The sequence below is a fragment of the Hippoglossus stenolepis genome, chromosome 13, assembly GCF_022539355.2.
Source record: "Hippoglossus stenolepis isolate QCI-W04-F060 chromosome 13, HSTE1.2, whole genome shotgun sequence".
Classification (NCBI taxonomy): Eukaryota; Metazoa; Chordata; class Actinopteri; order Pleuronectiformes; family Pleuronectidae; genus Hippoglossus; species Hippoglossus stenolepis.
The window spans coordinates 12,061,400-12,184,311 of record NC_061495.1 but is presented as its reverse complement, the minus strand read 5'-3'; the positions used below and the strand labels follow the sequence as shown (position 1 = coordinate 12,184,311).

Here is a 122,912-nt window from a genome sequence, read left to right as displayed (position 1 = left end):
CCATCTAAAATTCTAAATCTCATAGATTAAATTTGGAGAAACGTGTTTTCACACCCACTTTTTTCTCCCTACACGTGATAGGTTTATTTCTAATCGAGACTAAGGGGCAAAGAACTGACCTCTGGCAGATTAAATTATTTTGTGAAGTCTCATATTAAGCCAAAAGTGCAGGGTGGCTTTTTTTTTTTTGCTCACTGAGGGCAGATGGTGGAGGGTGTGTGCAGTGGCATATGGGGCAAGGCAAAGCGGCAGCAGCAGCAATAGAACTAGTGTTTTGCACTAGTGGATTACTCTAAGGGACGGGGTGGTAATGGTTTATATGGACAATGAGTAAGCCCCCGCGATTGTACTCTGTGCGCATATGTGTATGTGCCACAGTAGCAGGGACAGTAGAAGGGGTGAGAGAGAGAGAGGGAGACAAAGAGGGCTGTACTGCCGTGAGACCTGGATTAGGCTCTGGACGGTGAATGCTGCTGCGGCTGCCACTGTTTTTCAAATTGCTCTGAATTCAAAGAGATTAAGTGGAATGAATGACTGGCTGACTGATTGACTGACAGACTTAATGAATGATTTACCGACCAACTCGATGAATGAATGCATGAATGAATGCATGGATGGATGCATGAATGAATGCATGAATGAATGATTGAATGAATGATTGAATGAGCACACCTCTGCCAAGGCCCAACAGTCCCTTTGTGAAACCACATTTAAATTAATTAGATTCAGATCTTTATTTGAATCTCCACCAAACTGCACACAAATATCATTCCTGTATACACACCTGGACCTTTTACATTAAGATGCATGTATTATTCTTTGAGAAATCAAGAAAAATGTTGAAAAACTAATTGATAAATAAATTCACTGATCCACATCTTGATCCAGATCTGCACCGGAATTCGACAGGTTCTTCTTTGGGTCACCCAAATGGTATGCAGAGCAACCACCCAGTATCAAGAAAGTGTCAATAAGCTGTCTTCCTGTACTGTAAATAAACAGATGCCCCATGATTTATTGAAGAATTGCATTTACTTTAATGTGACATGACTGCAACAGCCCCTTTGCAAAAGTCTGCTTTTTACTTTCCCCCTCCACTAAGCTGATCTCAGCAGTGAAACAGTAGAACAGGGCAGGTAGGGATTCACCTTTGTTGCTCAGAAGATGGATGTGTGCTGGCACAGAGCTCTGAATCTGGGTGTTCCTCCGTCACCAAAGCACTGTCCTCCCGTGTGAAATCACTCAAAGCTGTAACTATTGTAACCCGACAGGCCAATTACTAGTCCTGCGGCCGCTGAGTGATGAATGCCGTCCGCTCATTCACTCGCGGGCACATAAACCTGTCTTTGGTGAGAGATTGAATGCGCCTTTACATCTTGTTTGAGTCGCGTCATTTGAAGATAAAAGATCAGGTACCATGTCATCAGAGTAAATGCTCTCTTGACAACAGCATAATAGGATGTCCGCCGCGCTGCAGGTTTGAGGTTTCACCTATTTGATTTCATTCCACATTGCTAAGTGAAGTGCAGGGCCCTCATCGGATGTCTGACCTCGACTTATGTCCTCTTTACTTTAAATTGAACAACAGTCATATCAGATATGAACACTGCATCATGCATGACCCTTCTCACATTCACAAATACAATTATTGACTAAAGCAATAATTAATGAAGGATTAAAGCTCACACCGCTGCTCTTTTGTCTCCGCTACATGAGATGGTGGATACAATTGTGGTTGTACCTTTAAGTCTGTTTTCCCCAAGGGCACACAGCTCTCTGTGGGATACAGTTCTTGTGCGCAGCTCTCAGTAAGTGTGACCCCTCACCCACCCTTTGCTTTTACCAGTCAGCATATATGCCAGTATTAATCAAGTATGTTTCCAGAAGTAAGATGCACAAAAGAACTATATTTCTCCCATTAGACACAACACTGTTATTGTTATAGTAATAGTATTGTTAATAGTGGTTTTTTTATTTCTCCACCTGGAAGCTGGCGACTAGTTTATCCTTCATGTGAATGTGAAAAAACCTCTTTTGGGCCACGCATGACCTGATGTTGTCTGGAATGTATTTTTTCAGAAACTAGAGGATTTTACTTTTCATATTTTACCTCATACATGCCCTACAGTTATTCAATTACAAAAACACAAAGAGTTTGAGGGAAAAAACCATTGTCTTCTAACTTAATTATTAGTGAGTAATGGCTCTCCTCTGAAAGGTCCAACTGTAGCTGTGTTGTGAGTAATGGACACAAGCTTCAGATTGGCCTAATGCAACCGTGATTTAATAGTAAAGCTGACAAAGCACTGTGGCCTCGGGAGGTCTGCCTCAATTGGTACATGAGGAAAAACAAAAGATCATCTAGCATGTTACTTACAAAGTCCCCAAAAATTTGCAATCCAAGCTTTTTTTTTAAAAGTCTTATGTTTTTAAAGAGCAGTACGAAACAAGAGAATATATACTGCCACATGTTTATGCCCCAATGATCTCAATGTAGGCCAATAAAACCGAAGAAAACAAATCAAATCACCCTGAAGGGCAGAGCTGCAGCTCCACACAGGCTCCCAGGAAGTACAGTTCAGTGTCAGATAACAATGATGCCTTTTATCCCAGCATATAATGATGCACCCTGCCAGTTACAATAACACCAAAATGCATCACATATTTGGTGGTAATTGGTTAAAAGCAAGTACAAATGAATACACAAGACTTTTGATAGTTAGGAAATGTGTATGATCTTTGCTTGACATGATCATGTTTGTATATGTGCATCCATTCAGGGGTCAGATGCGTATGCTCCCACTGTGGTTTTGCATTGTGCATACGTTTGAATGTTTTTCCCCACCAGCATTCACAGATCAGCTCAGTTTTTGTTCTGCTTCTCGTGCATCCATTCATGATAATCCCCATGAGGAAAATGTGTTTGTGTGAGTGTGTGTGTGTCTGTGAGAAAGAGAGAGCGAGAGAGAGAGGGAGGAAAAAGAAAGTAGGTACTACACATCAGGAAACAAAAACAACTTTTCCCCAAGCGCCTGGAGTTTACAGAACATGTGACTGAAGCTGCAGGACCATGGACAGCGCCGCAGTAAAAACTCACCCCATTTTACTGTGAGTTTGATTCTGAAACATTTTGAGGATCCCCAATAAAAAATATCCATCCATCCATCTATCCATCCATCCATTCATCCGTTTTTTGCTGATAATTAAGTGCCGGGTCGCAGTAGCAGCAGGCCAAGCAAGGTAGTCCAGGTGTCCTTCTCCCTATCAACAGTTGTCAGCTCCTCCTGGGGTATCCAGAGGTGTTTCCAGACCAGTTGAGACATATGTGATCTCTCCAGTGTGCTACTGGTCTATCCTGGGGCTTTCTGCCAGTGGGTCACTCACTCATCCCTACAAGTGTCTGGTAAATCACTTGCTTTTCTAGTGATGCCATGAACAAGACTCCGAGATACTTAAACTCCTTCACCTAGGACAGAATCCTGGAGGAAACAATGGGGTCAGACTTTGAGGTGCTGACCCTCATCCCAGCCCCTTCAAACTGAGCTCCAAACTGCCCCTGTGCATATTGAACGTCATGGTCTGATAAAGCCAACAGAACCACATTATCCGCTAATAGCAGAGAATACTACCTTCGGAGCCCCACAAAAGGCCTGAGACCTTTGTTAAAAAGGGATTCATCATTCTGCCACTCCACTTGCACTGTCATCAACCTTGACGTAGCATCAAGGGGTGTCAGCCAAAGCAGCCCAACCCTGTCCATCTCAGGTCGAATCTCTGTGACTCCTGGCACCGACTTACCACTGAGGAGCGTTTGACCTCCCTCAGTGACCTCTGCCATGGATATGGGTGAAGCTTCCCCTGATTCTTCTGACTCTGCCTCCGCCTTATAGGTCATGAGCTCATGCCCATTTGTTGCTCCAGGAAAAGTCTGAGCCAACCAGGCCTGAAAGTTTTCCTTCTTCAGCTTGATTGCTTCCTTCACCACTGTTGACCACCAGCAGGATCTCAAGTTACCACAATGACCGGTACCAACCACATTCACAATGGTGCACATGGCCCACTCTGATTGCACATCCCTACCTCCCCCAGTGCAAAGTCCTTCTGGGGGTGGGGTTTAAAGACCTCATGAAAGGGCCTGACAACAACTAGATGAAAAGCGATGTTTAAAACTACATCACCTTGCCCGGATTAGGGAAACTGGGGCACCCTGCTGGAGCCAGAGCTTGGGAAAAGCATCTATTGAGTGAGTGGATAGCAACACAAGTAATCAACGTATTTTCTCTTTATCTTATATGAAACAATGTACCAAGATCTCCAATTTGGCAATTTATAAATATATTTATAACACTGAATCATATGAATACCTGTACTTTTAAAGTGCTGCTCCATTAGCACTTATATCCCTGAGAATCAACAGTCCAACAGTGTTAACCCCTGGGCAGCTTTCAGCTGATTGATTTGGATCACTAAACCTGAGGGTTGAGTCCCTGCAACTCTAATTGAGCCCTGATATAAATCTGTTAGTTCCAGCACACACGCTCAGAAAGCTGAATGGGTGCTCCTGTCACGATGGACCAAAAACAAGCCAGTCAATGCTATTTTCTCCAGAGTTAGTGAACAAATCCAGTACAAACCCGTGAATAAGACCAAACCAGAGCTCAAACACTAGGTAGTCAATTTCATATGTATGTAATTCACAAGGGTTGGTGCAGCAGAAGGGCAACAGTGACAATAAGCCTACACTGAGCAATAGTGTTTATGTCCAAGGCCCTCTGCTCCCAGCTGCTACACATTGCAGAACAGATGCATAATGAACTGAACAATCGGTGCCACTATTTAATTCTCTACACAGTTTTAGAAAAAGGTGACTGGTGCTGAACGATGTTTGCCTACGAAATATCCATAAACACATTTCATATATCTAATCTGGATTTCCTTCATCACCTGAAGTCCTTGTGACAATCCTCTTTAGCACCATAGACAGTAACTTTGAAAAGCTCCGAGCAGTTATATGCCTGAACCGACATTTCAATCATCCTGTCTCTTCCAATAATAGGTCATCAAGGGCTATTGTGTAGTAAATAATAGCGTGTGATTTTGTAATGTCCGTGCACCAAAACTAAAACCATTACGTACAGTCGGTATACACGCACCTAGTCCTGGGATAAGGTTGTTTCAGGTAAAATGTGTGTGTGTGTGTGTGTGTGTGTGTGTGTGTGTGTGTGTGTGTGTGTGTGTGTGTGTGTGTGTGTGTGTGTGTGTGTGTGTGTGTGTGTGTGTGTGTGTGTGTGCTATTTGACAACACGCTTATCTCACTAGATCAGATAGAAGTGTTGAATTTTGTTTCATACAACTTAGATCAGTAGCTGAAAAACATCGAAAAGGCTTTATCTATTTTTAATATCTACACGAGCAGATGATGTAGAATGCATTCGTTAAAACTCGAGGAATGCCTTGCTAAACACAGATGACTCATTCATAATTTGCACAGATGACGTTTCATCATCTGAGCTGACCCAAGCTTGCCTTCAAGATAAAATACAATATTGCCTAAATGTATTATGCCTATCTATCATTGAGTAGATCTTTAATTAAAATAAAACAGAAATATTGATTCCACCTGAGTTCAAGATCAAAAATTATCTTTTTTGCTATCTAAAAGTACGAAGCCTGGAAATGGGGAAAAATAACGATGTCTGGCTTTCTCCTAAGGTCACAAAATCCACCCACCACATCAAACTCAGATTCAGTGACCAAGCTTAGAGCCAAAATACTGTAAAACCCCCTCAACCATAAAGAGAGTTTTAAACCTGATTTCTTTCCGGTGCACACACAGATCGTACAGCTCGAGGACCTTGAGGAGATATTAAATTTGACAAAAAAAGTGTATCGGATTAAAATCCCTTACCCTTCCCTTAACAGCTATGATTGTTGATAAGATATGTTGATTAATAGGCTATTCATTGTTTAAGATGATTTTAACAGTCAACTTATACATCCTCAAAGCAGTGACTCAATAGAGCTTTAATACAAGTTACAGTCAAGTAATTTGTTAATAATTTAGTTTAGTGCCATGTAAGGTTTAAAAAGTGTTTATTCTTTGCTTGAAACATGTATTTGCTTTATTACACCCAAGTATTTTACCACATTAAAATGCATATATGTCAACTTTCTGTTAATTATACCAAACACTCTTTTTCACGAATGCACTGATGGATAACAAAACTGGAGCAATGCTTTCATTTTATGATACTAATGTATAGGCTATATGTCATTTCACTCCGAACTGAAAGAGCTCTCTCAGTGTGGTGGAAAAACACATAGGCTGTGTTTTGTTCTCAGCTTGTTTATGAAATATAAAATTCCAGATGAGCGGATATTCCGACAACAGCGTCGGCGCATACAAAGGCTGCATGGGACTTATCTTTGTACCCGGGGTGGAGGGAACTAAGCCCCTTGGGAGCGACGTCCCTCCCCTTGGCATTTCACCCACTGTCCGCTGTGCGCGCCCGGCACAGCAGCACCACAGCAGAGGACGTCAGGATCGCATCCATCTACAACTCCACGGAACGCGCAATGCTCTGCGAGCTGAACGTGAGCCGAGCGGTCCTCTCCGATTCCGTGCGTCTCGGCGAGGAGGTATCCACACGCTCAGGCACACGGGCGGGCTAACGGAACTCCTCGGTGAAGTAAGAAGGTCATTTAAAGTGGAGAGACGGGCGCTCGCGTCGAGCTCAAGCATGGTCCGCGGCGAAGGAAGCATCACCCAGAGCCCGCTGTATCTGTAACTTGGGGGTTTTACTCGTAAAGGCGCTTTCAGTTGGAGATCGCGGGATTTTCTCTGCGTAAACATGCCTGTGCGAAGAGGTCACGTTGCGCCACAAAACACATTCCTTGGATTAATTATTCGGAAATTCGAGGGTCAGAGTAAGTATGTTGTTTGTGTACAATTTCTGTTGCCAGATAAGAGAATACTACAAAGTAAATGTTTTATCACTGAGCCAAAAAATTGTGAATTAATTCAAGAACATGCTGAAATGAAATAGTTCCTTTCATAAGAATTCAAACAAAAGACAAGCTCAGTTGTTGAGGTTTTAATATGAAGTTTGGTGAATAGGCTGATTATTTTAGAGGTGACAATGAACTCATTCATCTTCTTGAACTGATTTGATTTATTCATTGGCTAACCCTAACCCTAGGGTCAGATAGGTCAGATGGCTGTACACACACACTGCATATACTGTCTTCCTTTACTTGCAGATCGGAAATTTCTGATAGCCAATGCCAGGGTGGAGAACTGTGCAATCATATACTGCAACGATGGCTTCTGCGAGATGACGGGCTTCTCCAGATCGGACATCATGCAGAAGCCGTGCACCTGTGACTTCCTGCACGGTGACCTGACCGAAAAAGAGGCCATCAGCCTGGTGTCCCAGGCTGTGCTGGGGTCCGAGGAGCGCAAGGTGGAGATCACCTACTACCGCAAGGATGGTAAGTCAGCCAACCTGGCTCAGCAGTGTGGCTGTCACAGCGTGCACCATGAGCCAAGAGGGGTCTTTTGTTACATGTTGTGTCCGAAGGGAGCGCACACTGCTCTCCTCGCTGTGTCCAGCTCACAATGTGGCCTGTCAGTCTGATACTAACCAGCCAGAGTCAATTACTGTATAAGATGCACAGCACACAGTACTCCTAGAGAAATCCAGTCAGGGCAGCCAGCTCTAAAATAGGTTATTTTCTGTGCGTATATAGCAGATCTCCACATTCAAACAATAATACATTACAAACTGTGGACGATCTACGATTTTCTAAATCCGGGGCCATAAAGGGGGCCACAGTTTACACAGAGGCCAATTAAATGTCTATATAGCTCAATAGTATTACATCATTGAATATATTGTGTACGTTAAAAAAGTGTCATATTCATAGTTAGTATTGTTAGCAAGTGACTACTGACAGAACAGGTGCCAATCAAATTTCAGCTGGGGCCAGTGCCCCCCCTAGCCCCGCCTCTGGATCCGCCTCTGCTTAAAAACATTTTTCTGGATCTGTTTCTTATTCCTGCTTCATATTCAGTGATAGGAAACTTTGGGGAAATGCTAATGTGTGCAGTACAGATGAGATCTCAGTGTGTGTCAAATACAAGAATAAATTGCTCCGTATGAGAACACTGTGAGTCACTGAGGTAGACGTGAAGGACACATCTTTCTGGTGCCTGCCTTGAGCAGCATCATGTGCCTGGATGACAATAGGAAGGGAAAAAATTGGGCTGCCAAATATGATGGTGTGCAATTCTTCATAGTTTTGGATTCAACAGAGAGCTGGAAACAGAAATAGGATGAGGCAGAAGTCGCTGGGTCAGGCGATAACAGGATGATGGACAGTGTGAGAGACAGTGGAGCTCACCTGCTGCCTTTGTAAAGTTAATGCTTCCTGACTTTACTGTCAATACAACTGCGTCACATCTTTCAGAGAAAACGGTGTATTTGAAGATCCATGGTGCATTTAGCCATGTGGCATAGGTGTCCAGTAGTTTTAGATTAGGCAGTGGATCAATGCACTAATCTGTAAAATTGCGGTTCATGTGATAGGGTCCGGCTTTGCCAGCTTTGCATAAAAAAACGCTCTTCCTTTTAATGCTGGACTGGTGTTTGTGATGCATCTTTTTTGGCCAATCCTCGTCCTGGTATGAATGGTGTTCTGCACAGGCAGCAATCCTGAGTCAGAGAGAATTAATACGATGTTACCGCTCAGTGGTTTAAATCCCTGGATTTGACCACCTCCTGCCATGCTCTCACATGAGCTTTTATGGTCAGCATGACACAGCTGTACAGGGTCAATCCGAAGGCGCTCTTCCTGTAGAGCAGGACATCAAGTACAGGCTTTCCCCCTTTTAGTTTGTACCAGTTTTGCACCAAGTGAAGCCAACATATATTTCTTGTGTGAATTGTTGCTTTGCACTCATATTCTGATGACTGCTGAGGCTTGTGCAAACAGCAGTACTGTATGTAAAGAGTCTAAGCCTGTAAAAAAAAGAGGCATAATATTTTATTTAATCATAAGGAGCCAGGGTTTTAATTTTTAATTGTGAGTTTGATTAGTTTCTAGGCCATGGATACATGTTTAATCTACTATCAGCAGCCATCAGCTTAGCCTTTTTTTTTCTTTTTTTCTTTTTTGCTAGTCATGAAGAAACCAAGAGCCAGCTGCTACACTGCTAAAATAGATTTTGTCAGAAACTTGCAAGACAATTACACAAAACACTCTAGGGTCTGTTTGCGAGAGCACGAATAGCTTAGTTTTTTTAAAAGCAACTTAATTTATTTCCCCATCCTCCTCCCTTCTTGCACACATCTGCCGCGCTCCCTCTAAACGTCATGTGCCTGTAATGTTCAAAAGCGCGTCGGATGAAAAGTACAGAAACCTTCCAACATAATCTTTGCTCCTTGTCTGTTTCACAATCCTTCCCGGTCTGCATCATGGCTTCAAGACGCAACTCTTAATACTCCTCACAGGAATTTATAGTGAGCGCGTGTGCTCATGAATAAAGATGTCAGCGTTGACAGTGCAGTGACTGGGAATGAGCGGCTTACAGGGTAAATGCATTAAACTGGGAGGCAGCACACAATCCACATGCTCCCACTGCTATGGAGGAATGAAAGATTCATGGCATCCTTGAGAGCGATGGCCCTATCGATTCAAGTCACTTGACAAATTGAAGCTGATGGGCGGAAAGTGGATGTATTCCATGCCCTCCTCTCCTAACTGTATTTCAAGTTATCCGTCCTCCATTTAACATGGACCTACTGTATGTCAGAAACCACACAAGCATGTTGGAAAAGAAAACAAAGTAAACCAGCCGCAGCTTCTCTGTTGGTCACGCACGAGATGCAGCCGCTCTATATGTTTGTCGAATTATGTGTACATTGTGTGAAGGAATGACATTGTGTCACTTTTGTTTATCTCGTCCCCTTAATAACAACAGTGGGAAATCCTCAAAAGTAAGGTTAGGGTTTGAGGAGGCTGGGTGACATCAGGAGAAACAAAGCTTTTACTCTTTTCACTGAAAAGGCTAAAAGTTAAGCTGCTTATGCGTATGCTTGGATATTAAAAGGAGTGGAACAATGGGGACTGCGAGAGCGCTGCAGCGGCTCAAGGGCATGTTCTTTTAATTTCTGTGCTTCCCTCGTATGTGATCGACGGGGATGGGTTTTCACGTGCGCATTCTCCGACGATGATACATAATAATGAGATAAATGCTTTCCCTTGATGGCTTTGTAAAGCTATCCTATTCCACGGGGTGTAATAACACTTTGTACCTGAATGAGTCTTAACAATAGGAAGCTGACACCGTGCAGCGAGGAGAAGTTAAATGGATAATGGCTGCATAACAGCGGCAGCTTAGCTAACCGAACGGAATGATCTGGGCCATGTGGTATGCGGGGGTGCAGGGTTTCATAGGTGACTCCCCACCGAGGGGACTGAAGGGGCGAGTACCCCTGCTGAGGCTTTGGTGGCGGGGGGAGCGAGGGAGCAGGGGACACAGAGTACCTTAAGTGCACAGGTGCTGCAGGACGTTTGGATGACTTGCATCCATGAGCACATCCATTTTTCATCACCGTCAGCCCCCTTCGGTGTCTCGTTGTATGAAGTGAAGCACATTGAGAGCTTTGCTGATCAGGTTTCATGGAAAGCAAGGTTAACATACTATACCTTGAGCTCATTCCAAGGAGAATAAATTAATATTTTACTCTTCATTATTGCAATATTTCCATATGTATTTATATATATGGGTAATTTTTGACCATAGCTGCCAATAAAAAGAATATGGAACTGTTTTACTGATACTGTTGAGGAGCAGATGGAGCTTCAAACACAGGAAACAATACAGGTCTCACTTTGCATTGGATAGTAATGTTTATCCATGGGCTATTTTCATCTGATGGGATGCGTTTACGCTAGGTGTTAATCTTATATTCCTCCCCATACCATCCGTGTTTTTCTCCCGTAATTTATAACTCTATGCAATCTTAAACTTTTATCAACCATTGGATCACATTGCCAACAATTCTGCCTAATTAAGTGGAATAAAAGACCACGCAGCAAAATATGATGAACATTATTAATTGATAAACGTAAACACAAATGAAATGGAGTTTGAGCCAGAGCTGCTAGCGATCCCTGATGGCTCCGGAGACATTGATTGAAGATGAAATTAGGCCAGGCTGCGTAGCTCAGAGCCGTCTTTACTGAGGCGAGATACCGCCACAAGGCCCAAGGACTCTAAACAAAGGGCTAGCTTGCATGGCCTCTCCCTACATGCCCCGGTCCTGATTGGCTATGCCCCAGTTACGTTGTGTATTGGCTTAAGCAGAATAGCCTTAAAAGAGAAACATGTCAGATTACATTATACAAGACCTACTACCAGGCAGTGGTCTGCGGCTGTGCTGTTTAAAAGCTGCGGTTGTGGATAGTACATTTGTTGGAAAATAAAAAAACAAAAATCAGCGCTTAAAAAATAATTCTCATGTTTCCCCCTGAGGCAGCTTATGCAGATTAATAAGAAGCCTCAATACATCCAAATCAAAAAGTGAGGTTCAAGTAAGAAAAGGCTTCTGTCTTTGAAATGAGATTAAAAGATGTATGGTGGTATCAAAAATATATATAAACACAACTATGTATCTATGTATCGTTAAGAAGTCTCACGTTTCACCACAACTCTGTCCGGCTCACCGGCCGCCATTGTAATAGCGTCCAAAGGGTCGCTTGATTAAGTACAAATGTTTCAATAATTGATGAACGAAATGGAATCTACAGTAATGAAATTTCCAACATGAAAAGGGAGCTAGTCTTAATACAGCGTCCATTCATTCAAGCAGGTGTAAATAACATTTCTTGGCTCACAGGGAAACACTCTGCGTAAAGGTCAGGGAGGGAATGAACAGCCGCTCTTTCAACAAACCACTTTACTGTCAACGATGTTAACCGTGTCCGGCAGCTACGGACGCTGTGTTATGATGTTGTGCAGAGTTGAGTGTCGGAGGAGAATGGGAAGGCTGGGAGCTTGTTACGTGCTTCAGCGGTGAAGAGAGAGTTAAAAGACCTGCGGATAGAAGATAATGAAGCAAACTGTCTCGCTATTTTGACAATACACGTGTTACTTTGAAGACAAAGAGACACATTCACCTATTTGAAAATACATAATGCTACATAAACAAAGCACGCCTGGACGTATCATTAGTTGGTATAGTTAGCTGATGGTGTTATATACAATATCTTTTTGTGCAAAAGCTCAATGAGGCCTGTCATGGTAACTATTTTTGACGATATTTTTTCCCCCCCGAAAATAATGGTGATAAATGATAATATTGTCATTTTAAGACCTTTTTGTGCCCCACAGTCTCAGCATCCAGAGTTCAATCCGTGTAGGTAGAAAGTCTGTTTCAGTCTTCCACACAAGCAAAACACAATTCAGTTCAATCCAGTTAAATCAAGGCTAAAACAAACCAAACAAAAGTAGTCCGCTCCGGGTTTAACTGCGGATCCGTTCAAACCAACAACTCAGGAACATAAAGAGAAAGAGGAGCTCTGACTCTCCTCTCCGACCGCTTCTCAGTAGCAGTACTGTAGTAGTAGTAGTAATAGTACTGCTGCCTACTAGTCACTTCCGTATAGTGGTTCAGAATACGTGGGACTGTGGTCGGGGGTTGTGATTAGATTATTGACTGATTGTGGGTGTGGCTGTGGAAATTATGAACGAATTAACTCTCTGATAGGTGATGTGATCCAACACTGGTCACTACAGTGAACAAACGAGCAATATCGAGGTCACCAAAAAATGTTTATGTTTTACCTGCAAGACTCAATGAATCATACATATAAGGATAATAACACACTCTTGGACAGTCTCTACCCAAAGATAATGAATAATGGGCTTTTGGTGATTTTTCTGTGAAATAACAAACACATTGAAGTATACTGAAGTCTTTAATTAAGGTGCGGAGCAAATTAACAACAACTACAGAGAGAAAAAACTCAAAAGTCAGTCAGTCTTCAGGACATGAACAGAGTAAGGAAGTGAAGATAGGCAACCAAATGAAAAGAGTAGCAGGAATGCAAACTCTTCCTTTATGACGGAATACCACAAAATAAAAGGAATTAGCTTAAAATACACTGGCAGATAAAACAGAAGACAAATGAAACAGGCAGCGTTGATAAAAGTGTAAGTGTATTCCCTGTTGAGGTTTTAGACTTTTTATACTATTACTGTATAATATAACTATACTGTTTTCATTTAGTATCAAACTTCTACCACTGAAATATCAGAATGTATGTTTTTTCACTTTTCGTATAATATAATATAATATCAAATAATATTTATGTGCACCAAATGTAGTACATAGTATCACAAGTGCTTGTGAATAGATCAAATTCCAAGATTATGCCTCGGTTAAAATGAAACAGACCATAGCTTATTATAAAAGGGTCTGACAATGTTCTTATTGTGACACTTTAGCTGAGAAGTTATCCAAGCGTCACATATTTAGAAATGGGATCTGCCCGTGAATGCAGTTTTTGGTCACAACAGGGTTTGTTTTTCTTTTTGTAGTAGCTATGTTAGGTAATGGTATTTAAGTTCACATAATTTGCCCCACCGAAATGTCGTCAGCAAGCTATTTGGAAAGAAAAGGAGAAGAATAACACAATTGTTCCAAATCAATAGCCAGTTCTTCTCCAGGTCATGAGTAGCTCTGCTGATCCCATGGTTCACTGCCACTGCCTTTAGGTAGAGAACAAAAAAAGCTCTCACTGTTTTATTCATAAAACGTTCCCCTTGTTTAGCAGGGTAAGAGCACTGTGGGCAAGGACGTAAGATTACAAAATCATAACGCGTATCGTGGTTAGAACGGCGTCAAGTTTAGAGCAGAACAGTCTCTGCTGATTTGTAGCATTTTTTTCCAAGAAGCGTTTCTTTCATCCATGTTGGTAGAGGTGACTTTGAGCAGGAGACCAGCTGAGAAGGGACCTCCATGACTTAGCCCTTAAGCATGACCATTGTCTTCCCATCTGGTAAGGTAGCTCCAGCCCAGAAATATTTCTGCTGAATTTACCTTCTTGGCTGCACACAGAGCACGGCTCTGTGCACACGATGTCTGTTGCTATTAACAAATACAATATTCACCATGTCGCTCCTGATTTAGATATTTCAACCTAAGCATTTTGCATTTTCTTTGTAAATTCACATACAGAAGTGTCAGCTGCCAAGTTACATCACATTTGTGTTAGGTGGCTGTAAAACACAGGATGTTGTCTAAAGTATTCTGTAAAGAACAATACAATGTACATGAAAGGCTGCAAACTAAAGTAAGGAGACTATCTTAACAAATTTTAATCATGTGCTCACTGCTGCGTTCAGTCAACTAGAGCAATTAACACCTGACATGGTTGAGCAATGGAGTAAAGAGGACGTCTGCAGCCATTGTGCACATAAGGAAGGAGCATATTTCCACATCAATTACTACATATAATTAACACTACTCTACTTTGCTCCTTGTTAGGGCTAAAGCCACATGATAGGGAAGTGTCATGTTTTGTTGCTTATGGGTTTCCAATACACTCAGGGGACCTGGGGTTATGGATTATACTGACCAAGAATGTTGCAGCTTCAACTTCGACCGGGAATCTCTGTCTCTGCTTTGGTTCTTATCATCCACCATTGTCTGTATTAATAAGTAAATAAGCCACGTTTTTAAATATATTACAAACACTATTTGTCCATGTCGGTCCTGTACACCCAGTTGGATTCCAACAGTTGTTTTACGTTATTTGTGTCTTCTTCCTGTGAGAATATTCCCCATAACCAATAATCATGAATGTTATTTTGGAAGGACTAAGTTTGAGTCTTTATCATTAAGCATTTTAATTCCACAGGATTTATCAGACAACTAAAAGTCGATACTGAACATCCCCCTCACTGAGTTTTCTCTTCACTCTGAAAAATGAGCGCACTGTTAAATAAAACCCATCAAAGTTAAAAACTAAAAGTGTTCCATTTCCTAGAAAGGACGATGTAGATTTAGGTGAAGGATTTCTCGGAAATGCAGGAAAGTGCTTTTTATGAAAAAGGGGATTTTCTGGGCAAGAACTCGCAGTTCCCCTGCTCTCTAAGCACCAATCTCCTGCTTTACAACCTAACATCACCAGGCTCCCATGACACCAGACAAGATGGGTGTGTGGTACTATCATCCACATACAGCATCTAATCACATGATACTGTTAAATTACGGATTTCTTTTCCTATATTCTCAAATAGCGACTTACACTTTTTCCACGTTTTCCATTGTGTTAAAATCACATTCTGATATTGCCGGCGGTGACAACGCGGCACAACTTCTGGTAGATCTGATGCCGAAATCCTTCCAACAGAACTCTGGCATGTTGAGGCAGAGCAAGCTTGTTATATTTAGTCAGACAGCAAGTCTACTGCTAATGAATGCTGCTGGCAGGGTGTCTGTGAGCCCTGAGGAGATTACAGTGAACACTAGTAATATGTGTCCTCTGTGAGTAGGAGCAACACAACAAGCCCGACAGTGAGACGGGCGGACCTACACAGAGTGACAGAGACACCGTTTTAGTGTGAGACACTCCGATTTTAAAGGCCAGCGCCATGTGACAAATACCATCAGCTTTATCATCCTCTCTGGAATCAGTTACACTTTTTAAATACATATAGGGATGTGGTTTTTGGATTATGTGTTGAAAACGGTCAGTCAGCTGTGCAGTATGGAGTCCAGTGAGACAAGATGTTTTTAAATTATTAGCTGTCAGTTTTGCCCACAGGCATCAAGATCTTTTGCTAACACAGCTATTACCAGCGCAGCTAATAAATGGTGCGATCCGGGGCTCGAGAATAAGTTTAGTTTATGTGTTCGTTTCTGCTCCGCTGCCTCACACGCCGATCAGGTGATTATTCCTGTGAGCACATCACAGTCTGCTAAATTGGCAGAATTTTGTCCTGCGCTCTTTGATCTATTCTACTAAACCTCGCCGTCCACACTAGCCACTGTGGCCCTTGCATCCTATTCATCCGACTTGAAGAAGCTTAGTCCTTTTCATGCCACGCACGGCGCATTAAAATACACATAAACATTGCTTGCGTATGCGTATAAATAGGCATGCAACACACACGACCACATAAGCACACACATAAACTTTGTTTAACCCCAGGGCTTACTTATATTATCTCAACTATTTCATTTGTTCTGACACGCAGGCATTGACCTTTAAATCAGATCTCGTCCATTTTCCCCAATGTTCCTGTGAAACCATGAGGTGTCAGACATTTTTAGATCCATTTTAAACAACGATAATTATGATTATGATAATACTTCTTGATACATTTCCACAATGTTTCTTCTATCATTTTATTTTGAAAACAGTTAAGATATCCAGTGGCATGCCAGCCCTTTTAGAGATGCCCAGGAAGGATGCGTGATTCAGCTCTTTGACACTGACACTGTGTTTCTGTTTCAGGTACTGACTTTCAGTGTAACACTCATATAATCCCAGTGAAGAATGAGGAGGGCCTGGTGATGATGTTCATCCTAAACTTTGACTACGTTCTGGACGATGGAAGTGACAGCTCCACGGAGAAGATAAGCCCCGCCTCCCCAACGAAGTCAGACCAAAGTGAGTATTCAATGAACCATTGTCTCTTTACCATAGCAGAATGGAAAAAGCATTGACATGGAGCATAATAACTGGATTTGGTTTTGGCTTTGGGAAAAGCTACTTTTACTCAAAGCAAATTCACAATATTTTACCGTGCCAAATATCACGCCTGACATCCTATCTGTGGTGTCTTTTTCTGGTCTTTTTTTCCAAATTAAATTTGTGCATGCCCTGTGAGATGTCAACACTCCTAAAACAGCTCACTCCGTTAAAGGGCAGTTATGTAAATAAGACTGTAAGTGAGATAATTCATTAAAATAGCCCTCTACATCTGTTAAACACTAATTAAGCAGTAGAGCGTTTGATTCGGTCCCCTGTCATGCTCAGTGAAACTTCCTAACAAGTTGCCCGTTTTCATTATTCTCAAAAGCAGAGCATTATTTTTTCAGCAGTACAATGGAGTTTTACACGTACAGCAGTAAAATAGTTGCGTGCCTGCGGGGAGAACTTACATAACCTTATCTTGCTGAAAATGTAGAACTCCTTATCTCTTTAATGTCTTTTTGTAGAGCAGCATATACTGTGCTCCTCATTTGTATTTGGATGTGTGTCAGGAGGTGTAAATGTCAGCGAGACTTTCCTGCTCCTCCCTGATTGGAGGCACTCAGCATCTCGTCTCTGACTGGAGCTCAGCTATCCACTTCACTCAGCATGAATTCCTCCGAGGCACTGACATTCGGCTTGTGCAGTACTGTGTGTATTTAAGCGCGTGTGTGCATGCATATGCATTGACGTGTGTATGCTTCTATGTGTGTGTGTGTATGTGTGCGTGTATGTGTGTATTCGAGTGCCTGTGTCTGTTGCTAACATTGCTAATCAGAGTTGATTGCTTGTGACCAGGCTTCAGCGAGGGGACATGCGGGTAGATGGGTAGATAAACATATGATGTGACTTCAGATTAGAGAATGTCTTGACTACATGCTCACATCACACTTTAAGCATGACCTTACCGTTGTCTTTGTCTTTGAGCAGCCCGTAGATAACAGCAGGGCAGGAATTTCATGCTGTTCTTGGTTTTACTTGGAATCAGAGACTGATGCTAATAATCTTACATTTAAGCTGCATGCTATCAAAATACAGTATTCATAGATATTGTCTTTTTTATTATTGCCATATATTCACTATATCATCAGATGTGCATGAACAACACATTAACGGCATTTAAACCATAACGAGATTCAAATTTTTGGCACTAGCACCCAATGCAATTAGCACCCAATGCAATTCCTCCCAGGTTATCACGCTGTAAAAAGTAGAATGACAGAACCATACCATTAGCACAGGAACACCTTTGATTCTTAGTATGTCACCTGAAATGATGAGGGAGCATATTTCCACATGGTCTGGTCCCATATTTAACTGTAGCTGTGTCTGAAAAGTGATTTTTGGACATCGGGGGACTAATTATGATCCGGTGTCTACAGCAGGCTGCAAGCCGGAAGACATTAACCAGCACAACACTGAACCGGCTAGAGAGTAATCCCACTTTCCACAAGCTGCCGTTAAGAACAGCACACTCAGCAAATATATTTTTAACAGGCAGTGACAAACCCTTAAAGTGTTAATGGTCCATTCAGCAAGAAAGCTGGATTCCGAAAGAGTATATTTATGCTGGAGAGTAAATTAAGAAATTTGACACTGATCACTGATTTACAACTCGTTCCTCAATATTGAAACTCCTCACCCTTTCCTTATGTTCCTGTTTAATAGACACATCACTCTGTGTTTCACACCCAGCATCCAAACAAAAGTCCATAGACCTAAATACAGGCACAACACTATGCATCCAAGCTAAAAGGCCAAATGTGAGAGAGGTAACTTTAACTGCAGCTTTGTACCAACGGAGTATATAAACAACCATGAGGACAGAAAAGCTAGATCAACAATATGTGGAATTCAAGGTCGGCAACAACACCACATGTCAACAACTCAACCCCAACTCTGACGAACACAGTCGCGACTCTTCCATCCAGCGCCCACATTATTTAAATAGGGATTGCACCTACCTGAGCACCCATAGGCAGGTGTGTTGACACATTCCTATCTTGACACAGTGGAAAAGCGATTGCACATTTGACCAACCAAAAAAAACTGGTTTGACGTCACATGGTGCAGTATTTCACTGGTATTTTATCAAGATAATAATATGTACATACACACTTTAGGCAGAAGGACAGTGTGTGTTCAATCTGCTGATTACACACAGTTTCCAGTTTCCATTTGCAAGGTCACATCACTTTTAACGGTAATGGGAGATGGCACTCTGATTGATTTATCGCATGTTATGCCCAGAATACACCCATCATTTATTAAGAGACTAAGTACAACCCTTCTGCACCATGTGCCTGACGTCTCAACCTTGTCAGTGCCCTTAAACTAGCAAAAATGGATTTGGACATGCTCTAAATGCACTTGAGCTTCAGATGATGTGTGTAGATTGTTAAAACAGAGTTCCAAGATTTACAGGTTCCATCCCTTGATTTGTGGCACATATGTGGCTAAATATAAATGTATCTTATGATTGTCCTTATCGTGATAAACATTAAAAGAATTGTCTTCCATTTAAAAGTAAATTGGCAAATCAAAATGTGGGTAGTGTAAGTTTGTATAGTAAAAAGGAAAATGTTCTGTTATGGTACCATAGTATATGTTGTATATGGACATGCTGTATGCGTTCGGGTAAGGGCTCAGTTATATCTTGTTTTCTTTAAGCTGCTCTAACAACAAAATCCATCTTGTTAATTTGACATGAGCTCGACTTTTTTTTTCTCAAGAGCATTCTCAGTGCAGAAGACATACGGTCTACCTGCAGAGAAGGGACGGGGGGGGGTTGTCCATATCTCCTGCCAGCGCAGGATGTCATTAGGGTTCCTCTCCAGGAAACTCTTTGAGTGTCACAGCTCTATAGTTGTCACATCAGCACATTTGGCCAGCGAATGGAAACAGATGGCTGTGACGTGTCACTCTCTTTCTATTGTTAATGAGCCAAAACTTTCGCTCTGTCCCGAGAGGTCGGTAACATTTGCTGCTGTGTGCATTCTGAAGATGCGGCTGTGCACAAAGAAAGTCCGGGTTTCTGTCTCAAATCAATGAGGCAGAGAAAAGCCAACTGCCCAATTTGCTCCTCCTCAACCTTGGGCACTGAAGGGACATATATGCTTCAATTCGGCCAAAGCAATTGTTTTTCACTTTGTCTGCATTTTAAAGTTTAGTGTAAGATAAAACATTTAGTGAGAGAACACAGTAGATGCTGAAGTCAACTAATATTTTGACGATTCAAATATGTGAAGAGGAAGAAATTCTAGCAGAAATTAAGAAACTTTTACGACAGCGTAGGACCTTTGTGTGTGTTTATCATGTGACTGTTGTTGGTGAGTCAGGTAAAGCAAGAGTTATAAATTGTCAGTCCAATAAGAGATTGTCATTAAGGAATGAGTCAGAATAATCAGCCCTTTTTCATTTGGATGCACTGCCATTATGATCTTTGCTAAATGGGTTTTTATTATATCAGTTCCGACAAATCTCTGATGTAATTTTCCCTTTTCCCCCGTGTGTTTTTAGCTGAAAAATTCCTTCCGTAATTAGATACTTTTTGGATGCATCAATTTTTCAGTGTTGTTCACTCAACAACGCTTCACATAATTTCTTCTCAACTTTTAGGGACGAGCAGATTCTTCCGCTTCCGCCAGGCCGCTTTGAGCCTAATGAACACTAACAAGCAGTCTCTTCCGCAAGAGGACCCAGACGCCGTGTTGGTGGACTCACCCAAAGAGAACGAGGACTCGGTGGCCCTGCAGAACCTCCCCTCACCCACCAAGAGCATTTGCAGTCCCATCGAGGCGAACGACACGCACGCCCTCATAAGCTCGAGCCGCCATTCCTCCCAGGCAAGCGTCGGTCCGGAGCCACTTGACCATTCATCCCCTAAACTCCTCTGGGAGAAGCTGTACCAGATGGAGGCGCACCAGTCCTCCACCTCCCTGTCGAACACCTTCCCCAGAGGCAGCATCAGCAGCATGAGGCGAGCCTCGTCTGTCCATGAAATTGAGGCCTATAGCTCCAATTCCAAAGGCGTTTTCAGGGATCGACATATGAATGAAGGTATTTAAAAAGAAAAAAACAGTTCACAATCTGTGGTTAGTGGAGCAACACATCACCTTATATCCAATTTTCCAGTAGATGGCGGATCATTGCTATCACATGATATGACACTGGGGAGTACAATCCGATTACAGATAACTTTGCTCCTAAGATTTATTTCTCCATGTGTATAAGCTTATTAAAATGTTCATCCTTTACTTTCTCTGTCCTCACAGACACTGTGAGAGGAAACCATGCATTTCCGCCCAAGATTGAATTGCTCTGTGTTGTTTTGGACCATGACATTCAAACAAAAACACAGACAATCAGCACAAATGCTCCTCATAGATTCCACTTTCTGACATCTTTAATGGGCTCAGCGCACTTAACTATGTGAAATGATTGTATACTCAGACCATTGTAGTGGTTTCGTCATCATACAAGGAAGCCTCACATCTGAATAGCATTTAACTTAACCTGCATGAACACATGCCTTTATTATGTGATATCAGAGCTCCCAGCTACACTAGCCATTAAGCATACAGTGTTTGTGGGAAGATACTTCAAGGTTACAGAAAAGGTGTAAAGGCTGCTTTTAGGATAATGTGAAATTGTGAATTTCACTAAACCAGGTTATTTTAAAGATTCAGATTCAGATTCGTCTTTATTTTTCACTTCCATATTACATTTTTCAGCATATATGTGTGTAAATGCCATAGTCCAGGTCAGGGTGCAGGTATATAATATTAAAAATACCATAAAATTAAAGGAGAGCAGACTTGAAACCTACCCAATTTTTAACATGAGCAAGCTCAACTCAATTTCAGAAAAAACTAAACTGAGCATTCTATGTAGTTCCTCCACTATTAAAAAAACATATATACAGTGAAGGTACAGTGGATCTATCTATCTCACTTTTGTCACCTCAATAAAAACATGAAGATAAGGTTTTAAAATCTATTTATTCATTAGTTGTTTACGTTTATAACTGCTAAATGATAACATGTTTTTATATATTGACCTTTTTGTTTTTAGAACCACCATTTTCACAACCTGTGTTTTACTGTATAATTCTACTGTGCATCAATGGATTAGGTTGAGACGTCAATGAGATAAATAGCCAATCTGACAGCATGTAGTTAAACTAACCAAGATATGATCACTTGGGTACTTATGTGACTGCTCTCTGTTGTGAAACCACCAGGCTCTTTTAATCACGTGAAGTCCAGCCGGCTTGGCTCTACTTCTGATTCGAACATCAACAAGTACAGCACCATCCACAAGATCCCCCTGATTGCACTCAACTTCTCTGAGGGGGCCGACAAAAAGACTCACTCTCCGCCAACATCCGAGAAAACCATCATAGCACCAAAGGTCAAAGACAGAACTCACAACGTCACGGAAAAAGTCACACAGGTGAGTGGGGAGGTTTTGCACTTTTTGTCATGTCTTGTGTCCTGTGACATCTGCAGGGGGGCACAGAGGCTAATCAGCTCCCATTAAGACAAACTGGGCTTCATTATCCAGTTGTCCTTGGTTGTGTGTTTTACATAGCACCGTTTGCAGTGTTTGTGGGTAAGCTGGCAAAGGGACAATGTCCTCATGACTGCGCTAATGTCTGCTTATGTTGTCACTGGCTGCAGTGCCTCCAAGGAAGGTTGGGAGATAGCGTGACACTCATTCACAGCACATGTGTGCCAGTGAAATGTCTTGCTGGCTGTCTGCGTCCTGCCCTCATCAGCAGTGGAGCGGTGACATTAAAAACAAGAGGGGAGGGTAATTGCAGATAAAGCTGGGATAATATCGAGAGAGGAAAAAAGGTCAAATTCTCACCCATCAACATCAGATAAGGATTAAAGGAAAGAAAGCTTGATAATGAAAGTGCATGTTCATAACACCTCAGTAGGTAGGACTCAGTTTTCTTGCTCAAGGGCAATCCAGCAGGCCCAACGCCGTATAATATGGCTGAAGGGATATCTTGGAGCAGAATTCCCTGGTTGACTGGAGGAGCAACACAGCTGATGCCAACTTAGCAAGGACAGGAAGGAGTGCAGATACAGAATTCATCACTGTCTCAAATTTAAGCTGCAAAAATACCCACGATTCATCAAGTTAAATGAAGTAGAAAGGGCTTGTGTTCCGTTCTTCATTTTAATTGTTAGGGGAAAAAACTGAATGTGCACAAATATGCCGCGTGTAGGTGACACCGCGACACAACAACAACACTGCTTATGAGCAACAAAGCACAAGAGAGGCCCAGAAACCTTTTATTGAAACTTTCAACACAGCTTTCTCATTCATAAATGAAGACGAACCATCATGGTGATTAAAATACTCTTCTTCCCCGCTGACTTTGGTTTTGGAGTTTGGAGCCACCGCTTAGATGTGAACACTGCATCCACTTCCTGACTGCTAGCATGGGGAAATCTATAATTCATGCGCTGAAGATAGGGGATGTGCAGAATAGAAAGACCCACCACCCTCATCCTCACTCCTGCACTGTTTTCTGCCATAAGAGAGCCTCTCTGCCTTTGTCTGCCGCTGCTTGTTAAGCCCAAATCAGGGGACAGCTCGGCCTCCCCTGGCACACTGAATAATTTACAATTCCAGCCAGGGCTCATGTGGTGAAATTAAAACAAATGTTGGCTCACTAAAATATATGGATGAGATATCAGCGCAAAAATGTACAGCTTTTCTTCACTTCACAAAGTGTTTTTCCAAGAGTGTAACTTTTTAGAAATGTAGAACAAGTCATGATATTCATGGTGACGGGACATATCCGTCATATAACTCGTTAACACCAAAAATAGAAGGTATACGCAGATTTCTTTGACAGTAGAGGAATTTACCTTTCTGGTTTTTGTCCCGGTCACTGAGGTGCTCTCTCGCGTTCACCCAGGTGTCACGTTTCTTTCAGTGCCGATCGGAGACGATTAAAACTTGTGGCTACTGAAAAGTAATTTGACCCGAGAGTGAATGCCGATTAAATCTATTTCCATTGCAGACAAAAGCCAAATGTTAGCGGGTGTTAGTTGTTTTTTTGACCAGAGGAGAAAAAGCTATTGGCTGCTGAAGTGAGGGTGTCCCAATTACTGTCAAATCAGTCCTTGAAGTCTACGAGCTGAGTAAATTACCTGTTGTGCTCAACAAGTAATTCCCATAAAATTCATTCATCACAAACAGGTTTTTTTTATATCATGAAGAAAAAGACAATCAGCATCAATGAAGACACATCAAGGAAAATACAGCTTTTATATTGTCAGTCAAACTGAGTGTTTCCCTCACAGCTCTGACTCTCTCCTGCTACTCCTCCAGGTCCTGTCGCTCGGAGCCGACGTCCTGCCGGAGTACAAACTCCAGACAACCCGCATTGACAAGTTCACCATCCTCCACTACAGCCCCTTCAAAGCCGTGTGGGACTGGCTCATCCTGCTGCTGGTCATTTACACAGCAATCCTCACTCCCTACTCTGCAGCTTTCCTCCTCAACGACCAGGAGGAGCAGAAGAGGCGTCAATGCGGTTACTCCTGCAGCCCCCTCAACGTGGTGGACTTAATGGTGGACATAATGTTCATCATTGACATCCTCATCAACTTCAGGACCACTTACGTAAACGTGAACGAGGAGGTGGTCAGCCATCCAGCTAAGATAGCGATCCATTACTTTAAAGGCTGGTTCCTTATAGACATGGTGGCTGCAATCCCCTTTGACCTTCTTATCTTTGGCTCAGGATCGGATGAGGTATGTTATCTCTAATGCATATATTTTTTTTTTTCTCACAGGGAGATTTAATGCACATCACCCAGCCATGCTTGCACTGTTATCCATTTACTAAGTCGAGACTTGTGCCCCTGGGCCACTACTTACAGCCTGAATCGTCCAGTCTCGGCTCTGAAAGGATTACTTTAAATTGCATGTTGTAGTTTTTTTTCTTGTTTTTTTTCTTGTTGTTGTTTTTCCTTTTTCCTTTTTTTTTTTTTTTTGAATGGCCCTCATTCTAGAATACATTTACACGGATTAATGGCTTACCAAATGACAATCAATGATGCATTTATGTGAGGAGCGGGCCAGCAGGGCTGTGTGCGCAGCTTACATGCAGATGTGAGATGGCCATTGGTAGGCCGGCTGCCAGGCGTCCTGGCTTGTTTGTTGGTAGGATATGTCCCCTCAGGATCTGGACCCACTTCAGTGCTTTATCGTGCTTTGTAGGCACTCCATTACACCAGAAAAGCCCCTGATTATAAACCATAATCATCTTTTCCACCACTACTGCTGCTGCAACTGCTGAGTCAGTTCAGTGAGTGACAGCAAATCAAAAAAGGAATGGACATTTGTTTCTCTCACAGGATGATAAAAAACAACCAAACTGTTCAAATTTGCAAACATTGTTACAAGTAGTTATTTGGCTGTTCGTCACTCTGAACTTTAGTTCCATTTGATAAAGAAACGTACGTTAAAATGCAGTCTGGTCTATAAATAGGCCGTCATATACTGCGATAACGTGGGGATACATCACTTCTATTAATAGCGTTAAAGCGTGTTGTTCATAGTTTTCACAGTGAGCACACAAGGTCCCGCTCGAGTGCAGCCTCATTCAGAAAATAAAAGCAACCGAGACGGCAGCAGATGTTTTTTTCCACGAGGTTAATTTAATTTAGCAGCTTAATAAGGCGGTTTTAACCTACAAGCACTTAGGTATGAACCTTTTCATCGAGAACATAGAGTATATTTGAAATCATTTTCAATCAATGTCTGGCTTCTTTTAAAACAACTTGCACAGAAAATTGAACATCTGTGAGAGGCATTATGTAAAATTGGCACCAAGCAGCGTTTTGTTCATGATAATAATAACAATTATAGATTATATTCCAACAAAAGATGCATTTCAAGCTGTGTCGCTGTGAAAAGGAAGTTAAGTGCTTTGTCCTCACATGAACCCCGAAACGATGTTCCCATTAGAGAGGAAGAGAGACGAGGGCTGCGCAGCCGTATTACGTAATTACTTGGTCATGCAGGTAAACTTAAGACAGAATTTAACTGAGTGTAATGTGCTTGTCGCTTTAACTAATATTCAGAAATATATACAATCAAACAGAATGCAGAAGCTGTCAGATCGATTGTATGCTAGCAGACTTGCAGGGCCTCTGTAGACATTAACTTCCCTTTTAAAGGTCACTCTGTAATTTTCAAGTCGATAAATGACCGGCTGATGGGGACGGTGGTTTGTGTTTCTTGGTGACGCAGAAGAAACAGCACAATCCCAGGGACCCAGTGAACCAGTGTCACTGCATGTTCAGTGAGGATTTACCTGTGGGCTGCTGGTTTCGTCGCTTCTGTGTTAATTTGCCATTAAGCAAAGTACTCTGGGGATAAATTATTTGCCTTTCCCTCAACCGTTAAGAAAAGTAATTACTTGGGTTTGTCTTGATTTTTCACAGCTTTGATTTGCTGTTGACAAAGAGAACATGTCCGAGGCAACAGACAAGCTTGTCAATAATGAGAGTAGGATTGATCTATTGATCCAATCAGAGCGGGCAGGTGACATTAGACCCCGCCTCCTGCAGCAGCTGCACTGACTGGTGAAGAAACACCTGAATTGTATTTATAAGAGGAAGAGACTGAGCCTTTAATTAATATGATCATTTGTTTTCAGTAGCAACATCTGCGGCACTCTTTAATAACATGACAGAGTCTGTATTATTCTTGTAGCAAACAAAATATACAGAAGGTACAGTTAATGATGTAGTTGACCATGGGGTTATTATATATTATATTCAAATGAAAGTACTTACTTTTAATAAAGTGGAGAAGTTAATGTAGTACTTTAGTGTCTATTTATTTGTACTTTTGCTTAAAGCTAGGGTTGGTAATCCTGGATAAGATAGGAAGAGTAGGCTACACGATGAAATAGTGCAACCGATACATCCCAACCCCTCCCAGGCCACTTTTCCGTGACTCGCTTGCTAACTTCTTGCCAATGTCTCCCCGGCTAAAGACTCTGGTCATGTGCAGTAACAGACTGAAATGACTGGTCGTGTTTATTACAGTCCTGTGAGAGCCCCAGACACTGGCTTTTTTTTCTTTTTCAGACAACTTTATTTATTGATGGCTATTTGACTTCAACAAATAAGATAAAAAAGTGTTTCAGGAACAACTTAACAACCCTATCTTTGAGAAATGTTTCAGTAATTCCTCCACCGCTGCCAATAGTGTAATAATTTCAATGTAATATAATACTGTAAATATACTGTTAGTTTGACATAACCTATTAATATGAAACCCACTTGTACTGCTTTTACTAATAAAATTCCCCACTTTACTTTTTATTCAGACCACCACTCTGATTGGCCTGTTGAAGACAGCCAGGCTCCTGCGATTGGTGCGTGTAGCCAGGAAGCTGGACCGCTACTCTGAGTACGGAGCTGCAGTCCTCATGCTGCTCATGTGCATCTTTGCGCTCATCGCCCACTGGCTGGCCTGTATATGGTACGCCATTGGCAACGTGGAGAAGCCCTACTTAGAGCACAAGATTGGCTGGCTGGACAATCTGGGCGTGTCCATAGGAAAGAGATACAACTACAGCGACCCAAGCTCTGGTCCGTCCATCAAGGACAAGTATGTCACAGCACTTTACTTCACCTTTAGCAGTCTGACCAGTGTGGGCTTTGGAAATGTTTCCCCGAACACCAACTCGGAGAAGATATTTTCCATCTGCGTTATGCTGATTGGCTGTGAGTATGTTCTCTGTGCAAAACTTAATTCTGCTTTTATTTGCTGTAGCGCTTGAAATAAATCCTGCACAATAAGATTCAATCAAGTTAACATTGTTTCTCTGTGAGTAGAGGCAGTAAAAATGCAAAGCGGCCCAGTAGATTTGAACTCCCCTCATTTATTGATCCTCGTCTGTGTCTCAGCTCTAATGTACGCCAGCATCTTCGGAAACGTCTCCGCCATCATCCAGAGGCTGTACTCAGGTACGGCTCGTTATCATGCTCAGATGTTGAGGGTCAAGGAGTTCATCCGCTTTCACCAGATTCCCAACCCGCTGAGACAAAGGCTGGAGGAGTACTTCCAACACTCATGGACCTACACCAACGGCATTGATATGAACACGGTAAATACAAATTATCCACACATCTGCAGTATATGCCATTGTGGCTGGGTAGCATATACCACCATGCAGGAATAAACTATAATTTTTTTAATAATTCTTAATGGTCATATGGCAATATTCTAAAAACAATTTTCTTTCCCTTGTCTGCTTTTCATCTGGATTAACTTCTCTTCATTGGTAAGAGCAGGAGGTAACTTTTTTATTTCTTGTCATTTTCATTCATAAATGATTCGCTGTTGCTCAAATCGTAAAGTGTAGTATAGTTTCATCCAATAGCAAAGAAGTCAAAACATGTGCACGATATAAAAATATTATACTTTTGCATTTAGAATTAGTGCTGATATTTGGATACTGACTTCCATCTAAGATTGTACTAAATTGCAGTTGCCATATTAGTAAGTGCACATTTTGATAAAACTCTTTCTCAATCACAAATCAGTTCAAGAAATCACAGGTTTAGGGTTTTCAGAGTAATTCAAATTGAAGTAGTACTTTAATTAATCATTATTTCCCAAGAATTGGCTCTTCTTCAATCATTTTTTTAATGTGAATTATGTGCCGTGCATATTTTTTTCTGTTTTTGAGGCATGCGGAATACTCATAATGCAGATTTTAGCTTAAGGGACAATTTATCTATGGATCTAGCCACTTTTGTAATTTACAAGATAAATTGAATGCATTTATTGAATGTGATTTATGTCAGTTTCTTAACAATAACAACAAATGTAATTGGTTATGGTAATAGTTATACCATATAACCATGTATTACCATAGTATATGATCTATCTTGTGGGATAAAGCATGAAAGTCTTAGCTTGTCAAAAACAGCTTTTCTACATGAGCAGGTTATGTAATAATACTGTCAGTGATATTATTTCCTTTAAGGTGGATGCATACATCAAAAGTCTGGATTTAATCCTTGACTCCTACAAATGAATGGATTCAGGGTATAAGAACGGGGGCTTCGCTGTTGCTTCCATCACACGATACTCTTCCTCACTAATGTGTTGACAGATTTGATGAATAAAGAAACTAAGCCAGAACTGAGCACGCATTTTGCTGTGTGTTTAGCTCAGAGGTGGTTATATAAATCCAAGTGGCAGTTATGTCACATACTAACATTTTATATGAAACCAACATGGTATAAGCAGTTTCTCCATCAACACATTTGCTGCCCACAGTGTCGACTGGGTTGCAAAACGATCTAAATCCATCTCTTTGGGGAAAACAACGTCTTTTGTGCATTTCACTCAGGCATTCTCTCTGCACCACAGGTGTTAAAAGGTTTTCCTGAGTGCCTGCAGGCAGATATCTGCCTTCACCTCAACGACAGTCTTCTTCAGGACTGCAAAGCGTTCGAGGGAGCCACCAAAGGCTGCTTGAGGGCCCTCGCCATGCGCTTCAAAACCACTCACGCCCCTCCTGGAGACACGCTGGTTCACAGTGGCGATGTGCTCACCGCGCTCTACTTCATGTCCCGCGGCTCCATCGAGATCCTGAAAGACGACATCGTGGTTGCCATCCTGGGTAAATACGATCCCTTGTTGGTTAAGTGTAAATGCCATGTTGACACCTCCGGCGTTGATGAGGAGACACTGTGAAATTGTTATATATAGATTTAGCACCACGATAGATTCTTCTTGATTAACCTTTTTTCAGTGTCATCAGTGTCATCAGTATCATGGATGTAGTGGCAGCCTCGCTTGCACTCTAAACCACCACTATCCTTTTAGAGGTGTGAACAACTGTAAATGTCGCTTTAAATGTCGCAGTTCTCGAGGCTGACTGTGCGTTGAATGTCAGCATCAAACCTGTGGAGACAAAGTAAAAACCTGTGTTACACTCTTGTCTGAGGGATATTAAAGTCATATCTCTTTTAGGTTTTAGTTTAGGACGCAGGAAGTAGGGGTGCTGAGGGGGCTTCAGCGCCCCTACTGGTAAGAGGCAGTAACTGCAAGACAAAAAAATGTATCTATTACACTAACATTTTGAGAGTAGCAGTCTTTTAATTGCACTAAAGCCAAGTTTGCTGCCTGTTGCAGAGTAAAATATTGTAAAACTGGTTTAGAAATGAATTTTGCAGCAGCTGTGTATTTAACATGATGTTATTATATAGACATCCTCTCAGCACACCAGACTGATGGATTTCCAGCGTCCCTGCCCTATTGCGAACTCAGGGAACATGGTTTTGGACACATAGAACTTCATCTTCACAATCTCTGTGTGAAATCATGCTTCATATGGTGTCTGAAAATTGTAAGAAAACACTAAATTACACCTTTCATACACATGTGGTATTCCGACATTGATCAGATCACATCACAGAGTGAACTCTTATGTAGTGAGTCCTTTCTTCCAGCAGCTTAGCCGCACCATGTTCACACACTTTGACAAGAATAGCAAGGTGCACCTGCTGTTCCCCCCTCATTTCTGTCCTCTGGCAACGGGGCTGCTCATGTGACAAGTTTGAGACTCTGGCATTTCCATTAAGTGGCTCCGTGAAAGGTTGTTTGGCAATTTCAAAGACCACGGTGAAATAACTGCTGCTTTTTTTGACAGCAAGTGTAAATGAGTTAAAGCTTCAAAAGAGAAATTATTGGAAAAATGGCAGTAAAAGACGAGTAAAACAACTGCCAGCTCTAAATTAATATTTTTTCTTTGTAATATAGTAATAATGAATATTGAAGACTCATTACTCTTATTAGAATAATGAGTATTTATCTTTTTCTTGACGGGTGAACCACAACCAGGTGCTACAGGCCAAACCCGGATTAAACCTGCCATTATTCATGAGATGAATGTTCTCCATAGCTGCACCTGACAGAATGGGGTTTAAGCTTAGCAAAAGCTGCTGAATCACACAAAACCCATTATTAACAAACACACTGGAGAAGTCACCGATCTCATACAGATAAGCCCATTTATACTTGATACTAATATAATGTCCCATCAGCACCATTTGTATGTCAAGACCTGTACGTCGCTAAAGCTGCTTTCAGCCATGCACCGAAGTCTGGATATTCTCCTGGAATTATCCAGAAGGGCGGAATGTGAGAAGGCAAATGTCCGAGTCACTTGCTCTGGATAATCTCCAGAGTATATTTCTGCAAGCCCCTGAGTAAAATGTCGAGGAAAATGTCAGAGTAGGCCAACGTGAGAATACAGCAGGATTATGTCTGCAAAATGCACAGCTTATATGTGACGGACGCAAAACTGATGAAACAAAAAGACAACAAATAACTGAGTCATGCACCTGATGCCGACGAAGATGTCAACTTGGAAAGACATCGAGATTCGAGAGATTTTGGCTACAAGGACTGACGCCGGTGCGGACGTCATCTCCTGCCTCCTGCACGCTCAGGCACCCCCCCTCGCCTGAATGTCCCAGAGGGTTTTCCTGTTGTTAAAGCGTCTGACCCGGAAAAGTCTTTTATCATCTACCAAACATCCCCAGTTTTTAACTTAACACGGTGGTGGTCCCCCGATATCCTCATCCTCCGACGAGGAATTGCTCTATTACACCGACATCCAAGCTAATGACAATCTAAATCCTCGTGGGGAGAGCTGCGTGCGGAAAGAGATACAACACTCTGTGTGAGGTTGTCCTCTGTGGCAGAAAGGTGTCCGGTGCGTGCTGTGAAAGGCACACTGGCCGCCAACATATCATATCTCTTTCACCTGAACCCCCGCTTACAGTGTTGGCATTTCAGTGAACCCAGGGAGCAACAAAGTGATTTTTCACGATGCTTATTAAAGAGGACCTCTGCAAAAAGGACGCTCGTTTCAGCAGAGCAAAATCTTTCCCCCCCCCCCTGTTTATAGTTTGAAAATTAGATTTAATGATTTCAAGGGATATTTCCGGAGTGCTGGCTTCATTATGTGACAGCCATTATTATCAACACGAGTCGCTCCCTTTGAAGTGCACAAGTAAAGTGTGTCAGTCACAATCAAACCCTCCTTTCCCTCCCACATCAAAGTTGTTAGTGGCTATTCCTCGGCATTAATGATGGATCAAAGATGGGCAGACAACTGATGCACGGGGCCTTGGGAGAATATCTACACAGAGGGGAGAGTCTGTTTGATTTTCATTATCCACAAAAACAAACACGTCTGCTGCCCTTTAGTGAGAGCCTGAGGAATTGATGCGTCCCTGTAGAAAACACAACACAGATTCCTCTCTCCGTGATACGCCCGACTTATTGTAAAAGTCATTGCAGGTAAAACTGACGTCTTTCCCAATTCCCAGTGAACCTCTGAGAAGATTTATTATCTCCGTGTGTGTGTGTGTGTGTGTGTGTTTGTCACCTCCAGGGAAAAATGACATCTTTGGAGAAATGATCCATCTGTTGGCCAAACCTGGGAAGTCCAGCGCCGACGTGCGAGCTCTAAGCTACTGTGACCTGAGCACCATTCAGAGAGACGATCTGCTGGAGGTGTTGGACATGTACCCGGAGTTCGCCGACTGCTTCTTCCACAACCTGGAGCTGACCTTTAACCTCAGAGACGAGTCTGTCCAGGTAGATCACGCTACGCTGACGTTATCAAATCATCAAATCCAATTGCATTTGTACCAGTGCAGTGCCATCTCTAAACATTCCCATTTTGTGATGGGCTGTTTGCTCCAGAGCTATTTCAGAAGTTGAAAATAAAAATAAAACAGATTTTACAGTCAATGTTTTGCATAAAATTAAACTGAATTTAGATTTTTTAATCTTGCTTTGTGTGGCTTGTGTGTAAGTTTGAATTATTTATTTAATGCTGTCCATTTTTCATACATTGCATACTGGCTATTTCTATCTGTTAAGCACTGAGGTCTGTTAAGCATCGTCCCAATCTTCAGACCCAAGTTCACAAATTTTCAAAATAAAAGCCCTGTAATTCAGCTCAATACAAAGCATTGCAGCAGCAAAACGAATGTTGTGCTCTTACTTTGAGGAAAAATTGCTGAAGGGGGGATTCTATGAATGTTGTTACTCATAAATGTCCGCGTCAGTCAGATATAGTTAAATAAAAAATAATCAGATTATCAAAATGATCTGGCAGCATTTTGACCCACGGTTTGACCTAGTTGTCAACGGCTGCTGTAGTTTAGCCAACAACGTAGAAGAAGACATGTTCAACTGGGACATGGTCAACTGCCCCTCCCCCTCTGACTGCTACAGAGCGCTGGTCGCTTGTTTATTTACTTTTTTACTAATTTGACACTGCACTTCCCTGGGCCCTTAAAAACGTACATGCCAAATGTGGAGCTTTCAACAGACAGACGGACAAAAAGACGTGTGTGGAATTAGTAGGTAGATCACACACATTCACAATTTGCCTCATAGGGCAATCAAAAATCTGTACAAGGTGTGACATCCTCTCTCCTGAAGGCTCGACTAGAGTGAGGAAAACCTTTTAACAGGCTAAACAAACAAAGAAACATTCGAGAGAGTCTCAAGTGAGGGATCGATCTCCCAGGCTGGACAGAAGTACGATAGATGTGGCGTTTAACCGTGCCCGTCAACAAAATAACAATATTTACAACATTAATGAGAAAAGACAGTGTCCAACATGAATGGAGAGCCTTATCAATGTTTAAAGTATTGAAATGTTAAGAGAACTATGTCTTCAGTTGGTGTTTTGAACATTTTAACATTGACATTGTTAGGACCACGAACATTCATTTTATTACTTCATTCATCCTCTAGCAGTTTGAGATCAACAGCTGTATTAACTAATAGATGCGAACTTCCTCGATTTTTGTAGGCTTCAGGTTCCCAAGACTGTGAGTCAGATGGCGAGGGCACTAAAAGCATTAAGAGAAGAATCTCCTTCACACCAGATCTCTCCACAGGTAAGCAGAAGCTCACCTGCACAGCTCCGGCTCAGCCTTGTTCAGCTTGGTGGTTGTAGATTTGTTCTTTATTATTTTTCACTGACCGCCGCTCGCAGAGAACATCTGCTCTCTGTGGAATAGCGCACAGTGTTATTCCACTAACTCCTGTTAATTGCCATTCTACAGGGGGAAACAAGGAAGTGGTTAAGGACGTGGGAGGAGAGAGGGAGTCGAACTCGTGCCTAAAGAGTTGCTCTGGAGTCCTGGGTCCCTCCTCACCCAATCCCCCAGTCCTGGACACAGAGCTGATTGTCAGAGACAGCCTGGAGAGAAATGCATCCTTTGAAAGTAAAGATCTTCTTTTTACTAATGAGCTATAATTATTTATAGTTAATGAGTGTCGCTACACTTTCCTGTGATGTACATGGTAGAAAAAAATGTAATTCAGGGAAGGGCAGAATGTCTTTATTACTGCAATAAAATCTCTATAAAACAGATTCTGTATATTCACATGCAGAGGTGAGGGCCACGATTTTGTGGTCAGAAGCCCTCTGGTTTTTGTTTCTCGTTTGACCAATCACGTGTGAGCAGGCTTTGGTTGCCCACAGCCATGGTGAGCAGGAGAGGCAGAACAACTTGAACAAAATGCATTGACTATCTGCTTATTAATTTATCTGCACTCAAATGCAGATAGCTTTTCGATGAGATTAGCCGAAATGTCGTTTGGACCTAAAACACTTAAATTGTGTTTAGCTGTTTGAATTTTCTGTGAAGAAGCGTTCAACTTGTGTGGTTAAAGAAACTAGTCGGACTGTGTACAGCGAACAGAAGACAGAGTCCTGGTCCTGGTCCTGGAGTGTCTGCCAAAACACATCACAGTGGTTCATAATAGTACAAGATGTATTTTATACTTCTTCTTAAACCTGCATTACAGAACTTTATTAATTGTACAAACAACAAACTCCAATGACGTTTGTACTCGTCAGCGATAGCTTTCTTTTTGTAGACTGTTTTCCGTCCTGTGGACACAGAGTTTCTGTTTTATCTGGAGCTTCAGAAAATGTTCTTGGACGCTAACTGGGGTTTTCTGCGTTCAACATACACTCATTTCCTGTAGCATAACCCATCAGCATCACATGAGTGGCTCTCCTCTTCAGCTCTGGCCATCCAATCATTGCTGGTGGACATAAAGGGCATTGATACAAGCTTTCAAACTGGTTTACTGTGAAACACACAGAGATTTACTTGGCACTAATACACTTAAATAAGCATTGTGTGAACTCCTTTGGTGACAGACATTTATTTATATATGAAAGTCCTGCACTCCAGCTTTAACAATTGCAAGGTAATAGCAGCGCTATAGCACTCACATTACAATGACAATGGCAATCACATGTTTGCTTGCATATATTTCATCAGTCAAAGTTATAACATTGAAATTATTGAGAAGGCTGCTTTTTCACAAAGTGCTTCTGTTGGTCTGGACACAGAACTTGCAGCAGCTCCAGGCTCCACAGTTCTGAGGCATTAGCCCGTTCCCCAGAGCGGAATCAAAACAATTGCTTGATATAATCATTATCCAATTTTTGTGCAAAGCCAAGAAAAGCTGAACAAAATCAGTTTTTTTTGTTTCATTGCATTGTTATTGCCATGGATAGCTTCTTTTTATTTCTCTGATGTCTTTGTGTCCACACCCATGCAGATCAACAACAGCCAATCCACTGACCTATTTTTCTACAATACAGACATGACTACGACACAGGCAAACATTAACAAGAGAGACGAGTCCACTATGTGTTATTATATCAGTTTCAGATGTGTTGCATTTGTCCCTGTACAAGAGGGCCGAGCTTTAAAGACGTATGATATTGTGCAGTATGCTTCATAGTGATGAGCAGCTTGAGTTTCTTCAGTAAGACAAATGACAGAGAGTGCTCTGCTTTTTTATTCTCCATGGATCTTAAATATACTGTGGCCCTGAAATGCAAATCAAAAAACACAACAAATCACAAAACAGCAAATATGATTCATTAACTTTGAACAGAACAAGAAGGTACTATCAACAACACTCACAAAATAATTATGGCTAAAACGTTGACTTTATGTATTTCAATTACATATTCAATTTCCCATGAAACTTTATGACAGAAGTTCAATGTTGAGGGTCACATTTAATTAAGTGTTTTGGATTTGTTCACATTAGCTCAACGTGATAGAAAACACTTAATTAAATTTGACCTTTTACATTGAACTTATGTAATAAAGTTACATGGAAATTTGATATATAATTGAAATACATAATGTCAACGTTTTAGGCATAATTCTTTTTGAGTGAAGGGTCATCATTGATTGGACAGACACTTTTCATAAGTGCACATCCGATTAGTAAACCACAGGGTTGTTGTAGGGACGTAGCGTTTCCTTTGAATAGACTCAGTAGACAACTAGTATGAAAACAGACAGTTGGGGAAACTGTGAGTGACAGACTGAGGCTGTTGTTCAGTTCTCCGTCTCCATGTGATGGGAAAGGTAAGTGCTAACCACGGTGAAGGCCCAGAGAGCAGCCGACAAGGATGCTCATATCTGTAAGGCTCATCGTGGTCGTACAAACTCTCCGGCACAGACTGCCGCACAAGATAGTGTAATCACAGACCTAACCATCTGTGTGTTTAAAATCACAAAAGAGGCTCAACCCATATCACTGGACAACCAGCTGAATACCACCAGGTGCCCAGCAGAGATAACAACAGGGTTAGTTTGCCACTGGAAAACACTGCATGAACAATTCTCCCCCAGTGCCAGAGCTTGATGAATTACAACAAAGGAGCCACATGCAGCTCTCCTGTATAGATTCATTACATCCTATTCTTGTGTGTGTTTTAGTTTTTTTATTCAATGATGACGTTGTTTCCGACCCACATGTGGGGATCTAAAGCGTATGTGTGTTGGTTTGGCTGTTTCCAGATCTCCGCTGTGATAAATGGGCCTGTAAGAAGCCTGCAGACTACCTGGATGAGTCAGCACAGTTCCAGGACCTGAGAGAGGACGATAATTCTGCCAGCGAAATCACCTACGGAGAGGTGGAACAGCGCTTAGGTCAGCTGCAGGAGCACTTAAACAGGTACCTATTTTTAGAGGCAGTATGCAGATGGTTGATCCTCATTTATTGGTCCTAAACCAAGAATTAATCCAGAATCTGAACTTTAAAGCAGACATATTGTGCTCATATTCAGGCTAATTATTTTGATTTGGGTTATTACTTGAAAAGGTTTGCATGCTTTAACATTCAGAAAACACATTACTCTCCTCGTACTGTCTACTGCTGCAGCTCCTCTTTTTAGCCTCTGTCGGAAACACTTGGTTTTAGCGCATGTCTCTTTAAGGCCTTCCTCCTGATGAAGCCCAGTCTACTCTGATGTGATTGGTCAACCACTTCTAGCCTTTGTAGGAAATGTCGGCCTCTGCTCTTGTTTCACGTGGCTTTGTTAGGGGGACAAATCGCTAGACGTGCATTGTGCAAATGAGCCATTGTATGACATCACCATGAAACAGACTACTGACCACCATTTCAGGGGCTTCAGATTCAGTGTTTTCTGGCAGAGAGAACAACTTTGCATACATAAAAACCTATAACACACTAGAAGAAAGACAAAAAGTGAAAAAACATAATGTCTCCTTTACCCAAACCAGTATATGTAAGTATTTCACCAAACCAGAGGATATTTCTGTTTTATCATTTAAGTCAGACGACCCATGTCACAGTCTGAAACTGCTGATTCTTGGGTTGCGTTCTCTGATGCCCACTCAATACAGTCGCTGTTAGAACCCAGTGGAACGGTTCACCAGACCCACCAGGAGACCTGATCAAATAATGGTAGGCCACTTGTAGGATAAACAGAAGATAACAGAGCAAACTTCTCACACATGAATACATCAGGAATAATGATTGAATAGCACTGTCAAATTACACACAGTTTTTATGCAGATACTTTAACTTTGTACATTTGACATTTATTTTGATGATTAGGAACATAGAAATAATATACTTCTTTCACCACTGTTAGTCTGACATGGTAGCATTTTGTCACATGTAGGAAACTGACAACAGAGTTGATGTCAGTGAGTTAATGAGTTATTCTTCATTCACTGCAGCCTATTCTTCAATTGAATGGCTTTATGTAAGTTGGACGACACGTCTCCACTTTCTTCCACTGTACACAAATTAATGATTGATGCGCGGCCATCTTGCAGTGGTGATGTCACCTAGAGCCGGATTCTGTGTGGTAGTGATCATAGAGTTGTGATCTGTATTTTGGCCTCGTCAATAGTGCAAACAGCTCTATAATTAAATAAAACCAAAATTGAACATACAGCAGCGTAATTAGAACTGCATAAATAACTGAATGACAGAAACTATCTTTTAAAAAAATGTTTGATGTGTACTTTGACTTTTAGTTTGGCCCATGTCCCATCTGCTGACATGGAGACAGCTAGATTTATGACCAATACTGCGCCCAGACACCAGAAGCGATCCATTTTTTTAATTGAACTTAGGGGATCTATCATGATGCCTATCTTTATTTATTATTCTTCAACTGCATAACCTCCATATAGTGAAAGTAGGACACATTACGGCCATGCACACAGAGCATTTTTAAATCAAATAGCTTTGGTCGGACATCGGACATGTGCAGAACTGAAAGACCCGCCTGTGCAGACTTCTGTAAAAGCACCTTTTTAACTGGGAGGACAGAGCATGTTGAAGTAACACAACAACATTTATATGTATTCTTATTAATCATCCTACCAGTTCATTTTCTTTATTTTATTTTTTTTAAGTTGTCACCTCCCACACTGCTAAAAAAAGTAAGTTACATGTCCGCTGCCATCACTGGCAGCGTGTGTAGTTCTATTGCTATAATGTGCATGAGTAGGTGGAGGAGGGAGCTGGCAGGAGCTGTTGTTAGAGGCTGGATCTACTGGAAGCAGGATGTACCAGTGTGAAACCAGAACATATCAAACATGAGACTGTCTATCTATCTATCTATCTATCTATCTATCTATCTATCTATCTATCTATCTATCTATCTATCTATCTATCTATCTGGTTCCAGTGACACACCTGCAGTCAGCATGGAACCTGAAATAGACACACAAATGACCAGCAGGTGGTATTTTTAGCTGGAATTATCACAGACAGAGACAGACAGCATTGCGGTGCCTGAAACACAGGGATGGCTCATTTTTATTTAGCACAAATAAGGCACTTTATCCACTGCACCCTACCTGACCTTGTTTTCTTTTTTTCCTCTAATGCTAGCAGGCTGCAGGATGAGCAACACAACTCTGTCATTTTGTGTTTTTCTGGCTTTGACAAGTCAGAAAGGGAATGACAGGAGAAAAAAATGTTGGTGTAGGAGTTTCCGCAACGAATCCATATAAATAACCAAGAAAACAACAATCTGCCTGTTAGACCTGCGAAGGAATATCTACTTTGTGAATCAGGCATTACCTAGAAAACAGATGCTGCCTCTTTACGTGGGAACTCTGGGAACATAGCCAATTTGACGTTATCCATATATGTTAAAAGGGATGCTGGTTATTAGAAGGTTGTTCAGCACTATCCGGTGTTGCCTCATGTCCTAAATATAGAGCTTGGATGGAACCCAGTCATAATTAGATTTACCAAACGTGTGTGATACAGTCATTTCCACAGTAAATGCTGAATTCACACCTCCCACACAAAGCTCATTATCACTCCTAGCAGGAGCAGTGTCTTTTGTCTACTGCTCTGGCAAAAAGTGTCTCCACGCCTTTAACCCTCTCCTCGTATGTCCACTGGTGAGGAGCAGAAGCGCCATCTAGTGCTCAGCGCAAGTACAGCTGAGCCCTTAAATGAGCAGTCTCGTAAACTCACCTCCTCATCTCCGGGATTAATAGTCTCTCTGTGTCTCACTCTCTTCTTCTTCGAGGCTGGAGTCCCAGCTGATGTCAGACATCCAGACCATCCTGCAGCTGCTGCAGAGACAGCCGACTCTTGGACCTCCAGCCTACAGCACTGTGACAGCCAGCCCAGACTATCACAGACCTGCTGTGAAGGTTCAGCCAGTTGCTCTGCCCGCAAACCATTTCTTCAGCCATACAGCAACTCAAGTAAGGATGTTCTCACTTTATTTATATATATATATTTTTTTTCAGTCAGGTTATTTCTGCACATCACATGAGGCATTGTGGGTTTTTTTCTTCGACACTGACGTCGAGCATCAGCTGGTGTTACAATCATCAATCACATTCGCACCAAGTCATTAGTGAAGTTCAAGGAGAAAATCAGGCGGTCTCTATAACCTTATGAGCTCCTGCTGTTTGGTGAAGCTCTGCCCATACCTACTTTTTACACTGTGACTGATGAGCATCTTGATGGTTTGTCTGGCACAGGTTTTGCAAAAATGTTGTAATAATCACAGGAAAGGATCTGAGCCAGTGTCGCACAAGTTTTATGATTTTTCAACTTATCTGACACCATCTAACATTTCTAAACCAGTAATAGTTCTGTATACATAGTGACTGGAGGCGTTATGTTTTAGGGTCGGTCCCATTCTTGTGAACACAATTTCTCAAGAACACATTGAGCGGGTTTCTTCAAATTTGAGTTAGGAATTAACGGATTAAAATGAGATGGTCTAAGGTCAATGGTCAAAGGTCACTGTGACCGTACAAAGCACCGTTTTTTTGTGAATGTAATATCTCAGGAACACCTCCAGAGAATCCTTTCAAATTAGGTGCAAACATTCACTTCGACTCCTGATAGGAATTTGGATGTGGAAGGTCAAAGGTGAACATTACATGTCAGGAACATCTATAGGGAATTTCATTACATCTGGCACAAATATTCATTAGGATTTAACGATGACCTGATTTGAATTTGGAGGTCAAAGATCGAGGTCACTGTGACAAACCTTTTTTGTCTTCTCGGTGCATTATCTTCAGAACACTTCAAATAAATCCTTTCAAATTTGGCACTATTGTTCACTTGGACTCTCTAATTAACTGATTTGATTTCAGGAGTTAAAGGTCAAAGGTCGCGGTGACCTTATATGAGTCTTGAAAATAATGTATTTAGACTAAAACTGTACTAGTTGGTGGAGGCATACAACTGCAAGACAGAGACATTTTGGCTTAGCTTAATTTGTTTGTACTGTAAAATATAAATTCTTGTAAGCTTAATTTATAATACTATTTGTAGTAGAGATGTTTTTATTACTTTCCATTCAATTATTTTACAAAGAAAGAAAATTTACTAAGCTTCGTGTACTCTGCCACTCTTCTGTTTAGGGCCCCAACCACCAACTGGAAAACGTCATTCAGGAATCCAAAGACTCTCTGTCGAGCTTGGCCAACACGAATGCACCCATGGAGGACAGCCTTACAGCACTGCTTGTACAAACACAGACAGAGCCACTACAACAACAACAACAACAACAACAACAACAACAACAACAACAACAGATCACAGGGCATCAACAGTCCGCACTGATCCTTCTTCAAACCGAAACGTCCTCCTCCTCTTCCTCCCCACCTCTTCCCGACTCCAACCTCAACACGGCTGGACTCCATAGACATGTCTCAGACCAAGAGTTACCAGGACAATGAACCTCTCAGCAGCACAGTGTTCTAATATCTGGGTTGTAATGCTGTAATTACTAAGTAGCATAACTTTTTATCAGCATGCTGGCACTGACATCTGTATTGTTTATTTGCAATGCCTAATAGAAATAAGAAGTTGTTGTTTTTTTCAAGATGCATGTGGTTAAAACACTGTTCTCTGCAGTTAACAGTGTAATAACAAGGTGTTGTCTGCAGTCAGCAGTGTGATGACAATGGTTACATATTGTAAAAGTAGTTATATCCACACAGGAGTCCTTTGATTGAATCTGTAGGTGTCATTACGCACTCATGTTTTCTCACAGAAAATGTAGATGCCCAACCAATCAGGACGGACCTCTTCAACCCAACCCCCATATAAGGATAGAAATTCCTTAGTAAAAAGTTTATGGCTTCTGGATAAAATCTAGAGTGGTGCTGGTTGAAGGGCTCCACCTGGTTGTGATAGAGCGCTACGACACCAAACCAGCTAAACAGTCTTTATACACTAAAGAGCTCTGTTGGGCTTTGAAGTCCTTCCTGTGGCTCTGCTGCAACAAATCCCAGAATCCAACTGGTCACACCCGGACGCAGTAGTAGGGATGTAACAAAGTACATTTAATCAGTTGCTGTACTTGACTACATTGTTCATGTATGTGCACTTTACTTAAGGAGATTTATGTCTGGTACTTTTCACTTTAAATCCACAACACATTTAATACTTCAAGTATATTTAAAACCAAGTACTTTTACTCAAGAACAACTTTTAATGTGGTACTTTTACTTTCACTTGTGTATATCTTGTCTATTTATTTGTACTTTTATTGAGTAAAATGTCTAAGTGCTGCCTCCATCACTGCTGGGGTGTGTGACCAGGATGAAGGTCTTATGACCGGGTCATCACGGAATCTGGTCTTAGGTGCAAGGCACTGTCAGACACAGGCTCCAATGCATAAGTCCATCAATGCCCTTGACCATCACCGAGATGTTTTCCTCACTCCATCTTTTCTTGCTAAGTAAGAGGCACTGACTGACCTACCTCACACTAGGCTGGTCCCACGATCCAGCACACTCCAGGATACAGGCATTAGTCCATCACATAATGTGGATGTCCTCCTGGTGTCAGCTGCAGAGCCAGAAAATGTACCTGTGGGTTCTGGGCATGCTTGACGAGGGTCCAGGAAGAGACCAGAAACGTGGAATTATGGCAAGATCCAGTACTGTCATAGCAGATTCGAGTCCAAAGCCTGTGAGCGACACAGACTCCATCTCTTAGAGGGCCTGAGCTTGCATATTAACATACCATACAAACTACTTTCTGCAGCTATTAGTGTAATACAGCATTATAACAAAGGTGCAAGACCACGTTTTCGTATCCTTAGCTGTAAGCCTGGCTTCTCTGAAGTGTGACTCAGGGGTTATGGTCAATTGCACTGCAATATACAGTTCAGTATCAAGTATACTGTAGTTTTCTTCTTGACAATGTGCATTATTTCTGCGGTCACTGATGTGCACCCACTGTATTACATTAAGCCAACGGAACACACCATACATGCTTGTCCGGGCAGACGTAACAACATGCAGATTTGAGCGTATTTTCTGCTGTTACCCCAGAGCTATAGGCCTCTGACAAACACGTATGATGCAAGCGTTTCTACAAGGCAGCGCATGTGTTTTTTATCTATATATTTACTGTTTTTTGCACTGCTTTTGAGCCCAAAGTAGCACATTAAAATATAAAATGATGTCAGCGCACTCTTTTAGGATGCACTTAGAGGGCGTGTCGGGATGGGAGGGGGGAACACATGGGAAGTTAGTACTTGCGCATAAACAGGCCCCAGAGGCAGGGTTTCGTGCCTATACAATCGATTCAAATGCTAAGTCAGCATTTTCATGTATACAGTAACTAACCATACAACAACAAGTCATATTATTTCCCTTAACTGTTTTTGTTGGCAATGTACATAACAGATAACATGTTGTTAGACAGTCGTAATAATACATCATATTGCCAGATGTAAAAAAATTATGTATTTTTTTTAACTGAGTAAAATATATGAGAAACTCTTTAGCAAAGCAGTTGTACTTATGTTTGTTTTGAAGCTGTGGGAGCAATAAATTAAAACACGCTCACAGTTGTGTCATTGATTTTTTCAGTCCACCTAGAAATACAGTATTTAGTCCACAATACATAAAGTATAAGAGGGACAATATGAATTCACCAGGGATTCATGATTGTGGTTTAAGGAAAGTCCCTCCTTTGTATTCCTAAATTATTAATATGTTAATCTGTAAGCAGCATTGTAATGTTGTATTGGAGCCATGTTTGAGCTTTATATTGCTGAGTGGCCATAGCAATACATGATTTTTCATTACTTTTTAATTTGTCGTATAAATATGTGTTCACCAAAAGTAATAACTACAGCTGTAATTAAATACAGTGAAGTAGGAGGTGTAATATCCCTCTGAGTGTGATATTGTGTGCTGTAAAACTGGTGCCTCAAATTACTCTAATTAGACCTCATCGCAGGTTGAACACAGCTTTACTCTGCATTGCAAGAGGTCGCCTAAATGAATGGATCGGTTAAAACAGGAAAAGTAAAATTTGTCCTTCACAGCTGCAACATGGGAGTAAGAAGAGTGGATTGTGTAAGCCCTTTCAAATTCTTTCTAAAAGAAATAAGAACTGGTACAGAAATGCAATGCACTGTTTAACAGCCGTGTCCTAACAATAGGTCAATAATACAAGTTTCAAGTTTTATTTCCGTCATTTGGAAGTTAAAAGTTCAGTTTGTAGAATATAGTGACATCTAGTGGTGAAGTTGCATGTTCAGGCTGAACACCTCTCACTCATATAATTACAAATTTCTAAATTTATATATGTATGTCCAGAAACGTATCTATAATTATTATATATAGATATATAACAACTGTATATATCATATTTGTACATGCAACTGTATAATAATACATACCTTTATATATTATAGTTATTGCACAATGGAAAACAGTTGTAAATGCTTCATATGATCTCAGTGTGTCTGCAGATGGTACAATATCTCCACCTAGTGGCCACATCAATTTCCGGTCTGTTTTGGAGAAACGAAACTGAAAGAGTTTTTATTTCCGTGGATATCATCAGAAACATTAATGATCCATTGTGATCAGTGGAAATGAGTGCTGCAGGCGCAGAGACCATGGCCTCTCCCGCAGATGAAGCCTGGGAGAGTTTCATTGGAGACATCAGGCCGAGGCTGAAGGAGCTGGTGGTGGTGGAGCCGCTCCTGGATCATGTGCACTTCATCGGCCCAGAGCAGAAGGAGCTCATCCTACAGAGGGCCAGGACAGAGGGGGACCGAGCGGCCGCCGATCTGCTCATCGACGCGGTCATCAGGAGGCCACATCCCGCCGGCTGGTTCCGAGCGTTTGTGGACGCGCTGGTGAAATCAGGCTGCGACTATGCTGCCGACATCATACAGGCCGGACTCCCCGAACCTGAGGTGGAGGCAGAGAATGATGAGTATGTCCGGCTCATCCAAATACTGTCCCCCAGTCTTGTGCAGATGAAGACTGATGAGGTGTGTGTGCACTGTTTGGCTGAAGGCCTGGTCACCGAAGAGGACTCCGAAAAGGTGAGTGGGTGGGATTGACAGGGAAAGTCAGATGTAAAACCACTAATGACTTTATTTTTTGATTTATTCTATTCACCTACTAGTCATTAAATAAGTACTTTTTATTCTATGAGTGCGTCAGTCACAGCAGGCATTTACAATAATTCATAACACTTCAACACATGCAGGACTCCACAATTTACACAACTTCTGTTTCTGCACTTTCTCTGACTCGACTCTGACCACAAGATGGCAGACTAATGCCCTGCTCAGTTTTGCAGGACACCACACTTCCTTGACGATTGGATAACAACCAGTCTAATCCATTTTATTGTGTCCATCATGTTGCAGATTAAAGCTGAAACAACAAGCAGAGGACCCAGGAGCGGAGCCCGTGAACTTCTGAGACGCATCGTGAGAGGTCGACCGGGGTGGTTCTCAAAATTTCTCCACATCTTGCGTGAAACTGAGCATCAGTCCCTGTATGAGCTGACAGGAGGGTCACCTGACTGCGACAAAGAAGGTGGTAAAACCTCAGTGGAGCACACACCCATGTTAAGGAATGCTACTTGAATGCTTGAATGTTAAGGAGTGAGCTGTTAAACAGGTTCTTGATGAGTGCAGCCACCTTTCTTATTCCAACTTTAACTTGAGTTCACGAACTTTAAAGGTTCAGTGTGTAGAATCTAGTGACATCTAGTGGTGAAGTTGCATGTTGCAGCTGAATAACCCCACCTTCCAAACATGAAAGAGAACCTGTGCTATCCTTCACTTGTGATAAAAACTCAAAAGGTTTTTCCAGTTTGGGCTCCTGTAAAAAACATAAAAAAAGGCCCATTCTAGGGTAAAGAAACAACAATTCATACAATTTAGATGAAACACACTAGTGAAAACATCACAAGGATTATTTTATTTTCAATTTCTGCCAAAAGATCCCTTCCAACTAAATCTTACACACTGGACCTTTAAGACGATTAAAGTCATGAGTAATTATTAATAATAATAATACTCTCAAAGCAATTTCTAACTATAATGAAGTTTTGTTTTTTGTATTTATCCTACAGAGTTTATGGACATGACAGTAACCGAGGATCATCAGGATGAAGCCACAGGTCTCACAAAGAACCTTTCCTCAATCATCAATGAAAAAAAAAAAATATGTACCTATAGATGTTATGTCATTTGACAGTGGACATTCAATTACACTGATTAATGTCTTTCCATGTAGAAAGTTTAGATTTTATGTGTAGATACTCTTGTGTGTCATCAGTAGATTTAAAAAAGGAAAAAAGTCTAAAAAAAGTGTCCATAATTGGATATTATCTTAAGGTGGGCAGTGTTTCTAATGGGAAAAAACTGTAAAGGTAATTTAAGGTAAGATAACATAAGATAGAACTTGTCCCAAAGGATAATAACATAGAATAAAACACACAATTGACTTCACAATTTTATTCCCCATATGTATCATTCATATCCTATATATCAACATTTAATAAATTCTTATTAATTCAATATAATGTAGTCGTAAGTAGATCAGTTTCAAAATATAAAGCCATGAACTAAAAACTAGACTAAAATAGGAATAGAGCAGTATTAGAAATTACACATGCGAATTAAGTATCGCACATGAAAATTAAGATAATTTTACATTAATAATACTGCACATAATATTGGAAGTAAGGATAATGCTTTCAGGAAATTCCCTTGTATTGTTCACCTCTCTCGTATTCGAGATGCAACAGAAACCTCAGAGACAGATACTGTTTCTCAAATCCTGAGCAAGTAAATCAGAAAGGCTGATTCAGGGTGAAATCTGCAATGTTTTGGTAATTTGGGTGAACTGACCCTTTAACAGTGCATGGGTTTAAATGTATCTCCTGTCTTTCTCGCCTGTGATTTTTACATTTGGGCTGTTATCTTTCTGTCGGACTTTTTGCAGGAGCGAGCGCTGAATGCGAACAACTGCCAAAAAGCCAGAAGCCTTCACAATCAGGTGATTCAACCTTTCGTTCACCTCAGATTATATTGTATTTGAAGTATGTCAATAACCTGAACAGGTTGCTGTTGTTCTGCCCCCGGTCAATCCCACACAAAAACCAAATACATCTCTAGAATAAATGGATCTATAGTATCATACAGGCTGTGTGTGTAAACGTGGAGCGTTGCCTTCCTGACACCAAAGAATATGTTCCATGTGTGTACCATGATCAACCGCATAGAGGTCAGAGAGGACAGCGCTTCAAATATAAACCACATGCCGACTCCATATTGTGGAAAAACGTAAAGGAAAACATTTTATTCAAGTTGCTGTGAAGTCGGGGGCCCTGCTCTACACCTCCTGAGTTATACTGGGCGAACGTTCTTTGATCATTTCAATAGTCTCTGCATCAGCGTCACCTTTTTTATTGCACGGTTATTATTATGTGGACTAACGAGAGAGTAGCAATGAACAGAAAACGTGTGTGGTTACAGTACAGTTCATCCCATGCCTTTGAGTTGTACCATAAACACCGACTGTTGCCAGCCACTCTAAACAGCACAGATTACATGTGAGATTGCTCCACCCGTCTGTGGGGAGAGCTGCATGGGCAGAATTATTTGTGTGCCCCTCGGAAATGAGTTTCACTGAACCAAATCACATCGTCAAACAGGCCTGTGGCTTTTTCTCTTCTTCCATCAAACACAGCTGATTGTTGACTTCCCTTCTCTAATAAGTGGAGTGTCTGGGAACTGCTGGTAAAAGCCGAGGGGGGGCTACACCGGCCACTGTTTACTTCCTATTGTTGTTAAAGCTCTATCTTTCCGTCGAGCAGACGTCTGTTTACTTTATGTAGTTGCTTATAACAGCAGCTTTAACCTCTGGGAAGGAAAATTAAAAGCTGTCTGAGCTGAGAAAAAAAAAGAAAGTGCTGATGTGGGGGTTTGAACTCATAACGAGGGGCGGAGATGTAGAGAGAGGAGCTGAGGGGAAAGGGTTCCTTAGTCATGTTGTATCCACGGCCTGGACAGCAAGTGAGTCACAGCTCGACAGCGACTGAAAGGCAGACTGAAGTGGAGAAAGTCTGCTGTCAATAAAAACGTTACAGAAAATCACATGATGAAATCATTGACCACCCCCAAATGTGAATGATAGATAAATAATTACAGATGTGAGCTTGTGCAAGGAAATTATTCCCGGCTGTTAGAATATTTTAGAAAAATCCGAAGGCTGCTAAATTGTCTCACATCACAGTAGGTATGTGAATTAGTTTTAGATTTGTAAGGAAACAAGACATATTTGTACATGGACGATAGCATCGTCTAAATCATTTCTAAATCTTAAAAATCTTAAAGTTTGGATTAAAAATGGTCCCTACGGTTCCTCTCGGTGTTCACGTCTTAACTCCATAACACATTGTTTTATAGGTGTGCCACTCAAGTAAATTTAGTCCTTTTAATAGCAGCAGTAAGAAAACATTCCAGTACAAAACCAAAACCACCAACAGTGACAGGCGCAGCATTTTCTGGCTGCCAGTGCCTGTAATTGTGGGTTACTGACACGGACAGAAGTTTTGTCTGGTCTAAACCTCTGCTCTGCTTCACAGATGGGACTGTCCCAGAAGCAGCGGCCAGGGGCCCAGAGAGCACTGATATTCGTCTGCGAGATTATCAGATGGATGTTGCAAGACCTGCCCTGGAGGGGAAAAACATCATTATATGCCTCCCGACAGGAAGCGGTAAAACCCGAGTTGCAGTTTATATTACCAAAGAACATCTGGACGGCAGGAGGGCCGAGGGGCAGTCGGGGAAAGTGGTCGTGCTAGTGAACAAGGTACCGCGGCCTAAGTCTGGTGTTCCTGACTTATTGCTTTGTACTGTTATGGTAGCCTACTTCTGTCCCCTTCACATCCAAAGAAAACATTTTATCTTTCAGTCAGTTTGCACATATGGGTCAGCTCGCCACAAGTTACAACCCACAAGGTTTAGATTTCCCCTCTACTTTGTTACTATTTGGCACATTTGATCTCCTCTGCAGTGGGAAAAGAATCACTTCTCACATTTTTGCCAGAAGAGTTTCTTGCTATGAAACTATTTAGTTGAAAAAATAGCGATGGTATGTGACAGAAACTCACCCTGGTGATTCACGCTTCAGTACAAGAAATACTAGACTAATAACAAGGCTATAGTTGAATCTCCTCCTTGAGAAACAATGAACAATGGAATCATTGCACAATTAAATTGAAACCCAGCCCCTGTCAAAGTAAAAACAAATCCATTAACACTGCAGTTATTGTGGTCAAGAAAAAAGACACTCTCAAAATCATGTGTAGCCATAGAAACATTTTTCACGTTTAGTTAACTGTGTTTCTTCTTTGTCTTTTAATTTAGCAGCACCTTTATTGTGAAAAATGGATTTTCTCTGTTTTCCTGCAGATTCCTCTCGTTGAGCAGCATTATTCCGCAGAGTTCCTGCCTTTTCTGAAGCCCACATATAAAGTGGAGAGAGTCAGCGGAGACTGCCAGCTCAAAATCTCTTTCACAGAGATCCTGAAGAAAAATGACGTCGTCATTTGCACGGCCCAGATCCTGGAAAACCACTTGGAGAGGTCTATCACGGGAGAGGACGAGGGCGTGAAGTTAAGCGGTATGCTCTTTTAAAAGAAAGGAGTTTTCCATCCGCTGTGTTGTTTTCTTTAGATTCAGTCAAATCGATCTCACAAAACACATTAATGCGCAAGGATTCTTAAAACCTTTAGCTAAAGTCTGTCCAGGCTCAAACCACAGACACTGACAGGCTTTGGAGCAAAACACCTCATCTCCGCTGCATCTCCCCTGATGATACCTGACAGCCTCTTGTCAAAGTATTCCAGCTCTGCTCTTCACTCCTGTTGGCACTCTCCACTCCAAGGTGGAATAGCCATCTCAGTGGAACATATGCTGTTTGCTGAAACGCCTGAAAGCGTGTCCTTTTTTTTTTTTTTTCATCCTAGCTCCTGGTTTCCAGGCCACACGTCTGTTCAAGCCATCAGTGTGTGGCTGATCAAATTCACATGAGAGCTTCTATCACCCACAGCACATCAAGCTGCCACTCTCTGTACTCTGTCTCCCGGGGGACAAATTTGTATCACTCTGAGTGAACATGTAAATGTGAATGATTGTGAGTCACGTATACGAGCCGCTGGGCACTTTTTTTGTGAAAGACACAGTAGCTCAAGTTATTTTTGGGAGCAGAGAGTTTTCCAGCAAGTGTTATTTTGTGGCTTGAAGTCCTGCGTCAAAAGTTCCTGGAAAAATCCTGGCTTTTGTGGGAGGATCTTTCTTATAGAGAGATGCTATAATCTGTGAGGGACAATCATCCCTGTTTATTTAAAAAACTTAGACGAATAACAATAAAGTAGGCGTGTTTGGGTGAGAAAATTATTGTTTTTCTAAAGATGTGAGTAATTTTATCTCAGGACATTATTTTTCCTGTGACAAAAACAGAAATGTATAAACTCTTGTTTTAAAAGCAGGCAGTAATCTTACTAAACAAGTCTTTTGTCATGATCCTGCAATAAACTGCGTACTTGTCCCTAACAAGGACGTTATCAAAAAGACTGCATCACATACAATACATTAATTTATCATTTTTGTTTTCCTCTGCTTCTGTAGATCTGACACTGATCATCATAGATGAGTGTCACCACACCCAGAAAGGAGAAGTCTACAACCACATAATGATGCGCTACCTGAAGCAGAAGCACAAGAACGAAAAGATGAAGAAGGAGCAGAGGGAGACCGTGCCCCTTCCTCAGATACTTGGCCTGACTGCTTCACCCGGGGTCGGGGGAGCCAATAATATGAAGAAAGCAGTGGAGCACATTCTGCGAGTAAATGCAATTCTCAGTCCCCTTCTCCAATAGTGTCAGCACATCAGTCTATGCGGACAAAATATTAGCTAATTTCGTCGAATGTGATACAAGGTTTAGCCGCAAAAATCCCTCTGATACAGTCACTACTAAAACTGAATATATTCACATTAAAAATGTAAACATAAATCTGCCCTTAAAACAGATGTGGCAATTTCATAGACTGTATAAAAAGATGGATGACGCGTCTCTACTTTCTACATTTGGAGTCAGAGTCTGCACTGTATCGCAGTCATTTAAACAAAATATTATTTGACGTGTACAAACGTAAAACAGAATTAAGTTTAGTCCTTATATGGACTTATTGTGTTAAACTTATAGTCTGAAGGAGTATTTTTTTCACAGCTTTTGGCAACTACTAGAATATTCATGTGTCACTATCAACAGTACGAGTTTCTTTTTTGTGGTTTCAGTTTTTCAACTAAGCCCTTCCCCACTTTCATCAAGAATTCTGTTTATCCAGTTGAGCTGCTTCCAAAGTTCCACCCTGCTTATGCACACGGGGCAGCCATAAACTTTCCTACTGCCACGATAGGAAGAGAAAATTGAAAACAGCCTTTCGGTTTTTAACTCAGTGTTACACATGCCGACGTTTACTTGAAACAGACATATGTATTTTGTTTCATTCACCACCATAAATCTGTGTTTGTGTCACAGATCTGTGCAAACTTGGACGCTTACAAAATCATGACGAGCAGCCTTGGGGACTGCAAAAAGAATCCCAATAAACAGACTCTAAGTGTTGAAGACAGAATTGAGGTACATTTGTTTAACAGTGGAGTTGCCATTTTACCAAGTTTCTCTGCGAACTGTCAGTACAAGTCTTGTGGTCTTGGATATCTTTTTCAGGATCCCTTCGGTGATGTCATTAAGAAAATCATGAATGCCATTCATACTCATGCAAACCTGAGCACCAACTGTGACCTTGGTTCCCAGCGTTATGAACAATGGGTTGTTACAACGGAGCGAGAAGGTGCGTAGAGCTTATCGCATGAATTAGGATTCTCATCTTCAAATACTAACCCTTGTCGCTGTGAAGTAACATGTTAACATAACACCGGACTTTTAGGAATCTAACACCGGTTTCATTCCTTTTTTTAGCTGCAGCAAAGGAAGATCACAAAGTACGGGTTTGTGCAGAATACCTGCGACAGTACAGCGAGGCCCTGAATCTCAGCAACATCATCCGCATGTGCGACGCCTTCCGTATCCTGAATGAATACTACGAGAAGGAGATACACACAAAAATGAACCCAGATGAGATGCAGATCATACAGATCACAGACACTGAGAGATTCCTCTTCAATTTGTTTAAAGGTACAGTATGGAAACTTCTGCCACACAGACTTGGTGTATTGACAAGAAAACTGAAAAGTAGGAAGGAAGATGCAGCTGAATGTTGAATCAGTGTGGAGAGCACTGACCTCTGTTATAGACTGAGTGTTGTAGTGAGATTTTTGAATTGAAAACCTTATTTTTCACACTTGTAATAACAGTAACAGTCTAAAATACTTTTTAAAGCACAAATCATGAGGCTGGTGAAGATGCACACCTCTAGTAGTCACTCAGTGATAACAAAATTCATCACAGATAGAAATAAAATTCTTTGATTTGATTGATTTTATAGTGAATCGTAGACCTTTGAATCGAAATCGAATTGAATCGTCAATCGTGAGGTGCCGAGAGATGCCCACCCCTACTTGACACCTCTTTCCAATATTTTTTTAAATTTTTTAATAGCAAAGAAAATAAGAATTAGGTGTGACAGGAATTTAAATAATAAAAAACATGCATTTTAATCAAAAAAACGTCTGTCATGACATTAACAACTTGTGTTTCAAAAATTTGGAGTTGTTGTTTCTTCTTGAGACGGTGTTCATGTGAAATGTTATAGTCCGGAACACGTTTTTCTGATCACGAACCAAAGTTAAAACATAAGAAGTTCATTTTAACTGTGAGCAAGTGGATTTAGGCTACTCACCAGTCTTATTGCTAAGCTAAGCTACCCACCTGCTTGCTGTAGCAATAAATTTACCTGACAGGCACGAGAATGCTAGGAATCTTCTTATGTAACTCCCAGACAGAAAGCCAACACATTTCCCAAAAAGTGGAGCTATGCCTTTAACCTCTAAAATGACATGAAGACTGGACTTCTTCTTTAAAATCTGTGTCCTGCAGAGAACAAGGAAGAGCTGCAGACTCTTGCGGGGAATCCACAGTATGAAAATGACAGCCTGTCAAAGCTAAGAGGTAAAATCCTGCATGAGTTCAGCAGCAGGGAAGCGGCCAGGGGGATCATTTTCACCAAAACACGCATCAGTGCCATCGCTCTAAGCCACTGGATTCAGGAAAACCCAAAGTTTGCTGACATAGGAGTGAAAGCCTCGTATGTCATTGGAGGAGGAGACCAGAGTGTTGTCAAACCAATGACCTCTGTGAGTACACACTGCACACACTGTTCTACTCCCAACACCATGTGCACTTCAAATCCAATTTACACTTCCCACCACATTTGTGTCAATCAGGCAGAACAAAGGGACGTGTTGAAAAACTTCCACAATGGAGATGTCAACTTGCTGATTGCCACCACGGTGGCAGAGGAAGGTTTGGACATAGCGGCGTGCAATTTTGTCATCCGATACGGCCTTGTGACCAATGAGATTTCTATGATTCAGGTCAGTGAAGGCAGTAAATGAGTTAGAGCCTGTTGATTATTGCTGTTGAGTAATTGAGGTACTTTCAATGTCGACTGTAATGTCTGTACTGACTCAGTCTTTACCCTCTGCAGGCTGAAGGTAGAGGAAGAGCTGAGGACAGCACTTACACTCTGGTCGATGTCAAGAACTCTGGGGTTGCTGAGAAGGAGTGGGTCAATGAGTACCGCAAGAAGATGATGAACAAAGCCATTGAGAACATCGGATCCTTAAATCAAGCGGACTACAAAAAACAGGTTTGTCGGCAGAGGCGTTATGTTTTGGGGTTGGCAGGTCCGTCCCATTCTTGTGAACACGATATCTACAAAAAAACGTATTGAGAGAATTTTCTTCAAATTTGGTACAAACGTTCGCTTGGACTCAAGGATGAACTGATCAGATTTTGGTGGTTAAGGGTTAAGGTCACTGTGACCTCACAAAATAATCATGACTTTGGTCTTGTGAACGCAACATATCTGAAAGACCTTGAGAGAACTTCTTCAAATCAGGTACAAATGTTCGGTTGAACTCAAAGATGAACTTATTACAATATAGTGGTCACAGGTCAAAGGTCAATGTTGTGGTGACCTCATGTTCTTGTGAATAATGGATACCCATTGGGATTTCATTACATCTGGCATAAACATTCAGTTGGACGAAAGAATTTGGGTGGACAAAGGTCACAGTGGCTTCACAAAAAATGTGTTGGCCTGTCGAACAAAGACAACATGTAAAATCTGCCCTCAAATTTTGACGAGTTGTCACTTTGACTCATAGATTAATTAATTCAATTTCAGTCGTCAAAGGTCAGTGTGACCTCAAATAGGTCTGGAAATAAAGAGTATGTGGACTGAAACACTGGTTGGCGGAAGCAATAAACTGGGGGGGAGACTAGTCTTTGTTTTATGTCTTTGTGGCTGTAAGACTGTTCTCAGTGATTTCCCTTTTTTTCAGATCATAGATTTTCAGTTTCAAGCTATAACCGAGAAGAGGGTGAGATTGGCAAAGAAGAAGCAGAAAAAAATGACGAGTGAGAGTCCATCGGACGTGAAATTTACCTGCCGGGGCTGCAGCAAACATGTCTGCAATGGTGACGACATCCAGGTCATCGAAAGCATGCACAGAGTCAATGTTACTGAACAGTTTAGGTACCATTTACAATTTAAAATGTACATTTACATTATACTGATACTTTAAGTGATTTAAAAAGTCTGGAATAATTAATTATACTAGATTTTTTTTACAGTGAACTTTACATTGAGAGAGAAAACCCCTCTCCCCAAGAGCGACCTCTGGATTTGGAGACCAAAGGCTCCATAGCATGCAAGAAGTGTGGGAGGGTAAATATGTTCCAGGATTTCAGTTGTTGGTATTGTTTCGATATTTAGTTTTTGAAGGAATGATTCAAAATGTTTTGAAATAACCCTTATTTGTGATAGCTAGGTAAACTACTACAGCAGACCAGCGCTCAGTACAGTGGCCCTGAAGTGCAATTCACAACGTTAAACACAACAAATCACAAAATACAACAACAAAACACAACAACAAATTCCAAAATATTTGTAGTCAACATTTCCTTCCTGTTAAAAAGAAAGACAGTGCATCCATCCAGTCAGTGTCAATCTATTGATAGCAGGTACCTTAATTTCCGTAATTTGTCATTGTGTTTTGGAATTTGTTGATGTTTTTTGGTAATTTGCTGTTCTGTTTTGTGATTTGTTTTGGTCTGTTGCACATCAGGACCATTGTACAGAGGAACTAGTTCTATCTGCAATGTTCTACTCCTGACTTTTAAAATGGAATAAGAGAAAAGAAGGACATGATCAGTGGTTTACACTAGAATAAGCTGTTTAAAATGTGAGAGAACACGACTGCCTCATGTAATTATTTCCTAGAGGCCTTTTTTCTCCTGGATTATATTACAGCTGTTGCCACCAAATGGCATAAATATAAGCATTGATTTGTGTTGTCAGTAGATAGACATACATGCATATACTACCACATCATCCCTTTATCATTTGAACCACTGTCCTCCTCTGCAGGGATGGGGTGTGATGATGGTGTACCATGGCATCGAGTGCCCCTGCCTCAACGTGCAGAACTTCGTGGTGACGCTCAACGAAAAGACGATTTCCAACTGCACCAAGTGGAGCAAGCTGGCCGTCAGGTTTTCTGCCTTCGACTACGCTGAACAAGCGAGACAGATGGCCAGCAGCTCTGACGAGATGGACACTACTTGAATTCAAGCAATTTAGAAATGTTGGTATATGAGAAAACTTCTGAATTCTTGTATTTTCAACTGTGCATCACAAAGTCAGACTGTTAAAGAGAGCTACGTCTTCATATGAACTGGAGCTTAACAATTTTAAGATTTTCCTGTGTCTTTCCACAAATCTAATTTGCTTTTGCACGTCAAATGTTGATGTTCTACTAATAGGCTGAATTTAAAGGTGAAATGCTGGTATGATCCTAAATGTGCATCACTGGTAGTAAATGAACTTGGAAAATAAATAAATTTCCTCTCAAAGCCCTGAAGTCTCATGAGATGGGAGCCAATGAAGGCCCTCAGAGCCCACCTGTCATCACACATGCAGACAAACAGATGCTGATGAGTTTCTATGATATCCAACAGTTTGTGAGTCACAACTACTGAGCCGGTCACAGCTATTTATAGAAGTTTTCTTTCCCACTTAGTATAGATTAGTGGTACACATACAAACTCAACTCAGATTTATTTGTGCAGCACCAAATCATAACACACAGTATCCCATGGCACTTTATTTTTGTGAAGCCCTTGTTTAGATAAGTGTTATACAAAGAGAGTTATTATTATTATTATTTACATAGTAAGGTCAGCACCTCACAATATTATAGGGAAACCCGACAGTTCCCACATCGAGCAAACATAGAGCTAGATTTTTTTTTTAAATAAAATTTTTAATGGGAAGAAACCAGCAGAACCAGAGACCAGTAACAGTTGTGTCATATTTAAGATCTGTCAGACTAATTGTTATCAGTGAAATATATAGATATAATGATGTGATAATATAGCAGCACCAGCTAATAATAACAAAGACTGGACCCTCAAGTATAGATGTCTTTTTTTCTATTGCTTTTATTTCATTAACAATTAATCCATAATATAATAAAACCCTTCCCATCTCAATTGGCTCAGAGGGTAAAAAAAACAACATTTTTATTCAACTTAATTGAACAACTGATGTAAAAACGCACGAGTTGGATAGAAGGAGGAAATACCTCCAGCTTGACTGTGGCTGTGCGCGCTCACATCTGTGGAGTGGATGACTTGTTCCAAGAGCCACTTCCCAAGCAGCAGCAAGTTTGTGCGCTCCTGGAAAGTTTGCAGCGCCGCAGACTTCAGGGACTCATCTCTGTCCGCCTGCCTGAGTCGGGCTGCGCTCAGGAATGCAGCGAGGAAGAGGGAGAATAAGGAAGAGGCTCACTTTTCTCATGTGACCACACTTGCTCCAAACTCACTGCTCCGGGCCGTGTTCAGTAAGAGTGTAATGTCTGTAGATGTATTTAGTTTTAAAGTGTCTTTAAACTCAAACGCCAGGACCAGTCTCTGAGGATTACTGAGCAGAGAGAGATCTTCACAGCGACTGCATCTGCACCATGGTCAGTAATCTATTACTCTACTGTGCGCTTCACTGGTGGAAAACCAGTTTGTGAACAACAGACAGTGATAAAAGTCACTTTTTTAAAAGGATGAATGGATTTGCCCTAAAGTCAAACCGTGTGTGGTTTTAGACAGTGATTTTTCAACTTGTGTGTGTGTGTGTGTGTGTGTGTGTGTGTGTGTGTGTGTGTGTGTGTGTGTGTGTGTCCGTGTTTGTGTCTTTGTGTGTGTGTGTGTGTGTCACCTCTCAGGGCTGCAACAAGGTGCTGCTGGCGGTGTTGGGGGCGGCTGTCGTCATCACGTTGATCACAATCCCATCAGTTTATTTCAGCAGTAAGTTAAAGCTCAGGCCTCTCCTTTCTCTTCCATCTGTGTGTGTGTGTGTGTGTGTGTGTCAGTGTGTGCTGCTTGTTAGGTGGGGCTAATAACACACAACTTATATAACGTATAACTTATAAAACTATTTTCACACATGGATAATATTATCATCTATAAAACTTCTACTATTTCTTTGTTGTTGTTTTATTATGTTGCCTATATTTTTAGTTATTTCTTTGGGCTTTCCTCAAGTGACAGACCAGAAAAGCACAATATGCTTTGTGTTTATTATCATTGTCAAATCATGGCTGCCCGGAGTTGCAGTGTAAACAGCGCCACCGTGTGACGGAGTTTTATTTTGTTTCATTCCAGATTTCACTGCAAAACAATGTACCAGTCAAGTCTCTCACATTTCCCTGGTCCTACATCAAATTAATGCAGTTTACCTGTAATTTCAGAGTCCGGTGCCATCAAAAGGCCGTACTCCTTTGAGGATTACTTCAATGACACCATAAGGTGGAGATCCTACGGTTTATATTGGATATCAGGTATCAACGCCGGTCATGTCTCAACATACAAGTAATACACATAATGTGAATCCTCATGTTGTGTAAAAATCTCTCATGTGCGTATTTGTTGTACTTTCTATATGTGCAGATAAAGAATATCTGCATAAAGGGAGCGACGGGAATATCTTTCTCCACAACGCAGAAACAAAGGAGGAGTCAATATATTTGAGCAATTCAACCTTTGTAATAACTTTAATTACTTTCTAAATAATAAACACTGTTTTATCAATGTGGAATTATCGTTTAATACAAATATTTCCACTATCATTTTCACTGTAGGACCAAGTGGATGCCACAAATTACATGCTGTCTGGTGATTATATATACGTCGCTTTTGAAAGCAATTTCACAGAGGTCAGAAACCTCTGGAGAATGTTCTCCAGTTTGTTTTTTACAAAAGTTTAACTATTCTAGTTGTCCACTGTAAATGTCAATTTAATCACAGGAAACTTTATTAAAGTCTGAAAAGATTTGTGTTTAATATCCTACAGAAATGGAGACATTCATTTACGGCCTCATACTCCATCTATGACAGGAAGCATTCGTAAGTAGCCATGTTTTAATGGGACAGTGTCACTCTCAAAAAGCAGGATTCAAGAAACTGTGATTTTATGTTTCTACGGTGATAATGTTTAATTCTTCCCTGACGTTAAATCAACAGACACATCACAATGAAGTGAGTGATCATGACCTGCGATCATTTCCATGTGTCATTGCAGGACATTTGTTACGCCTGCGAATCTTCCCACTGTGGTGCAGTACTTTTCCTGGGCCCCAACAGGAAGCCAATATGTGAGTTAAAATGATCAATTTTGCAGCTACGTCAGTTTTGAAATACACTTTGCCTGTGGGTGAGGCGAAATGGGCTGATTGCGTCAGACAAAATGAATAAAGGATATTTGATGAAGTACATTTATGAATACATTTATACATTTGTGGATTTCTGTCATTTGTTTATTCATTTGATTACGGACAGTGCTCACTAATCAACAGACATTATACTGTAAATTAATTATAAAGCCAGTTTTTACAAGGAAACCTGAAATAGAATAAAACGCTCTATTTCATAAATATATAATTACAAATATCTATGTTTTCTTGTGCATTATACATACCATCCACATTAACTGTATAAGAAACCCATGATTAAAATACCACACTCGATAAGAACGAAAAGAAAATAATCAATGTTTAAAATCCATTATAAGAACCAAACAATACAATACAACGCTCAGATACAATACAAAGCCACAACTATGCATGTAAACTAAAACATGTGAGATAAAGTGGAATAATTACATTTGAGGTTGGGTTTGCTTTAAGCCATGTCTTAAGTTTGTATTTAAAGGTTGGGTCATTGTTGTTTCAATCAGATTTGGAACACATTTGGAGATAAAATCATCAAAAACTGTCAAATTAAAAAATCTAAAATTGTTTTTCGCAGGTTTACGTCTCAGACTTCAACATTTTTTTCAAATCTGGTGTCACTGCTGAAGCCATACAAGTGACTCACAATGGCAAAAAGGATGAGATCCTCAATGGCATCCCTGACTGGGTGTATGAGGGTGAGTGACAGGAACTGTTTCAGAGGTCCCCATGTGGCATGTGTGTGTCAGATGATCATTGAGTGTGTGTTTTGTCCGCAGAGGAAGTGTTTGCATCAAACGGGGCAATATGGTGGTCGTCAACCGGGAAGTTCTTTGCTTATCTGGAGGTAAATGATACAGATGTTCACAAAGTGGAGTTCTCCTGGTATGGATCCGAGCAATATCCTCAAACCGTGGCTGTTCCGTACCCTAAGGTGGGATAACATTCAACATAACAGTTAAAAGATCACTTGTAATGAATTTAAAGCACAAATTCTAGTAACTTCTCTGTTCAATTTGTCCTTATCACAATTCATCTTCCACACAATGTGATTATTCATTACGAATGTGTAATATATTGTATCTTGTGAAGGCTGGATCGAGCCTGACCAAGGTGAAACTGTTTGTGGTTGATACCAGGAATCCGACCCTCCGCACACATGTGCTGGCTCCTGCGTCCGTTTCTTCAGGGTCTGTAGATTCTCCAGTTCGCAGCATGACTTAAATCCCTCCACGTTTTTTCAAAGCATGAGGCAAATACAACATCTTCACGGTCTGCCTTTATGTGAAAGCCCTGTCACTTTCTGTTGCCTTTTACTCAGTGATCACATTTTGTGCTCAGTGACCTGGGTTACAGACGAACGCTTCGCGGTGCAGTGGCTCACGAGGAAGCAGAATTACGTGGTCGTGCAGATCTATGACCTCGTTGGAAGCATCTGGAGAGAAATGCAGGTATCTGTCACTCCTCTGATGATCTCAAGGATTAAATGCTCATGCAAGTAAATGCCCATTAACAGAATATAATGTCTCAACATCTCTGCTCTCTATAGAAATTTGAGCAAACAAGCAAAACAGGCTGGGTCGGCCATGTGAGTTTCCAAAGATTATCACCATTTATTGATCCTCAGCATTTGATTTGTTGGATAACCCTAAAATATTTATTTTTGTTTTTCCAGTATGTGCCTTTCCCTGTTTTCTTTGCTGAGGATAAACTCAGTTTCTACAAAGTGATGAGCGACACTAAGGGCTACAAGCACATTCATTATGTAAAAGATGTAAGTCTGTTCAACTATGCAAAAAGTCACTCGTATTTTGTTGCGAGCGTTACGTTACGTTCACTGTGGGTTTTGTGTCGTTAAGGGCAAAGCGACACCGATCACCTCTGGGAAGTGGGAAGTCATCTACATATCCAAATTAACCAGTGGTGCCATGTGAGTGATGACACCATACATTTCTGAGCAAACTACATAAACCTTAAAGCATATTTGGCAGAAAAATGAATTCAAAGCCTCCTTAAAACTCTTTTCCACAGATATTTTGTGAGCAATGAGTACCAAGGAATAGCCGTAAAGAGACATCTTTACAAGTAAGCAAATCTTTTCATTTGTGTGACTGATCTCGTTTGTTTTATCGCTCCTTCTTTATTGTTGATCGAATTTTCCCTTTGTCCTCATTATTGTAATCATGGCTTCATGGATTCCTGGAAGACAGGGGGCAGATTTGGGATGAATTAACGATAGTAACGATATAATATTACAGCAGTAACAAGAACTGAATGATGTGACCGACATGTGCTGCTGCTTGTTTGTTCTTTAGACTTCTGATTGGAAGCAGCTCCTCTGCCCCTCAGTGCCTCACCTGCGACCTGCACCAGGACAGGTGTCAGTACAACTCGGCTTACTTCAGCCTGGACGCCTCTTTCTACCGAATGGACTGCTACGGTCAGTTACTCCCACCACCTTCTCTTAAGCAATGATTCATCTATGGTTAACATGCAGGAAGTCATCTGTGGTGCGCAGCATCGGTGAACCATAATCTGAGCTAAAATAATCATGTCTGAAGTCACACAAAAGACCTGATGTGTAATCAACTGTTTGTACGTTTTCTATTTTTGTTCATGCCAGGACCTGGATTGCCCCTCTACACACTCATGGACAACAGGGGCCCAGGTGCAGGTATGTAAACATGCAACATTTTCCAAGTTTCATGAACTCACCCCAGGACAGTGGTTGATTTATTTACTAGAATTGCATAATTTGACAGAAATTATAATCTCACTTTGTGTGCCATTCAGATGTGCACCATAACAAATTTATTATTAATATAAGTATATATGTAGTATGTAAAATGTTTCTGTTGTTACACATGATTGATTGTACACTATAGTAAAAAATGATTACACACATGTTCTGTTTCTCATGGCTAAACTATTACCCTCCCCAGGTTTTTAAAATATTTTTATATAAAAATGATAATCTAGTGTAAAAAAATGTTTGAAAATGCACATCTGCACACAATACCATACACGGTATTTGTTGATGTATTTAGATTTCCCATTACAGAATTTGCATGTGGCTTGAGTATGGATCCAGTCTTGGTAACAGTAAAACAAAACAGTAAAAAAATAAAGAATCAAAAGAAATGAAATAAAGAATCAAAAGAAATGAAATAAAGAATCAAAAGTAAGGTCTTGTTGCAGTTAAATAGTTTTTCTGTCTCAAAGGCTGACATCACACGTGATGATTACACATGCACATCTATGATTTCTAATATGATTAGTGGTTATTCTCTTTTTCTTTTTCTTTACAGAGATCTCCACCCTTGAAGACAACAAGGACTTGGGAAATGTTCTTTCTGAATTCCACTTGCCCACGATGCAGTACGGCACACTGAAGGTTGCAGGATTTGGTGAGACAACACAAGCTTGAAGGTTCCCCCAAGAAATGTTTGAAGACATATACATATTTAGCTAAAATGTCTTAAAGGCCTATCTATAGGTACCAATATACAAATATCTTTAATTCAAAACTTAACTGTTGGACACAAGACATTTCCTACTCTACTGAAAAGGCTATTTTCAGCGTATGTGCACAGGAGGCTTCAATTTTCCACATCACACTTGTGAAACACTGTGATAAAAGATTTTAGGATTCAACTCTGCACATTCATCATTCTGCACAGTGATGGTCAAACATCCAAGTAAAGTCAAACATAAGTTTGAGTGTAATAGACATTTAATTTACATGCATTTTATCATATAGAAAGTTCCAAATGAGGTTTTACTTTTTTCTATCTAAATGGTCACATCTTTCTTTTGGAGACTTCAAGCATGTGATGTAATTGGTGGATTAGTGTTGAAGTAAAGACTTCAGGGAACAGAAAAAATTATAATTATTAGAAACTAAATTTTATGGGAAGACGTTATAATGTTATTTAATTACACCTTTGTAGTTTAAACATAAATGTCTCTTTTATTTTTTCCAGATATGTGGTATCAAATGATGTTGCCGCCAAATTTTAAGAAATCGAAGAAATACCCTCTTCTCATTGACGTGTAAGTGAACAACCCCCCTCTGCGCTAATCCTATGAAAAATTCAGCGAACATCTCTTAATGTGCTGTCGCTGTCCCCGTGCAGGTACGGCGGCCCCTGTAGTCAGAGGGTGAACTACCGGTTCAAGCTGAACTGGGGCACGTACCTCTCCAGCTCACACGGGATCATAATCGCCAGCTTCGATGGAAGGGGGAGCGGTTACCAGGGCGACGAAATAATGCACGCGGTCTACAAGCGCCTCGGGACCTTTGAAGTAGAAGATCAGATAACTGCTGTGAGGTAAAAAAAAAAAGACCTTCACATGCACGATTTATACAAAAAACAAATGAAATAAAGGTAAATCCCTGAATAAGTGGACGTCCGAATACGTTTCTATCGCTTTTTAGAATAATTCTTGATTTCTATGTTATAGGAAATTCATTGACATGGGTTTTATCGACAAAGACAGAATAGCCATATGGGGCTGGGTAAGTTCTCTGTATTTCTCATGTGCTTATCTTTGTATTTCATGTTTTCTTTATGCATTCACTGAATATCCTCAATTGTGATCTTCAGTCATACGGTGGTTATGTTACCTCAATGGCCTTGGGAGCTGGAACTGGAGTCTTCAAGTGTGGAATCGCAGTTGCTCCAGTAGCCAAGTGGGATTATTATGGTGAGTTTACATGCTATAGTGGATGGATGGATGGATTCCTTCTTTATTATAATTTAACATTATGTGTGTAAACAGCTCAGTGTGTATACTTATGAAGATCTGGTAGTAGAAATAGAACGTATTAATCCTTATTGTGTTTTCATTTAGATATAATCACCAGAAACAATGAGTCATTTTGTTTTCTCTTCCTCTGCACCACCACATTTCCACAGTAGCCCAGACAGAACAAACTAATCCCCGGCTCAGGACAGGGACCAGCACATTCTTATGTCACCTCTCTTTAGCTTCAGCGAATGACTTTCTCTGCTATGATCACCAATGTTGGAACCTCCTCTAGTCTCACCATGGTTTCTATTGACTTTGTCGGCTGTGGCTCAGGAGGCAGAGAGGATCGTCCACTAACTGGTGGTGAATCGATGCTTGGCTCCTGTAGTCCCCATTCCGAAGTGTCCTAATATTGTCCCGACAGCTGTATGAATGGGTGAAGCGTTTTCAGTGGTTGATAAGACTGGGAAGTCATTACACAAATACAGTTCATACACTATTTACAATTTGTGCAAAGTATGAAGCTCACAATGAAACTTTTTGTTTCCATCCGGGGAGGATTGGGCCCAGCTCACTTCTCCAGATACACACAAAGTTTAAAGCAAGTATATCAGTGACCTTATGACAGGGTCAGAATAATAGAAAACAGTTTGCTAACTACATTACCCTTAAACATCATTGCTTGAGGTTAGAATCCTTAGTCAGTGGAGTTCCTCCTTAAGAATTAAAATCTCTATTCAATTTCTCTGAAAACCTTTTTTTTTTATTTTGAATATATATTTTATTATTTGTATTCATTTAATTTGTGGTATTGGTTTTCTCCTGCAGATGCGGTGTACACTGAACGCTACATGGGCACACCTACAGAGAATGCAGACGCTTACAAAGTAAATATCACACAAGCTCAAGTGCATTCATCTTTTTAAAACTACAGCACATTCCTGACTTGATATGTGTTATTAACTGTAGAAAATGTCTCTTTTAATTGAACAGAACTCCACAGTGACAGCCAGAGCAAAGAACTTCAAAAATGTAAACTATCTGTTGGTTCATGGCACAGCCGATGGTACGTTCAACCATGTCATTCTAATACTCTTTTCCAGCCCTAGTTCTCCTCAGTGTATGTGACGCAGTGGTGCCGTCTTGTTGTTCTGGGTTTGTACCCTCATGGTTGAATGCACTTATTGTAAGTTGCTTTGGATAAAAGCGTCAGCTAAATGAAATGTAATGTAATGTAATGTGAACAAATAGACTGTTTTTGCCTTGATGGAAACTTGAGCTTTGATGTTGGGTCACGTACTGACAGCACTGTCTTTCCTATAGACAACGTCCATTTCCAGCAGGCGGCACAGATTGCCAAAGCTCTGGTGTACGAGCAGGTGGACTTTGAGACGATGGTAAATATTGGCTCGGGGAAGTGGGACTAATATTGACCTTGATGGTGTTTTTTAATGCAGGTTTCAAATGGGGGGAAAAAACATGTATTACGTGTTTTTTCTTGCACGGTCTCAAATATGTAGGCTATGATTTAAATGTGTGTTATTAAAATGGAATAACTAATCTGACTTTGGTGTTAATTTCAGTGGTATACTGACAGGGACCACGCTCTCGGTGGACCGGCCTACCATCACATGTACAACGTCATGAGTCACTTCCTGCAGAAATGTCTCCTCAATCCCAAATAGATGTGAAGAGCGTGAAGGCTTTTAAAATGAAGATTACCACAGTGTCTTTGTTCACTGTTGTGTTGCTGTATCTCACTGATATTCTGAAACGTCAGGTCGAACAATTTGTTATCGCTTTTATGTGCAATTAATATTTACTGCTTGAACAAATGAGAGTTTGTATTTTATGTGGAACTTTTTCAAAATAGGTGTTGTTTAAATTTTAATAAAAACAATTGCATGCATTTATAGTCAAAGACATTTTGTGAATAAGATGGCAAAGTATTTAAATTGCTCTGCCCTGATTTAAATGTTTTGGTAGAGTGGGAACATTTGTCATGTTGTAATGAAGGTCAAATAAACATTGTTTGAAATATACCGGTTTCATTGTTTTTCTCATTAAGTAGAGTTGAGTTTTACTTCAAATAAATTGTCCCAAGCATCTTATTTTAAAAGTGTTTTTTCAAGTTATAATATAGAGTTAGAAAATGTGTATATAGAGTAGAAAAGATGAATTCTTTCTTGGTATAAACAAACTTCAGTGACAGGGAGACAGGTCCACTTCATTATGCAGGGATTTCAGCATTAATAACTGATGTGAGAGATAAGCTTATTTTACAGTCAATAAATTTACAAATAAAATCTTAACAATGTAGGTATCATCTTTACGTCATATGCAGCAGGTCTAATATATAGAGAACAAAATTATAAATCAACTGATATTGGAAATTCCACATTGTCCCTTAATATTTAGATACATGAGCACAAGCAAAATATGAAGGTATTGTCCACTTGCAATTAATTGATATTCAGTAAAGATATACCAATAAAAACTTTAAAATGTGTAATTCATTTCTGTCTTTAGTAGTAATTATTGATACAATTATTTTTGAGTGTAATATTATTTAAAATTTGTTTTTTATGTATATTTCTGGAGGTAAACTTCATTTGCTTTAATAATATGATTTGCCTATAGGAGAAAGCTTTCTGTTTCCCGAGAGGCAACAGTTCAAACACATCTGGGTGCCGCTATTTATTTGTCAGGGCAGAGGTCATGTTTGATTGTGACACCTAAAGTAGCAGCTTTTATCACTCAGACGTTGTTTTTCAAGTCTAACAGATCCAGTGGACTGAGACGGAAGCTGACTAATGGGTTGAGATAAGTGAGGATGTGCTGAGGTCTGTGTGACGAGGGAGTCACCTGAGAGAGAGCTCCTCAGCTCGACTATATAAGATCCAGCAGATCAAGAGGGGACCATGAAACAGCTGCAGAAGCCAAGAGAGAAGACGGACAGCAGTCAACGCACTTTTCAATTCCCTCTGTCAGACGCTCAACATAAAGGAGCACAGGTGAGACATGCACCGTATCTTGTCACGAAAAACTTTTACTCCGACGTGGTGAAGTGAAATAATCTCAACATGTTTTTTTTCTCTCCGTCTGTGTTCACGTTTCAGAAACTCAAACGATGACAAGCGTCCACACTTTGTCCGGACTCCTGCTTCTCATCATCATCCAAAGCAGCTGGCAGGTGCCTGACCAGGACACAGATCGTAACTCCATGTAAGATCAACTCTGCTTTCCTTCTTTCTCACTGGCTCAACAGGGGACTCCACAGGTTTTATCGAAGGTTTAGATTTTTCGCAGCAAGTAACCAGAGTTGAACATAATTTGTAGAAACTCTCATCAAAACTATTTATCTATTTATTTTTATGGGTTTCCCTCAGTCAAAAAAGAAATTACATGCAGTGAGCAGTCTGTATTGCCACTGACTGTTCCACATTTTGCAAACAGATGAAAAGTAATGTCTTGTAATTTCAGCTGGAATTTGTAATAGAAATGAGAAAACCTGCAGCAAAAGTTCATTTTAATTTACAGATTAGTAAAATTATGTAAGATTACACTTATTCATGTTTCTAACAAAAATGTTTTAAAAAAATATTCTAATGCCTTAGTTTATGTTCATGAATTGTGACTTTAATGTTTTAATGTTATGTTATCAATTAAGTTAACTAAATGTTAACTTAATTGATGCATGACAAAAATTGCCTAAGTTTTGCTTGTGCTCATTAAATCTTTTAAAATCTAATTTTAAGAATCTAGGACCACAGCATCAATGAGATCCACATTTACGGTTATGATCACTGATGATGAAATGTGAGCATAGTGATTAGTGGATGAGGATGGTGAAGCTGCTGGAAGAACAGCTGTGGCGTGGGGGAGATTTTGGCAAATCAAAACTCCCCCAGGAGACCCTGCAAGAGAGAGGAAGAACAGAGGAGAGGGGGCAGGGAGGGTAGGGTATGAAAAATGAGAACAAATAGGTTTGCATGCAGCGCAGGTAGAACCACATGACAGGAAGAGGAGGGTTGGAAGTGAGAGTGCGTCCTGCTCGGCTCGGCTGTATCAATGTCTCTTTCTTGCAGGTTATTGCCCGAAAACTCCATGATGACGGAACCAATTGAGCTCCCAAAGAGACATTCAGAGGGAACATTTTCAAACGACTACAGTAAATACTTGGAGACAAGACGAGCACAAGACTTTGTCCAGTGGCTAAAGAACTCAAAAAGGAATGGGTGAGTGTGTCCTGTCCGGCTCCTGCACAGATCCCAGCTTGTGCTCGGGCACCTATCGTTTTGGCCTCTAAATAATTAGGAGCCCTTTTTGCGAGACATTTCTCAAAATGTTTTTTTTTTATTTGTATGTTTTTTTTAATATTACCCATGATGGCATCAGTTCTCAATTTAAAACATTTAAGATCTAATTCTGCGAGTCCTTTCCCTTACGGCACAGTCTCGCATGCGTGAATGTGCGAGCAAGGAGGCAAAGAATCTGTTTCATTGTGGTGCAGCAGATCCACAGTGCAGGGGCTTTGACCAACATTATTTGCATTGCCTTCGCGTATGTGTGACCGTGACCTCATCCTTAGTCACGACGATTTACGCACCTGAATTGGCATCAAGTTTACGTTTGCCTGACGTTAATCAGGTAACGATGGGATTTGAAAGCCTCGATATTGTTTGTCACTGTTGTGAAATTGAACATCAGAGACATGTATTACCATAATTCGTTATTATCAAACATCCTTAAAATAAATAAACATGTGGCTAACAGATGCACTTCTGTTTGTAACTTTATTTTAATAATTAATTAATTTAATAATACCTTTTTAATAATTATGAGAGGGGTGCCCTTATTTTCACTTAAGCACCTGCCCCCCAAAATATGCAAGCACGGCCCTGTGACCTCTTATTACTGAATCACTTCATCTTGGGGCATAACTTGAATTATTATGAATGTTGTAATATATTGAGGAATTGACTATAATTGTGTTGTCTCTGGATCTGATTTGATTTCAAGTCTAATCAAGCTTATTCAAAAATGATTTTGTCGTTTGTACGGCAGTTGAAATGAATGTATGTGTTTCTGCAGGAGTCTATTTAGACGCCATGCGGACGGCACCTACACCAGCGACGTGAGCTCCTACCTGCAGGACCAGGCAGCCAAGGAGTTTGTGTCCTGGCTGAAGACCGGCCGGGGCAGGAGAGAGTAGACTCCACCACGTCAGAGCGCCACCACCAGCTCCCCATTAATAATGCAAAGATTCCCACTGACTCTGTGCCATTATATGTTTCACTGTCTGTACGAGCCTTGTCATGCTATTAAATTCCCATCATAAAATCTCTGTCGGCCTTCGGTGGTTGAAGGAAATGTTCAAATGCAGAAAAGTACATTTGAAATGTGTGTCAATCCTAAATGCTGGTGATTTTCATCAAGCACTCACATCATGATTCTTCTTTTCACATTTTTTCACATGATTTCACATTTTCTTCTTCCTTCTCATATACCCTTAAAAAGAATAAGACACAATTATTGATCTGGATTCTGCAAGTTCACTAATTACGTCTGTAGATAGTCTCGATACCTTTTCTAATAATTCAGAAAAGTCATATTTAGTTTTCAATAAAGAAATGTGTACAATCAATGAGTTCCCTCTTGGTTTGACAAGGATCGCTCTCCATCTCACAGCACAGGATCCACCTGTTAATGTGCATCAGTAATTTCATAAAAATGAATTAAAAACATGGTCAATTTAATCAATAATAGTTTAAAAGAACTTTTTTGCTTCATTACCCAAAATTATTATGGATATCAGTGTTAATATTTGGCCAAGAAACTGAATTTGACAGCGTCCCAGTGTTTTTTTCTGCCATGCTCACTTAATCCTCCTGTTTAAAGAAGCAGAACCAAACTCAGTAAACACGCCATGCAGTCCCCAGGGGGAGCTGTGCGCTGGGATTACTACCATGTAATAACATGATGTGTCACCTGTCAACTGATCACTGGATCTCCCACTGAGGCTCTGACAGCACACCAAGGACACTGGTCATGCTAAATGAAAGGAAGCGTAATTATGTGATTGGAGTGAACAATGGCTGGGTTGACACTTCCTCCTGGCACGATAAACAGTGTAGCTCACACGAGCCAGCAGCTCGACGCGCTCTGGGATGAGCCACATCTCTCAGCTGTCATCCGCCGATCATCAAACCATCTGTTGATCTCAGGAGCCCGGCCCTCTCCAGTCGAGGCCAACTCTCAGAGGGCTCCTACATGTTTTCCCCTTCCTGTCGTTCTCCATGCAGGAACAGTGTGTGGATGCAGTGTGTCATCACACGTACAGTACAACTGATCTGACATGATACAAGCAACTGATCAATAAATATCAAATAACTGATCAAATAATATCAATATCTTTGAGTGACACTTTATACAAAACACATACAAGTGATGTGTTGATAATGTGAAGTAATTAATCGCTCAGTGAGCGAGCGAGAGAGAGAGAGAGAGAGAGAGAGAGAGAGAGAGAGAGAGAGAGAGAGAAAGCTTGACTGAGTGAGTGAGTGAGTGAGTGAGTGAGTGAGTGAGTGAGAGAGAGACAAAGTGAGATACAGAGTGAATGAGCGAGTGAGTGAGTGAGTGAGTGAGTGAGCGAGCGAGCGAGCCAGTGAGGGAGAGAGAGAGGGAGAGAGTGAATGAATTTTTCTTTCCAAAAAGCCAATCAGTTACAATTTCATTGATGATGTAACAATCAATAATCATTAAAAGATGACACATAAAGAAAAGTGATTTGATCATTTATGATTTACCCATGATTCCATTGTTGCTGTGCATGCACAAGTTGAGTATGAGAAAATAACAAGAAGAATGAGGGTGATAATAGAAATGTATTTAATTAAAATAACATTGACAAAATATGTGTGTATGATAAAACTGTTTTTTGTTTGTTTTAAAACTCTGATATTACAACCTCAGTGTAATCCTCAGGAACAGATTTTGAATGTTCTCATATCTTGTTAATTTATGACATCAAATAAACTTCATAAGAGCTTTAAAACACAAAGTGAGGTTATTCATATTTACATTTACAAAATAAGCCTTACACTGACACCATAGAGACACAAGTCTCTGTAAGCTATTCTGTCGCAAACATATTTATTATATTCCACAAAATAACTATAGATAAATAATTTCTTATATAAATATGTATTGGAGTATTGATATCTTACCAAAAAAGTGCTTTTGTTTTTGGTTCAGTATTCGTATAGAATATTGTCATTTAGTTAGTTTAAAACAATAATGTCCACCTTAGGTGAGTCACAATCATTGGGCAGAATTAAAATGGTTCCACCAACTCACATCCAGTTTACAGACTTTTTCATGAGGTACACAGTTACATATGGCTTTTCAAACTGCTTCTATGTAGTAATTGTCAACAAGGATCTTATGCTTATGCTTGTAATATATGTAAAGCTGAATTTATTGCATGAAAGGTGCTATACAAATAATGTTTATTATTATTATTATTATATTAACTAGATCTTCATATTTTATTTCACATCATATCCAATGTAGGGAATCGTTACATAAATAGATAAAGAATGCAAGGACATGTTGACATGATGGTATCTCGAAATACAAAGTATGTAACAAAATACATTTATCCCAAAGCAAAAACTTCAAAACAAAACCAACCTTTTTGTAGTTTGCATTCCGTGTGGTATTAATACAGTTTCTAGATTTATAAAGTACGGTTTGACATCATCGACACAGGAAAATTCTACAGAAGGTTCCATGAATAGCAGAATATATTTGTGACACATCAGATAACACGCACATAAATTTACAAAACGTATATGTGAGGGATTTATAATCGGTAGTAACACAATGTACACACAGAAGGGACAGTGACAAAGACACACGACACTGCCCCTCCTCTTCTTCGCTTTCCCTTTCTCATCTTGCACCGTTGATTTGTGGGGAAATACTGTGAGCGTTGTGGTAAACTGTGAGAGAAAGGTAAGGAGTAAGTTAATACAACATCCGTGCAAAAATGTAAAAGTTTCAGTAAAATGTACTTAAAGTGACAGAAATAGAATCATTCATAATGCAGTATCATATTATCTCTGTCATGTCATTATCATGTTATTATTTACTGTCTATTTTATATTGTAATTATTGTATCATATTAAAACTGAAAACTCTAAATTTAAAAAGTGACCAGCACAAGGAGTAAAAATAACACTGCACTGTAAAACTATAAAACCATGAAACTTGACCACACACATAACTGTAAAACGTAAAAGATTGTTTCTATATTGTATTTTTTTGTAAGAATTAAACAAACACTATAAAACATGTACATTTGTGAGCTCTGTAACCATACATACCCTCGGACAGAGCCAGTCAGTTAGTGTTCGCAGTCTTTGTGCTAAACTAAGCTGAACTAAATGGTGGCAGCTATATATACTGTACAGACATGAGAGTGCTATCAATGGTCTCGATTATATTCAACAAGAAAGCCCATTTCCCACACGCATATTCTTTTATATCTAAATTCCAAAACAATGGCTGATCTAACCCAAACAGTCGGCAATCCAAATGGACCAATTGGTGCAAAACAGACTTTTTAAAAACATGAATAATGTTGTGAGAAATAAGTGTTTTTGTTTTTTAACTGGACATTTACTAAGACTCTCATACTTCCCAGAAAGATCTCTGTAAAGATTTCTGCTGCAGATAAATATGAAGTATATGCCATCGGATTAGAGAAGCCAAGGATTTAATGAGAAAATGGCAGCCAACTTTTTGGATAAATACGAGCAATATTTCCTTATTTGAATGTGAATCCAAGCTTATTAGTGCCCACACACAAGTTTTTTTTTTTTCTTTCTTGGTTGTTTATTTGTTGGAGTTTTCTGTATTTTGGTCAAAATTGACGTTGCTTATAGTTTATAATAACCAACTGTATTTTGGTTTGTCTCCGTTGGCTCTGTCCATAAGCAGTTTTCTGTGAACTGAGCTGTGTGAGGAATCTTACCTTAATTATTCTGAAGTCGTTATTCTTCCTCAAAGGTCTCAGCCGTTTGCATTCCAAGTATTTCCAAAAGAGCCTTTTGACATTTCGTCTGTGATGTTGATGACGGGTAATCCTCTGCGGAAAAAGAAGCCAGATAATAATTTCAACATTTACCAATTAAAATGTGCAATTGAAATGTGGTTTTAAAACTTAACAAATGTAAGATAACATACTTGTACCCTTCTAATGGCACTTGCACGACTCCCTCTTCCTCTGCAAGTATACTCTGCTCCTCCTCCTGAGGATTGAAGAAAATACAGCGTGAATGTATGTTAATAAATGAATTCAACATCCACTGGCGTGTTGTGGTAACAGCACCTCATCAGCATCCTCAAGCTTCTTCTTCTTGCTCTCTGGCATGAGGTCATCCAGCCAGCTCATCTCTCTCTTGGTGAAGATGCAGTCCATTAGCTTCCTTATAAACACGAGCGCTAACACCTGCAGGATTCACAAGCAGGATCAAAACAGCTGAATCCACAAAAAACATATGTGTTAATGAAGGAGGAGAGGAGATGGATAGATAGATAGATAGATAGATAGATAGATAGATAGATAGATAGATAGATAGATAGATAGATAGATAGATAGATAGATAGATAGATAGATAGATTTGTTTAAATGATCTGTATTTTAGCAAAGTCATGGATGTGTATTGTTAAAAGTTATAAGCAATTACTTTGAACAAACTAAAATATTACGAATATGATGTTTTGTATATATTATTCAGCTTTTTGGTAAAAATTACATTATTGCTCATTTGAAATTAAGAAAAAAATTTTATTGGCTAAAAAATTTAAGATTTTAACCTGAAAAAATATTTTCATTTTGGATTTTTTTTTTATGAAATTAAATTAAATTAAATTTCAAAAAAAATGATCAAAGAAAATTCTAAAATGTTTATCTGTCACATTTCAGAGCAACATGAGATAAAGTGACCAAATGATTTGCTGCGGGGGAAATGGTTAAGAAGAACCTGCGATATTGTCTATAAATAGACATGGATCTATTTTATCAATGAGAGCAGAACAGAAAACACTTTGCATATGATATGACTCTGACTGTCATTGTATCAAAGTGTTTACATAATTTTTTCTGATAACTGCTGCATTAATCACAGCGCAGATAGATAGTGGCCAACTGACCCCACTGATCTACCTGAACACACACACACACACACACACACACACACACACACACACACACACACACACACACACACACACACACACACACACACACACACTGAGCCCTGCTGACACTTCAGTGTAATGAAAGGTGGGCTGCCCGTGCGATGGGCCTGCAGCTGCTGTAATTGGACGGTTTACTCACCATCATAGGGAAGACGATGGCAGCCTTGGAGGTCTTGATGACCCAGAGCAGAATTAAACAGCTGAGCTGGATGATGGTGAACAGGTGCACCTTCCTCAGGGGTACGTGTCGGAGATAGATGAAGTCTGGCTGGTGCTTGGCTGGCATAGCAAACAGTGTCAGGCGGTCAAACAACTGGAGAGGACAAATTATCAGAGATTTGTGAGTGAGATTTCTTTTATGAAAAATAAAATGCCTTGTATTTAACTTACAACAACCTACGTACATGTGATGTAAAATATATATTTTTAAGAGCGACAAATGGCTCTTATACAATACACTGCCTCTCCATCATGAAACACCAAACAAACTGATCGACTGAGGCTTGTGGAGAAAATCCAAAGTCTATCAAGCTAAAAGTAAAAGTTGCTGGAACTACAACAGCATATTTCTGTCTTCATTTAAATATAATTTTCACAAACCAACAATAGAAAGTATTCAGAATTGAGGAAAATGAGAAGTAAACAGGGCAATTAAATCACAGTCAGGTGTTCTGTAAATGCTGGGAACACACTAGTGGCCAATTAACACTTCTTCTCTGGGCAGCCAGACAATATGGAGGCGATCCCCTATCGTGGGTTGCAGCGAGTTAACAGTCCACACAGATTATCTGGTGGAAGAGTCGACAAATTATCAACACAGAGCAGCTCTCTATCTAATCTCCAGCACACAGATCATCACAAAAACATACGACTCAAATTCAGCTCATGTCCTAAAGTGGTTGTTCGTCACATTTTTAATTTTGAGTGTCCAGACCTTTTTTTCATGCCCGGTTTGGACATTAAAACTGATAAACGAATAAAGTATCATGATTAAGACTTTCCTGTGAACATGGACTCGTTTATCACTTTCTTTAACATCATGCGATAGGACTTTTTTGATGGATTTCTCCGATTATAATTTACAATTTGGTGCAGATCCAGATAAAATGGTAACAATCATAAAATTGGTTTCATAAGGGGACCGTTGGGCCTTGGCGGAGGTTTGGTGCCTGAGTGCCGTTCTAGTTTTTTCTTCACAGTGATACAGTATAATGTGAGCAAAAGCTGCGTTAAATACAGCCAAACTCTAATAACTCACCTGAATGCCTCGGAGAGACGATGCCCCCATATAAAGGAACACTCCGTACAACACAGGCATAGGAATGAACTGAAGAGCAATAAAAGCATTTTGTCAGTAACCCTGTCGAGCATTTTCATTGACAGTCCATGATGAAATGAAACTTATACTGTTGTATGATCACAGAGGGCAAGTACGATGGGTACGTGACCGACCTTGAGCACAGACGTCATGAACACGGAGCAGCCCATGAGGGTGAAGATCATGAGACCCGTAAATCGTTGCTCTCTGATGCCGAGGAACTTGGGCTGCTCACCGGGGGCCGAGCACTCGGACTCGAGCTTCAGGCTGTTGACATGGGTGATGGAGAGCACGGTGGCCGCCACGAACCACGGCAAACCCATCAGAGAGCACACGCCCAGCATCACCCCCACCATGAATAGGTCCAGGTGATAGCCACAGCTTTTCTGAAAGGGGGTGGAAGGGACAAGCGGATGAAGCCTCATCATACTAATGTGTAGTTGCTGTGACAGCATTGAACTCAGGCTGTACCTTAAGCTTGTGCTCCTTCCTGTTGATGATGACAGCAGTGATCTGCTGGTCCATGAAAATGAGGATGGTGCAGAGCAGAGCTGGGATCACTGTTATGACTGCCGTCCACCAGGGGTTGGGCCCCAGCGGGTTAATGAACCAGCCTCGATCATCCCTGGTCGGCTGATAAACATAAAAAATAATTGGAATTTGTTTGACATGAGTAGATGTTCATTGAAAAATTATCTGCTGAATCAATTTCTTACCTTAAACACACTGGGAACCTTCAGCTTCGGAGAGGGAACCCCTAATGCGTAGTCGACTAACACCATCGTAAGGATGGTGAAGAAAATGGCAAAGTCACTGATGAGGGCCCTCACCTAATAGAGATGAGATTTACTTTAAATACCTTCAAGCAGACAGTTTTTATATTTCACAGTATTCTTTATCAAACTCAAACAAAAGCATTTGCAGGAAACAGGACTCTTCATTAACTCCATAGAGGAGGATATGTTTCATCTGCGTTTGTTTTGTTTGTTTGTGAGCAAGGTTACGCAGAAACTACAGACAGATTACCATTTGTTTTGTGGATTGATGCTGTAGAGGTCACAAAGGAAGCCAATACATTTTAGGGCAGATCCAGGTAGGAGAGTGGATTCAAGATTCTTTTTTCTCTTGCAAAAATAGCGACATTTTTAAAGAATCATTCTTGAAAATGTTTAATTCTGGCATATTGAGGGGACAGATAATAGTGCAATTTGGTGCAAATCCAAATAAAAATCCAGGTCTAGTAATTTTAAATGTGGTTTTACAAGGGGTGGGCCTTGGTGGAGGTATTATACTGATTCTAGTCTTACATCTTCTTTCTATCACGCAGTACCTTACGTTGAACCACTAGAGGGTACCACTGCACCATGCTACACAACCAAAGCTCTGTTCTGCAGAGACAGAAACATGAGGCACATTGATGTGAGGATACCAGAGGATGGACAGTACCTTTGTGGGAAAGTAATTGCTGAACTTGAACTCCTTTAGGAAGGCAGACATGATGACAGTGGAGAAGAAGAGGATGGCAGACCAGAAGAGGACGTCAGGGACATAGGGGCCGTGCGGGCCACAGGCGCTGCCCACAAACTCGCCTTGTTTCTCGATACAGTCCTGCAACAACAGGTAGAGGGCCATTATTCAGCGATAGCACATGATTAGCAATAAAAACAGCATCAGCAGATTCTAAGCTTCCACAAACGGTTTATGAGCATCCACATTTGTAAAAAAAAAAACTTTACAAAGTACAACAAATGTGCTTTTAGAGTGATTTGCAACGGGTAATCCAAAATAATCCAGCCCACATGCCCTTAATCTCCTCTGTCCAGCTTCCTCCATCTGGGAGAGCATGCCACTTTAAGGTGGAAAAACATTTTTGGTCTGTCTTTGTGTCACTTCATAATTCCAGCTGCTGTATATTTATAACCTCCATGACTAACAGTTTATTATCTCATTTTTGTAACATTTGTTTTTGTTTTCGATGCCGAGCTGGCGCGGGTTGTACCTTGACCTCCAGAGCTTCCCAGTAGATTTCTGAGGCAGTGATGTTGTTGATCTCCCAGAACTTCAGGGTGCCGTTGGTGGGGTCAGACGGTTCGACGCACGAACATCTGCGGAGGCACATGAACATCTGGGTGAATGATTAATCCCATATCTGTCTGGGATTTACTGTACCTCCAAGGAATCTACTTAATTACTTCTACTTTAAAGAGTACCCTGGACGTACGAGTACATGCTGAGTTTGTCCAGGTTGTTGTTCTTGTTGAAGGGATAGTGTTCCCCCAGGTGAATGAGTTTCTCCAAGGCCTCGTAGATGAAGATGATGCAGATGAGTGAGGCGAAGGCTTCCTCCGTGAAGCGCGTGATGTAACAAACGAGGGAACTGGCGTCCGTGGCCACCAGCACGATGCAGAGGAACGATGTCCACAGGCCGATGCATGTTCTCAGGGACAGATAGGATAACCCATACTCCCTGTGTGGAGATGAGAGGGAGGGAAATGATTTTGGAAGATAACAGATCAAATCACATATTTTGATTATATAGTATTGCAATGTGGCAGATGGGAGAAAGACATTAGCAAAATGAAATGTAAATGCAATGTCGATACAATCACAACATTACATTTTCTATAGGAGGCCAGATGTTACATTCATGTTCACAGAACTCATCCAACAGCCAGATGATAAAAGGTCGGACGTGTAATCACAAAGTGATGCAATGATCCGGAGTCACTGACATGACAGATTTAAATGTGCGGGAACATTAAATCAAAACATACTTGCAGAATTTGAACAATATCTTTTCGAATACAAGCACCGGCCCCGTGCTGCCCAGGATGGTGAGGGGCTGCCCGGCGAACAGGGAGTAGGCTATTCCAGTCAGCGAGGCTCCAAACAGCGACTCAATTGCACTCTGGGAAATGGAAATAAGGATAGAAAGATTACTGGGCAAAGACAAAATGTTTATTGTACTGAAGGACTCGTACAGTTCACCGCAGCGTACAACTAGAACAGTGTGAACACTTAGAGGAAAGAGAAGGTGTTTTACTATGCGTCCTTCTGTTGCCTCGCCCAGCAGTCCTCCGAAGGTGATGACAGGGGACATGCAGGCACAGTAGAGGAACAGGAAAGAGGCCACGCACTGCAAACTAAGAGCATCCGTGTAGTCAGACAGGTAGTGGGGGGCCTTTCGCTTGATGTCTAGAAAGAGACCACCAAACCACCTGGGGATGGAAAGAAAACGTTAGCCACTTCTGTTGTTTATTTACTCGTAACATTTTCATTTTCAAAAGCATAAATTCTTTTTTTTTAAGTTGAAAGAGAAATAATAAGTTCAATTGCAATGGTTTGTGCATTTTTGAGAAAGGTTTGCAAGATTTTTGACAATATTCTTGATATTAAAAATATAATAAACTGATTTTGTTCAACTTTTCAACCTTTTTCTTCACATTTCAATTTTTTTCTCAAAATACAAAAAGGGAAAAAAACATCTTCGACCGCTTTTCTTCAACTTCCCTCTTCTCACTGTTCGCCTCTGGGCACAGTTTAGTGCTCTAAGTCCTTGTAGTAGAGAAGCATGGATGCAAATAGATATCTCAAAGCAGGATGTTTCTATGGAAACCACTTTAACTACTACTACTACAGAGCAAGTGTACACAGAAATAGATGACTGAGCACTGCAGAATACAGTTGTGGAAAGTGATGTTTTTTTCTTCAGTATATGGGCTTGATTTTAGCTAAACTTGCAGTAATGATTCATTTCAAACTAAACTTTAAGTGTATTTATTTGTATTTATTATAATTTTATCAATTGTCAGGCAATAGTTAGAGCCCAATCCTAATACAAACATATTTCATTTAAGATATTGGGCACCACTTCTATGGACAGCAAAGGAACAAATATCAATATTTATTTAAAAAAATTAACTAAATGGAAAATGCACAAAGCTAAAGCCTGAGTTGTTCAATTGTAAATAGTCTCTGCAGCAAAGCAGTGAGTAAAGGCTGCATCCCAGGGTTAGTATGAGGTATTTATAATGATATTTACTTATCTCTGTATATGGAATATTTTACTGTTGATAAGAATTCAACAAAACACACACATTGTTCTTCCCTTTGTGAATCACTCACCTCCCAGTGCGTTGCAGTTCAGGACCACCATGGCCTCCAATTTCCTCCTCCTCCTCACCCTCGACTAAACCGTTTTGTAAAATATTACATTTCTTTCTCTTCTCCTGTTTAAGAAACAGCACAGTTAGTTTAAATAACTCTGACGTGTTGTAGAAATCTAGTCAAGAAGAATAAGCAGCGGACCAAAGTCCTACCAACCTGAGATGGTACATTTTTGGGTGGCTCTATCCGTATGGACGGGTCCCACTCTCCTGGAGGCAGCACTGTCACCTGATCGAGGAATTCGTCAATCCCAGCGATCAGATCGTTACGGTCTTTAGCTTTATAGGCTACGTCATGGAAAACCTGGGAACAGAAAAGTATGGATGGCTTTGAATGCTTTCCAGTGACAAACCCTGAGTGAACTGCACATGAAGTGTACGTGCAAGGGGATGTTTGCCAAATGACATCATGACTGAACAGACAAGTGGATTCACACAGATGGACTGTTCGGTCAAATCATCCCCATATAAACATGCAGAACATGCTCGACAAACTTTGCACATAAGCAAAGCTAAGATATTAAAACCCGGAACCTGCTCACCATGAAACATCAACCACTTAAACGACTCATACCGAAGAGTGTATGATAAAGTTTATCATTTCCTCAACAGTGATAGAAGACATGAGGACATGAGCACTGTCTAATAACCAAAAGCATGTTATACAAGCTCTGAGAAATGTCCCATTATTTCGGGAATTTGTTGTGTTCTGCTGGACCATGAAGTGGTCTGTATAAAATCTGACTTTAATATTCAAACCCTTCTGTTCGGAAACTGACATGCAGGAATAAATTCCGATGATGCTGACTGCAAGGTTCAGGGAATTCTTACCTCGTCTGTCATAAGTGTTGCAATGGATCTTCCAATCTCATGATACTGAATCCCTCTACCCAAAGGCCCCAGGAGAATAAACAGAAACCTAAAGGGAAAAAAAACAGATATTTGCAAATCCTGAATCCCAACCATATGTATATATTTACTGAAAAGTTCACTGGGTATAAATCAGCAGGGTTAACAGGAGGTGTTTGTCGAGGTTGATGTGTACAGGAGAATCAGCCTGCACTGACCTCGTGGTGATGGGGACTTCAGACAGACCGTTGAGCATAACCGCCGGTGAGAGACGCACGAACGCCACCACAGGTTTGTTCAGAAACTCCAACTCCCCCACCAACACGTTACAAGCTTCAGCGCCGACTGGGATCTTCTTCATGAAGTGAAGGTCTATCTGAAAGAGAAGAGGAGTACAGTGTGGAGAATGTCACAGAGAGGTCGGGCTTTAAACAGGGAGCAAGACTCTCGGGTATTGATCTTGTATTCAGTTTTTAAATTAAAGAAATGTTCGTGGGTTATTCTTCTTTTTTCTGACAGTGTGTGGGCTGCAGGATGAGGCAGCTCCAGTTTGCTATTGAGTAGGGCTTTGTCTGCACAGAACCGATGAATGCATGTGTTTTTATCCACATTGTCCTTGTGCGAGCTTTCCGGGATCGTGGTGTCCATTTCTATGCACATGTATGTTTGTCATATGTTAGATTCGTCCTTCTGCTGGGAGGCCAGGTTTCTTGCGGGGGTGCCAACTGGTTTAAAGCCCAACAACTTTTAGATTTTAAGATTTTTAGATTCTTCTGATCAGATCCTACAGGACATTCAGACATTATTTGCGTTTTGTGTTGAAGTTACATCAAACAGCAACATCCACAATTGTTAAGTGTATAGGGATCAAATAATATAATCATCATTGCATAGGCTTCCCAAATTGGAGCCAAACGAGGAATTCCCAGTTGTAGATAATGATAATGATGCGAGCGATCCCTCCCTCTCTTCAGAAATCACATTCACTTATTACCACTACCACTTATTATTATAATTGTTGCCGTTTATCTGCACATTAATCCTTAAATGCACTGGTTTAACTAAACTGTCGTCTAAATATAGCCCAGCTGTCCAGGCTTTTTGTGGCACAGGACAAAACATTCAAACATGTCACAGATGTGCTACAAATGACATGTTGCATAATATTTTGTAAGGATGAGGTTTCTTTCATTTCCCATAGTGCATAGGAATTGACCCTCACCATGAAACTGCTCCTCTTACTCTCTTTCACACACTGGACCTGCACTGAACAGAAAGTCTCTGAATATTAAACGTGTTGATTTTTTCAGCGTTAATTATGTGCAGAAAACAAGTGTTGACTGGAGTGTTGTTTGTTCATATGACTCTGGGGGACTGGACCTAGATCCAAAATAATTACTCACTGCTATAGTTTTTAGGCTTTAAAGTTAAAACAGATTCATTTCTTTACTTGTGTCAATAAAAATCTGCAGCTGAAATGTATAAATTGTAGCACAAGTAATATGTATAAGAATAGCACTACTTCAATGGTAATTCATTTCTACTGTTTGAATTAACAGGCACATGAGACAGTTCAATTACTGACCTGGACAAAAAGGTTAAACCCACAGACATCAAGCCAAAAGGTCTGCAGCAGGCTTTTATCTTTGCTGTGTGTGGTCATCCTCAGAATCAGCTGAAGGACTTTCATCATATTTATAGTGGTTATAATCCTAATCCCGGACTACATGACCTTAGCATTAAAAAGACCAACAACGACCTTCTGTTCATTGTTGGAAACATTCAATTAAACAAGAGGCTGCTCATTTTCATCAGATACGACATAAATGTTAACTGATACATGCACAATACCATCACACTATAATCCACACTGTGTGTAAAGTGTTACTAGGCCCATCTGATACTGGTGCAGGATGGATAAGTACAAGTAGGAAGGAGCGTTCACAATAGTCAAAAGTAATTATAATTTTTCATCTTAAAACAATATCATAGGTATTCGTTGTGCAAAAAAATATTGTAAATTACTTAATTGAATTATTATCACCTCCCCCACAGAGGTTATGTATTCACATGTGTTTGTTTGTTTGTTTATTGGCAGAATCAAACAAAAATACTAAACCAATTTCCACCAAACTTGGCGGAGGGAAGAACCCAATACATTTAGGTTTAGATGCAGATTAAGGGCCAGATGATTTTTGGTCTGCTCTTTTAACATTGCCACATTTTCATTGATTTTTCCGGGATCTTGATTTTTAAAAATCACGCGGATTTAGTGAGCTGACATTTATGATTGTGTCCAATTCGGTGCTGATCCACATTGTTCAGATTCAGCCTTAAAAATCAGCCTAATACCTTATATTACAAATTCCCTATAATAACTATAGCTGCGACAATACTTCCCTGTCAGAAGTATAAGATAGATGGATGTTTATTTGGTCCTTTCAGAAATTCATCATGTGCGACAAAGTATATGTCAGAGACAAACAACTACAGGACAATGACACAATACGCATGACATCAAATAATTCTATATAATAGTTAAATCCTATATTATCACACTGAGGTTCAAGACATTTCCTAAGTTTATTCAGTGGTGCAATACTGGAGGGTCAAATGATCTGTGATTGGTTTGGTCCCTACAGTTAAACTGAAATATCATTATGTGAGTGTAACTTGAGTAACACTGTGTGTACAATGCAACTGTCTGTGCAGTCATACCTTGCTGAAGTCGACAGAAGTGTTTTCTCTACTGACGTCCACTTTCCCATCTGGACCCGGTAAGTGACACTGGGAGGACGACATCTGACCTGGAGGATCCAGAGAGGAGAAACATGATCTAACACTTCTCAATCAAACTGAAATTCAGCAGCGGGGGATTTCACTATTTATCATGAGACCGACCAGGTGAGGAGAATATCTCTAAAAAGGAAAACTATGTTGAGGGTCACGTGTCCGAGGAGGAAAAAAACATCCGGACTGTCATCACAAAATAATCCAGGCTCATAGTAACATGATTACTGCCAAGCTGCTTTACAGGTCTAACTTGATTCCCACACTAATTATATCATTCAATAAGCTCACAGAGAATGAAGTGAGCTTAATCAGAGGACAACGCTGTGTATTTGGCATTCGATGCCTCACAGGTGAAAATAAATTGTTCATGATGTACCACCTAGATTTCTGGTTCACTATGAAATCATTTAACAAACACTTTGGTGTGTTCTGCACACCTCATTTTGTCACTGGCTTGTAAAACGTAGTTGGCAATGATGTAGCTAAGAAATGCTTCCAATTATGAGTCTGTCCTGGACTCACTCCTTGTTCTGTGAAGACCAATACCAGACGGATGCGCATATTTATAGAATTAACTTGTTTTGTTTTTTCATCAACCAATTCAACCTGTTAAAAAAAACGTCCTTTGAGTTGCCAACATCCACACAAACCATAAGAATAATCCACCTTTGAATATGTTTTAAAGAATTAGATGGTGATGGAGAAAGTGCACTTTATTAATCAGCACCATAGTGGATGGACCATATGCAAGTTAGGCCCACGTGCATGTAGGACACATAAACCCACTGCACATTTATAAAGAATCCACACTTAAACATCACTGTGCAGATTCATCGCAGAATCCAATGAAGCAACCTCTTAAAACACAGCTGTTATATCTACAGGAGAATCATTCTCACAGTTTGCATCTGGTGCTCGTCAACAGTCTATATAATGAAATCATATAAAAATGCAGTGTAGCAGCACAACATTCATGATTTTATACTTCATTTGAGTGGTCAGCAATAATTCACACCCGTTTTAGAACATTTTATATCACAACAGACAGCAAACTTGAACAGCAAGTGTATGTCAAAGCAACATAGTGTTTGTAAAACAGCTGTGGACAGTTTGTGCATATTGTTATCTAGCCTACGTCACGTTCTATATTTTTGCATCGGATGGCCTACACAGAAAATACTCTGATGTTATCAAAATGAAATCAAATATTATTGTTACTCTAGAAAATTGACGTAAAAATTCCAGTTTACTTTTTTGGGGGTTTTACCCTTTGCCAATAGGGGGCAAAAGTCAGATTTTTCCTTCTCTGTGTTTTATTTAAATAATCATAGAAGCCAGAAAAAGTTAAACTGTTCAATAACAAACAAGAAAAATTATTTTTTTCTGCTTCCGTCTCCTGTTGTCGTCTCATGATCGATAGGATGTATTTTAGAACCCCTTTCATGCTTCAAAGCCCCTGAAGACAGAATCTCGGGTTTTCTCACCATTCTTGTCCAGGTGGAGGTCCGATGTTCGTCGCCCCATGTCAGCAAAGGAGCGTACGATCGGCAGGCGGTTAGCCAGCTTCTTCTGGTTCTGGTGATGGTGCTGCTTCAACAGTGTTTCCCGCACTTTCAGCCGGAGCTCATCCCCCAGTGGCGAGTATAAGTCCTGGTGGTCCAGGACCATGTCTAAGGACAACACACGTTGTAAGGACTCGTTCTGCAAGCATCTGGCTGTGAGGCTAAATAATTGCCAAGTGTCAGTAAGCTTAAGTTTTCAAGATTTAAAATAGCATCACAAAGTCTCAGCAGGAAGGCAACAAGCACACTGTTGCACATAATTTATAACGTATGATGAAAAATAATCTAAATAAACTGAGGATTGTGTCTCTAATGTTACTGATTGTAAAAGTTGATGCATTACTACGCAATATGATTATTTTCTGACTTCATAGTGACGTCACGATGACATCATTCCTATGATAATGAATTATCTATATGAGCTCCAGGTCATGTCTATAGTCCTTTACGAAGCAGAGATAACTTAAAAATGTATGACGTAATTTTTCTAAATTCTTTGTGACTTCTTCATGACGTCACTTAAGTTTTCTGATCAGTATAAGCTTTTGATTGTCTCTCTATGATTTGCAGAGATATCTGTTTTTCTAACCATATTTTGGTTTACCTTGACCTTTGACCCATCGGCTCTTAAAGTTAATAATCGGGTGATAACCACCCAAGTAATATTCACACCAAGTTTGGTGAAAATCCATTCAAGCATTGTTAAGTTATTTTGTACACATATGAGCACAGAGGGTAATAAACGTGTCACTCGGTACCGCGGTGTCTCGTCGCTGTAGCTACCTGCAATCTCTTCAATGGAGTTGGCCCTCATGTCGAGCAGCACGGTGCTGTTGATGATGCAGCTTCGCAGCTCGAACAGACTGTGCAGAGACAGAGTGGCCACGTAGGGTTTACTCCATCGCTCCCCTCCGTCCTCAACATCCTCTTCAAACTTCAGCCACCTGAGACACGAGCGTGAGTTTCAGTGAGGAGAAGGCAGCAGACGGCAAACTGTCTGACAATCTGTTCTCGCTACAGCAACACTCGCTTTCATATATATATATACATACATCTCTGTCTCTCGTTCTCTGTGTGTGTTTTACTCATTTACTCTCCTTCCTTATTGCCTCTCATCAGAGTATCACTGTAAATAAAATATGTCTGATTTACGAGAACACCATAATTCCCATGATGAATAAATTCCACATCTTGATTAACACTCACAAGTCTCAAAGAAAAAAAACTGACAAACACAAACTTAAGTCCTCGAGCAATTACAGCAATGCATTGCAATTACTTAATGCAACGGCTACATCTACTCATCAGTGTGAGTGGGATCACCGGCCTGACGGCTCCATTCAATCAGAGCTTTGAGTAATGACATGCAGGTCATGAAGGTCTGTGAATGCCAAGTTAATGACATGACAGTCTGACAGTACCTGGCACTTTCCCTCCACTCCGGATCCTCGCCGTCCCTCACACAGATCTCATCCATCTCTGTGAACAGGTCATGAGGAATATGCTCCTCGTCGTCGTCCTCGGCGCCCAGCAGGAACTGCACTCTCTGGGATGGGGTGTCTGGGAACATGAGGAAGTGCATGATTGGTCCAAACATATATGTGAAGTTTTGTTCCCTATAGTTTATATCATTGTTTTGTAATCAGGTATAAATAAAGATTGAATTAATGAATGAAAAGTATCTTTTATGGTCAGTACCATAAAGAGGAGACTCTCTACCCTCAACCAAGGGGAGGTCCCGGTCCCTGCTCCTCCTCCTGTGCTTGTTTCCATGGTGACGGTGCCTGCGATGGCTGCGGTGCCTGGTGCTGCCCAAGGGGACGTGGACCCCGATGTAGAGAGTCTTGTGGTCTGGGGACAAGTCCGACAGCAGTTAAAGGGTGGTCTACTGAGTGTGTGTGTGTGTGTGTGTGTGTGTGTGTGTGTGTGTGTGTGTGTGTGTGTGTGTATGTGTGTGTGTGTGTGTGAGTTCCCAGAAGCTTTACAGATTATAATTTCACTGATCATAGTTCAGCACTACTTCTTTGCCATGGTCATGAGTTTGTGTGTGTTTTTAATGTAATGAAGTGCATTGCTCAAAAGATCATACGTAATAATGTAATGCTCAATGCTGGTATATTTAATTCATCATGCTACATTAAGCATAGAATGATATAGGCCTACCACCTGTTATGGCTGGAACATGTAACATTTGACTTAATAACAATGAACTAACTAGAATTACTGCCCCATGGTTGTATGCCTTCGTCAACCAGTGCAGTTTCAGTCTTCATGGATTTTTTTTTCCAGACTCATATAAGGTCACTGTGACATTTGACCAGTGAAATCTCACCATTTAATCTTTGAGTCCAGGAGACCACAGGGCAAAATGTGAAGAGATTCACTATGGGTGTTCCTGATGTATCATGTTCACAAGAAATTTAGGTCACTGAGACCTTGACTTTTGATCTTTGACCTCATCAAATCAGCATCAAATTCTAATCAGTTCATTTTTGAGTCCAATTGAACATTTGTACCAAATTTAAAGAGATTCCCTCAAGGTGTTCTTGAGATATCGCATTCACAAGGCAAGAAATATATTTTGTGAGGCCACAGTGACCAAAACAAACATAATGTGAATGTTCAAAAAGATGGTATCAATAAAAATGAATAGTGATCAGTGGTGGCATTTAAAATTATAATATAATTAGTATATGAGTTGGTGTATAACTTGTATTTCCATGACAATGAAAATGTGACAGATCAAGTATATTATGTGCAAAATGTATAGTTGCAATTATCTAATAAGTGATTTATGTTTGTATCTTAGTTGCTTTTAAACGACTGTTCATATACTCAAGGCCTGCAGCTGTGTGGATTTGTGTTGCCTGGTTGTTAATTTATGTATCCTCTCCTTGTGCTATTTAAATGCCTTGCACAGCTGTGTGTGTGTGGGTGTGTGTGTGTGTGTGTGTGTGTGTGTGTGTGTGTGTGTGTGTGTGTGTGTGTGTGTGTGTGTGTGTGACTGTGTGAGACTGTGAGCGAGATGGAGAGAGAACGAGAGATTTGTGTTTACGAACTCATACGAAGTCAGCCCACTCAGCTCCCTGCAGTATGACATGAGGATTCAGACAACCACATACACTATATATAGTTTATATATCAAGTTAGCAGTGTGCCAGAAGGATTTATGTGCCAAACAGCTTGTAACACAAGCATTTAACTGAAGGTATTTTTCAATCAAAACTTACTTTCTCTTTTTAAAACCAGCCACTACGCATGCATATACTTATATGCATAGGTAGGATGTTGTTTCTGAATATTGCAAATTAAAAAATTATTGTATTAGTTAGTGGGACCCATTGAACTTTTATTTCATATTTGGATGCATTTAATTTGGGTTATCTTTGCTAAGACATCTCAAAGAATGATCTTGTTCTACGGCATTAGAGCAGCATCTTTAATTTGACAAAAGCTTTTTATAGTCCGCTACTCTTCTCAACTCAAAAGAAATTTGCAAAGAGGAGGCGATAATCATGGAATAGAGAATTAAAACCTTCTCCTTCTCCAAGAATGTGTTCCCAGTAAAAGTGTAAAGTTAAGTTCAGTTAAATTTAGTTCAGCTGTTTCCAAAACTTGTGTTGTAATATGACACTCACCATAAACTGTATATAAAGATGACTGCTCCCCAAATGTGATGCCAAAACGTCACAATCGCCACCTGGTGGCTGGATGCAGTATAGTTTGTAAAACACACCTCCTCCATGTTAGTCAAAGTGCATGTCAAATACATTTTTCCTCAAAGATTGTTTCCGTCATTTTAGTTATTTCTTACAACACTGATGTATGTTCAAGTGTTCATGTTTCTGATAAGTTTGGTTGCGTCGACCATCTTTACAAACAGTCTGTGGCACATACACATCCAGCAGAAGGATATGAGAGACTGTTTGGTTAATGGTCTCTGACTAAAAGAAAAACAAAGGTATTTTTTACAGCACAGCCTACGATTTCATTACTAGTTTTGACAGAAAGTTTCACTGAAAAGCTGTGGGTCATTATCCGTGTGTGCAGATACAGATGGGAACTTACTCCTTTGTACTGTTGGTATCTTTTTGTTTTGATTATCTGTGTTTTTCCAGTGATTATAATATTGCTGATGTGAATTCATCTCACCTACAGTCTCTGCCTCCCACTCTGCTCGTATCTTTTAACTACGAGACGAGGACAGAGTGGGCGGACTCAGCTGCCGCAGCCTTTTAGTGCTTCGAGCTCTGTGTGTTCCTGATGCGTTAAGTGTTGGTCGAGGTATACCTTCCAGATCCTCCTGCTCGAAGTTGGTTCCCTGTTGATACCGCGTCCCCCCTCTGTCCACCACAGCCTCATCGTCGTTTCTCTGTCGGATACATTGAAAACCAAACACACACATACACAAATTCAACATGATGAAATTATGAACATTATACAACTTATAGAAACAGGATGAAAAAACATTGTCCAGGTAACTGATGTATCAGGAGCATTACATGAAATTAGTGAAAGTGTTTGTTGACTTGGTGTTCCCCTCACAGATTAGGTCGTTGTGAACAAACACATTATCCAACCGAATAGCACTGTTGCCATGGAAACTAATTGCACATCTCTTCTTGACGAGGAAAACATCTTAGTCCAAGACAAATGGACTAATCGCATTAACGTAGCGTAACGTGGCATGGCAATGGCAATCGTAAAGTAACGCAAAGTAGCATCGCGTGAAATAGCGTACAGTAACGTTAAGTAGCATGCGTAGTAATGTAAAGTAATGTAGCGTTAACGTAGCATAAAAAGTAACAACGTAAAGTAGCATTAACGTAAAGTAACGTAAAGTAACATAACGTAAAGTAACGTAACATAACGTGAAGTAACTAAAAGTAATGAAAAGTAACTAAAAGTAACAAAGTAACTGAAAAGTAGCGAAAAGTAACAAAGTAACTAAAAGTAGCAAAGTAACAAAAAGTAACTAAAAGTAACAAAGTAACTAAAAGTAACAAAGTAACGAAAAGTAACGAAAAGTAACAAAGTAACTAAAAGTAACGAAAAGTAGCAATGACGAAAAGCAATGCGTAGCGACGTAAAGTAACGTAACGTAACGCAGAGTAACGTAAAGTAACGTAAAGTTATGTAACATAACCACGATAAATGCAGCAGGACAGACATACAGTGTCATAGCAGGAAATGATGACTCTGAGCTGATTAGAGTCACTGAGAAAACCATCATTCTGTGCTGTGAACGCCGGCCTGCTTATGTAATAACCAAGAAGAGAGGAGTGAGGAGGTGGCAAGAGGGAATCAGGAGCACACAGCAGAAATCATTATTTCCAGTGTGCATGGAAGTGATGCAACCTCAACACCTGCTTTTGCCTCTCTTCAAAATCCTGTTATGAGTCAGCACGTTAATACAGCTCACTATGAACAATCAAAACGTTCAGCTTCAAACTGTGAGTGCCCACGAGAAAACCAGACAATGAGGGTAACATTTATAATGATGTTTAATAATGATAACAATTGATTAAAAGAAAAAGTAAAATTAATATAACCCTATAATAACAATCTGTAAAACCTACATGTGGATGATTGGAGGTCTAAATGTCTGTAAATGTATGCAAATCACATGACACCAACAATGTAAATTGCTTGGTGTATGTTGTATTTATTGAAATTCTCTTGGTCTGAATATATTTCTGTCCTTGGCTGGAGCAACTATAATGAAACCCAATTTCCCCACGAGGGATCAATAATGTTTTTTCTGATTCTGATTCTGATCCTTTGGACAAGAAGTCAGCTTAAGAGGCTACCAGGCAAAACGCCATGACATGGCAATAACAATTACACCCAAATGAAATCATTTTTAGCACCTTGTGACATAAACTATATGTTACTCGGTAGATGTCATACCAACAGTCCCCTTATGAAACTTCATCTCGTAAATATCAGTCCCCTAAATATGGCAGATTTTTTTTGCAGAATGAATTGTTTTTATGAGAAATCAAGGAAAATGTAAAAAAACGTCCTTTCTATGGAGGATGTTTTTTACAGGAGCCCAGACTGTACAAACTGAACACCTTTTGAGTTTTTATGACAGGTTCTTTTTCATGTTTGGAAGGGGAGGGTGAGGAAAAGGGGTGTTCAGCTGCATCATGCAACTTCACCACTAAATTCTACACACTGAACCTTTTAAGAAAGTGGGAACAAATCCTGGATCGGCCCCCTGATCCACCACAAAATGTAATGTGATCTTTCCTGACCCATACCCGCAACCTTCCACCAGGTTTCGTGGCCCTGTAGTTTTTGCAAAACACTGCTAAATATCAGACAGACAAACAAAGCAACGGAGGTAAAAATGACATAAAATAACTTTACGCTAAAGGAAAACTCCCACTACGACAAGAGTTGTACTGGGATGCATTGATTTAATGTTGACTGATCAATCCGTGAGATGTGTGACTTACAAACACAGCTCAGACGATGATTGCTTCTTAGAGCTGGACACTGTGCTGGTGTTGATGGCTACACCACTGCTGTGGATTTAAAACCACCTGTCATTTATTGCAAATCCAAGAAACAGCTGGGGTTCAGAAAGCAGAACAAACACACACGGGGCCACAGCTTTTACTTAGTGTTCCTCAAACAGAGCCAAACAATTCAGAAGCACTTATCACAGCAGGTATTTGTATCCCCATATAAGCTCACTTGATATCAGCTTTTCCCCGCAGCCATCTTGACCACCAGTTGACCATCGGGGCATTATGATAATGAAGGGTGCTGCTGTTCACAGCTGCACTGACACATGGGCTGGCCGAGGGCACCAGGCTGATGTTGATAATCTGTCTACAAATACACAGGCCATGGATCATCATCCCTGCTCAGATTAAACTGCCAGTATTTGTTACTAAAGCAGGGGCCACATTAGCCCATATTAAATGTGTTCCCATACAATGTAACAGTTTAAACAGTAAAAACATGTCCAGCACTATACATTTAAATAGTATTTTTACTATGAAAACTATCTCCATAGAAAGAGCTTGACTATGTTGCCTCTAACAACATAATCAGATGAGTCCTGACACAGAGCCACTGATACTATTGATTGACTAATATTATTTTCAGACTCACAAGTGACAAAACTAGGTTCTCAATGCAGATTGCAGGCTCTGAAGAAAAAACTGAATCCAATGATTCCTTCTTCTGGAAGATGATACAGGATACTCACAGCTAAGGGAAATATTTTTAGGCAATTGGAAATTCCGTCTTCTGTCATTTTAACAGACAAACAATTTGTATCATCTGAATGTTAATGTTTTCATCTGTATTTATCTGTTGATGAATGTACATATGCCTGTTTGAATGAACTGCCTTTGTCAGCTGCGTTTTAACCCATTTCATCACACCATGTGCTCTGTTTTATAGCCAAGAACAAAGATTTCTAGTGTGTTGTGAAGTCTAATTACATTAAATTCAAACTACTGCTGCTGCTTTTCTAGACTGAAGATCAATACTCAGGTGCAAAAATCATGATAAAAGATGTCAAACCACACAAACCGCTGAAGTGGTGTGACAGGGTGCGGAGCATACTTGGATCTGATCCATGCGGACAGCCCTGGCACATTTGGAAACATCTGTGGCAGCAATGTCATGAACCGCACTGGCTTTCATGTGCTGCAAAATGCACTGTAATCCCTAAATGTCTCTGATATAAACTTCAACCTCCTGTAAGAGGACACATTAGTAGTGAACACATTTTTCTATTTTTTCAGAGCTGCTATTTAAAGTATTTTCAGCTCCGAGGCCTCATTTAGTCAAATCTAATATCTGCTTCCCTGATGTCTGAAGGGCAAGATGGATCAGTCGCGGTCAACAGGAAAAGCTCTTTCCCGCTTTTGCCCTTTTTATGCCATATTTTATCAGGCATTAACTCTCATTTTTGGACATGTGGAGAGAAGGATCTCTGTAGAAAAGGTCCAGGAATTCTGGCCTTTGAACGTATACACGTCTCTTAACCTCATAGTAGCTGAAAACATCAGAAGATCCTGCGAAGATCAAGCCTTTGTCCTACCTGATTTTTGGAGAGCCAAGGAGCCTGCAACTTTTCTGAAAGCATGAGCTTTTCCTCGTGTGACTCTCTCCGCTCTTTAATCAGTTTAGTCAGCGTGCGACGCAGTGAAAGCTGAGCTCTGCAGTGCAAACTCCTGCTGCCCTGCTTCACACCATGGCTGATAAATGCTGAAGCCCTTCTGTCCAACAACTGTAATTTTTGATTGAGCATTTATCAACAGCTCGGCGAGATTATAGATGTGACATCATTGCTGCTCTTATCGACAACAGAGCTTGATTCATACTAAACCACATATCTCTTACTGTATGTGTATACATTTATACTATATACATATATATTATAAAGTAAAGATAATCTTGTCACCTAGCATCAAATCAACTTGGTCACTCATACAGGGAAGTGTTTCAGCAGCTCCACCAGTGAGCTTGTAACAGATAACATCCGCATGTGGGCCACTTCAGGCAATGATGCAGCACTTCTTCCTGTGGCCCTGACCAAATGAATGTGAGCCCAAAGTGGCCCACTTGTAAAATAGCAAACATGGTCGAAATATCCCAAAGCAAATGTGGGCCTTTTTGGCCAACAGGTGTTGCCCTTCTAGACAAGGTGTAATCTGCATGGGAACCTCAAGTGACCCACGAGGTAAATGGTGAATATGGCCCAAATAGCACAAAATTAATTCAAGCCACCTTTGGCACCTTTGGTTGACATGCAGTATTGCTATGGCTAATTACTTGTGGCCCTGATCAGGTTAAACAGGAGCGGACTGCCCAAGTGCCATTTTCCACACAGTACGTCGGCCGGATTTGTGATATGGGCCAAATCTGGGCCATAACAATTTAGCTATGTACTCTTTACAATTCGTTTACAACTCATTTACCTCAATGCATCAAAATGTACATTATATATATATACATATAAGATGAGGACATTGTGTATGTCGTATGTTTGTTATGTTAACTTTCATCCTTGTGTTTAGAAAGCCATAACATCCAGGAACTCACCAAACTTCTACGTCCAAATGACGAGCCAAAGGAAGGGTTAACCTGAAACATAAAAGGGGATCATGAGTATTTGCAGTATATTCTGTGTAATCTACAAAGTTCTCGAATTTTAGGAACATATTTTTTTCCTCCAAATGAGATAAAGATTAACTCTGAAATGTTTCTTTTTTTTTTATTCATGTTCGGTGACTTTTAAGGTCAGGTTGTGACCTAGCGCTTTGAAACCAAAGCCACTAAAAGTAGCATCAGAGCACAAACTCTCAGCCAAAAGCCTGTCAGTCTAAAACCTTTTGGCTAAATGGGAGAAAAAGCTGTTGTGATGTAAACAGCAAAAGGATAATGACAAACAAATCTCCTCCAAAATGATGAGCATAGGGCTCACATCTGTCTGAGAACATCCCCTGAGTGTCTGCGCTTTCTTTTAACCAAGCGCTTCATCAAAACAGATGTTACAATTTGATGTTGGGAGCATATCTGACACTTATAAGTGTAGTTGTGGTGCTATGTTATTCACAATTTACATTAACCTTAACCTGTCTCTCAATTCATTTCCATGAAGAGATCACACAAGGTCACTGCTATCTGAATGTGGAACATCTGTCACAGCAGGGATTTTTCCTGTACGGTAAAATTGTGTAGCACAAAATAATTGGACTTCACTTCATCTCTGCCGTAGAGCACATGATCAACTCTTAAACGGTTTCACATTAAAATAAAAAAGGGCTAAAGGGCTAATGAAAGCCTCCAGGTAGTGACAGTAATCTTCCACATCATGAAGATGAAGTCACATCTTGTCTCACTCGATAAGACTTGAAGTAATAAAGCAGGATCAGCATGTTGCATGTACTATCACAAAGTCATTTTACTGTGGTCGAAGCTCCACAGGTGATCTGCAAACTGCAAAAAGCTCCACAGTCACCATCATGATCTGTGGAAGGATTCAGGCTTTAACCCTCATCTGCCTCCTGTAAAAACTCTAAGCAACATATTTTACATTTTACCATTGGATTCCATACTATATATGACACACTGGTTCATTTTAACATATGACATTAGTAAAATCAGCGCATCGATGGTCTTTTACCGATGGCAGCAGCGGCTCGATCTGGGCGCCCTGGTCCGTGGGGTTCATCGTCTTCTCCCGCAGCGCTCCACCGTGTACTGGGGGACGGGACAGAGATCTCCGGCTGGGTGTGCGTCTGTGTGTGCGTAATCCCGTCAGGTGCAGCGGAGACTGAGCGACCACACAGCGGGTCACATGTTTATATGGCCGTGGCTCGGAAACGATTAGCGCTTCTCAGACGCTTCAGAGAAACATGCGCGCCCCTCGCACTGCGGCTGGCGCGGGCGCGTCACTTTGGAAATGTTGTTTTTGTTTCAGACACATGGAAAGTGAGACATGATGACGAAATCAGTGGAATTAGAAGAGACGATGTTTAATGTTTTTTCTCCAAACATGATCGATAAAATGTGCCATTCATTGTTGCAGATTATAAAACCAACCTTATTCATATAGACTCCGGGTAGGGGGTCATTGACGGAAACGTGCCATTTTGTGTCCTTTGGACGAAACTGCCTTGTCAATCTAAAATACAATGAAACATTGACTAAGATTTTCAGAATTTGGTTTCCATGGCATATCTTGTAAAATAAAAACATATTGGTTGTTTTTTCTTTTAAATTTTAAGCATCTTGCAAAAAATGGAAGTCTTTCCCTCAGTCTGATACAACTCAGACCAGCTATTGAAGCTAAACAAAGTCAAACTCATAAAACCTAAAACCTTAACAAACCCTCAAGTGTTGTTTCATTACTAATAATAATATATCTCACTCACTTATAGGAACTGAACTCCAAGAAGCCAACTTGGTATAAGAAAACACCAATTTAAAAACAAATGCAATGAAAAAAAGGTATTTTAAGAAATTAGTGATGTTTGAATTGTTTGCAAATTCTGATAATTGTGTGTTAGATGATAAGAAAATTAACAAATGGGATTCCTGAGGCACAACCTGCACATCAACTGAAAATGGAAAGCAATAAGGACACTGCTCAGTTAGGCATTGTACATGATCATTGTAAATAAGACTGAACTCAGGACTAATCTGAGAGAGACATGTATTGAATGGTGAAGCAATGAGAGCATGTGTTAAAAGTAAGTGAACTAAAATTGCTCTCCCCCTTCTTAGGTGCTGTATAGTATCAACTTTTAGTCAGGGAGTGTGTTGACATCTCTGTTCACCTGCAAACACGTTGGTCTCTGCAGGTTTCAGTCCTGCACGTGACCAGCAAAGGTTTCCTTTAATAACAGTCAAGTGCCGCCATCTGGTGTAGATCACAATCCATGTGTATCCAGAGGAAAACCGCAGGGAGGCGCAATAATCGAGTCATAAATAGAAGTTAATTTATTAATAAATCGTTGCCCGATTAGAATATTAACGATAATGAATGTGTGTGTTTCAAATGTCTCATTTAGCTGCTCCTGGACTGTACTGACCTTCCTGGGAGCCCTGAGGAGCAGTTTGATTTCAGGAGATGCATTCATGTATCGCCATCTGCTGTTTATCCCTGGGAAGGCCACAGACACACACACACGCACACACACACACACACACATACACACACGCACACATCGCTATATTGACAGCTGTGAGCATCTTCCTCACACTGACATTCAAATTAAAACTGAGCTTATTGCGCATCATGTATTCATATTATATGAAGCCAAATTTTATCTTCGTTAATTTGATATCAGTTTTCAGTCATTTTTCAAATCATGCAATTATAAAGGCATATGGGCTGTATATCATTCAATCGGCAATGAGGTGATCCATACAACCAATTAGCCTATAATTTATAAGAATTCTAACTTTTAAGTCATATTTTATAAAATCATTTGTGGCTGTGGGTCTTTTCTCGACCTTTACGCAAGTTCACTCATTTTCTATTAATGAGTAACTTTGGCCAACAGAAACAAACGTTTTTTTCAGTGTGTATAATATGACGAAATTAAAAAATGTAATAATATATAAATACAATATTGACAATCTATGGAAAGGCCAAAGTCATTCCAAATTGTTGCTGCGAAAAGTATTTGAGTCAGAACGATACTGGCACATCCATTCAGTCAGGTGACTCCTTCTTTTTTATTTTTAACAACTTGGATAATTTGAATCGTTTTGAATTATCACTGATATTAAAGTCACACACTGAGGTAAAAGAGTCTGGCACATTCTTACGCATGGTGTCCAATTTGGACATAGGAGCCTCATGTGTGTGTGGAGGGAACAGTGATGGAGGAAAAGAGTGTTTCTCTCCAGCGTCATGTGACTCGGATCATTTCTCAGTGATAATATTGAGAGTAAGATGTCTCCCATTTCACTCACCTTCATTTGTAATCCTCGCATCGTTTGGCACCTTGATGGCGTCTTGATATTTCTGGGGAAAAAACGGCTCCACGTGGCGCATTTAAAGAAAAACAGACAAATATCAACTCTTCGTCTGAAGAAATTTTAAATAAACGCAGCCTTGGGTTTGATATCAAATAAAACATTATGTACTGATGATAACAACGTTTATTATGTTTAAGTCACGTTACAGTAGATACAGAAAAAATTCACAACAGCATATATGAAAAATAACCATTCTGAAAAGAATGAATGAATAAATAAGACCCTACGTTAGTCTACATTATACCAACATTTATAACTTCTTTAACAACGTGTATCATGGATGTAGCAGTGATCATAAACGTTTGGTTTCCTACGAGCTTAGATAAAGTACAAAATACATTGTTTTTTTTACTGACAGGGATTATTATGCCAGTTTATGCTACACAAGAACATGTCATGTACACATTACCAATAACTTTTTTCTCTTCTGACAGTTGAGGCTACTTAACAGAAGAGTTTTTTTTTTTCAAACACTACTTTATGAATCTATTTTTGTGTACATTCAATCACTATATCACCAAAATGTCCAGTATCAATATTTACATTTGATTTATTTAATTACAGTGTGGAAAGAAAGTAGAGCCAGGACTGAACAGTCTGCGGTAGAAGAATTTACACTTTGGCCATTAACTGAGGAGGTGGCAGTCCTTATCTTGTTTTTTATCACGATTATTATTGTCAATTAACCTGTTGATGATAGATAGATAGATAGATAGATAGATAGATAGATAGATAGATAGATAGATAGATAGATAGATAGATAGATAGATAGATAGATAGATAGATAGATAGATAGATAGATAGATAGATGGTTAGAAAGATAGATAGGTAGATAGATGTTTTTCTTTTGTTTTAACTGTGAGGATAGAAACTGTAATAACCAATGTCCTTTGTGCAGTTCTTCTCACACTCCCTCGGTGCCAGCAGCTCAGACTTTAGCGGGGACACAGTCTCTGACACCGGGGTGGCAGACGGGGAGATTCTCCTCCTCTTGGCCTGTTCAAAGATCCCAGAGTCACTCGAGTCGATGGACTTAATGGAGGACGGCGTCTCTATCCAGCTCGACTCGGACGTCATGTCTTTGGGTTTGGCCTCCTCCGGGCCGCCGATGGTCGACCTCTCCGTCGGGATGGAGTCCCCCTCCTCGGCCAGGTAGTTGGCGCCCGCCCTGCCGCCGAGGGAGTTGGCGGGCCAGCAGGAGAACACCGAGCCGGGCTTGCTGTTCACGCCACAGTACTGCGGCGGCGTGCGTCCTCCCCAGCCCGACGGGTCTGCGTAATAGCCAAGAGGCCGGTTGGAGCAGCCCGCGGTCGGCAGCGGGAGAGCCTTCACTCCGGCCGCCGCGTAGGACAGCAAGGTGGCCGCGTTACCGGCGAAATCGGCGGCGTCGTATGCCGAGGCGGCAAAGTCCAGTCGGTTGTTGGCAGGGGTGACAAACCATCGCTGCGGGTGGGAGGCAACAGTGGGATCCTCGCTTTGCTGCGGGGATAGCAAGCTGTTGCCGAGTGGGACGCTGCGCTCCGTGCCAGGACCAGTCCCCACGCCAGGGTGAAAGCGAGATTTGGCATAAGTGCTGACAAATTGGTCCTGCAGGAAAGAGCTAGACATGGCATATCTAGCACCCGGCACGATCTGTGAACGCGGAGAGTCACCCGGTGATGGAGTTAGGCGGTCAATGTCGCAGCCTGTGTAGACACTGAAAAGATGGGGAAGAAAGAAAAACAGAGAAACAATTCAGACACGAAGCTGTGCGTAATGGGCCGGTTACGCATCTAAAATCAAAGAGATGTAGAATAATGTCACCACAGTTCACATGTTCTCCAATTAGGCATAAGAGGAAAAGGCCTTGTTTAGAATGGGAGATCATTTCGAGATTTCAAAATATCTGAAATGCCTTAAAGAGAAAAAAGCAGTACATGCAACTTTGTACTGCGCATAAATAAAATAATTCAGGGGGCAAAACAGGCCGAACTCACATGAAGCAACGTGCCACAACAGCACTAATATTTAAAGAATATTTCATTATTTCTTCTTTACCAAATACATGACATTCCCCTCAATTAAACTAGAATCCCCTCTTTTAGCTGCAGTCAATATCAAATCAATTTCAAGAGCCTCCTGCAATTTTGGAAAACGAGTCTCAAAATATTCGGCGGAATAACTGGAAGTGCATTTGATACAACAAATTGACATAATTAATAGGAAATTTCCTTATTGTAAAATAGAAATTGTATTCAATGAAATTACAGCAGTGTGTGACAAAATGAAAAAAGCAATCTTACGTGTCATAGTTGTCCCGAAATCCTTTAGCAAACGGATTGTGGTCAATTTTCAGTTGCGTAATCTGTGGGTTAAAAGAATGCATCAATTAGAAGAAGAATACATGTTTTAATTTATTGTGTGTGTTGTGTTACTTTGTCTGTGTATGTGTGTCCCTTGTTAGAATTTGAGATTCTTTTTTTTCTCGATTTCCATTCAAATCCACTTAGTTGTCCATTGTTTTGCAATATAAATGTAAAAGAATCACATTCGACAGATTCAGAATGCAGTCTCTCTCTCTGGTTGATATTGTCACAGATCAATGATGTGGACGTCGTGTCTGGGTGGAATATTTTTGCAGATACTTCGTGCCCGTACATCGGTATTCTGGTAAGCTGTGACGGCGATGAACTGCGTCTCTGTGAAGGTGAAAGTCTGGACTCGTCCCGGTTGGCTGGTGTCCTCTGTCCCATCCTCGTTCACTTCCACCACATGGAGCCGGGGCTGGTACTTGTGGAGAGACTGGAGAACCACCATCTGGAGATTCAGAGGAAAGAAACTCTGTCAGACTTCGGATGGACGAGTGAAACACCACAATGAACACATCCAGCTCCATTTGATCACCATTATAATAACGCTCTTATAGTAACGTTGCGAGTGGTGCATTAATGAATTCATAGGAAATTAAAACAAACTAAATAATAATAACCAGGCTACTATAATGTTCAGTTTATTATAAAAAAAATCATTGGAATATTACATAAAGTGTTGCATTACCTGTCCCGTGTTATTTGAGGCACCTTTATTGTTTGTAAGCTTTAGCTTCCCAAATGATATTTCCTGACGCATCCAGTGCGCACCGGTATTCGGTGAATCCGGGTGCATGTAAACTCTATTTCCTGTAAATGTAACACAAAGAGCAGAAAAGTTATGAATATACAGCATCTATTAATATTGACGTAACCACTTAAATCTGTTTAAAATCCAACTAATTTATTTTTGATTGTGCGGTAAATGTGATAATTAAAAGATTGTAATACCTATTACATTTGTGTCTGCTTTTCCACATGGAACCCACTTTCCTCCTTGAAATCGCCAGTGATTTGGATCAGCAAGTATTACATCCACAAATATATTATAGTGAGCAGTTGGGTCGAGGCCAGAGATGTTGAAGCTTAAAAATGGGAACATTCGTCTGTGGGAAATAAGGGAAAAACACATTTAGGAGGAAAAGGCACCAAAAGCAAATTCCCCGTTAGCATTGGTCTCGTGCCAAATCCGTTATTTTCTATCTGAAGAAATTTGGAATTAGAGATACATTTAAACCGTGGAAACAAAGTCATCGCAGTGATGAAGCCCCCAAATTGACTATTTCTGCAGGAATGTGCCAGATGAGCGTCTGTGCGCGCACTCACCGTCCTTGCTTTGTGATGATCATCTCTGTCTGGTGCCTGTGGAACTTCAGCCACAGGGCCCTGTTGCACAGATACACCTGCGCTTTCCCCGGCACCAGTCCCGCTTGCGCCGAGGAGAACTGGTAAAAAGCGCCTCCTTGGTACGCGTGTCCATACTGCTGTGCGTAAGGGTAGCCCGCCGCCGCGTAGCCTTGTGGAGAAGTGTTGGTCAGAAGGCTGTTGTAAGCTCCATTGGTTATGACCGGGTGATGGGCCATGTAGCGGCTGGGACTTCCAATAGAAAAAGCCGGGTGCGCTGGTCCATGCTGGCTCGCGTAAGGGAACATGGCAGTGGGAGCTGCTGAGACTGGCTGAGGTTGTGCGGATGGAGAAAAGATGCACCTTTCTCCTGCAGATCCATCGAAATTATGACGGATGTCAGAGACTCCGTGAAGATCAGGAGAGAGTTTGCCCCTCTGGACGTCCCCTGATGCGTCCTTGGAGTCGGGGAAATTGTCTGCCTCTGACTGATTCGTCATCTCCCTAGAGTTTTTTTTCAGAGGTGAACTTCTCTCCAGGTTGTCACTTGCAGATATAATAGGATGGTCCTGCAGCGAGAGCTCTGATCCATCGGCGCTCGAAAAGCCACTGCCCACATTCATAAATTTCTTGGAGAGATCACTCGCAGGCGAGATGCAATTCTCAACCTGCATAGCTCGATAGGAAGCCACTATTAGCTCAACCTATATCACGGGCTTTTTGCGCACGCCTTTCCTAATCCAACACTATTTAAAACGCCTTGCTACGGCTTGAGGAACCGACGGCAGCAAATTAGCCAATTGACACCATCCTGCAATCAGGGAGGATTTTCTCTCCATCACTCTCCGCGCTTTGCTAATGAAACAAGTTCTGCCATTGGTTAACTCAAGGCTGTAATTTAATTAGGCAGCTCTTAATTAGAACATTATGCGAAGCGCTGTGAGCAAAGTGATTTGTTTACAGTGTGACATGGGCCTATATTTGATTACAACATATGGATTCCGACTTTTCCCCCTGTTAAAATAAATACAAGGATAAAATAACACAAAATAGAAAAAAAAAAATCGAATGCATAAAAACACAATTTTCCACTGTCAGTTGTGTTATTTACCTATTTTTCTGCCATATTTACCTATTCATGTGCTATGAGTGCCAAAGTATGTCTGCCCAAGAAGCCAAGATATATTATTAACACACCAAAAATGACAGGCCATGACAGGCAGTGCATCTGATGCCTTAAAATGTTTGTGATATAGCGTGAAATCATGGCGTCCCACTGAAGATGTGTTTATGAGTCCCAGTGCTGGTAAATATTTCATGCGCTAAAGTTATGAACCGGTGCACTGATAACTGGGCTGCTGCGGCAAACACGGCTCCCAGGAAGTCAAGGAAAAGCCATTTAGGAAAATATATGTCTGGGACTGTTGGGTTTTAGTTATTTTTAATACAATTTAGATCCATTTATTGTTTTTATGGAGAAATAAATCAAGTTAACATATTAAAACTCGTTTTCGAATTAGTTCTGACTCGTTATGGTGAGATTTTGCAAGAAATGTATTTTTGCAACGTACATATTCAAAGTATAATAATTATAAAATGAACAAATATATGTCAGCAGAGGTATAATTGTATGGTTAGTGAGTTCAAATGACTATATAAGAATTAAACCTAATAAAAAAATGTTTCCATAATTTAAGGGAAGGATGATGATGATGATGATGATGATGATGATGATGATGATGATGATGATGATGTTGATTATGATGATGATGATGATGATGAATGATGATGATGATGAGTCTTTTTCTTACTTGCATATGTTAATATTTCATATTTATTTAAACAAGTTCAAAATATACACCTAACCTAACAATGATGATTATGATGATGATGAGGATGATTGATTGATTGATTGGTTTTGACTTGATTGGTCTATTTTTGCATATTGATATTTTTTATCTTTATTTTAAACATGTTCAAAATAAAAACCTAACTTGATGATGATGATGATGGAATTTGAAAGTAGTTGTAAAAGTATCAGAATGGCTGCATGTTAAAGTGAGTCAGTGCAGAGGGACAGAGGGACAAGCTGCAGCCAGAGAGTTAATTTTTGCTCACGCCTTTCCTAATCCAACACTATGAAAAACGTGTTGTGTTTCTTTAAAACTGCAGTTTATGGCAATTTATTGAGTTTCATCATATTATAATGTGCTTATCCATTATTGTCATTTATATAAATGAGGGCAGAAAAGTAGAAACTACCTTACACCACCACTCAGGACCAAGCACTGGACCTGGAGCAACATAATCCACTCATCCTAGAAACCCTAAACAAATCAGAAACTGCAAATTGTCCACCTTCAAACCAGTACTTTAAAACCCACCTCTTCAGAACATCCTATAATAATGTCTAATCTATATTTCTAGTTATTTGCTTTCTCCGTTTTTTAGACTATGTTTTATATATATACAGTATATATACATCTTTATGTATTTATACTATATATAGTATACTGCTATTTTGTATACTACAGTGAAATTCTAACTTTATATTCATGTTGTATACCATACCTGCGTATATACTTGTAACAATCTATGTCTAGATATATATGTATGTGTATGTATAGATTACATAGTAATCATTTTCATCACTTTACTCAAATTAAATGTAGTGTAAGGTGTATATTATGGACATATTCTTCATTTCTATTTCCTTTTTTTTTTGTTTCTCTATTCTATTACTCTGTTTAATTATATTTTATACTACCACGTGTTCTCTCTTCTATCTGCTGCTGTAACAACTGAATTTCTCCAGCGTGTGATCAATAAAGTTGATCTTATCTTATCCTAAATAAAGTTGGTATTATTATTATTATGATCTCAATATAAAGGAGTCTGGTACAGCATCACAACTGTATCAAAAAGGGATCATTGCCACTTCCCAGAGTAATGTTTCCTATTGCATTGAACAATCTGAACCACACCAGGTTAATACAAAAACTGACTCCAGGCCTATTTCACCGGTGGCTACATCCGCACCATGCAGCCTGTATGTGTCTAATGAACAGCCATGGTTCTCTGCAGCTAACAAGAGGGGTCATTACAGTGGGGCTATAGGGCCCGGCAATCTATTCCTGTGAAACATACAAGCACAGGCTTGTCTGAGCCCAAGCAAAAGAGGTCACTCTCTGCTCTCCTCATTACAGGATTATGGTTCACTTCCAACACTGATCTTTAATAAGCAAAATGGGCTTGAGCTTTTTTTTTTTCTTCTCCCCCACCCTGAACAAACCAATTGTTGAATCACCCGAGCATTAACTCAGTGTGTCCTCTTGGTGCATCGGTGCCTGTGTATTACACTTGTGTCCTTACTTTCCATTGGCTCAGTCAGCTATAATGGGCATAACCGACCGAGGAGGGGGCTGATTTGTTATGCCCATGACCAGCTCTGTCCCCTGTGGTGGTAGTATAATGCAGGTTAAGATCCCTGTCCTCTGCCTTGTGCACAAACACCCCATCAGCCAGCTGAGCTTAATGCACTGGCTCCCTGTGAACACTATTAATCCTATGTCTACTCCCAAATAATTATACTTTTTTAATTAAAATCTTTAGAGGTGCATATATGTCAATTTGTCAGTGCAGGTATTAATATAAAAAATGGATTTTAGGCCAGATAACAAAGTATTTCTTCTCCATTAGATCACTATTAGTATAAGTAATATCCACCATAAATCTGTAAAAAAAAATACAATAAAATGTAATTTCATATATAAACAAAAAGAGGTTAATAATGTTCAATTCAGCAAATAAAATATTTTCTTCCAAGCATTGTATCACCATTTTTTTGTTGTGCCATAGGAATCTGCTTGCCACCTGGGTCTAATCTAATCAATGTGAATGACAAGGAGAGAAAAAGCCTGAAAGTGAGCACCAGCTCAGGGACTTTACCTAATGCCCAGCACTGTCACTTCAATGATATGATCACAGCACACAAAATGACAACAAAATTATAGCCAGCAAGGATATGGGGGACATAGTGTGCCACTCCAGTCAGGTGAAATTGCTTTTTCCGACTATGAAATGGCTTGTCTCTTGTCGGATGGGTAAACATTTCCTTGTCAGGCCAGTAATAAGGAATGAGGCACACTGGGCTGAACTAAGAGGATGGAGCCAAGGTTATTTGGGATTCATGACAGGTAGTGGCTTATATTACAGCGGCACTAAAAATTTCATGGGAATGCATTTCAGATGGCCTTTAAGTTATTTATATGTTGTTTGCCAGACGTCACATTGCAATTTTCATCAATAAATCAAAGTGAAGCATTTCGTCCCAGTCCTTCTCCCTCTTTTAATTTAAAATAAAAAAGAAGACAAAACCTGTGTTTACCCTAAGTCTTTAATTACCCAGCAAGGCTAATCTGATGAAGTTTGGTGGTGCTTTGTGCTATGCTAACATAACTATCGCCCCCTGTGGTTTCCTGCCATCAGTGATCTGCTCTGTCAGAGGCAATCGGGGCGCTCTCTGACAGAGAAGACAGCTGGAGACCTGCTAAGGGGCGGAGTGGACAGTTGTGGCTTTTAAAACCTTATTAGCCGTCCTCCCTGGACACACCAAGACACGCGTCTAACGCAGAAGTGCACTCCTACACCTGCTCATTATTGATGGCCTTTAAGGGTCAGACCAGACCTTTACGCGCGGATCTTCACCACAAAGCTCACAGCAAATTAACCTCAGGACAGGTGATTATGACGTTTGGTGGAAAATACAAGGGACACGGCTGCTGTCTAGAGACTGCACTAAAGGGACTGTTCACCCAAAACAAATATTTATACATGTGCTTCATGCATGCTTTATTTGGAATAAAATTCTATCTTATAAAAAGCCATGTATTCAAGAAAGGTTGATTTTATCTCTACAGTATTTACTCATTTAAACCCATCATTCCCATTACTTTCTTATTAACACATTTACGGTGTTTTCACATGAAATTTGACTTTTTATATCAATTTTAATAAGAGAATAAAATGATAACACACCTTTTAGTAGTTAGTTATAAATTATTGTTTTGAGCATTTATTAGATGTGCATTTATTCTCACTTTTCATCTCGTGCACTAAGGTCATGAGCACAGCTCTATGTGCCGTTTCACATTCAATGCATTTATTCACCATACCTCTTCAATTAGGTAAAAGCATATACTATTTCCGTGATTTATTTTTTAACTTCAGTATTTCTGTCACTGTCAGTTGTTTCTACATCACAGGACAGTGACAGCATGATAATTAACACACTCCAATGGAAATCATAGTACAACTCTGTGGGGAAATGAGCCATGAGGTATCCACACTGCTCAGCTGAGCTCCCTCTCTCTCCCTTTACAAGCACTAGAATTACGTGCATACACATGATGGTATGTTAAAGTGATGAATAATTATAGATGTGTGAATTTCATCTCTTACCAATTCTACAGCAAGGTAACACATGTAAAATATAGCGATCCCTGAGGTACCACAATCCCTGGGAGTCATCTCCGTGCCCTTTGATGTGTACTATTTGGCTTAGCAAATGGTGAGGATGTAATGTTAGGAATCACAAAGTTAGTGGGGAGGCTAATGTCTATGAAAACTTCTTTTATCACCTGCTACTGACCTGTTATCAACTGTTTGGTTTGTTGCTACTCCCTTTAAATATTAAAGAGGCCTGTGTGACCCAACCGAGTGCAGTGGGGTTTGTGACCATTTTGTTATTTCTGCTGCCATGCACTGTCAGACGTCTGCGAGTGAAGAACATGGCCACTGTCCCCAGCATGCCCGCAGCATGAAAAATTCAGACTAACTCCACTTTTTAAGCCACTTCTGATGAAAAGCACGCAGAAATGAAACTGACTTATGCCAAATGAATATCATTGAGTCGCTGTGATTGTGAGGCTGATGTTTGTAACTTTCAAATTATTTATAAAACATCAGTTCCATTTTAAGAGTGGCCGTGCCATGAAGTGTGCACTTACTCCTCTGAGGATCCTTGGAGGTTTCTCAGGCACCATCAGCCTTAACCCCGAACAATAGAAAACACATGGCTGCCGTCCAGCAACTTAAGCTTGCCTATCTTTTGACACGAGTCTATGTTGCTTAGACAGGATGAAAATAAGCACCAATTACCAAGTCACAGCTGTGTCTGCCGGCGTATTGTTTCATCGATAACTAGGTTGACACGATGATGAGTGTTTAATCTGAAAACAACAACTCATAAACGTGTTCTCTTCTAGATCTGCTACCTAAATATCTTTTTTTTATAACCATAATAAATCAGTGATTCACCTGTTAAGGAAATACTCTTAAAATAAAGCGAGAATCCTGCACGGATCCCTTGACAAAAGAAGAAAATTCTGTTTGAGGAGAGCAATATTTTGGGGAGAACAGGAGCAAACAGGCGACTGTCGTGTTACAAGAATAATCTTCATTAAAATCACAGGCAACAACACCAGGCCAACACGCAGCTCATTGGGAATGCAGTGTGAAAAGAGAGGCCCACAGATTATCACTCTACATAACTCATGTTTAATTTATCCAGGAGCAATATTGTCAAGAGTCCTTCCATTCCAAGGAACGAGAGACGCTGATAAAAGCTGCAATAGGACTCAGGGAAACCCCAAAATAACACAGAGTAAACTGCCGCAAAATGGACAGAGCACACACATGAGAGCGAAAGCATTAGAGACGTCTTTTGATATATTTAGCACAGCTTCACAGGACTATAATATAACTGCTTTAGGGTTGTTAATATTTCAAAAGAAGACGTCTAAATGACGATAAAAATGTTCACACAACACGCAGACATGATACGCAGCACTTAACCTTTGCTCTGATTTGGAGCCATTCTACAAAAACCTGCACCTTTGAAAGACATGGTCGTTAAATCACTTCAGACTACATACAGAAAAACAAAATAGTCTTACATTCGATTATAAGAAGTAACCCTAAACCAATTTCTCTCTGCTCTGTGGTGTATGTGTTTTTTTTCCCGTGCTACTCCTCCTCCTCCCCATGGCTGAGTGAAATGGAATTGCCTCTCACATTCAAAGACAGCTCTAGGAAGGTGATAATAGAGCTACTCCCTGCTGTCTGCAGGCAGGAAATAGGAAAGTGGCATATGGGGCCAGGAACCAAATAGAGAGGAAATGTGACCAGGCAAGGGAAGGAACTAAAAGAAAGGTTAATGATCAGCTCTCAATTCTACGGGGAAGAGAACCATGTTCCGAGTTGAGAGGGAAAAATAAAAAGTGACATGATTTATGTCTGTGGCGCTCACAACGAGGCTGTCACAAACAAACATGTGGAAACCGGTTGGTTTTCTTCAGAAACTTTGCCGATGCTGAAGCCGATGAAGAAATATAAGGGGTTTCACATTGATTAGAGAGATGAGAAATACACACTGTACCATATTATCAAGGAAGAATCCATCTTCACTGTTTCACTAATGTGCTCCAACAAGTATGAACCTACTGCTGCCTGCAGATCCCCCGGCCTGCAGCATCTCACAACTGATCCACTCTTAAAAAAAGATACTAAATTAAATGTTGGACACCAGATTCCTGTGTGAGAAAAAGGAAGAAGAATAAAACGTTAACAGTGGAAGTGAGTGAAAACATGAAGATTAGTGCTGTGAATGCAAACCAGTGGGTGTTTTATCATTGAAGGGGGGGGCGATGTAGGCTGCATTAGGAGCAATTTGCTTTTAAATTTTCACCCTGTTAAACTATGCCTTGGCTGAAAGAGTTTGTGTCCTTTCACCACGAGGTTGGATTCTCACCCTTTAAACTATCATTTACGTCTTCTGCTGTAAAGGAGGGATCCATTTTGAAGTCATTAGCACTTGGTTTGTGCCGCTAAGGAGTGCCCGCTAACGTTCATTGTAAGTTGTCCTTTTAATTATCTGAGGGAGTGGGTGATACCAAGGACAGGAGGAGATGAGAAGTGACTGAAACTGTCACGCACACTGTGGAATTAAATGGTAAATTCTGCAAATACACTTAAGTAAACAGTCGAGACTATACACCTAGATAATCAGATATCAGCAGATTGAACACTATCTATACACTGGCCTTAAACATGTTGCCGGGGAAGACTGTTGTTGCAACAGCTGGACATTAGAGACAAAGCAACATCACGCGGAGCAGCTTTTTCCAGATCTGACAGCTAGATCATTTGAAGCAGACAAGATAACACTTAAATGCAAAGGTGACACGACAGTGTCTTCAGAGCCAGATGGATCAATACTCCGCTTGGCTCGTCGAGATCTGAGCAGTGGTTCTGCAGCCATGTTTTTTTTGTTTTTTTTGACACTGCCGTTTTGAAAATAGGCTATCATGGTCTCGCACAATGTCTGGTATGTTGTCAATAAGCAGATTTCTTTTTCTTATGTTCCGACTGAAATATTGATTCATTAGATTTAACAAAACAACTCTGGATTCCAGAGGAGACCTGGAGCCTTTGACCTATTTTTAAATTGTAGTTTGTTTGTTGTGGGGGTTTTTTTTGCAAAGTGCCAAATCTTCAGATCTTGAAATATTTTGCAAGGTGTAACGGGAGGTGTAGCATCTGGATCGGTGTCAAAACGTGGCGCTAAAAAGCTCTATGCAAAAAGGCATGATCAAATTCAAGTAGCGATAATTAACTATGAGACTAAAATGATCAATAATCTGTCAGCCCAATGTCGCAGTCAAAAGGTACTCGAATAAGCACATTTTTCCAAAACGTCCCCCAGTGAGACGGCCAAGAAGTCCCGTAGATCGGTTCGAAAAACTCGGCAAGTTGCCTTGGTGACCATCCAGGCTGCACCGACTGGCACTATCTCTATTTCTTTTTTTTCTTCTTCTTCTTTTCTTCCCCCCATCCACATATATACACTTTAAATAAAAAATCAAATCTATCTTTCAAATATTCAACAGTCCCTTTTTCCCTGGGAGAGGTAAAGGAGCATTGTTGAATAATGCAACCAGACGGGGATCTCCCAGAGCTGGTCTCTACAGGCATCACTGAGCAGGTCGGATCCCACTTGAGTAGCATCTATCACGGTGACATCATCATTCACACAAGGAGATATGATCAGACAGTAGTACACTACTCTACTACTTGAGCCAACTCTAAAGCAGGCAGTGGTGTTACTCATTTAAACCAATCTATCGGCCATCTGTTGATGCTTAAATCATGGTCCGACTGCCATTTCTAAATCAAACACCATCAGTGTGCCTTTATTGCTTTCTGCTGAACGAGAGCATGTTTTCTGAGGGGAGAAAAAAAAAATTGTAGCTTGCGAGACATATCGCATATTCTCTTTTACCTTGTGTGATTCTGGTGGGTGTGTAAATCTAAAAAAAAATAACCACAGGGACATGAAGCTCAGGAAGAAAACAACATCTACATGCTGCAGCGGCGGCGGGTCTCTACCCTGCAGATTAGGGCATTGGGAGCACTTTGCAGGTTGTTGTCACAGGTATGACGAGGGAGAATAGCGCTCACTATCCCCAGGTTGCACAAGGTGTGAACAAAATGTGCAGCCAATTTGTTTTGTGCTGAATTAGAAGAAGGGAGAAAAAACATTGCAGGAATATGCTTTGCTTTATGTATATCTGTCTCTGAATTTGCTGTGAGTTTAGTTCAGGGTTTGGTTTTTTTTCCCCTCAGTAGCTTGGAGGTACTTTCTGAGCGCGTATGTTCTGGTTCAAATGGTTATTTAAACTGGACTGCAAGTGACATCAAATCAACAACCAAACAGCATCAGAAAGAAACACGTCCAATCCAACGGGCTTAATCAAACCACAAGGACAAAGAGAGAGTGTGAGCATTGGCACAGGAATGACTGATCTTGGGGGAATTGGCAAGACCGACTGCAAGCAAGTGTATTACATATGGCGTGCCATTTTCACAGCTTCCACAAAGAGAACACAAAAAGTGTTATATCTCACTATCTAAGACGAATAAACAACAACCCAGATATGCTGAATCTGTCTTTAATTCTGCAACAAAGGCTCGAGGTAGAAGGAGCTCGAGGTAGACGATGCTTGCGTAAGACTCTTCGGATTTATATCCGTGAGATGAGACGGCGGGGTTGTCTGAGCTGAGCAGAATACACTAATAAATGAAGCTGTCCTCCCACTAATTCTATGAGGTGTCAGTCAGGATGACTTTCAGCTCCAACCAAGCCAGATGGTTTCTTAACACTGCATTAATGAATTGATTTGAATGTGGCGTCTCAGGGAAAAGAAAAAGGTTTGTATTCTCCTGCAGAGGTGGTCAGCGTGAGGGTAAAGAGAGACGCAATCCGCTGACCCCGATGGACGAAGAGTACACAGTGAATCTCTTCACTTCATGCTGATATGAGTGTGACTAATATCTTCACAGTGTTTGTATCTGTTATGTTGACAAAGTGTTAAGACGAGGCCTTTGTCGTCACTATTGGACACAACTCGCGCCTCAAGTGTTATCATCTGTGTCCTACCCCACTGCACTTTATTACTATCATTAGATGGATCGCTGCACTTTCCCTGTGGTGTGAATTGCTATCAATTATGTAGCCATCTTTCAATTATTGTATATTGTTTTAGTACCTGCTAATGAAATGTGAAACTACCGTGTTATGGTGTGATTGTACTGGGCAATAATCGGCTACTGTACACTTAGGCACATTTTTCAATTAGGTCTGGGAGGCAATTCTTTTTTCAGTCATTAAGCACATTTGGTGCAAGGCTGTCCACCTTACACTTAGCCAAAGGTGTTTCTGCAGTTTCTGTTCGCCAGCAGCATCGCCGGCCCCGGTGCAAAAAAACCACTGCTGTATGCAAGAGGACTCTGAAGACAATACAAGACGACCCACTGTGATTTTCACTGGGGATTTTGAAATTCACACCTGTGCTAGGTGTTGTTTGGGAGTCTGATAAGCATGTGTGAAACCGGAGGGGTGACTGGAACGGGGGCCTTATTTGAAGGAATAGATCTTTTCAGATGTATCTATCAAGGATTGAAGGATTGTTTTGGATTTTCATCTATGACAATAAGAAGGGACAAGGCCAATCGAGCACCGTGTATCTTAGTTACCAGTCATGTGTCTAACTGAAGCTGCACATGGCCATATGGCTGTGTGCAAAAAATAGACCCTCCAATAACGCTACATGAGGATTCAAGCATGTAGCACATGGGGAAATGAAGTATTACCAACATCACTGCCAGATGATAGTCAGCCACTGCACAGCTCATACAATTCATATGAACATGCATAAGGAAAAAAATATTATAATTTTCCAGCGTATGAATAAATCCCAGACCTTATCATTACAGGATCAGAGGCTGGAAAACAAAGTGCATGGGAGTTGATGCTCCTCCTCTCTCTGCATTGGTGATGTTCAGAGGCAGCCTGTTATTGGAGGTGTTAATTGGCAAATTCAGTACAAGTCAAGAGTATGTTCCCTGTCGTCCTCGCCCGGCGAGGCTAGGTCATTAAACCGAGAATGGATTCTTTCATGCTGCCTTAACCCTTGAATTGCGATTCGCCGCTCCACAAACATCCCCCATGCTCAATCCCACCCCCATGTGTCAAGAGAGAAAAAAACAACACTGATTTAACCGTGACAATACAAGAACAGGAGGATGGCACATGTTTGAGAGCCAGACTTTTTCAATCCTGCAATTTTTTTTTATTCATAGCCAAACGACTTCAAAAAGTTTAGTAGTTTACAAATGTCCAACCACCATGTAAAAGTAGTCTTACATAGTGGTGGTGAACAATGTGAATTCTAGAACAAAGGCATCAACGAGCGCCGCTGATCAGTGCTTATGTGTTCTGTGTATTGAACCAAATCTCTCATCCGCCTGAAATGTGAGCCTCCTCTGGGGTTCCGGGTGCGATCTCACCACTGCCTCTGTCATCACTTGCTGTGACTGCCAAATCTCTGCTCCAGAAATCAGGGGCTCTCAGACCAGCACTGAAACACACACACAACGGTGCGGGGCTGCTCGGAGACTTTGGGCGCACAGGCAGCGACGGCTTCAACACATTTAATCGAACACACAAAGTCAGCGCCACCACTTCTGCACAGAGAGCACGCCGGAGCCCAACGCATGGCAAGACAACTGTGAGGTGATACTCTCAGCTCGCGACGCCATGAGAGTTGGCAGTCTCTCATGCCAACGGTGACCAGTGCACAGACAGTTGAATATGCTTCTCTCCTATGTTGTTAATCATCGAAATGACATTGCTGTGAAGAGGGCATTCTAGCCAGGTGACCTTAATCCACTTGCTCTGTTTTGTTTTACATTTGACTAAACCCTTTGACAACTATTTTTTCCCCCTGCTTGTGTTCTTGGCAATGGGCGTAATCTAATAAACATTGTTTGAATAAATCGGTATATAATATTTTGAGGAGTAATTGTGGAAAATAATTACTTATACCAATAAGGAAAAGGTTATGTTTGTTTGGTATGATGGTTTGTTTCATGGAATTTACATATTTGAATTACTAGCCTGTTATATTGTGATGCTTGAAATCAGTAAATATCATGAAATTAAGCTCACAGAGATGTGATGGGAAGTTTCATAAAATATTCAAACCCCTTCTCTTTTCACGTTTGCTGATGTCTGATGTTTAAATCAATAAAATTATTTCACCCCCATTAATCCACACTGAATAGACGATACTGACAAAGCAAGAACAACATCTCAAAAACTTTTGCAAATGTATTAAATGTAAAAACTGAAATATCACATTGACATAAATATTAAGACTTTTTAGTGCTTAATTGAAACACCTTCTTGGGTAAGATGTGAAAGACTTTGTACACCTGTGTTTGAATATATTCTGCCATTGTTCTCAGCAGAGCCTCTCGCGCTCTGTCAGGTTGGATGGCACCCTCAGTGGACAGACATTTTTAGGTCTCCCGAGAGATGTTCGATATGATTCAAGCCAGGGTTTGGCTTGGGCCACCCAAGGGAACTCGTAGAGTTGTTCCCTGAGCCTCTCCTGTTCTTGGACTGTGTGTTTAGGGTCAGTACTGTTCATCAGTCCAGAGGATCTTGTTTCCCACAGTCTGATGGTCCTTTATGTGCTTTTATGTGACTATCACCCAGGAGAGGCCTCTGTCTGGCCAATAAACCCCATTTCAATGAAGTGCTACAGGGTTGTGCTTCTGGAAGTTTCTCCCATCTCCACATAGGATCCCTGGAGCTCTGACCATCAATCCAATGGTCATCATAAGGCTCTTCTACCCGGGCCGCTCAGTTCATTGGGTGTCCAGCTATCAGATGATTTCTGGCTGCTCTAAACATCTTCCATTCAAGAATCATAGAGGCCATTGTCCCAAGATACAGTCCTGTCTCTGAGCTCTGCCGGCAATTCTTTCAACCTACTGGATTGATTTTGATCTGATGTGCATTATCAGCAGCCAGACCTGATATAGAGAGGTGTTTGTCTTTCATGTCCAATCAATTGAGTTTACAGCAGGTGAACTCCGTTCGAGGACGATGAAGACAAATGAGACGTGCCTGAGCTAACTTTCAAATGACATAGCAAAGCATTGGATTATTTATGTCAATTGAATTTTTCCCTTTTAATCAATTTTATTAAAATTTCAAGCAATTCCTCTTTGTAATTATGAGAAACTGAGCGTTGATTGCAGATGGAAAAAATGATATTAAGGGGGCTGAATATTTTCTGAATGTACTGTGTATATATATATATATAGTAAAAATGTCAGTCGTAAAATATAGGTACTTCTGGATAGCCATTCTATTTATAAAGGTAGCCATAATAAAAGGCAACTGCATCATTTTTGACCACTTTAAATTCAAGTAGATTCATTCTTATAACCATATAGCTTGACTTAAAACTTGATAAATACGCATTTTCCTGCTTTGCAAACCTCATAAAATGTGTCAACAAAAATTATATCAACATCAAAAGCATCAGAAGAAAAATAAATGTTGTCCACTCTAACTTCTTGTATCAAATGGAGTCAAGTCATTACTAATAACAGGTTTCAATAGAAAGATTTTTGATTTGGGGGCAACACAGTTGGACATTTTGGATTTTTAATGTAATAAAGTTGTGGGCATTTTCAGTAACTTTTTCAAATCTTCTATTCTTATTGAAACTTTTTCATGAAATTACCACATGTATATTTTGCAGTACATCATACAATCAGCTCATTTCACAAACACAAGCTGAAAGCACAGGCCACAGAGATCAGTCTGTGCATACGATCACCTCCAAGCTGAAAGAAGCAGTGGTGGAGTGCCAACAGCTATACCGTGCCTCAGCCCCCCTCTCCCCCTCTCGTCTCTCCTTGGAAATGAGTGTGCTCCCCTGAAGCCAGTGACTTCCCATCTCCCCGAACTCTCTGCAGCACCGACTGGTGGTGCAGAAACACTGCTTATTAGCATGCAGTAATGATGGTGAGCTGGGCTCCATTGTTCTAACACCTCCCCTCTCCTCCGCACCAATCTGTCACCATTCAGTGGGCTAGAGCTGCCTCAAATGCTTCTCTCCACAAATGAGATGGATAATTAGTTGCCCCTCACGAATGCTGCACTCTTCTCACCCCTGATTGCTTTCACCTTCTTGCTCCTGGCAATTTTGACACCTTGTAATCAGCCTGCTACTTCACCATCTCAATCCATATCCCTCATCTCTTTTTTTGGTAGTCTTTTACTTTTTTTTTACAGCTCTTAAATCTAACGGCAAATGTCCCAAAGAGATAGATGGCTCACATATCTGTTCTTTTACTGGAAATGACTGCAAACACAATGGCCTGAATGTAAAGTGGAGTTTTCTTAAAACAGCACAAGCAAGAAAATACAGAGTGCGTTAAAAAAAAAAAATATGTAAAAAAAATCCTAGCTGTCACTATGAGTTTCCTCTTCCAAATAACAATGAATGACAACATAATTATGAGCAAGCAGCTGTTCATGATCCCAGAGAGAAAAGCTTGCAGGTTGCACAATGTTCAACTCTTCACAGATTAACCACAAAGCATCATTAGGGATATGTACTTGCCAAAAGAATCAGACTAAATTCTCCCCTCAGTATCCGTGATGTGAAATATAAAAGTACGTGGTTTGCGTCACTCTGATGATGTGTAGCCCACTACATTAGATAAATATGTAATATTCACCTTTGTAAATACGCTAAATGGCATGTTCGATCTGTCTTTTACTCCATGTAGATGATACAGTGAGTTTGAGTAGTGCTCTTCTATTTTCAGTGACTCATTAATTGGGAATATTGAATAAAATTCATCCCATTTTTTACACCCTCCTGAGTTATTAACGAAACAGTGAAATGCTCAACATGGATATAAGTTAAGGCTGAGATAACAAATCAATCAGTCTAATAAGCCGTGTTTGAATTTTTAAAAATGAGTTATGATGCCCTGATACATGTAAAAGGGGGAAAAAGGTTGTTTGCCGACTTCACACCAGCTCATCTACCCCAGCACAAGTGTTACCAGCCCATAGCTGAAGGGCTGCGAGGTCCTCGCCGCACAACCAAGTGTTCCAACACTCACAGCATCCCCATTTCTTTAAACATCTTCACGCTGAATGGTGAATATCACAGCAATTGTTGGCAGAGGTGTGAATAAATACTGCAGAAATAAAAGGCTGAAGCTGCCATGTAGAAAAGACGCAGGTTTAGTCAAATGATTACTGTACACATACTGTAAAAGATGTATTTTCACACAGGGAACAGACAGTGACTGACACATCATCTGTTCTATTTCCAAATTATGATTAAGTGTATTTCACTGGTCAAAGCTTCACTGAACTGCTTTAATTGTTTGTGTATTCCTCATACAGTTGCATGATTAATAAAAAAAATGCCCCATAATTTTATATAATGTATTTATAGGGAATACCTAGACTGTCTTATAATAAAAATATGTTGAACATAATTTGAGTAAAAATGTAAAACTGCTTGAATATAATACACTAGAATATTGCATCAGGAAAAACCATCACTATACAAACAGCAAGGTAATTGGGCAACTAATTGAATAATGAGCCTGTGCTTAATGCTATGTGTTGCCATCTGTGTTGATCATTTTAATGAGCATGTGGCATGCTAACTTTTAAACTTATTTCAAAGTTATAAATATTTTTTCAACTCTGTACCAATTATGACATACAGATGCTTCAAATTATCCTGGTGTATGACTCGGAGAAACAATAGGGATTCATCTGAAAAAAGCGCTAATCACCGTTCTAACGACTGATTGAGAGATTTGATGCATATTGTTAGTACATCTAATTCATAACATATGGTTGTTCTGTGAGATATGATGCCAATACAGAGAGGGCAGAACTGTCATATTTTCAAATTTCTAAAAGTAAATGGTTGTATTTTTAATGCAATTTGTTGAGAAATAAAAAAAATATATATTAATTTGTACAAGAAAGTAAATAGATACACATATTGTCCACCTGATGTCTTGTGCACAGATAGGATGTCTCGTGATGTTTTCTGTTTACATGTTGGAAACGATTCAAATGATAAAAATGTTGCAAGAGTAAATGTCGGTTTTATTTGCTCATATATATACCATGTTATGCATCATCATCACTTGCTTTCGTAAAATCTCAACAAGTTATTAGAAAAATATATTGGGTAAAGAAGTGTACCATTCAATTCTTCAAAATTAAATAAATGGATCCAAGTCCTATTGCAGTGTCTTTTCAAATCCAGCACAGCGCGTGTACTTCCTGGCGGGCAGGCAGACCACGAGTACAGTAAAGTCTTTGGAGGAGTTCAGGCCTGGGCCCATCAGTCTGCTTACACTGTCAATTGTCGTCTTCACTCTTAGGAGAGAAATGCGAGTAGAGGTGGCTGTTCATTTGGTCCTGAGGAACCACAGCGTGGCAGAAAGCGCATTTATCAGGACTGCTGCTCTGAGGCGTCGCCAGCTCTGTCCCCACGTCAACTGCATCACACAGCTCAGGGCTCCAGAGAGGCTGCAGAGCAGGACGAACCAAACAAAAACAATATATTATTCATGCTCTAAACAATCCTTATATTAAATTCATGCTGGACCACTTGGCCCTCAAGCTGAAGTATCTGTTGCTTTAATGTCCTGTCAATCCAAAAGGCTGCACAAACACTCAGGAACACTAAAGGCAAAATGTGAATTTATCTCTTACTATTTGTGTTTATTCAAGGTTTCAGAACCATCATGTCTAATCTAAACGTCCATGTTGATGAATCCAGGGAAATTATCATATCACGAAAAACTGGACCAACTTCTAAAGCTTGCTGCATGTCATTCACAATTTTTTTATTGGGCATTTATACACATCAGCAGATAAAATTCAGACACTGTGTTGTGCTTCTATCTGGCTCACACTTTCCAGCAAAGATGCCAAATATAACCAGAGCATCAGTGCTTGAGTAAAAAAAAGAGAAGAAAGAATCGGCACACTTTACACAGTAATACATTTCAAGTTAAATACCCCGAGGGGATTTTTTTTTGGGGGGGGGGGCTTCACACCGTTTCACTACTCCATTAGCAAAGATCAATCATAAACTGATAATTTGCTACTAGTTTTCTCAGACCTTCTCCTGTGATTCTCACCTGCTGGGGTCCCCGCACACTCTCCTGGGAGAGCGAAGATGATGTGGAGTGGGAGGGGGACGGAGGGTAGACAAAAGGCATGGGCAGTTCCACGGGCTCCTCCTCTGTCATTGCAGATGGGTCACCACTGAGCGGTGGCTTCAGAGGCATCATGAGACCAAAGTGTCTGTCTGGGGCACTGTTCAGGAAGTCATATTCACTGTCTGCAGAGGGCGGGAATTTGACACTAAGTTTGGTGAGAGAGTCTACTAAGTCCCGGTCCTCAGGGCTGGCGCCGCGGGACGCCAGCGACGTGGGCTGGTGGGGGATATCCACTGCTGACCTGAGCACTGAGGGTAAGGGTCCCCCTGCCTCTGCTGTACGGTCCGTGCACTGGATGGGCATGGAGAACTGCTGATCTGTCAGACGGCAGGAAATTATTTGACATTTTTCTGTCTCAGTCAACATGTTGCCGCGTTTCACTTCTGGCTTTAAGGACATTTCAGCTCGTCAGAGAAGCTTCAGAGACATAAAATACATCTCACACTAGTACACTAATACACCTTTGACTTTAAATGTATTAAAATACGATATGTTATATTACTGTTTATAAATCCTGTATCTATAGCCAGCTTCATGCATTAATTCAATCGATGCCTTCAAGTACAGTCCTAGGTAAGGTGCTGCTATATAATTATTGTAAGCATAGGTTGATTTGATATAAATTATTGTTTTCAATTCAACACAATTTATTTCAATAAATGGAATAAATAAAAATACTGAAGTTTGCAAAAAAATGCTTGATTGTACTCGTTCTGGGGGAAGGAGTGCGCTTGTTTTATTAAGATAAAATAAATAGAATTGTTTTTATATTTGATGAATATTGACATTACCATTTGATGTTTCGTTTCCTCCATGGAATCTTTTCAGGTGGTCTTTTTGTCTTTGTGTTAGAGACCGAATCTGCCGAAATTTCCCTTGAATTGCTTCAAATACATCCAGCATGTCCTTGCTGACAAATAAATAAATAAAGAGTTAGGGAAAACAAATCCAGTCTTGACCTGTACTTTCTATGACATAAAAAAAAAAGAAAGAAGAAGATGACACATACTAGTCAACTCTGCTGTTGACTGGTAATTTTGAAGAAACAGCAACAGGGCCCATATTCTCCTGAAAAAAGGCATATAGCATTCATAGAAATTATTACCACAAAATATCCAAGGAAATATTTTTAACACATCTGCATGTTTATTAAGATTTGAGATTTGTTTACTCGTGGCTGGTTAAATAATGAACAGTAAAGCTCAAGCTGCTCAACTGTGCAGTGATATTATCCTCTAGCACCATCTGGTGAAGTAAAAGTGGATACACCTTGTGTGGCGTAAAAAAAAAAAGAGGATGGATCCTGTTACAGCAGCAGTGCAAACTCGGGTCCCCTCAATCGTTTGAATAATGTAAAAAACATTTAAACGGAAGCATGAAAAATTCCAGGGCATTCCCTTCTCATCGGCCGAATGACTGGACAAGGACAGAAGTTCCCTCAACTATCATGAAGTTATATGCTAACTGCTTTGGAGCTGTGTTAACAAGGGTGAGCAACACTAACTTAACTTAAAAGATAAAGCTCAGACGTTACAGTGCTAAAAATCGATCAGATAGTATCAATCACATGAGGCCAACACTTTGTTTCAAGCCTCATAATTAGTGCTATATTCACTACCTAACCTAATGAGTTCCTTTGTCGTCAACACAAGTGCAGCAACATCAAGCAGAAGTACGAACAGAGGGTGTGTTTCGTGTGCGAGAGGAAGCTGTTTGTATGCTTGTGCATATGTTCCACTGTGAGAATGAAGAAAAACCTGTTTTTGAGTCATTATATAGACATTTTCACACAGTATAGACCCAGAAAAAGCTCAGTGTCGGACAGCAAACATACCGGGTACTGTTTTATCCTATAGGCACTGGCCCCATCGAGGAGATGGTTGCAGGGCTCACATTTCATCTCATCTTAAGAATCCAAAACAGTGAAAATGAACATTTTGCACGAGTGAAATTTTTAAATTAAACAAATTCAGGGTAATTTATGCCAATCTATCAAAATCTGATCTCATTGAAATATGAGCAGGGAGATGGTCTGATACGACTCACTAACCTGCTGACAGTGGCCTCATTGATGTCAACTTCACCTGAAGTTTTACAATCAACTGCTGCTGGTCGTCTATCTGCTTCTGAAGTGTTTGAGTGTGTCCCTCATAATATTCAGTCTGTGAAAATGTAGTTTCTGTTATTTATTTGTTAGCACCAATATATGGAATCAGGTTGAAGCCTTTACATCAGAAAGTGACACATGTTCATCTACAAATGTGTTATAATTAACACAGATTTCTTTCTATTTAAAAGTAGACGAAACCACAACGAGCAAACACACTTTCAGTGAGTGACATATAAAAAGACTTTCTCAGGAAACAGTGCGAGCTGCTCGGTGGAGAATCATTTGAGCTACACTGGTAATGTTTGGCAGATTTTACACACAACTGGAAAAAGTATTTCTCCTTATGTTACCATTTTCTGCAGCTCTTTTTTAGCATTGTCCTTCTCGATGGAGACCTGGCGATAAGCTTCGAAAGCTTTGTTGAGCTGGTCTCCAATGTTCCTTTCCATGCCGTGTGCTCCACAATCATCACGAACACAGTAGACATGAGCCCTGAGAGTGAAACCACAAAATATTTGTTTTTAATTACAAACAATTTGTTTGGAAAAAGGCAAAACAAATTTAAAGAGCAATTTTGGGGGAAACTTATTGAATCTTTTTGCTTGTTTTATTGCGTCTTTGCACCACACCAGTCAACTTTTCACACACCTTTAAAACAAATAAAAGTCAATGGAGTAGAACGTGTTCATTTCTGTGAGCCAACACTGAGTGAAAACACTTCCTAATATCTGCTGGCTACTCGAAAAAAGGAGAAGAAAAGAAGTTCCAGTGGAGTCTCAGCCACTTGCATGCAAAAGCCAAATATGCATTCACATTTCAACAACTCAGGCCTTGGGAGATGTTAATGAGCAAACTGAGTGTAAAGAAGTTGCTCAATGCATTTGCAGAATCAGACATAAAAACCACTGACCAGGACAGTTGTTCCATTTCTCTGTCCAGTGTCTGTTGTGATGTTCAGAAAACGTTTGCAAAACAAACAGAAGACCATACCAGAGCTGCTCGTCATTAATTAGCGCTCGATCCTCCTGATAAATGCCATAGCAACACTGAAGGTTGACACCACAGCAGCAGCCAAGTCACACACGTTGAGTTTGTCAAAAAAAAATGGCCTGAACAGTGATATCGAAGCTCCACCGGGACACATTGAAGAGGCACTTCACAAAACTCCAAACCCCATAGTTCCGTATTTTCTACTGTGTTAGTGAATGGTTAGCTTTAGCTCATTCAACCGGTGGCGGATCAAGCGTCCGGGCAGACCCGGCTCAGCCCGGTTCAGCCCGGCTCAGCCCCGGCGTCTCTCCTCTTACCTTCATCCGAGTTAACAGCCCCAAAAAAGTCCAAATGAGTTGTTTTCACTCCACCGCAGCGTCTTCAAAAGTTGTCTGAGCAGCAGCGGAGGATATGGCGTGTGAGCGTGTGTGTGTGTGAGTATGTGTGTGTGTGTGTGTGTGTGTGTTTTACATAGCCCAGTTGAGTTGGGAACTTCCCTCGGGGAATCCCCCCGCGCTGTGGACTTCCGCCTTCAACCGAGCTCAGCCAATCAGCGCGCGGCATGAGGAGCAGCGCTGGGCGGTGAGCTGGTTGAGGGTTCTTCCATCCTACGCGTCTGCAAACTGCAGCAGCGTGTGTGTGTGTGTGTGTGTGTGTGTGTGTGTGTGTGTGTGTGTGTGTGTGTGTGTGTGTGTGTGTGTGTGTGTGTGTGTGTGTGTGTGTGTGTGTGTGTGTGTGTGTGTGTGTGTGTGTGTGTGTTAAAAACTGTTACCAAACCTGAGCTGCTGCAATCTGCTCATTTTCATTCCCAGACATTGTTATTTTCTTTTGTCACTGAATATCACATTTTACTTTCAGCAAGTTCTGGGGGAAGAAGTGAGCTTGTTTTTATTAAGATCAAATAAAATAATCCCTTACTAGTCCACCAACGGGTTAATCTGCAGTGTTACAGCAGCACCCCACATTCTTTAGCTTTTTTCATAAAGGAAATGCTACATCTTCATTTACAAAATATTAAGACTGACAGAAAGATTGCGAAGTATTTAGGGAGAGACTAATGCATTATTGGTTTCATCTCGTTTTTATGAAATCATTGGAAAAAATATGTAAAATATCACAGGCCTTAACTTGCACCCTGGTAGTTAAACCACTGCTTTGATGTTCCCAGAGCTTTCCTTAAAACGAATAGAGGCTCTGCTCTACAGTCTTAGCTCCTCAACACCGGAAT

At 40.5% G+C, this 122,912-nt stretch overlaps 7 protein-coding genes across 10 annotated transcripts; 4 read left to right on the top strand and 3 right to left on the bottom strand.

Annotated features, from left to right (window-relative positions):
• The first annotated feature begins 6,509 nt into the window (after positions 1-6,509).
• LOC118120528 (potassium voltage-gated channel subfamily H member 7) lies at positions 6,510-43,514 on the top strand. Its single transcript, XM_035175568.2, has 15 exons — positions 6,510-6,927; positions 7,261-7,491; positions 16,531-16,686; positions 20,389-20,829; positions 22,013-22,224; positions 24,124-24,549; positions 27,140-27,539; positions 27,723-27,922; positions 29,197-29,449; positions 32,234-32,439; positions 33,671-33,758; positions 33,927-34,088; positions 36,705-36,861; positions 39,713-39,893; positions 41,073-43,514. Exons 1-15 carry the CDS (start codon positions 6,852-6,854, stop codon positions 41,388-41,390), a joined length of 3,507 nt encoding a protein of 1,168 aa, XP_035031459.2. The 5' UTR covers positions 6,510-6,851; the 3' UTR covers positions 41,391-43,514.
• A 949-nt stretch (positions 43,515-44,463) lies between these two features.
• On the top strand, positions 44,464-56,100 carry ifih1 (interferon induced with helicase C domain 1). Its single transcript, XM_035174396.2, has 16 exons — positions 44,464-45,013; positions 45,344-45,515; positions 46,057-46,104; positions 46,932-46,985; positions 48,577-48,803; positions 49,406-49,616; positions 50,624-50,841; positions 51,538-51,639; positions 51,730-51,853; positions 51,982-52,197; positions 53,059-53,315; positions 53,406-53,555; positions 53,669-53,830; positions 54,528-54,721; positions 54,820-54,913; positions 55,616-56,100. Exons 1-16 carry the CDS (start codon positions 44,555-44,557, stop codon positions 55,811-55,813), a joined length of 2,886 nt encoding a protein of 961 aa, XP_035030287.1. The 5' UTR covers positions 44,464-44,554; the 3' UTR covers positions 55,814-56,100.
• Positions 56,101-56,866: 766 nt separating this feature from the next.
• LOC118119918 (fibroblast activation protein, alpha) lies at positions 56,867-65,761 on the top strand. Of its 2 annotated transcripts, XM_047342700.1 has the most exons (26): positions 56,867-57,212; positions 57,465-57,546; positions 57,990-58,079; positions 58,189-58,283; positions 58,380-58,454; positions 58,592-58,644; positions 58,820-58,892; positions 59,545-59,665; positions 59,747-59,901; positions 60,060-60,157; positions 60,289-60,418; positions 60,517-60,555; positions 60,643-60,741; positions 60,827-60,897; positions 60,999-61,052; positions 61,283-61,407; positions 61,591-61,641; positions 62,276-62,374; positions 62,951-63,020; positions 63,104-63,298; positions 63,432-63,486; positions 63,575-63,674; positions 64,548-64,606; positions 64,713-64,785; positions 65,043-65,116; positions 65,303-65,761. In XM_047342700.1, the coding sequence occupies exons 1-26, from the start codon at positions 57,210-57,212 to the stop codon at positions 65,402-65,404; spliced, it is 2,241 nt and encodes a 746-aa protein (XP_047198656.1). In that variant the 5' UTR covers positions 56,867-57,209; the 3' UTR covers positions 65,405-65,761. The 2 variants fall into 2 exon arrangements, with proteins under 2 accessions (XP_047198656.1, XP_047198657.1); XM_047342701.1 differs by lacking the exons at positions 56,867-57,212; positions 57,465-57,546 and having other exon boundaries at positions 58,033-58,079; positions 58,380-58,413.
• A 762-nt stretch (positions 65,762-66,523) lies between these two features.
• gcgb (glucagon b) lies at positions 66,524-69,369 on the top strand. The gene is made up of 4 exons (XM_047342662.1): positions 66,524-66,733; positions 66,839-66,944; positions 67,808-67,957; positions 68,814-69,369. The coding sequence occupies exons 2-4, from the start codon at positions 66,850-66,852 to the stop codon at positions 68,932-68,934; spliced, it is 366 nt and encodes a 121-aa protein (XP_047198618.1). The 5' UTR covers positions 66,524-66,733; positions 66,839-66,849; the 3' UTR covers positions 68,935-69,369.
• Positions 69,370-70,587: 1,218 nt separating this feature from the next.
• slc4a10b (solute carrier family 4 member 10b) lies at positions 70,588-95,047 on the bottom strand. 2 transcript variants are annotated; one of them, XM_035175462.2, is made up of 26 exons: positions 94,833-95,047; positions 93,749-93,790; positions 88,967-89,048; positions 86,375-86,527; positions 86,098-86,236; positions 85,460-85,620; positions 84,599-84,784; positions 83,040-83,128; positions 80,540-80,697; positions 80,304-80,391; positions 79,630-79,776; positions 79,432-79,535; positions 78,350-78,524; positions 78,081-78,214; positions 77,528-77,773; positions 77,306-77,411; positions 76,753-76,914; positions 76,023-76,136; positions 75,778-75,939; positions 75,441-75,692; positions 75,247-75,315; positions 74,128-74,301; positions 73,117-73,236; positions 72,972-73,036; positions 72,760-72,873; positions 70,588-71,725 (listed from the first exon to the last, which is right to left on the bottom strand). In XM_035175462.2, exons 1-25 carry the CDS (start codon positions 94,878-94,880, stop codon positions 72,798-72,800), a joined length of 3,252 nt encoding a protein of 1,083 aa, XP_035031353.1. In that variant the 5' UTR covers positions 94,881-95,047; the 3' UTR covers positions 70,588-71,725; positions 72,760-72,797. The 2 variants fall into 2 exon arrangements, with proteins under 2 accessions (XP_035031353.1, XP_035031355.2); XM_035175464.2 differs by lacking the exons at positions 93,749-93,790; positions 94,833-95,047 and adding an exon at positions 92,745-92,889.
• Positions 95,048-97,425: 2,378 nt separating this feature from the next.
• On the bottom strand, positions 97,426-101,564 carry tbr1b (T-box brain transcription factor 1b). The gene is made up of 6 exons (XM_035174877.2): positions 100,873-101,564; positions 100,498-100,652; positions 100,235-100,356; positions 99,836-99,994; positions 99,481-99,542; positions 97,426-98,894 (listed from the first exon to the last, which is right to left on the bottom strand). Exons 1-6 carry the CDS (start codon positions 101,562-101,564, stop codon positions 98,051-98,053), a joined length of 2,034 nt encoding a protein of 677 aa, XP_035030768.1. The 3' UTR covers positions 97,426-98,050.
• A 15,872-nt stretch (positions 101,565-117,436) lies between these two features.
• tank (TRAF family member-associated NFKB activator) lies at positions 117,437-122,193 on the bottom strand. Of its 2 annotated transcripts, XM_035175317.2 has the most exons (8): positions 122,002-122,192; positions 121,045-121,186; positions 120,635-120,746; positions 120,419-120,489; positions 119,594-119,652; positions 119,376-119,494; positions 118,504-118,901; positions 117,437-117,886 (listed from the first exon to the last, which is right to left on the bottom strand). In XM_035175317.2, exons 2-8 carry the CDS (start codon positions 121,141-121,143, stop codon positions 117,716-117,718), a joined length of 1,029 nt encoding a protein of 342 aa, XP_035031208.2. In that variant the 5' UTR covers positions 121,144-121,186; positions 122,002-122,192; the 3' UTR covers positions 117,437-117,715. The 2 variants fall into 2 exon arrangements, with proteins under 2 accessions (XP_035031208.2, XP_035031210.2); XM_035175319.2 differs by lacking the exons at positions 120,419-120,489; positions 120,635-120,746 and having other exon boundaries at positions 122,002-122,193.
• Between the last annotated feature and the right edge of the window lie 719 nt (positions 122,194-122,912).

Coding starts and splice junctions, on each gene's coding strand:
- LOC118120528 (XM_035175568.2), top strand. CDS start 6,852: ATGCCTGTGCGAAGAGGTCACGTTGCGCCACAAAACACATTCCTTGGA. Junction 6,928..7,260: donor TCGGAAATTCGAGGGTCAGA/GTAAGTATGTTG, acceptor CTTTACTTGCAG/ATCGGAAATTTCTGATAGCC. Junction 29,450..32,233: donor CATCGTGGTTGCCATCCTGG/GTAAATACGATC, acceptor TGTCACCTCCAG/GGAAAAATGACATCTTTGGA.
- ifih1 (XM_035174396.2), top strand. CDS start 44,555: ATGAGTGCTGCAGGCGCAGAGACCATGGCCTCTCCCGCAGATGAAGCC. Junction 46,105..46,931: donor TCATCAGGATGAAGCCACAG/GTCTCACAAAGA, acceptor GACTTTTTGCAG/GAGCGAGCGCTGAATGCGAA. Junction 54,722..54,819: donor AATGTTACTGAACAGTTTAG/GTACCATTTACA, acceptor TTTTTTTTACAG/TGAACTTTACATTGAGAGAG.
- LOC118119918 (XM_047342700.1), top strand. Junction 61,408..61,590: donor CTACCGAATGGACTGCTACG/GTCAGTTACTCC, acceptor TGTTCATGCCAG/GACCTGGATTGCCCCTCTAC. Junction 62,375..62,950: donor ACTGAAGGTTGCAGGATTTG/GTGAGACAACAC, acceptor TATTTTTTCCAG/ATATGTGGTATCAAATGATG.
- gcgb (XM_047342662.1), top strand. CDS start 66,850: ATGACAAGCGTCCACACTTTGTCCGGACTCCTGCTTCTCATCATCATC. Junction 66,945..67,807: donor GACACAGATCGTAACTCCAT/GTAAGATCAACT, acceptor TCTTTCTTGCAG/GTTATTGCCCGAAAACTCCA. Junction 67,958..68,813: donor AAGAACTCAAAAAGGAATGG/GTGAGTGTGTCC, acceptor GTGTTTCTGCAG/GAGTCTATTTAGACGCCATG.
- slc4a10b (XM_035175462.2), bottom strand. CDS start 94,880: ATGAACCCCACGGACCAGGGCGCCCAGATCGAGCCGCTGCTGCCATCG. Junction 78,525..79,431: donor GAACTGCAACGCACTGGGAG/GTGAGTGATTCA, acceptor TTCCATCCCCAG/GTGGTTTGGTGGTCTCTTTC. Junction 73,237..74,127: donor CCATCGTCTTCCCTATGATG/GTGAGTAAACCG, acceptor TGAATCCTGCAG/GTGTTAGCGCTCGTGTTTAT.
- tbr1b (XM_035174877.2), bottom strand. CDS start 101,564: ATGCAGGTTGAGAATTGCATCTCGCCTGCGAGTGATCTCTCCAAGAAA. Junction 100,357..100,497: donor AGCAGACACAAATGTAATAG/GTATTACAATCT, acceptor TTACATTTACAG/GAAATAGAGTTTACATGCAC. Junction 99,543..99,835: donor CAGCTTACCAGAATACCGAT/GTACGGGCACGA, acceptor TTTAACCCACAG/ATTACGCAACTGAAAATTGA.
- tank (XM_035175317.2), bottom strand. CDS start 121,143: ATGGAAAGGAACATTGGAGACCAGCTCAACAAAGCTTTCGAAGCTTAT. Junction 120,747..121,044: donor AAAAAGAGCTGCAGAAAATG/GTAACATAAGGA, acceptor ACATTTTCACAG/ACTGAATATTATGAGGGACA. Junction 119,653..120,418: donor ATAGGATAAAACAGTACCCG/GTATGTTTGCTG, acceptor GCCTTTTTTCAG/GAGAATATGGGCCCTGTTGC.